The sequence below is a fragment of the Esox lucius genome, chromosome 24 (genome assembly GCF_011004845.1).
Source record: "Esox lucius isolate fEsoLuc1 chromosome 24, fEsoLuc1.pri, whole genome shotgun sequence".
NCBI lineage: Eukaryota > Metazoa > Chordata > Actinopteri > Esociformes > Esocidae > Esox > Esox lucius.
Window position 1 is genome coordinate 26,389,869 of NC_047592.1, and position 144,179 is coordinate 26,534,047.

At 41.4% G+C, this 144,179-nt stretch overlaps 3 protein-coding genes across 10 annotated transcripts; all 3 read right to left on the reverse strand.

Annotated features, from left to right (window-relative positions):
* Positions 1-10,174: 10,174 nt before the first annotated feature.
* Positions 10,175-42,634, reverse strand: clcn5b (chloride channel, voltage-sensitive 5b). Of its 6 annotated transcripts, none has more exons than XM_010902760.5 (19): positions 42,616-42,634; positions 40,958-41,113; positions 31,803-31,951; positions 29,651-29,750; positions 29,152-29,339; positions 27,953-28,075; positions 25,747-25,843; positions 25,201-25,310; positions 24,955-25,035; positions 24,292-24,382; positions 24,050-24,193; positions 23,638-23,827; positions 20,298-20,469; positions 19,928-20,114; positions 17,663-17,865; positions 16,972-17,167; positions 16,213-16,320; positions 15,891-15,999; positions 10,175-14,797 (listed from the first exon to the last, which is right to left on the reverse strand). In XM_010902760.5, the coding sequence occupies exons 2-19, from the start codon at positions 41,103-41,105 to the stop codon at positions 14,707-14,709; spliced, it is 2,487 nt and encodes an 828-aa protein (XP_010901062.1). In that variant the 5' UTR covers positions 41,106-41,113; positions 42,616-42,634; the 3' UTR covers positions 10,175-14,706. The 6 variants fall into 6 exon arrangements, with proteins under 6 accessions (XP_010901062.1, XP_010901057.1, XP_010901060.1 ...); XM_010902755.5 differs by lacking the exon at positions 42,616-42,634 and adding an exon at positions 41,920-42,252; XM_010902758.5 differs by lacking the exon at positions 42,616-42,634 and adding an exon at positions 41,524-41,608.
* Positions 42,635-50,882: 8,248 nt separating this feature from the next.
* On the reverse strand, positions 50,883-120,699 carry shroom4 (shroom family member 4). Its single transcript, XM_034290446.1, has 16 exons — positions 120,410-120,699; positions 82,644-82,795; positions 65,785-65,982; positions 61,254-61,318; positions 58,654-61,130; positions 57,772-58,581; positions 57,110-57,183; positions 55,747-56,514; positions 55,381-55,625; positions 54,989-55,167; positions 54,459-54,691; positions 54,099-54,231; positions 53,837-53,938; positions 53,586-53,756; positions 53,290-53,418; positions 50,883-53,152 (listed from the first exon to the last, which is right to left on the reverse strand). Exons 1-16 carry the CDS (start codon positions 120,530-120,532, stop codon positions 52,982-52,984), a joined length of 6,030 nt encoding a protein of 2,009 aa, XP_034146337.1. The 5' UTR covers positions 120,533-120,699; the 3' UTR covers positions 50,883-52,981.
* An 8,542-nt stretch (positions 120,700-129,241) lies between these two features.
* Positions 129,242-143,711, reverse strand: LOC105007264 (ubinuclein-1). 3 transcript variants are annotated; one of them, XM_010866132.5, is made up of 16 exons: positions 143,383-143,711; positions 141,745-141,846; positions 141,346-141,444; positions 140,316-140,459; positions 140,009-140,109; positions 139,188-139,627; positions 138,760-139,070; positions 138,495-138,565; positions 138,163-138,289; positions 137,935-138,038; positions 137,639-137,770; positions 137,361-137,504; positions 136,759-136,812; positions 133,662-134,091; positions 133,059-133,261; positions 129,242-129,425 (listed from the first exon to the last, which is right to left on the reverse strand). In XM_010866132.5, the coding sequence occupies exons 1-16, from the start codon at positions 143,641-143,643 to the stop codon at positions 129,389-129,391; spliced, it is 2,760 nt and encodes a 919-aa protein (XP_010864434.3). In that variant the 5' UTR covers positions 143,644-143,711; the 3' UTR covers positions 129,242-129,388. The 3 variants fall into 3 exon arrangements, with proteins under 3 accessions (XP_010864434.3, XP_010864436.3, XP_010864433.3); XM_010866134.5 differs by having other exon boundaries at positions 137,648-137,770; positions 137,935-138,041; XM_010866131.5 differs by having other exon boundaries at positions 137,935-138,041.
* Positions 143,712-144,179: the final 468 nt, after the last annotated feature.

The window sequence follows — 144,179 nt, forward strand, 5'->3', positions numbered from 1 at the left end:
AAATGATTTATTGTTGTTTTGGGACAATGGAAATTGTGCTATTTTAATTCTGCTTGATCTTAGTGCTGCCTATGACAAAATGATTATACCATTCTTCTAGATCATCGTAAGCAAGAAGTCGGCATTCTGGGTACTGCCCTTAAGCGCTTCACATCATATTTGAGAGGCAGGAAGTTTTCTGTAAAAATCTGGAATTTCTCCTCTTCATCTGCATCAATCACCTATGGGGTACCTCATGACTCTGTCCTAAGCCCTACAGTACCTTATTCTCATTATACATGCTTCCCTTGGGCTCTATCTTTCAGAAATATAATGTTGCTCCTTTTTTTCTTTAGTTTGTCAGTCATTGTTTATGCTAGTCATGCTACAGTTTGTTGTATACATCTCCTTTTGTTGTTTTTGTTGCTGGAAAGAACATTAAAAAGAGAGATTCCCTTCCACTGCTCTGCGCCTTGTGTCCTACCTGTCCCACACCGTGACACTCTATCTATCAACGTACATAGTTATGCAAAAAATCTCTGGGTTATTTTTGATTCTGATTTCAAATTTGATAAACAAGTAAACACTGTTGTCAGAGGTAGCTATTTCCAGCTCCGGCCCATTGCCAAATTGAAATCCATTCTTACTTTCAAGGATTTGTAGACAGTCATGCATTTGTTTCCTCCCATCTGGACTATTGTAAGTCTTTGTATATGGGAGTCTGTCAGTCTTCCTTGTTTCACCTTCAGTTTGTCCAAAAGGCAGCTGCTAGGCTTTTAACCGGTACAAAGAGAAAGAGCATCACCCCTCTATTGGCCTCTCTTCACTGGCTACCTGGTAAATATAGGTTTGATTTGAAGGTTGTTTTATTTGATTTTAATGGGTTGCATGTATCCCTGCTTAGACTGCTGCCCCCGCGACCTGGCCCCGGATAAGCGGAAGAAGATGGTATGGTATGGTATGGTATGGGTTGCATGTATCAGCACCCTCCTATATTTCTGACCTCCTTAGCCACCACTCTTTCTGAAGGACATTTAGGTCTTCCAGCCAACTGCTTTTGTGTGCTCCACAGTCAATTAAAGTTTAAAGTAGACCTTGCCTTTTCCATTGCTTCTGTGGAATAGCTTACCTTTATAGGTCTTCCACTAGTAGTGACATTTTTAAATCCCACCCTATCTTTATTCTTTAGCATTTGAGTCTGCAAATGGGTAGGCATTTGTGTTTATGTCTGTAACGTCCTATGTAAATATGCTTAGTTAGCTATATGTTTTATGTGTGGTTTTGTTTTTGTTGTCCTAGACACTTCATTGTACAGCACTTTGGTGGACACTTGTTTTTAAATGTGCTTTATAAATAAATGTGAGACAGGCAACACCCTCAGACACAGCCGCTTCAACAATCCCCCCTCCGAGAACTGGACGTAAGGAGGCCAGGCTCCTCCATGACTTTCAGGGCCTTGAGTCAGCTGAAAAATGGCGCACTGGCGGTCCTTGTGGTCCCCTCAATCACCTCAGGAAGAAGAGAGGAGTGGCCACTGGGGAGTCAGGATAAGGATATTGGGTTCATTCATCAACCGTTCTTAAGAAGAAATTCCTTCTTGAAACCTACTTATGCAGTTTCCACAATGATTCTAACATTCACCAACGTTTTCTTACTAAGGATTTGTTCTTAGATAGTAACAGAATCTACACACATTCAAGAGTACACTTACACAGATTTGAGTGCTGACATGTTTGTGCCAAATAATTAGCTATTGCGTCTTCAATTCTACAGTTTTATAATACACCGATCAGCTATAACATTATGACCACCTGCCTAATATTGTGTAGGTCTCCCTTTTGCAGCCAAAACAACCAAGACCTCCTGAGGCATGGACTCCACTAGACTTCTGAAGGTGTTCTGTGGTATCTGGCACCAAGATGTTAGCTGCAGATCCTGTAAGTTGCGAGGTGGGGCCTCCATGGATCGGATTTGTTTGTCCAGCACATCCCACAGATGCTCGATTGGATTCAGATATGGGGAATTTGGAGGCCAAGTGAACACCTTGAATCCCTTTGAGGTTGATGTTTAACTCCTAGATATTTATTTCAAAGTCAAATACATTTTATTTATCAAATGCACTGAAATACTCAGTGTCATTCTGAACAATGAAATTCTTGTGACAAGGCACACAACATCTACGCAATAAGAATTACTGCATTTTTCACTGCAGAGTCTGCTTGCCGGAACCAAGTGAGGTCATCTTTGATTAACACACTGAGGTACTTGAAGTCTTAGGCTCTCTCCACTTCAGCCCTATCGATGTGTATGGGGGCATGACCTCCCCTCTTCCGCTTCCTGAAGTCCACAGTCATCTCCTTAGTCTTGCAGACATTGAGAGTTGCCTTTTTCCAAGTGGGAGAGAGCGGTGTTTGCTGTCAGGACGATGGCATTGTCCATAGATCTATTGGTGCGGTATGCAAATTGAACATATCCAAGGTGTCAGAAATGGTGGACCAGATGTAGGCTCTGACCAGCCACTCTAAGCATTTCCTCTTGATGGAGGTCAGTGCTACAGGGCGGTAATCATTCAGGCAGATGAAGGAAGGATTCTTCAGTACAGGGACAATAGTGGTCTGTTTGAAGCAGGTGGGGACTGATTTTCAAGGGTTCACTCTTTTAAAACCTCTCCTCACGTCAGCTGTGGATATGGACCGAGTGCAGTGGTCCTGGTCCTCAGCAAGCCTTCCAGAAGGAATGGTGTTTGTCTCCTCAAACCGTGCATAGAAGGAGTTGAGCTTGTCGAGAAGAGAGGCGGCTGGCTGGGCATCATTGCTGTTTCTCCCTTTATAGTCTGTGGTGTATCCCAGTACACACCAGATGCATCTCGGGTCAGAGCTGTGGTAGTTAGACTCCAACTAATCCCTGTATTCTCTTTTGGCATCTCTGATGAACTTCCATGGGACATCTGGACAACCTCAAAGCCTCCAGGTCCCTGGAACTATAGGCAGAGGACCATGCTCTGAGCATAGCATGGACATTACCATTAACCCAGGGCTTTTGGTTGGGGAAAGACCAAACATTTACCCTTGGGATGATCATTGATGCACTTGGAGATACACTCACCTAAAGGATTATTAGGAACACCTGTTCAATTTCTCATTAATGCAATTATCTATTCAACCACATCACATGGCAGTAGCTTCAATGCATTTAGGGATGTGGTCCTGGTCAAGACAATCTCCTGAACTCCAACAGAATGACAGAATGGGAAAGAAAGGTGATTTAAGCAATTATGAGCGTGGCATGGTTGTTGGTGCTAGACGGGCCGGTCTGAGTATTTCACAATCTGCTCAGTTACTGGGATTTTCACGCACAACCATTTCTAGGGTTTACAAAGAATGGTGTGACAAGGGAAAAACATCCAGTATGCTGCAGTCCTGTGGGCGAAAATGCCTTGTTGATGCTAGAGGTCAGAGGAGAATGGGCCAACTGATTCAAGCTGATAGAAGAGCAACGTTACAACCGAGGTATGCAGCAAAGCATTTGTGAAGCCACAACACGCACAACCTTGAGGCGGATGGGCTACAACAGCAGAAGACCCCACTGGGTACCACTCATCTCCACTACAAATAGGAAAAAGAGGCTACAATTTGCACGAGCTCACCAAAATTGGACAGTTGAAGACTGGAAGAATGTTGCCTGGTCTGATGAGTCTCGATTTCTGTTGAGACATTCAGATGTTAGAGTCCGAATTTGGCGTAAACAGAATGAGAACATGGATCCATCATGCCTTGTTTCCACTGTGCAGGCTGGTGGTGGTGGTGTAATGGTGGGGGGGGATGTTTTCTTGGCACACTTTAGGCCCCTTAGTGCCAATTGGGCATCGTTTAAATGCCACGGCCTACCTGAGCATTGTTTCTGACCATGTCCATCCCTTTATGACCACCATGTACCCATCCTCTGATGGCTACTTCCAGCAGGAAAAAAATGCACCATGTCACAAAGCTCGAATCATTTCAAATTGGTTTCTTGAACATGACAATGAGTTCACTGTACTGAAATGGCCCCCACAGTCACCAGATCTCAACCCAATAGAGCATCTTTGGGATGTGGTGGAACGGGAGCTTCGTGCCCTGGATGTGCATCCCACAAATCTCCATCAACTGCAAGATGCTATCCTATCAATATGGGCCAACATTTCTAAAGAATGCTTTCAGCACCTTGTTGAATCAATGCCACATAGAATTAAGGCAGTTCTGAAGGCGAAAGGGGGTCAAACACAGTATTAGTATGGTGTTCCTAATATTCCTTTAGGTGAGTGTATATGCTGAGACAGTGTCTGCGTATTCATCAATTTCCCTATCAGTTGTTTTCCCGATCACAGAACATCTGCCAATCTTTTGTTTCAAACTAATCCCTGTTTGTAAATGTTTTTGAGAATAACAATGGTCAAGAGTCTGATCCTCACTGGTAGCAAATGCAATATGTTGGTGGTAATCTGGTAAAACCTTCCTCATATTTGCCCTATTGAAGTCACCAACAACAATAAAAACTGCATCAGGTTGAGCATTGCGGAAATGTAATTATGTATGAATATATGCTTGTTATGTTTGGTTTATCCATTTATCCCCAACGTGACATTCAGTCAAAGCGTGACAGTAATTAGCCAATGGGCTTACAGTACTGTGTTGTGTATTCTGGATTGTGATGTCTATAAAGTAAAGGTACAACCAGAAATTTCTTTGAGATCGAGTTTGTAAGATTAAGTCCTATGCACACAGGAAAAGTGAAGAGCATTTTTGGTATAACATTGGTATTCATCAATACTTCAATATGTAAGAAGTAAACATACCAATATCCATAAACATTGGATATGATTCTAGATTCTTCAACCCTCCTTGAGAGAGGTTTCCTGCCATGGAGAATCAGTGGTGTGAGTAGACTGGCACCAATTTGGACAAAATCATTGTGAGACCCTGATCTGCCAAGGCCTAAACAAATGGATGAAATAAACAAAATGTAATTGTATTTAATTGTATTGATTTGGCTTGTAAGCCAGTCCTTCTCGTTTTGTTTCAGCCATGCAGAATATTCTTGGCTTATTACTTTTTGAAATGTGGAGAGGGTAAAGATCAATTAAATCATGTTTGACATACCATGAGATGCTCTTCCAAAGCTAACCTTTTGTCAGGTATAAGACGCTTCCATTTGGGCTACATGCAATTAAGTATTTAAACTGTTGTCAATTTCTTGTAGTCAGAATACAGTTTTTCCCTGTAAAAATTCAATTGTTCATGAAAAGTTAGGGTTTGGAGGCAACAACAAGCATTTCCCATTTAGCTAACTAGCTAAACAATCTTTCAACTAAGCCTAATCTCATGACTTACAGTAACGTTTGCTTACTGGCTAGGTTATTAGCTATGTCACTGGAGCCAGAAAACTACAATCTGTAAGCAATAGCTATTGTAGCAAATAACCTGTTATCATCCGGTCTGGTGTATGGATTCTTTGCAAAATGAGGGAAAACGTAATATATTTTTCCGATCATACACTTTTACATGTTTTCACCCTTTAATACAACTAAAGAATGCCGTTTGGTAAAGAAATCTCAGAATTTGAATTGTAATAAAAACTTTAAATTTTAAGAAATATGCCTATGTGTGTTAAAATGGACCCACTTAATTCCTAATTTCATATACTTCTAATAAACAATTGGAAATATATTTTTTGTATACCTAAAATACAACCCTGTTTCCAAAAAAGTTGTGACACTGCGTAAAATGGATATAATAAAAATGGTATAATAATATTCCTATATTTAATTGAAAATATTAAAGAACAACATATCAACTGTTGAAACTGAGAAATATTATTTTGGGGGGGAAAATATGTGCCCATTTTGAATTTGATGACAGCAAAAAAGTTGTGACAGGGGCATGTTTACGACTGTGTTGCATCCCCTCTTCTTTTAACAATACTCTTTAAGCGTTTGGGAACTGAAAAGACCATTTGCTGTAGGCTCCCATTCTTGCTTGATATAGGATTTCAGCTGCTCAACACCTCAGGGTCTGAGAAACGTTATTTTGTTAAATTGTTGCACTATTTGCGTGTGCAGTCATTCAGAGTGGTGAACCCCTCCCCATCTTTATTTCTGAAAGACTCATCCTTTCTGGGATGTTCTTTTTATACCCAATCATGTTACTGACCTGTTTCAAATTAACTACATTAGTTGTGAGATGTTCCACCAGTTGATTTTTTTTAGCATTACACAACTTTTCCAGTCTTTTGTTGCGCACTGTCCCAGCTTCTTGTTACTGCCATCAATTTCAAAGTGGCCATTTATTTTTCAAGAAACAATAACATTTCTCAGTTTCAACATTTATTATGTTGTGTTTGTGCTATTTTCTATTAAATATAGGGTTTAAATGATTTTCACATAATTCTGTTTTTTATTTCCATTTTGCACAGCTTTTTTTGGAACGGGGTTGTATATCACAAATCTATTTCAAATATACTTCTGATAGAAGGATGTGGAATACCTTTGAAATGGAGAATATTGCAGATTTCTCCGGTTCTTTTATTCTTGTATTTATGGTAATAGTACAGGAAAAACTTTACATACGGCCCCTTGAAGTGTACTAAAATGCTATTCCCGATCATGTATTAAGTAGTGCTGTCAGACGATTAAAATATTTTATTGCGATTAATCACATAGAGACTGCACCCGCCCAAGTCAAACTAACTATAGATGATTCTTAGGCTCAAACAAGAAAAATGCGTTAATGGCAAAAAAAAAAATTGCACACGTTAACAAATGAACTGGCACAGCCCTAATTATAAGTATATTTTGCACCCACATTGCCCAAGATGATCTTGCTTGCTTTTCAGTCAGACATCTATCTGTGAGTTCAAAATAACATGTCTTTTAACTTAGCTTACATTTCTCTCTGAATATTTCACAGTTGAGCAGCTGCGAGATAGGACACAGAGTGGCTTGGTGAGAAGAGCTTAAGATGAAACGTGATTTGATCTTTGACTCTCCTGAACTGGCTAGAGAGTTGTTGCGATGAGGCAAGACCAGAAGACCACAAAATTGAGAGGAGTGAAAAATTGGGTTGAAATAACAACACACAGAGACATCACTACATCTATCTTCGCCTAGGGGAATTGTGTTGTGTCTTACTCTACCTATCTCAATTCTCATCACTTGTGGGGGGGGGGTCAAAATAAGGGTCGGTGTGTGCCATCAAATCACATAGTCCTGTTCCAATTTTGCACGGGTTCAAATGTTATCTTTCAAATTGGCTTTCGGGCAACCTTGCCTGTTTGATTGAGATGGGAGAGGTTAGGTTAGGTTGGTTCCATGTTTTCCTGCCAGACAAGCTCAACCCAGCACAGAATAAAGTATTTGTTTTACTAGGTCTCCCTGTCAGTCACTGACCAGTTAACCCGGCTTCTTTATGATTCATTCTATTAGAATGCAAACTATGGAAAAATAGTCCCATGTCTGATCCAATGCATCAAAATGTATATAGTATTTAACCAATCATCTCTCTTCAGAAGATTAATGTGTACTTTCCAGTAGAACTTAAGTACTACATGAGATGATACAGAATTTTCAAGAGCAACTTATATTAATGAGTAAATACATTTAACAATATGATTAAAATTCTCTTTCACACTGAGTCATGTAATGAACACTGTTGCCCATTTTGTAAATGGCTGTCTTTACTAAAGGCGCTAAGTACATCGCTAGATATGACAGCATGATTGACCTGATTGCTACTGAGGAGAAACAGGTGGTTTCACCCACACACATTACAGACATTCTGCAGTCAGAATGGCCTGGTTTGATGCTGATGTTGGCATGTTTTTGGGTGGACATTGTTATTTTTTCAGATACACAGTCCTAATACATCAGCCCTTTGTCTCAAGCAGAACAGCCTTGGGTACTGGTGCAGACTTGTAGCTCTGGCATTTGGGAGTCTCAGCCATGCTTTCGGACTGACAGATTGCAGACCTCTGAGAGCAAAACAATTAGAGAGGTACTGCTCTAGGTGAGAGTTCACAGACAGCCTGGTGGTATGGAGAAGCAGCTTTAGGTAACCTTCTCTTGGAGATTCATGACCTTTTATTTGTTTAAATTCTTTTGATTTAGTTTTTGAAATGTAGGTTTGAAAAGCATGCATCAACTGTATATACAGAACAAGTCTTTAGAAACTGACAAGTTTTGTTGTTTTGGCTCTGTACTCCAGCACATTGGATTGGAAATGATACAATGACAATTCTACCTTTTTTTCAACAAGGAACACAGACTGAGAGCAAGGTCTCTTTTACAGCTGGGCCCAGCGTGTACATGTTTACACATACAGTTTAGGTACAATGGGGATAAAGTGAAGACTATCAGCTTTAATGTGAGGGTATTTTCATCAAAAGCGGATGAACCATTTAGAAGTAAAAGCTTTACAATACTAGGGCTAATCCAGAATTGAATATTAAGAACTTGCGGAGATCTGACAGGATTTGATTGGTATGCGTATGGTTAATCTTACACCGATCAGAGAGCAAGGTGGAACTACAAACAGATCACACTTTTCAAATCTTCTCAGAAGTGCATAGGGTGTACAGTATGGTTTAGGGGTTGATTTGGGAGTGGGTCAAAGATATTCACAATCTTGCTTCACTTTGTGGATTGACAGGCAAGCGAGATCAGAAAACTAAATGTTCTCATGTTTTGATCCATTTTGCCAAGACTCCATGTACCAATCACACTACAAGTCAATTTTATATGTAGACATGGTGGTCCATGATTGATAAATATATTTTATCAGCCGATACAGTCGGTTTGGTTACCAACCAGTAAGAATTCCAGCTCTCACAGACCTGTTAGTTTTTCTTTAAGAAGGCCCATCATTACCTATATTAACTGCACCTGTTTGAACTTGTTACCTGTATAAAAGACACCAGTCTTTTTTTTTTTTTTTTTAGATTGCGTCACTCACAGTTGAAGAGTACCTATGATAAAAATGACAGACTTCTACATGCTTTGTAAGTGGGAAAACCTGCAAAACTGCAGTGTATCAAATACTTGTTCTCCCCACTGTATATTGATAAATGTATTTGGTGTTACAATTGTTCATCTCTTTAAAAGACTCTTTCTAGTGATATGTTAAAAGAGTAGGCTATACATTTTACAGTAGTTTACTAGCCAAAGATCTCAATGTTGCTTCTTAACCTAGCCAAAATAAGCAGTAAATTCCCACCGTTTAGCAAAACAAATCATTAGAATTAACTTTGCCACTTTGATGCTACTCTTGTGGTCCAAATACAATAAAAGTACATTGTTCAGTCTGTATTAATGCAGGCAGGCAGGAAAATCCAAATAATATCCAGCTACCACCCCCGGTTCAAACGTGTAGGGTTCAATAACACCATTTAAGATCCCTTCCAAAAATGTATCATTAAAATGCATGACGACAAGCCATTGCATTGCTACGGTAAAGTTAGCCAACATGCAATATGCTGTCTACCGCAAGATTATGTTAAAAAGTAACTGAGGCGTGGAGGGCACAGGGAAGGACTGGCAGGGCATTTATTGTTATTATAGTAGAAAACCGACCAATCTGGCAACACTGTCACTGGTAAAAGTGTGTGAACGTTCAGTAAGTTTGAGTTCTGACCCTGGCCTGTTCAGACTGGCCCTAGTAGACGCGGTCAGAGGGAGAAAGGATTTCACTGAGATCCTTGTGACTTAAACTGACACACATTCCTATCCATCACTCAGTGTATATCAGATCAGGAAGAATTCAGTATTTGACTTATTTTCTGTGTATACTTGAGACTGATGGAGTGAAGGAATTTGTGTAATTCAAGTTGTTTCCTTGCCAATCCTTAAAACTGTGGAACATTTGACAGATGGGCCAACTAATAAAACATTAGTCCAAAACCAATTCCATTAACAGTTGTTTTGATCAGAAGTATGAGTAAGGGTGTTTGTGCGAGAAAGTGAAAGGGAGAAAGAGGAAGTGTTAGTGGTGAATATCTAAATAAATGTAATTGATTTAATGGACCTTATTATGCAGTGGTTTGGATTCAGTCTCTTTAGGGAAGAGGTTTGTTCATTTTTTAATAGTGAATTGAAATATTCATTATGGAATGCCTGAATGCACTTGTATGTACAAAAATTTCAGAAAAACTAAAAGACTGCCATATGAATGCATAACTGACATTTAATGGATTTAGCTGGCATCTTTCATAAGAAAAAAAAATACATAACCATGATCATAAGACACATAATCACAAGACATACATTTCTTTTTGTGCAAAAATAAATATACATGAATTAATTTAACAGACATATTTTGAGAACAAAAACTAAAATATCACCAAGCATACAATGTGTGCATGGCTGTGCAGAGTGCAAAGATAAGTCCTCATTTATATCATGTTGGTTATGTAAGCATTTTTCAGAGAGATTCATGTTTAATCATATTCTTCATCCTGAAAAAAACACCACTGAGTTAATGGAGAACTTTAGGCCTCACCTACTGTGACTGGTAGGATTAGAACAGCCTGGGAAGGGTTGGGGGCTCTGATTGGTCTTTTCTCTCTTCTAACTAACATTCAAACCCCTGACATAGTACTACCCGCTTCTCTCAAGAATATACAGAGTGTGGGATGTGTGATTGCTAATACCAACCTCTCTAAAGAATAAACAAATATATGAATCAGTTTTACACAGACATAAGGTAAAGGCGGGTACAGCAAGTTGCTCTGAATAAGAACATCTACTAAATGACTGAAATGTAATGTTAAATACAGACAAAGCCACACAAGCGCACTATTCAAACCCAGACAGAACCGCAGAAATAATTAGCATAGAAAAGACTAGCTCTTTGGAAACTGTAGATAGGTATAAATGCAGAGCAATGCACTCATAGATGTGTAGATTTTCCCCTTTGGAAAGTAGAATTGTTCTTTAGCTAGATAGTCATCTAAGCTGTGTGTTTGCCAGCAATCAGGCATGCCTGTAATCATTTATGCCTAGTGTGGGGTCAAATGGAATTCCCCAGAGGTGTTGAGGTAAGCTATAGAATATGGCCATGTTGTAAAACTTTTGAGTGTTTAGGTCATTTCTGGTTAATGTTTTGTAAACAGCCCAAATAATTGTTAAGAGTTCCCATTTCAGGCTGACAATTTGCATACGCCACAACGTTGAATCACGGCATGTCGCTGATGCTGGATCCACCGAAAATGTATTTCTACGCCCCCACGCGTGGTGTGGTTGGATAGACAAGGGAAGGTTGTTTGATTAAGTCCTCCCCCTCTTTTCTCAATCGCTCTCTTTATATTTCTCTCTTATCTCCCTACCTAGTTTATTATTTTCTCAAGAGCATGAACAAAGACTAATCGCTTGTTTAATCTCCCTCTTTTCCAACACCTCCCATCCTGAAGAGCAGGCGCATATACACACTTGCAGATTGTGGCCAGCCCATCTGTCCCCTGTATTACGAGTCTGTGTTGTTTTAAGGGGTAGTCAGGAAATTAGCTTTCTAGGACTGGAGCCCTAACCTCTCCTTGTCCCCTACACCCACTATCTGTGGCCAGGTCTTGGAAACAAACCAACAACATCCTGGATAGACCCACTGGGGCCAGAGAACTGTGTTTGCGTGTGTACCACACACACACACACACACACACACACACACACACACACACACACACACACACACACACACACACACACACACACACACACACACACACACACACACACACACACACACACACAACATAGACATCAGGGGGAATTTTCACTCTTCTAGAATTCTGGGCAGGGCTCAGAAGATCAGAATACCTCATAGGGCATGAACACAATGCTGCATTCCATGTTCAGAATGAAAAACCATTAAACGGTTGATAAAGCCCGTAGGGACTATGGAGGTGCTCATTGTAAATACAGTCTCAGCGATAAGGCTTTTTAAACCCCAGCCAATCACACAAAGGTTGGCAGTAGCAGAGGAAGTGGCCCCAACAGCGGGAGAAGGAAAGAAACTGGCTGCCCATCGGCTCTAATCTGACCCAACCCTAATTCTTATTGCACTTCCCTGTTCCAAGACAACAGAAATAAAGAAACAGAAACTGGCAAAGAGAGACAAAGTGAGGTAGAGATCAAGTGTTAGGGGTTATACCTTCAGCCTACTGCAACATCTTTTTCAATGTTTAGTCTGGTGAGTGAGACATGGTAAGGAAGGTACAGAAACTGAGCGGTTGTTTAAGGATAAAGACCAAGAGAGGCTGGTGGGTGAAATAAGGGATCACAGAACGGGTCCATGACCAGTGAACATAATCAATCAACACAAAATGAAATGAAAGGAAAAAAACCAAGGGACAGGGCTGGGCGAACAAATGGGACGAGGCAGCAAGGCCGTGGTGCTGAAAGGAACAATTGCATGTTTCCTTTTATGATGCGAATCCATTCTGGAATATATTAAAGCATTGTTTGAAGGAAAGCGATAACACTGTGAAACAGGTGTTGGGGGAACTGTGAATCTGCCAAAAGAATAGTGAAGACAACAGGACCTAACAATCAATAAGGTTTGTGTCCCAAAAGGCACAATCCTTCCTCTGTAGTGCCCGACATTCCACCAGATTCCTATATTGCACTACATATGAAACTGTGACATGAGACAAAAATTCTGAAATAGTCAGATCTCATTGTTGATTAGAAACACAAGGCTGTCCATAAAGCCACATACCCTGAGCCAAGATTAGCATAAACACACCAGTACAACGCCCCTTCTGTCAGTGTAAGTGGACATTAGTGGCCGCTAGAGCTATGTTCAGAGAACTACACCACAGTCTGGCAGAATTCACTTACCATTTGTTTTAAATTCAGCTGAACAATCTATCTTATTTAGCATCAACATGGGATCTGGAACTGATCCCATTTAGAACACGATCCAAAAAAGGTTTCAGGATCAGAGAAAGACTAGAGGACCATTAAGATTGCTTTTAAACAGGTCCCGACTCTATGTCCCAGAGCCCGCTTTAAACTGACATGGTTAAACACACAACTATATGAACCTGAAAGAAGTGTGCAAACTTCCATTACTGTTGAATCTTTCAACCTAGAAACAGTTTAAAGCGGGCTCTGGTTAGGACAGATACACACGCGCGCGCAGGCGCACGCACGCACGCACGTACCCACGAGCGTGCGCGCGCACCTTCCGATGAGTAGGTGTTTGAGGAATGTGTTGATTGGAGCAGGGCTGTAATGTGATCACCATGTGAAGTCTCATTGTATCCGTTCAGCTCTCGAATGTCCTGTTGCGACTGTGAGAGTCACCTGTAACTATTAAACCCGCATTGTGTTCAAATGACCTGACAGTGTGTGAGTGTTGTCATCCATTTCCCACGCCGGCAACAATGTAGTCCTAGACGTAAACCTATGCTTTCCTCCTGACCATATTCTCTTTTCTTGGGGGGGGGGGGAATTCTACACTGATGTTTTTCTATTGTGTTGTCTATCACCCATGGCTCCACCCAACTACTCAAGATATGTTTTTATGATCATTTCAAAAATACATTCTCATTGAGATTATGGGCCTATTCAGTACATCTGACTAGGAAGCATTACAAAATGGACACGACAACGACTCATGAATCCCATCAGAACTACTATCTGTCCTGCACACCACGTACATCAAGATCACTGGGTACTTTCCATTCTTATATCATGATTAATCATTTCTACTTAGTAGTAGTTGCTTCATTTTACAGACGGCATAGTTTGAGAGCTGAGAAGCAAGTGTTTCTCTATACCTGCAACAATGTGCTTTAATGCGCTGACTAAAACACCTTTGTAACTTTGAAGACGACCCACTAATCAGATGTTTGACAGGGTTAGTTCAACCTGTGAAAGTCCTTTCTCCTGAATAACACAGCATTGAAAAGGCACAGAGATTACTAAAGAAGGCAAATTGGGGTTTACAGCTGGATGTGTGTCTGCACCTTCATTTCCCACCATATCCTTGCCCTCAGGTCAAGCATCCATCTGCCCAGAACAGAGTGCTTTGCCTGGGCATGTCCTCAGATGGAGAGACGGTAGGCTGGAGCTAGCCAGGGGCGTCATTCTAAGTTTCTCTTAAACGGTGGCAAGTATCCATTACACTTAAGTCAGCACTTTCCCACCACCTCTCCACACCAACAATTTGTCTTTCCCCCCTTTGCTCTTTTTTCCTATTCTCTTTCCATCCTGTCCGTGTCAGTGGTATGAGCAATATTCCTTTGTGAATCATCATTCTGACCAATGCTGTAGTGGTTGGTGAAAGAAAATAAATGCATGAAGTATTAAAGTGACCCTTATTTCTTTTTTCCCACTGCTATAAGCGGTCAGTGTTTACCCACCAATTATTCGTACCACTACGTCACCAATATTGACAAATCTGCGTTTCTCCTCCACCTCTTTTCAGAAATGTGTCCGTAGTGCCAGGAGCGAACTCCTCTTCTTGCCTTCATCTCATGGGAGAGGTCCTCAGCTCCAGTCCTCTCCCATTTCATTTTAGTGTGTTCGCAAGGGCAGTGTGGCAGTGTCTTAAAAAAAGAGATGGAGAGGAGGGGGGAGGTCTTGTGTCCATGAGAGCGGGTGCACTTTTAGCACTCCCATGATGGGTGTGGAGATATGGTGAAGAGGATGGAATCTGTGTTTCTGTACTTTGCCATAGTCAGGGGTGGAGGTAAAGATCAGTTGAAGAGAATGGAGTCCGGGTCTCTGTTGGCCATCTGTGCCATATGCTTCAGAACGTCCTTCTTGGTAATGATTCCCAACAACCTCCTGGAATGAAGGGTGGGAGATAAAGAGAAGGGTGGAGAGAGCATGAGAAAACCAGTTCTGGTTAGTTAACGAATGAACAATGAGAACAATATTTACATTCAAAGTTCATGCAGATGTTTATAAAGAGAAAATTTTCTGCCAATAAAGCATTCTTCATAATGTAATTGAGAGAAAGAATAAGAAACAGCGGAGGGACAAAGGGAAAGTTGGAGTCATTTATAAGAGTGGAAACCTGTGTCCGATTCGAAAGGGCTAGGTATTAGTTCAAATCAACCAGATCTATCACAGCACAGAAACCTACCTATTACACATGCAAGGCCAACATCTCCGTTTTGTGTGTGTGTGTGTGTGTGTACGGACCTCAGCCTTTAATCAGGCCCTGATGTTGTTTAGGAACAGGGTTGGCGATGGAAGTGTAAAGGCTTGTTTGTACTACACTTTACAAGTGGAGGAGGGATCCATGCAAAGCGACAGTCACAGGCTCCCTCTCTGCCCGGGAATGGAGAGGAGGACTTCTTCACACGCAAACACAGACGGTCCAAGATGTGCAACACACACGCAGACACTGTCGCTTCTATTCACTAACGTAAAGCATTGTTGTTCCAAGAGACAAACAAAGGCAAACAATGGTGGATGTGGAGTCTTCTGGAATTATGTTTGTGGTAGAGACAATGGTAAAGGAATATTTTGGTGATTTGGTCATTGTACTCAGCGGACCAGAGTTTCTGAGAAACAACCCTAATTGCCCCAAACTCCCAAAATGCTTGGGAGAGTAGACGATTGCAACAAGCTTTCCTCATAGACATTGTGCCAAGCAATTCCATCTTAATTCCACACTGCTCTTCCAACAAGAAAGTAACGTGGATCAACGTGTATGTGGGCATTCCCACCCACCTGACCACCTCAGTCAGCATTGCAGGAGCTCCCACAAGGGAATCGCTACAGTGCAACGAGACCAGGAAGTCCCTACTGACGATGCATCCCCACTCCCCCGACTGACGCCAGCCCATTTGAATCACCCATTTGGCTCTCTATTCTCTATAGGACCCATTGGAACCATTTTACTGATAGTCTACACCTTTCAACTACTCACCCGTTATGTGTGACCAGAGACTGCCTGAGTCCCAGCTTCCTGAAGATGTCCACGGTTATTTCCATGGGGGTGTGGTCTGTCACAGTAAAGGGGCTAAGGTCCAGTATACCTACACCAAAAGAACCTCATATATTAAGAACACAGTACAGCAATGACAGAATGCTGTATGCATGTCTGTCTGTTCATCTGTCCATCTGCCTGTCCGTCCGTCTGTCCATCTGCCTGTCCGTCCGTCCATCTGTCCGTCAGCGTGTGTGTGACAATGTTTATGTCTATTATTCTACCTGTTTGTCCTGCCTGTCTGTCTGTTGTGTGACCTTACCTCTCAGTTTGACTGCGGGGGGTCCGGAGGTTGGCTGGGCAGGCACATGGTCTGTGAAGAACACCAGCGAGGCACTGACCACTCCCTCCTGACGCTGACGGGCATTCTCTGGTGTGTGAATGGGATGACAGCGCAAACATGAGAGAAGAAAAAGAGGGCTCGAGAAGTTGATTCAGTGTCAGAAGCATACAACTAAAGTATGCACACAAACTGAGTTGCTATCACCACAAAGCTGAAATGACACAGTGACAGGCACACAAGAGAACAACGCAGATCAGCTACACAGTGTAGTGCCACTCGCAGCATTGCCTCACACCTCTGTCAAACATGTTTAGAGGGCAAACCCCCCTTCACGCGGCACTGATTGGCAAACACAGTATGCAAGCTGCGCAACACAGAGAGAATATCCCAGCACACACGCGCACACACACAAACACACGAACACACGCGTACACGCGCGAACACGCGCGAACACGCGCGAACACGCGCGAACACGCGCGAACACGCGCGAACACGCGCGAACACGCGCGAACACGCACACACGCACACACGCACACACGCACACACGCACACACACGCGCACACACAAACACACGCGCACACACAAACACACGCGCACACACAAACACACGCGCACACACAAACACACGCGCACACACAAACACACGCGCACACACAAACACACGCGCACACACAAACACACGCGCACACACAAACACACGCGCACACACAAACACACGCGCACACACACACACGCACCTAGCGATATGACCAGGTCCCTCCGCAGTATGAAGCCTACTAGTCGCTGAGACTCCTGGCAGACGACAACTGGGAAGCCGCTGTAGTCTGTGTCAGCCACCATGGCCTCCACCTCCCCCACACTCATCCCCTCCTGGGTGAGCACTGCTAGGGGAGGGTCCGACCGCCTGGGGCGCATCACGTCCTGGGCCAGGGCCTATGGGGAGAGAAAGGGAGGGTAGATTTGATGACTTGTTCAGCTCAGCAATTGCTTATCTGGCAACACACTTTTTGCACACACTCAGGATATTATTTGGTGTAATGGCACTGCTAGTTTAGTACATAAAGTATGTTTTACAGATTTACTGCTGAACTAGATGCAGGGACGAGCAGAGGTTTGCTTTCCTCGTGGCGCAACCGTTTAGTTTACAGTCCAATATGGAAAGCGTAGTTTTATTGCTCTCTGTGGGACAAATGGCCAGTTGCTAAGGGCCACAGCAGGGGGAAAGAAATTGCTCATGTGGCATTTATTTTTTATGCAATACAAGTTAAATCACCTGAATGTGATGAATACGTTGCAATACATACACTTGTAACACTTCAAGCCAGTTTAAAACTTTTGCCCCTAACTTTGACAGTCCCATAAATAAGAGACATCCTAACAGTATTACTTTACTGGGGACTGACATTTTCAAAAGTTGGGGACTATTACCTTGCTTCCATACTCCTCTTTGGGTTCAAGGAAGGGATAGCCATTTAGTCGAATGTGAGCTTCATAGATTCCCTCGCGTCCAAATGCATCCGCTACCCACTTGGAGGTCATCGTGGCGGCCATCAAAGGAACGATGTATTCCAGCCCACCGGTCAGTTCAAACATGATGACCACCAGAGATATTGTCATGCGGGTCACACCGCCTACAACGCAATATCGGAGAAAGGATGGGCCAGAATGAAGTACCTTTACATTAATCAAGGAGCAAATGGAACTTGTTGCTAGTACTCAAACTTAACTTTAACCACAACTGCGATTTCATCAACGAGCTAAAAGCATAGCCCAAACACAACATTAGGCCAACGTTGGAGCCTCAGCCGACATTTTAAAGTCAATCTCTCAGATTTGCTTAAACCATGTTAAATGCAGCACACTGACAAATTTTCCTTTTTGAGTAAACGTTGTGAATCATCCCACGATTACTGGAGATAGACATTTTCTTATTTTACAATGAAAAACGTAACATAACTCCCCTTTAATAATAAATATATATATACACACACACACACACACACACACACACACACACACACACACACACACACACACACACACACACACACACATGCACAGTGGGGAGAACAAGTATTTGATACACTGCTGATTTTGCAGGTTTTCCTACTTACAAAGCATGTAGAGGTCTGTAATTATTTTTCATAGGTACACTTCAACTGTGAGAGACAGAATCTAAAAGAAAAATCCAGAAAATCACATTGTATGATTTAAATAATTTATTATTCACTCAATCAAACAGACTCCAACCTCTCCACAATGGCCAAGACCAGAGAGCTGTCGAAGGACATCAGGGATAAAAGGTTAGACCTGCACAAGGCTGGGATGGGCTACAGGACAATAGACAAGCAGCTTGGTGAGAGGGCAACAACTGTTGGCGCAATTATTAGAAAATGGAAGAATTTCAAGATGACGGTCAATCTCCCTCGTTCTGGGGCTCCATGCAAGATCTCACCTCGTGGGGCATCAATGATCATGAGGAAGGTGAGAGATCAGCCCAGAACTACATGGTAGGACCTGGTCAATGACCTGAAGAGAGCTGGGACCACAGTCTCAAAGAAAACCATTAGTAACACACTACGCCGTCATGCATTAAAATCCTGCATCGCACGCATGGTCCCCCTGCTCAAGCCAGCGCATGTCCAGGCCCGTCTGATGTTTGCCAATGACCATCTGGATGATCCAGAGGAGGAATGGGAGAAGGTCATGTGGTCTGATGAGACAGAAATAGAGCTTTTTGGTCTAAACTCCACTCGCCGTGTTTGGAGGAAGAAGAAGGATGAGTACAACCCCAAGAACACCACCCCAACCGTGAAGCATGGAGGTGGAAACATCATTCTTTGGGGATGCTTTTCTGCAAAGGGGACAGGACGACTGCACCGTATTGAGGGGAGGATGGATGGAGCCATGTATCGCGAGATTTTGGCCAACAACCTCCTTCCCTCAGTAAGAGCATTGAAGATGGGTCGTGGCTGGGTCTTCCAGCATGACAGCGACCTGAAACACACAGCCAGGGCAACTAAGGAGAGGCTCCATAAGAAGCATCTAAAGGTCCTGGAGTGGCCTAGTCAGTCTCCAGACCTGAACCCAATAGAAAATCTTTGGAGGGAGCTGAAAGTCCATATTGCCCAGCGACAGCCCTGAAACCTGAAGGATCTGGAGAAGGTCTGTATGGAGGATTGGGCCAAAATCCCTGCTGCAGTTTGTGCAAACCTGGTCAAGAACTACAGGAAATGTATGATCTATGGAATTGCAAACAAAGGTTTCTGTACCAAATATTAAGTTCTGCTTTTCTGATGTATCAAATACTTATGTCATCCAATAAAATGCAAATTAATCACTTGTAAATTATACAATGTGATATTCTGGATTTTTGTTTTAGATTCCATCACTCACAGTTGAAGGAAAAAAAAGGTATGAAAAATTTGACTTCTACATGCCTTATAAGTGGGAAAACCTGCAAAATCGGCAGTGTATGAAATACTTGTTCTCCCCACTGTATAACATTTACCCAGTTGGTAGAGCTGGGAGGTTGATTTGTGGGGTCGATTCCCATGGAGGATCAGTGGTGAAAAAAAAGGAATATGTGCACTCCCTACTGCAAGTTGCTCTGGATTTGAGTATTTGCTAAATCACTAAAATGTTATCTAACCGTTGTCTATTCCAGTGCAGTGACTGTAGCCCTGGACTTACCGAGACAAGCAGCAGCTCCCACCATAGCATACAGTCCTGGGGTGATGCAATCTGCCCCTGGGGAGCACCAGCTCTTGAATATGGCAGAATCGTGATGGTTTAGAGCCAGCTGTTCCATTCCAACTCCCAGCAGTCTGCCTGCTATCGCCCCCACAGCCATACTGGGGATGAAGAGGCCAGAAGGGACCTGAAGAGATGGAGGTGTTAAGATGATACACAGCATTTATGTTTCCATTTAATACACATATCAGGGATCGAGGAAATGTAATGAAAGTGTTAGTGAAAGAATTGATTAATTGAAATGTATCAAAAATATTAATATTTTATTACTAAGCAATTAAAAAAATATCAGACACAAAAATGTACCTACCTTCATGCCAAAGGTAACCACAGTGATCAACATCTTGAAGACAAGGGCCAGCGCCAGTTGCCATAGGGCTGTGTACACATCCGGCCCAGCCGGCCTATCAGGGATTGTGTTGCTGTACGCTGTTGGGCCCAACGGCCTATCAGATGTAGCACTTAACAGTCCTGAATCAGACCTGAATAAATAAATACAGTTCAGACAATAAAGTTGACCTGGCCTTTGAGTACAACAGTATAATCAAAAGATACAGAATAATATTTCCAGGGTTATTGACACGACAAAATAAATTATGAGCAATAATGTAATCATCTATGTGGAATATATAATACCTCATTACTGGACTCAACCTAAACTACAAATTATAAATGTATTTCTAACAAGATAGAAAAACTATGCAAGCCTTGTTCAACCTGCGCATTAGTAGAAGTGATTGTGGTGAGCCATGGAGGGGGCTTGAAGAGAAGCTATTTAAATCGGCCATGTCTAATTTTCCTTGGGTAATTATCATGGCTTTATAACACAAAAAGCATTTTAATTATATTGCAATGCCATATTGGCCATCTCCCACATTGTAGCCAAGTGTCATGAAATACATCATTTTTTATTTTTTAATTAAAAAAGGCCTGCACCATATCCTACAACACATTGATAGTCCAGGAACCTATGCAAGTGCCTTATTTGTGGAATTTAGCTGTGCATATAATACAACCACACACTTGAAACTTTCAAGTGTCTTTCTGTACACCTCAAAAAGGTATTTACCAAACACTAGCAAGCCAGGTTGTAACCTAGAAGTTGCACATGGTCCATGGTAAATACCAAGAAATTGTGAGTATGGGGATACCAATCTAAGAAGTTGTCCATGCAGGTCCACGCCTGTAACCACTATGCTACTTAACACTGAATAGGCAGAAATTCTGAATTATTAAATACATGCATGCAGAATTTTGTGTAGCACAGGCCACTTTGATTTTATTCACTTAGCTAACCTACAGATACAGCAGGGTATGTCTGGAACTTAAACATTCAAGCCATGCCATTCTGTTAATAAATTCTTCAGACTGGAACATGACCCTGGCTAGTCTTGCCTGACTAATTCTGGCTATGTAATGGATTTACGTTCCAGTGGGAGATCACAAGATGTGTAAAACAGAGATGTCGCCATGTTATTCATTCTTGAAATCAAATTTCTAAATAAATAGTTTTAAATAAGACAAAAAGTGAAGACAAAAAAAGTTTCTGTTTATCCTGAACAAATCCTAATGCACAATTTGTGCACTGCTCGCGCACTGCTCACGCACTGCTCGCGCACTGCTCGCGCACTGCTCGCGCACTGCTCGCGCACTGCATGCAGCGCATTAAATAAAATCCAACATGAACTGTAAATAAATGAAACAAATCATTTATTCTGTACCATTTTGCAATGTAATTCAGTGAGTGACAGGTGTCCAGCTAATGATATGATGCGGTTCACTTACGCAGCCAATCAATGTCATTGACAGCGCTTTATGTGTACGTGCCCTGCCCATACACTCCGCAGCGCTGGTGTTTTGCAGGTTAGCTAGGGTAACAGTGCGGTGGAGTTAAGAGACGCAAATGCTACTAAACACTTATCACGGCAAATCGAACGGGCAATGGCACATCCACTCACCAAGCCAAAGTAAAAAATAAATGCGGTTCTTTTAAGATGGAATGGCTGTTGGAGTGTGTGCAAACAGAAGAACAAGTGGTGAAACTAAGTGAGATTTTTTCTTTTTCGAGTGAGAAAGGTCTGCTCTGCAAAACATGCTGCGAAGCCAAAGTAGCAAGCAAGTTTTCGGAAGGAAAGATGTGGACTGAATGGAAGTTGGACTACCTCAAGCATCACATTCAGCAGAACCCTCACACTGACATATAACATACTACACAGCTAATTAACATTATTTTTTTCCTTTTTCATTTTAAGTGGGCCAAATCACTTATATTAAAAGTAAACTAATGGAAATTAATGCTGTAATTTGATTATTTTAATAATCCATGTAACTTGCTATGGTCTCGGGTTTTGGACAGATGTGATACTGGTATGTGGCCACAGCGTGCACGTCTGATGTTGCTCACAGTGGTCCACAGAGTACTCAGGGAGTTTTTGTGTATTCCCAGATACATGAAAAATTTGAGGGAACATTGGTTGTGATCTACTGTATATATTATATTATATATACACCCAAAAAGCGTGCACGGATGCATACTTCGAAAATCCACCAGAAATAGTCACAATATAACCGTAAACAGTTTTATGTTAGGCTATAACGTAGCTACTGAAGTTTGTAACCAGAAAAGTTGTTGTCTATCCGGAAAAAAGCCTTATGCATAATTTGTTTTGACTGTGGCGAGGCTCAAACACCGGTCCCCTCCATGGAAGTCCACGTCTCTAACCAATACGCTGTTAAACAAGAGGTAGTCAGTCACTCAGTAAGAGACATTCGCAAAAATATTACTGCAATAACATAGTATAACAAACAAGCTAGCCTGCTAACTCTGTTGCTCCAAAGCTAATGTTGATAGCAGCTATAGCCTGTGCGTTAGTTGAATGGATCAAGTCCAAACATTATCAGCAACGAAAGCGGTAGTACAAATTGTAAGTATTGAAATTATGACACCTTGGCCATCTAAATAAAACAGATAATGTTGTTTTTGTTGTTGTGGAGAACATTGTTTGAATCCATCATGAGCTAGCCTTTTCCCCTCGGCCAGCTTTCCCAGCTGAAAACGTAATTTTGTATCAATAGCTATGTGATTGTTAGCAGAGAACACTGTTTGCATCCATCAGCTGGCTTTTCAAGTGTTTTTCTGGCCAGTTTGGTTAAGGGAATGGAGGTTTTATACCTTCCTCCTAAATACTGTATGATGACTTTCCTGCAATGACAACTGTTCTGGCATCATTACATATGTACAGATGAATCATTACAAAAGATAGTCTAATCACAATGTGTAAAAAATTATGTACACCTCAAGAATAAAGTAACAATAGTTTAGAATGAAATACTGATTGGTCAAATATTGGTGATATCACTGTGGTCTTTTTTCCACAAAAAATATTTTCAGATACTTTAAAACCTTAAGTCTGAATTTTTCTCCAAGCTAGAATATTTTTTTCCAAATAAAATATAGCTCATTAGCTGTGTTTATTTTGTACAGACCGTTTTTTGTTTTGTTTTGGTGACGGTAACTATCTTAGAGCAAGGGAACTGATTTATGGTCTACAAATATTTCAATGACTTGTCAGGTACCAAATTGAGCCCCAAATTCAGGGACTTAATGTGACTGCTTGACCTGTTACATTTATTGATTCATTAACTCTTACCTGTTGTCGGGGCTGCTAATGTACCCACATAGCTGTGATGAATCCAGCAGAGAGCAGTCATTGAAAAGTTCTGAGATCAGCTCCGAGCCGCTCATCCTGGTGTAGCTGTTTGGGAAGGAGAGGAGGGCTGTAGCTCCAGTTACAACCAGGACCTCTAGCACTGGGTAGCGCCCCAGACAGGTGTTCTTTCCTAGGGGAAAGGAGGGACTGAATCAGTTAGTCATTGAAAATCAATGGCAAAGCATCCTCCAGTGGGATACGATGTCATTGTTTCAGCACTAGGCTTCTGTTGAGTACATGGGGACCGCCATCTTTACGCACCTTAGCTATTCATCAATCAGGTACTTAGCCTAATCAGAGGGTTGTTCACTACCAGAAAAATAAGTGCTCTTTCCTCACTCTCACTACTCACGTCTTCGGCACCATGCAATGTTGGCCCTGATGAAGATTGCCCCCCAGAGGCCACCGAATATACCCAGCAGGACAAATGGGACCAGTTCCACCATGTGCCAGGGAGTGTGGAACTCTACATAAAATAGCACCAACCGGCTGTTACCTTTAAGGCATAACAGAAACAGGTCAGAAAAAGGTCCAAATAACATGATAACATTATTATTAATATGGTTATTTGTATTGGGATTTAATGGCGGTCACCAAAGGGGTTGATTGAGCGAAGAGTGAAGGCTGCCACCAATGCAGCAAAGAATGACCTCCACAGAGTCTTAAGAGGGAAGTAGTAGCTGACCTGGGGGAGAAAGAGAGATCAGTAGAGCACACCAGCTGCTGCATATTTCTAGTCATATTGCAAACGCTATTTAGCAATGACTCCAGGAACAAATTCCTTCAAAATGAAAACAGAAACATTAAAATCATATCCAGAAGTTAATGTGACTCTGGGTAAGTAAAGAAAATAGATATACATTTTTTATTTATTGCCAAATAGTTCTGTCACAGGGGTTCAACTCCTATCCTACAACGTTCAAAGACTGCTGGTTTTCTGTTCTACCTCATCATTATTTGCACCCACATGGTGTCCCAAGTCTAAATATGACCATGATTAGAGGGTTGCAATGAAAAAAATGTGACTTCATGGTCCAGAGTTGAGTTTGAGGGACCTATAATTTTTATGGTCAACTTGGACTCATGGGACCTGGGCTCAAATACTACTTAAACTCATTACAAATAGTTTTTGAATTTGTAAAAAAGTTAAAGAAAAACAGCAAAGTCCTCCTAACTGGAACATTAGGGCTGATAAAGCAGACAATTGTGGTCTGTCAGTTTAACACTGGCTTTGTTTAATATTCTCCTATCACAAACCTCCTCCAGGCTGAAGAGAACGCCTCCGATGGGTGCGCCGAAGGCAACAGACACACCAACTGCTGCGGCTGCAGACAACACCTAAAGCAAGAGGAGACAGTGCAGTTAATCCCACAAACACACAAAGAATGAATACGACAAGTGTTGGAAAACTAAGAAATTGTGTCCATGGAGGATGCTCCAAAATAACAGGTGATCACTGTTCTGATGCAGTCTCCTCCCCTCTTGCTCCCGCCACCGTCTCACCTCTCGTCGCTTGGCCTCATTCTTGCGGTACTTGGTGAATAGGTGACACAAGATGTTAGCACAGCAACATGCCACATGCACCAGAGGTCCCTCCTTGCCCAGACTTAGCCCTGAAAAGGACAGTAGTTCAAGTCACATGTATCAAATGTGCATGAGAGGCAGAGAGAGACAGAGAGAGAGAGACAGAGAGAGAGAGAGACTGGACTAAGAGAATGGGAGAGGGAGGGACAGAGAGGAAGTTAGAACAAGCTGCTGTCTGTTGCCATGAGAAAAGGGCAACTGGTGGAGCACAAACAACATTCTGAACAAATCCAATATTTAACCGTTTATTTTAAGTCACCGTTCGTCCCATAACTAATTTGCACATTGTTACAATGTAAATAGCTTACATATACAACATTTCTTAATCCTTTTGAAACTTGTTGTTCCATTGGCAATGGCCTTGATTTGAACATCAAAAGGCATCTGGAGGAGGGAGCGACAGAGAGAAATAGAAACAAATGGACAGAAGTAAAGACAGAGAAAAACAGAAAGGAAGAGTAGTACCAGAAGAAACTGCCAGGACCAGCGTGACAGTCTTAATGATCAGGGTCCATTTCCCCAGGTAACCACGAATAATGAATCCAGAGAGGATAGTCTTTATCTGGGGAGGAATGAGAAGAGAGAGGTGGGTTATGGCCTGCGGGACATGGAGGATCAGAGAGGGCAATCTGAAGTCAAGTCATGGGATACATTTATATTGGTGTGGTGTTCCCAATGAACTACATTTCTCAGAGTTACATAGTTAGCACATTCCAAATCCATATGTCTTGGCTGAAGCATGAGTACCAGTCTAATTAGTTTAAATTCCAGTCGCTGTGCCAAAGAGTCTGTCCTTCGGTTTTATAATATTAAAATGTCTTTAATGAGGGTAGGGGATACAATTCAAACTGGATAACGCAGACAGATTAACATTTCCTTAATGAGGGTAGGGGATACAATTCAAACTGGATAACCCAGACAGATTAACATTTCCTTAATGAGGGTAGGGGATACAATTCAAACTGGATAACCCAGACAGCTATGCACATTCTGGAACTGCATAAGAGAAAATTGGTCTCCTGAGAACATTGGTATTCACGTTTGTCATCATTTAGTAGACACTCTTATCCAGACTGACTGTAGAAGTATTTGTATACTTTCTGTACTTGCGTAATACATGATAACTTGATAAGTAACCATCAAACCTTTTTCATTTTTTTTATTGGTTGTTGATTTTGTACATACAATTCCAAATATATTATGTTGTTATGGAAAATATTCATGTCATTCCCAAACACTGAACAAATGCCACCCTCAACATGGAACTGCTGGCAGGTTTCACACTGCCATGAGTTATCAGTTAATTTGAGTGGGACTGTTTCCAATGCTTAATGTGGATTTTAAATCTGTGTGGCTCATGGCCCGAGTTTGATGACAGCTAATCCAAAATGGCGCCATAGTCCCTACTCCTCAAATCTTTAGAGGAAAAATAGTCTCCTATGCGGGGAATGGGGTGGCATGAAAGCCAGTCTAAATCTCCCCCATGAAAGCTTTGTGACATTTAGCCAGATTTCGGTTCACATCGGGGAAATAAAAATACAACGTAGTCTTCATTTTGGACACACTGTGTGTGTGTGTGTGTGTGTGCCTGAGTTCTAGTGCTTTAGCTGATATTATAGGACAGTGTGTTTGCCAGAGTCAATATGCTATGTGGTTGTGGCTGCAGCTGAAAACGTTTTAGCACAATTCCACAATATGGTCTTCAATCAAAAACAAACGGTATTCTCAGTCATTCCTTTTCTCAGAAAGAGAATTAAGACTTACATGAACTTTGTTGGCACTAAAAAGCAGAAATAAAGGTAATCCTCCAGCTAAAATAAACATTTGCTTACATTCATCATTTAGTCTTCCTAAAGCAGCTTTCACAATTAAGGTTTAGTGCCTTCCTCAATGGCACATTAAAAATGTTTCACCCTTTCAGATCAGGGATTCAAACCACTGTCATTTTGCTCAGTGATCCAGTGCTCCAACCACTATGCAATCTGCCACCAGAATTAAGACAAAAGCCCACTGTTCCGCATTGGTGAACTAAAGCCTAGGTTTTCATTTTGGAGTTGGGGCAGTCTACAGCAACAAAGATCAAGGGGGTTGGTTGCCTAGCAGTAATTAAGGTGGGCAACAAGGTCAAGGTTTAAGGAGAATCAGTGAGGAAAGACTAGGTTGGAGGACTGACGTTTTGAGAAGAAAACCAAAAAGAAAATTTTATTTATTTTAAAACGTCGAAACAGGGATGACAAATTATTCAAGAAAGTGTTTATGATGATCTACAATTGGATTCATTATGCAGATTTATGATAAATTCCTTAAGCAGACCATCTTCATTTCACGTATAGCTAAAAAGCGTAGCTCTAGTCCACAAAATTGTGTGACTCACTAAATGTTGCTGTGTTCACAGAACAAACGCAATAAAGATCCACAACCCTGTTTAGGGAGGCTACGGAGACATTTGCTTGGCTTTTGTGCAGGTCTGCCTGTTGCAACTATAATTAAGCCTGTATGCTCAAGGTTTAAATCCAAAGCCAGACATGAATGTAATGAACAATTCCATCTGTCTTCTTCAGGTTACACTCATTTTTTAATGTAGGTTTTTTGACTTTGTACTCTCCTTGTACCCAGAGCAAGGTAAAATGAACATAGCTCAGTGCAAGTGTGTGTGTGAGACAGAGCAGACCTCCGGTATTCCGGATCCACAGGCATAAGGAGCAAAGGCCCGGACCAGTATCACAGCCAGGAACGCGAACAGTAGTGCCCAAATTATGAACATCAGGTAGTCCACTATGTACGCTGATGCCCCCTAGAGGAGAAACCAAAGGACAGGATCAGTAAAACAATAGAACAGTCCTTTTACTTGATCACATTTGTTCTCATCTTAGAAGGAAAATATGTATATATAAGCGGACAGCTATTCTCCCTGAGACCTGAGACAACAAAAAAGACAGTACAGGCAATAAAAAAAAAATCACAGTCCGGTAAGCTGCAGCCACTGCCAAGGACAAGGGCAGGCTGGAAAGACGGTGATTGGCTACAATCTGCTGTCTCTACAAGACCTACACATCTCCAGGTGTTCTTTCCTGGAGGTTCACCTCTAGAACGCGGAGGCGAGCGGCACAGATTGGGGCTGATCCCTCTTGCCCTGGAAATTGACTATTCAGAACTCTGCCCTCTGGCAGAAGGTTGAGGTCTATCAGGACCAAAACCTCCCATCCCAAGAACAGTTTCTTTCCTACAGCAGTAGACCTCATGATCATGCCCCTGGAGTCAGATTATAGCCTGCTACCCACATACACACACAATCCCCAACTGGACAATTCTTGCCCCTTACATACTTTTTAGTATATTTCTTAGTAATTTATCAATGCTCAGTCTACTGTTCATGTTCACTCCACTGTTCTTATTTTTTTTTACTTGCCTTATTCCTTTTGTATTATTGTTGCACCAATGGCCAGAACCAATTCCTTGTTTTTGGTGAAACTTACTTGGCAATAAAACTCTCTGATTCTGATCAAGACATAGCAGTAATAGTATTACAAGTATAAACAAAAATACCAGCAACTAAAGATTACTACATTTTTATCTGTGTATCCAGGAAGAATAAATCATCCAGTGTGCCTTTACGATATACTGTATATGTAGTGTTTGTTGTTTGCCCACAGAGGGAGCTCACACCTCTAATATTATTAAAAATTCCACTGGTTTTCAAACCAACTTTAGTGTAGTTCGTGATTTGCTGGCACTAAACCCCCCAAAAGAACATAGCTTTATGAATAACATGACACACATTTGAATAAGACTGAGGAGTCAAAAAACAGACTAATTAAAGTTAATGTCTGTCTGAATTAAAAGTACGAAAGTGTAGAAAGCACTTCTCACCACTGAGCTGCCACCTAGTAGTTCGGCCCAGCTCTGCCACTCTGGGCACTTGTCTCTCTCCTGGAAGGTGGTTTCGTTGGACCCCCAGCAACAGTGTTCATGGTCATACCAGAACCCGCTCAGACACAAACCTTCTTTCAGGTCTGTCAACCAGTGGGCCAAGATGTCGATACCGCCAGCTAGAGCACCTGGGGCGGCGGGGGTGGGGTTGGTGGTTAGCACAAGGGAGATGCAGGTTAGCTTCAGCTTTAATGCTAGTTTTAGGTCAAAGGGCAGAGGGCATGGTGCAGATGAGTTAGTGAAGGTACAGAGAAATAAGACATGGGAAGTCAAGGCAGAGAAAGCCAAGTAAGGGCCAGAAACATACCGAGACAGACACAAATTCAGAAAGTAAGCCAGAGCAATGGACAGGTAACCAGGGAAGTAAGGGGACAGTAAGAGACATGCAGAGAAAACCGCAAACATCCTCTGGGGCCCTCTAGTGGCCAATCACACATACCTGACCAGAGCCCAATGAGCAGCATGAGCAGCCAGCCAGAGAAAGCATCGCTGATACTCTCAAGCAGGGCAGGGGTAGACAGCTTGCTCTTACTGGTGATCTGAAGACAAGAGAAAATGGAATAAGAGCACTGAAAAGATGTGGGAGATCATACGTCTATGCAGCACCTAGCATGTAAATGAAACATGTAAAGTGATTTGACCAGGCACTATGTCTGTGTTCTCATTCAAATGGCAGTTACTATCATCAGATCGGCTATATGGATGTCAAAAGATCAAAACCAGACTGCTCGCTAAAAATATAGCAGGTATAGCCATCACTCCTCCGCCGGCATTACACTGATTTTGAGGTCCGAGACAAATGTCTATGATCCGAGTTGAATCCTATGAGACTGTACCGGGTCATTGGGACTTGCATAGCGTGAGCAGGACTGCATTGTACCACAAGTGGTTTCTTTTTTTATAGGACCTGCCACTTATATTCCGACATTTCTGTCACAACTCACATGGGCAGCGACTATGAAGCCATTTAGCAAAGATTACTGCTATGAGTCAATATGCACTCAGTATGCAAGAACAAAACAATGATCGATATTTACCAAATAAATTAGGGAAATTCAGCACCCCACTTCTGGGGATAGATGCAATGAAACAGTTGGGAAAAGGAAATTGCACATTTTCAAGATGTTCAAGGAGAATTTCAACTTTTTGATAGATGGCCCCTCACTAGTCGATATGTATGTGGTTCAGAACAAACTAATCTGTGTTTTAGTTTTTCAGAAATTGGAATCCCATTATCAATTCTTTAAACAGCAATTACAAACTTCTGTACATTTTCACTACTAAGTGCTGATTGCTCTCTGGTCTAAGCACAAACCAAGTGCCTAGAAGTGCCTGACCCTAAGCGGACGTTTAAAAACTAAAACAGAGAAGTGTTTCCCAACATTTTTAAATGACACAGCACACTTCGATGACACAAAAACATTTTATGACACTAAAATTTTAGGGTCAAAAATATCCAATGTAAATATAAAATGTTCATTGTAACTAAAAACAGGTTAAATCTAAGATATACCGAAGATACCGAATAGATATAATGGCAAATGTGTCCTACAGTGGTAGTTACAATTGGACAAAGAAACCTACAAAATGACATCAGAATAGTTCATTTAACCATCAATTTAGTCAAGAAAAATCACATTGTGCATTTTTTGAACAAGACCTGTTGCAAGGGCAATACATTGATATTTAATCTTGCTGGATATTGGAATCAGAGTTCCACTCGACAATATCAAGCTATCCATTCAGCACCACCAATGGCAACACATCCAACGTAAACAGATATTAGTAATCTACTTGCAGGACAAACGTCCCACTGTACTCCTGCATGACCTCGATAACCACTATTTGCAAATAAGTTAAGACTTAGTCACTAAAGACTTTATATCTACAAAAACAATGGTGTGGATTGCATCTTTGTGTTCCATTTGCATTTTTCAACAGGGTAAGGACAGGTACAAAATAGCAAGCGATCTAATAATAACGATAGGTAAGCTAATGTAACATAACAAACAGTTCACGCTAAACAATTCTAGCCTAATTTTCAACTTTTTATGCATTTTAAACAGTCCTTTGAGAGCCAAATGAGCCAGCTCTTAAGTGAACAGAGCCAGAAGAGCCAGCTCACTGAAAAGATTTGAAATGGCCATCAATATAAGCTGTCCCACAAGAGGTTATTTCCAGTGTGAAGTTATTCAAGCTGAGTGGGCAGGATATAGGAAAGGTGGGTGGAGCCAAGCATGAGCTAGCAAAATCGTTTTAGCGATTATTGGTATGTATCATGTTTCTGGAATCACATACTCTGAAATGTGTGTGTAATAACTAAATTCACACTCACAAACAAAAATTATTAAAAACTTAGGAGAAGGGTAAAAAAAATAGAGTTCACTCTAATAATACAGTATATTAAATTTGGAAAAGAAAAAACTGTACAGATCAGATGTTTCATCAATAAGAGAATCAGAAGAATATTGGCGCAGTTCCATCTCTAGCCATAATCATCTGCTGCCTTTGAAAGCTGAATTGAAAACCTGACGCTTTAGATTTCTCTCTCTGGTGGGCTATCTGTACGCTCGTTTGGACCGAGAACTCACCTCCCTGTGGCGGTCCCGGTCCTTGCTCTTTTCTCTGACCCAGTCGATGGTGTTGAAATCTTCGTACGTTCCTACTCCCGGTACCGGCTCATCTAGTAAGTCCATCAGCTTAGTGTTACCGGTCTTACCGTTAGTGTAGGCGTCATGACCTGGGTGAGGGTAGACATGTTATATTCAACAGACCAAACAGGCCAACACATACAAGCATGTTGCAACATACAAACCTGTTCAGAAGAATTTTTTTTCAGACACACTCACACAGTCCAAACACTTTGAGAAACAGTTGGCTTGACTGGCTACACCATTGTTAGAACAAATCAAAACTTGAAAGGGCATTAACAGAAAATAATGCGTATCGTAGATCTCACTGAGAAATGCCAATAATGCCCTTAGTTCTTAAACAATACCAGACATTACTTTGATAATGAGCATTTTCTGTGAGACTGAACCAAGACAGTTCTCAAGACACAATGGTTTTATGCAGCAAAAACCGACAGTTTGCACACCCAATGGCACCCTCAACCAAACATAGTGCAGAACTTGCAATCACAGCCCTTTGTTTTTATAGGTTTCCATTTAAGACACAGAGCAGTATCTGAAACAAACAACAACCACAGTCCTAATCAACGAAAATATCTCTAATGAGAAAAGGAATTCAAACAGGAAGTGTGGCGGGTTTTTGTGCAACACAATGCAGTGACTGACAAACGTTATTCTCCTTAACATAATACAACAACCATCATGCCCAGCCAGTTGCTGTGATCATGGAAGTCACTGGCTACCAAACAGATAATTTTACTAGCAATTCAACTTTGGACAACGGACTTTGGTAGTAGTACACTATAAAGGGAGTAGACAGACATTTTAGAGACCAGTATTGCATTAGAGTAGAATAATTTGAGACAAATGAAGTTGTCATTTTGAGTAACAAAAACTTAACTGTAAATTACCATGACTTGACAAAACCAGATTTAACTCTCAAGATTTGGGTGACCAAAGCTTTACCATATCATCTATGATCCAATCACATCTCACAATGTTACTGAAGAAAGGCAGGCTGCAGGTCACAGTTGGGATAGCAACACAGCAGATATTAACATATTCTAGTCCACACACACAGTGGTTCCATTGTTACTGTGGGGATTAAACAGTAAAGGTGACGATAGGACATGTTTGACTGGTTTTTATAGGAAAAGGAAAGCAGCGCCTCCAGTCTGTTTGGTTAAAACAATTACGGAGGCACAGTGGAAGCTTTCAGATGCATGCTAGCTGACAGAAGAGACGTGGCATGAAATGAGTGTGGTGTGTTGGTAAGCCCCCTAGACTCCGGACCACACACCCCTGGCAATACGGGTATGAATGTTGTCCCAGACATTCCTTACAGTCTTCTCTGAATCCCCCCCTCTACACTTCAACTGTTATTGTCAAAAACATCTAAAAGATATACAAAAAAGGCAAACTGTTTCAGTGAGGAGATAAGCAGAGCTGCCTAGAAACATTTCTATACTCAGAAAGAAGGCACAGTGCCACAGATATCCATAAAGACGTATATCCTTAAAATGTGACCTAAGATGAAAAACCTACTTAAACTGGATTGACAATTTTGCTATATTACAAAGTCGGCTTTATATGGATTTTGTGTTTCTTGTACTACTGTAATCTAGTGGTCTGATCTCCCACTCCTCCGTCTGGTGCCAGAGATTTTTACTTTAACTTTTAGATCACAAACGTCAAAAATCTATAATGATTCATTTTTTTATGACTAGCCATGTTCAAATTTCCAGCTTTATGTTTAGGACAAATCCAAACAAACACATTACTTATATATGCCTTGTTTTTTAAGCATGTTGGAGCATCATGTATTGGGTATTCTTGACATCAGCAACAAATGGAGAGTTTCTGGATAAAAACAAATTGGTGTTTGAATCCAGAGTCTAGCAGAGGGCGGAGCAAAACTGGCTCAATGGTGTGAACAGGTGGATGTTAGGCATGGCTAATGGAGCGAGCAGTGTGATAAGAAGCAGATCTGTATTTTTTTTTCCAGATCTAGTAGCATAGTTATTGCATAAAGGCAAAGCCATTATCACAAATTGGACATACACAAACTTGATAACAGACCATTTCCTTTCTAGCTTTAGTTGGGGGAGAGCATTAAAACAAGATGATGCTGCACTGGGGCTAGCTTGACCCTTTTCTCCCTGGGTGAGAGAGTTACGTGTTGCCTGTTCTGGGATAAAAATCCCACTTTTGAAGGATCATTGGTCAGACTGTTAATCTGAAAGAAAATACAGAAGAGCATTCTAAAGAAGTTGGAGATAAAGTAATACAAATGCAGAGATTAAACCCAGGCACTGCAGAAAAATGCTGTTCCACAAAACTTCCAAAAATTCAAATAGGACTTTTGAGAGAATCCACAGAGGCCAATAATCACCTTGAAAGAGCTCCAGAGTTCAGTGCCTGGGAGTGCAGTAATGGTGCACCTGTCAACCATATCCTGAACTCAGCTTAAAACTGGCCTGTACTGGAGGGTGGCAAGAAAGAAGAGGTTACTCAGAAAGTATTATCTGAAAGCATGAGAGTGACCTAGCTGCAACATGGGAAAAGGTTGTGCAGTCAGATTGAGAAGACTGAAAATGGTGAGTGGCAGAAACCTAGTGGCAGCAGCATCATGCTGTGGGAATGCTTCTCACCACTAGATCGGGCATCTTGTTAAAAAAAATTAAACAGCCCATTCTACCAAGTCAAATTGACTGGAGGATGTGTGGAGGATGAATACTTAAGCAAGGAAAAATACACTCACCTAAAGGATTATTAGGAATACCATACTAATACTGTGTTTGACCCCCTTTGGCCTTCAGAACTGCCTTAATTCTACGTGGCATTTTTTCAACAAGGTGCTGAAAGCATTCTTTAGAAATGTTGGCCCATATTGATAGGATAGCATCTTGCAGTTGATGGAGATTTGTGGGATGCACATCCAGGGCACGAAGCCCCCGTTCCAACACATCCCAAAGATGCTCTATTGGGTTGAGATCTGGTGACTGTGGGGGCCATTTCAATTTCATGTTCAAGAAACCAATTTGAAATGATTCGAGCTTTGTGACATGGTGCATTATCCTGCTGGAAGTAGCCATCAGAGGATGGGTACGTGGTGGTCATAAAGGGATGGACATGGTCAGAAACAATTCTCAGGTAGGCCGTGGCATTTAAACGATGCCCAATTGGCACTAAGGGGCCTAAAGTGTGCCAAGAAAACATCCCCCACACCATTACACCACCGCCACCAGCCTGCACAGTGGTAACAAGGCATGATGGATCCATGTTCTCATTCTGTTTACGCCAAATTCTGTGTCAACAGAAATCGAGAAATCAGACCAGGCAACATTCTTCCGGTCTTCAACTGTCCAATTTTGGTGAACTCGTGCAAATTGTAGCCTCTTTTTCCTATTTGTAGTGGAGATGAGTGGTACCCGGTGGGATCTTCTGCTGTTGTAGCCCCTCCGCCTCAGGGTTGTGCGTGTTGTGGCTTCACAAATGCTTTGCTGCATACCTCGATTGTAACGAGTGGTTATTTCAGTCAAAGTTGCTCTTCTATCTGCTTGAATCAGTCGGCCCATTCTCCTCTGACCTCTAGCATCAACAAGGCATTTTCGCCCACAGGACTGCCGCATACTGGATGTTTTTCCCTTTTCACACCATTCTTTGTAAACCCGAGAAATGGTTGTGCGTGAAAATCCCAGTAACTGAGAAGATTGTGAAATACTCAGACCGGCCCGCCTGGCACCAACAACCATGCCACGCTCAAAATTGCTTAAATCACCTATCTTTCCCATTCTGACATTCAGTTTGGAGTTCAGGAGATTGTCTTGACCAGGACCACACCCCTAAATGCATTGAAGCAACTGCCATGTGATTGGTTGATTAGATAATTGCATTAATGTGAAATTGAACAGGTGTTTCTAGTAATCCTTCAGGTGAGTGTATATACATTTTTTAAATAAAAATATTACCCATTAATAAAGCCAACATAGAAAACAATAGAAAAATGAATTTTCAGCGTCAGTGTTAAAAAAAAGAAGAAAAAAAAGACTCCCTATGTTCTCTATCCACTGACACTAAACAAAACCTTTAATTACTAACCTCAACCCATAAGACAGAAACAGCCTTTAACCATTGGGGATGGACTGAATTGCACATGGCGGGGACTGAATTGTGAAGTTTTACTATCTTTGTGAGGACTTCAGGTCCCCACAGGTTTAATACAACCAGGGTTACACTGCAAGCATAGACATGAACACGCAAAAGACACGCTTGAGAGATTGGAATAATGGATTGTGAATTTTTGTAATGTCATCTATTTAACACATACAGATAAGAAAGAAAATTATCTGATAGTTTCAAAGTGATTGTTTGAAAAAAAAAGTTTTAATTTTACAGTGGCGAAACATGACCCAAAGAAATGCAAAGCACAGGGAAGTAGGGTGTCACTGGGATGCTATTCAAGTCATGCTTACTTAAAACTTGTTAATCTACTCTGACCACTTTTGAAGACTGCATACTCAGGCTGACATTTCTACCAGCTCAATTAAAAGAAAACTGAGAAAGTAAGTAAAAAAAAGACAGTATATATACTATAAACTGAACTACTGAAAAGACAGAGGTGCAAGAATGTCTACATCTTACCGCTTTTCATCAAAAGTCTCTCATTAACTTTCAGTCTCAATAATTCACAATACATCTGGCTGGGAATCCAACAGCAACTCTAAGTAAATGGGAAATGCGAGAAATCCTCTCAGAATAACTTTTCTTGGGAAGTGTTTTGCGGATGGGGGGCTGTGTGGGAACCAGTTTCTGATTATGGTTATGGGTTCTGTGTAATGGCTGCTGTGTCACATCAACTGTCTGAACTTGGGTGACTTCCTGTGAGATGTGACGTTAGTGAGCCTGAGGAGAGTCATGGTATTATGGCTCTGGTCCATTTTGATCCCATTTTTCCCTGAAGGTGTTTTACTCTGAAATGTTCAAAGATTTAAAAGAAAATAATTATGACTTCTACAATGCTCTTCTGTAAATCACATTGACTGGGCTATATTAAAACATTTGGAAAGGGTAATTTGTTGTTTTCAGCAACTGACCATGGCTGATGTCTTATGGCTCTCTTGTCCCTTTGAAGCAAATATGGTAAGCAATATGTTTGGAACATCGAATCACAATACATAATGTATTCAACCCCTTGGACACTCACATTTGATTGTGTTACAGAGTTAAATCTTTTAGGCCGGGGATTCTGCCACTGATCAACACAGAGGTCTATAACATCAAAGTGAAAAAGAAAATCTATGAACGGTTGACAGTTTAATTACAAATACAAAACAGATAATTGATTAAGTATTCACCAAATGTATTCAATAGTTGGTCTGGGAACCTTTGGCAGCAATTAGACATATTTTGACAGACCAGGTTTTTATTTTTCACCCCCCCCCCCCCCCCCCACAAAGCTTTCAGTTTGTTTTTCAATTGAATTGTTCATCTTATAGGTCACATTAAAAGTGAGAAAAGTTCTGACATGATTTATCTTTGTCTCATTCTTCTACATCACAAAAACCTGGCATTTTAAAAGGAGTGTGTAGACTTAATATCCACTGTAAGTCTCTACCAGCTTTACACATCTAGACAGCGATTTTTGCCCATTATTCATTTAAAAATTGCTCAAGCTCCATCAAGATGGATTAAGGTCCAGGCTTTGACCCCAGGGCATTTACCTTTTAAATTACAGTGTGGCTTTGGCTCTATGTTTGGGGTCATTGTCCAGCTGGAAAATGAATTTTTCAGCACAACGATGACCTGACGCACACAAACAAGACAACGCTGGAGGGGTTTCAGAATAAGTCTGTGAATGCCCAGCCAAAGCCTGGATTTGAACCCTATGAACATTTGTGGGGAGACCTGAAGGCCAAATTAGACTCCTCATCCAATCTGACTGAGCTTCAGAGGATCAACAAGTAAAAATCTGACAAACTGCCCAAATCCAGGTGGAAAGCTGTAAGAAATCTCAAAGCTGGATTCGCTGCCATAGGTACTTCTACAAAGCATGTACTAAAGTTTCTGAATATTTATGCACAACCCTGTTTCCAAGAAAAAAGACTGCGTAAAATGCAAATAAAAACATAATGGAATGATGTGCAGATCATTCATTCCTATATTTAATTGAAAATAGTACAAAGATGGAATATCAAATGAAATTTGAAACTGAGAAATATTATTTTTGGTAAAAAATGTTACTGACCCATTGCCAATTAATCGAATTAGTTGTGTGATATTCCACCAGGTTTAATATTTTAGCATTACACAACTTTTCCAGTCTTTTGTTGCCTCTTTCCCAACTTTTAGGCATATCTTTTTCAAGAAACAATAGCATTTCATATGATATGTTGGCTTTGTACTATTTTCTATTGAATATAGGGTTTACATGATTTGCACATCATTGCATTCTGTTTTTATTTACATTTTACGCAGAGTCACAATTTCTTGGAAATGGGGTTGTACATGAGATTCAAGTTTTTATATTTGCAATAAATTGGCACACATCTCAAAAAAATATGTGTTTTTCACTTTGCCACTCTGGTATTATATGTAGATTGATGGCAAAAGAATACAGCCTAAATAGTTTCAGAAGGCATTGTATGTAGGCCTGAATAGCTCCATCCTCTCTTGAAAGCAAGTCTATGGGCTACATTTCCTCTGCCCGAGTTTGGGATTTGTCCAAGGCACCAAAACGAATGCTGCTCGTTATCGCATGTAAACCGTTGTTTCATGAGAATCTACATGTCCATTTACATTTACGTAGATCTGTCCACAAGAAAGTATCAACACCTAAGCATTGCATGCAAATTATTTCAGCAGTCACACTTAATACGGAACAACTTACAGTAGTGATTACAAAAGATTTCCTAACACGGAGGTCTCCGACATATCTCAGCACAAGTAGAAATGTTGTTAAACATTCCTCAATTGAGACCAGGGGAGACCAGGTGTTAAGGGACAGACTGGACCAAAGCCAAGGTGTGAGTCAGTTTCTCAAAAACCAGAGGTTCCAGTCAACGATGTCGCATGAGGTGTGACATGTTGTACTGTGGCTGGAGGGAAGGAAGTAGGCCTTAATCTCAAACTGCTTTGGCCAAAGCTTTTTAAATAACCTTTCATTAAACCCCTTTTTCTTAAGTCTTCTCATTCATTTTCTCTCTCTTTCTTTAACAATCTCACCACCCCACAGGCCAACCTTTGGCTACGTCTGACCCTTTGGAAATCAGCATTTAGTCTCGTGACAGTATAATCATTGACCAACAATTACTGCGCTAACTTTCTATTGTGAGTTGAAAATAGGTAACATCCAGGAATAGCTCTTTAAAGAATGTTTAAAGGAGCTCAAAATGGATTAGTGTGGTTAATGTGTGTGAAAATGATTTCACCTCCCTGCAAGATGAACACTCAGAATATAACAAAATAATGCTTGTTAAAAGGACAGAATACTAATGTGTTTCCGAATTGTTTCTGTGAAAGTGAGTGCTGCACATTTTGTGTGTGTGTGTGTGTGTGTGTGTGCGCGCGCGTGACTCATGATATCCTATAGCTCTTTGCACACAAGATAGAACACTAAAAAAGGGACCAACGGCAATAGATAATGTAATAACAGGGCCTATGAATCTTAATATAAACAGTAGTGTGAAAATCTTAGGCAATCTAAGAACATTGTCTAAACCTATTTAGCTAGGCAATAAGTGATAATTTGCTTATAAGACACCACATAACATTAAAATACAAATGAATACAAATAAAATAAAAATACCAAGAGGTAAGTGATATATATTGTGCAAAAGGTAATCTCTTGAGAGAAATATAACACGTCAAAGAAATTGTAAACTGGCAATGGAAGGCAAAATGTTTTCTGCACCTGATTAATAGAACTTAATGGTCACTTCCTCTGCGGAAAAAAGGGAATCCGGTTAAGTACCTGCTTAGCATCAAGCCGTCAACTGGCACCAAAGTATATGCTTCAGCCGTGAGAAGTCTTACAATCAATTACTATCTTTCAGCACAATAAAGACCCTAACCACTCTGAAAATAAAATCAAGACCTCTTTGGAGTGAACACTCAAAAAACTCAGTGTTGGATTGGCCACTTCAGAGTCCAACCTCAATATTATTGAAGCTGTGTAGGATCACTTGGATAGGGAAAATAAGAAAAAGCATACAACGTAAAAAGACGTGTTATGGAAAATCCTGTAAGATGCTTGGAAGAATTGATCTGAGGAATACTTGAGAAAAAACCCAAAACTACAGTGAATTGCTTCAGCTTTTCATTGTAAGGGAGGCCAGGGCCACACAACTGAATTGTTCTAAATACACAAGATGTTTGTGTTACTTCTCATGGTATTAAAGCTCTTTTGTAATCTTCAATGTTATTTAGTGACTTTGTTTTTCACTGAAATAAGGAATGGAATGCCGTAACCTGGATATCTTAAACCTTGTCTGTCCACAGAATAGACAAAACCATTTCAACAGGAAGCTCAAGTTCGAATAAAGTAGTAGGCTATAAGGCTGATACAACATATTGATGACATCAACTGTATCCAGGCAGCGTTACTATCACAGATCGAGGAAGAAGCTTAATAGACAGAGATAAAGAGAAAGGAAGAGGAAAATGTGAGAAAAGAGAGGGCAGAAGAACAGCAGAAAGAGGATGACTCCTGGCAGTGTTTCTGTCAGTGATTATTAAAGAGTAACCAAGCGGATGTACTAGATGTTTGGTCAGCCTAACTCATCCATCTCCAACCATCCTTAGTTTAATCAGACAGGTGTTTCAGCCTAGCGCTGACACAACAACCTGCACACATCAGCCCAGGATTTGAATGAAGAGCATGCAAGTTCCAGCTTGCATATTATAACAGGATTGTAGGGTCTCTCTACAACAGCCATTAATTGAACATTACTACAGACAAAATACTGACACATATTGCAATAAATTATCGACTTCAGTTTGTTTCGACTTAGAAAAAAATTCCACTAGAGAAGAATCTAAACGTAAATAATCACTGTAACTCACAAAACCACACACCACTCTTCCACTGCATGCCACTTGGTCGTATAGCCGCTTACCTAAGCTGTATTCCGGGTCTAAAGGAGGCACGTCGTCGGTGATGGAAAAATCGAGCGTGGCTCCAGCAATAATATCAACCAGCTCATCATCACTAGCCGCGTTGTGAAGACTTTCATAATTATCGTTGCCATACCCAGAGGTGTCCATTCTAGCCCCTGTAGATGTAGAAGGATATGTTTTGTTATTTAGCCTAAAAACACAGTTAGGTCTAAAGTTGCAGCCTAAATAGTACCTCTGACGTTATTCGATGGGTATTTTACATTATTCCAAAAAACGAAACATTGCTTTCCAAATGAAACAAATTAATTAAAAAAATCTGGGCTATAACTACTAAAGGCGGTTTGCTGATACCATATGTTATGGCGTGACTATGTGCCCGTTTCCTATTAATCTCTTTGGAAAGTATATTGCAATTCCAACCCCCTCCCCATATCGTCATAGAGAATCTGGAACAAAACATATTGCCTAACTTTAGGTTGTTGATATCTTGAACCCAAATACTAGTGGTACGGTTTATATATATTTTTTAAAAGCGATATAACCTGCGATACAGACAGACAGCTACCTTATCAATAGAAAAAGTTAACCGATTTTGTCCAAACAGTTTATAAGCTGTTGTTAACTTTGCTTCTCTTTTAAAACTGCTGACATATTACACAATCAGTGATAAGTAGCCTATGAGCAAGCAAGTTACAATATAACCGTAGACACATGATCAACTGAAAGCCGATAGCCCTTGCCGTTGCTTGTAGCATATCGTATGAAAAAGGTTGATTATGGCCATACGTTAAACTTTGCTTTACCGGTTTGTCTACTGATGATATTGTATGGTATGACGGAAGGTGGAATATATATATGTGTATAACTATATATTTTCCTTGGCTGGACAAATTCTGTTACCTATGCAGTATTATATAGTATTATCTACTGATTATTATAGAGTAAGGCGTAGGCAACCTACCTCCGTAGCTAAGATGTGAACTGTGGTCTTTTGACACGGATTTGTGAATTATTTAGATCTACGGTGAACAAATAAAAGTTCCTGGTTTGATGATGGTTTCTTAGATCCTACGTCATTGTTGGCACCGGAAAACGACAATTTCTTCTACAAGGTTCAGACCATGTTCAGCGCCAACGTTACTTTCTTTGGAAACTGGAATACAATTAGAAGTGACTCTAATCTTTGTTGGCTGTTTGGTGGACCACAGTTGGTTGATCGCGCGGGTAACAGTTACGGTTTCAAAATGTGAAAAGTGTTTCAGTCCGTTTTCTAGCGTTTGATTCTTAGTGAATATGGCACCGATATGACAGACAGTGCATTTTAGAACAGTGGATGGAATAGGTGCTGGAACTGGGTTAGTGGAGCATATCGGGCTATCTATGATCTTCTAGTCAGGTCTGGTCATTTACAAAAAACGCAAACAATAATTGCATAAAACTTGTTTAATATTTTTTTTTGATTATTTTTGGCACACCTAGGCTATACATCTTGTAGTGATTGTTTTGCAACAGGCTATTATAATGGCAATTATAATTGTATAACTATAGTGTAACGTGAGAGCAGTCAGCATTGATACAAAAGTTGATTCGCATTACGTATGGTCTAAATTAAAATAATATACGCAATAGCTCTTTTTCCAGTGGTGAAATAACTTACTGGCTGCAGTCTACTTGGGTACTGTATACAAATCTAGAACTACCACCCAACTCCCAGGAATTCTTTAACTTTTCAGAATTAGGTTATGTTCAGACTTCTTCCGATGCGAGCTTTGAAACATTGGAGCCCTATTTACTTTCAATAAAGGGTAGCAAAGTGGGAGGGGGAACTAGTTGGCGATGCAAGCATGGGTTTGGAAAACAAAGACATTCTTCAGATAATTTTGGAGAGATTGGAAACCACAATGAAATTCTATACCCACACATTGTCAATTAGATTAGTTCAGCAATCGCGTGAGGCATGACTACTTGCATGTGATTGGTCGACCGGCTGATTGGGGGATTGTTATACAGTTTTTCCGATATTTTATTGTCAAACGTGTTTCCGTCTCTTCTAAATGTGTTTCGTTTTATTAACCTAGAAAATAGAGAATGAACTAGAACGGCGTAGGTTTGTATTGTATATTGGAGGGTGCGGGGTCAATGAATCCCAGGATTTTCTCTGTTTTACAGGCGGGTCAAATTGACCGGTCTGTAATTTTCGGGGGGTTACTTTCACTTCAAAAATAAGAAATGAGCGCAATTATTTTGTGAAATTTTCTAAATCAAATTATATTTGATTGATATTGAGAATTGGGACACATTTTCCAATTATCGTATGAAAAGGAAAACTTTAATAACCTGTGCTTTCTTCATACATCCGTGCTATATTCATGAATTGCAAGAAATGCTGCAAAATCCTCAAGGCACATCCACAATTTAGCAACTGTATGCGATGTTATCAAATGGCAGCCTTAGTATCTGGGCACAGAATGAATACAGTAAATAAAGATACTGTAGACTGATATATTTGGTTTAAATAAACCACTACTTCGAGTAGCTACAGTGACACCTTGTGGGAACATTTTACTTCTATGGTCATGTGCAATTGGGTGAACTCTGCCGGCAATACTCAGCCCTCATTTCAGGGTGGTTGCAGTTGTTTGGTTTCCCCTTGGCAATGTGATTGACTTCCTGCTTGTTGGGCCCTGTCCGGAGCCTCTCCCAGATAGGGCCACAGTGTCACTGGACCCCTGTCGCAGCCCAAGGTTTTATGCTGCTATGTTAATTTGCCGGGGGAGTAGGGTCAGTTCTCCTTCTCCACTGTAAATCCTTGTAAACCTAAGGAATGCATTCTAAATTTTGTTTTCTCCTGCTCCAATCAAACTTAAGAGGACATGAAGTCTTGGCCCACACCACTGTCCAAAGTCCTCCTGGCTGTTTCAGATCAAGACAATATCTGATGATTCTAGCTGCCAGTCTGATAACCAAGCCCCCCCTCCCCCCGGTGGTCATGCTTCTGACCTGGATTAGGTTTTATAGACTCTGGACACAATTCAAATGCATTTACTAATTATTACAATGTTCACCCGGCACAGCCAGAAAAGGACAGGTCACCCCTCTGAGCCTTGTTCCTCTCTTGGTTTCTTCTTAAAATTTGGCCACACTTAGGGAGTTTTTCCTAGCCATTGTGCTTCAACATTGTTGTTGCTTGTTCCTTGGGGTTTCAGACTGGGTGTTTTGTAAAAGCACTTTATGACAACTGCTGCAGTAAAAAGGGCTTTATAAATACATTTGATTGATTGAGGGAGTGGTAGCTTGGCTGAAATGGCTACTCTTCAACACTGCAAGGAGGACTTGAAGAGCTGATGCCAGTCAGATTTGGTCTGGAACCTGCATTGAAGTCTTCGTCTGTCTGGTCTTTCTTTCCGGTGAGTCTTTCTGGCTTTGAGTACTGGTCCTCCTTTTAGTTTTTTTCTTGTCTATTTTTCCCCCTCTCTCTCTTCTGCATGTGATTCAGTTCCGGCCACTTTACTCTCCACACCCCCCACAAAGCAGAATCATGTTTGAAGCGATTCTTCTCCAGCACAGTCATTTTATCATGAAGTGCTCAGAGAGGCTTGTCATGACCCACATCAAAGGAAGTTTGCTAGGACCTCTAGACCTGCACCAATTTGCCTTCCACCACAACAGATGGACAGATGAAGGATGGAGATGGAGGATGCCATTATCATTGATACATGACCACAACAAACCTAGAAAACAGAAAAACACATGTGAGAAGGCTGGTTCATTGACTGAAGTTCAGCATTCAACACTATTGATCTCAGAGTCATTCTCAACTCTGGTTACTATGCTGTGTGATTGAATATTGGGCTTCCTGAGGATTTGGCTGACCTCAGGATTTGAGGATTGGCAGTAACAAATACTTATTGAATCTTAACACTTGGACCCCAGGTGCCCTCAGCCCTATGCTTTACTCCTCGTTCACCTATGACTGAGTGGCTCTGAACCACACCGTCTCTGTCATCAAGTTTTGCCCAACGACACTGCGGTTGTAGGCCTGATTACCAGAAATGATAAGTCAGCCTGGCGGGAGAAGCTAGGCAAACTGGCACTGTGGTCTGAGAATGACCTCTTCTCGAACGTCAATGAAACAAATGAGATTATTGTAGAAGGAAGCAGAGAAAGGAACATGCCTGATCAACTGTATCACATCCTGGTATGAAAACTGCTCAACACATGAGTGCAAGGCCTTACAGCAGTAAGGACCACAGTAGTAAGGAACTCCCAGTACAATAACAGGGGCCAACTTCCACCCTCAACATCTATCTGAAGTGGTGCCTGACCAAGCCCCAAAACATTATCAAGGGCCAGATACCAACAGGTTTAGCTTCAGGGACGTCGCTAGGCCTATTATAGAGGGGGGTTAGCCCCCCTGGTGGTGGGATGAGGATTTTTTAAATTATGATACATTTTCTAATGACTTTATTCTGAGATGAATGGGCTAATGACTAAATCTGTTTTTGAAATGATTCAGAATGATTCAGAGATATCTCACTTAGAAACAGAATATACTGTATGTAGATGTTCATTTACTATAAACTATAGTTGACAAAAGTATTTTTGGACTTAATGGACTTTAATTTCTGTATTTATAAAGAATTTAAGTCATATTAGATCAGTTTTTAACACAAACTATGAGACAGGCATACTTTTATCCAATCCTGACCAAATATAACCCATTGTTACTCTAAAAATAATGAAAATATGTTTTGGGGAGTATGCCCAGACCCCCCCAAAACGAGGATTAGCCCCCCCATCCATGATTTTCTAGTGCTGTCACTATGGTCTCATATCAGTAATTTAGATCAGTATTTGTCAACCCTGCTCCTGGACGCCCCCCTGACCTGCATGTTTTAGATCTCTCCCTGCCCTAACATACCTGATGTACAGTGGGGAGAACAAGTATTTGATGCACTGCCGATTTTGCAGGTTTTCCTACTTACAAAGCATGTAGAAGTCTGTAATTTTTATCATCACTTCAACTGTGAGAGACGGAATCTAAAACAAAAATCCACAAAATCACATTGCATGATTTTTAAATAATTAATGTGCCTTTTATTGCATGACATAAGTATTTGATCACCTACCAACCAGTAAGAATTCCAACTGTCACAGACCTGTCAGTTTTTCTTTAAGAAGCCCTCCTGTTCTCCACACATTACCTGTATTAATTGCACCTGTTTGAACTCATTACCTGTATAAAAGACACCTGTCCACACATTCAATCAAACAGACTCCAACCTCTCCACAATGGCCAAGACCAGAGAGCTGTGTAAGGAAGGCAACAACTGTTGGCGCAATTATTAGAAAATGGAGTTCAAGATGACGGTCAGTCTCCCTGGGTCTGGGGCTCCATGCAAGATCTCATCTCGTGGGGCATCAATGATCATGAGGAAGGTGAGGGATCAGCCCAGAACTACATGGCAGGACCTGGTCAATGACCTGAAGAGAGCATGGATCACAGTCTCAAAGAAAAGCATTAGTAACACACTACGCTGTCATGGATTAAAATCCTGCAGCGCACGCAAGGCCCCCCTGCTCAAGCCAGCGCATGTTCAGGCTTGTCAGAAGTTTGCCAATGACCATCTGGATGATCCAGAGGAGGAATGGGAGAAGGTCATGTGATCTGATGAGGCAAAAATAGAGCTTTTTGGTCTAAACTCCACTCGCCGTGTTTGGAGGAAGAAGAAGGATGAGTACAACCCCAAGAACACCATCCCAACCGTGAAGCATGGAGGTGGAAACATCATTCTTTGGGGATGCTTTTCTGGAAAGGGGACAGGACGACTGCACCATATTGAGGGGAGGATGGATGGGGCCATGTATCGCGAGATCTTGGCCAACAACCTCCTTCCCTCAGTAAGAGCATTGAAGATGGGTCATGGCTGGGTCTTCCAGCATGACAACGACCCGAAACACACAGCCAGGGCAACTAAGGAGTGGCTCCGTAAGAAGCATCTCAAGGTCCTGGAGTGGCCTAGCCAGTCTCCAGACCTGAACCCAATAGGAAATCTTTGGAGGGAGCTGAAAGTCCGAATTGCCCAACGACAGCCCTGATACCTGAAGCATCTGGAGAAGGTCTGTATGGAGGATTGGGCCAAAATCCCTGCTGCAGTGTGTGCAAACCTGGTCAAGAACTACAGGAAACATATGTCTCTGTAATTGCAAACAAAGGATTCTGTACCAAATATTCTGCTTTTCTGATGTATCAAATACTTATGTCATGCAATAAAATGCTAATTAATTACTTAAAAATCATACAATGTGATTTTCTGGACTTCTACATGCTTTGTAAGTGGGAAAACCTGCAAAATCAGCAGTGTATCAAATACTTGTTCTCCCCACTGTATCTTATGAACAACTGGGTAATGAGCTGATCATTTGAATCAGGTTTGACTCCGAGCAGGGAGAGATCGAAAGCATCCAGGAGCAGGATGGAGAAAGACTGATTTAGATGAAGGAAACCGAATCGTAACACACTTTGTTTAATGTGTTCAACTCCATTTCATTTACTTCAGTCCAGACATTAATAAGAGCTCATTCTCCTCAATTTATGTTCACCAAGCTCCACTGTTAGATACACCTATCTATTGGGTTGGATCCCCATTTTCCTCTGTATGTTTTGAGGTATTACTTGTTCAGAGTTCAGAGCTGCCCTTTTGCATTACACTATTATTTTTAAACTTGAAAGACTAGTGTGTTGAAATCCCAGGTCATCAGTTCTTTCTGGCACCAACTCAATTCCTTATCTAAATGAGTGTTTGTCTACATGTTGCATGTGTCATCGCATAGGTTCAAGTCTGTTTGTTCACCACTGTTTAACTATACACACACATGAGCACCCACACCAACACACATCCAGTGGCCCAGAGGTTAATGAATTTTCAGTCGTTCTTTTAGGTCAATCCCAGAGTGAAACTGGCCAAAAGTTGATGAGTGGAAAAGGAAATTGTTTATGATGCCAGCTCTTTCTGGCACCAACAATCATACCACTGTCAGGTCACTTAAACCATGCATCTTCCTCATTCTGATTTTGGTCCAACAATAACTTAACCTTTTTATACTGAGTCAAAGACACATGATTCAGTGTTTGGCATTTGGTGTAAACAAGCAGCTGTATGCTACCTACATCTGTGTCTGTGTCTGTATCTGTATTATCAGCTGTTTCTCCCTCCTCCATTCATCCCACTTTATCTCATTCCTCAATGCCCCCTGTTACTCTTACTTCCCTCCATCACCACCCACATAATGGAAAAATAAATATTTATCTTTGTTGCCTCCCATGAAATATTGATACTAGTCCGCGGGGCATTCTTCCTTAAAAATAAATCTTCTCTCTCACATTCACTAGTCAGAAGCAGTGGTTTATAGAACACCAGAATTGTGTTATGCTTCACTTTTACAACAGCAATCATCTTTAGGCAATCATCATTTTTAACAGCTCAAATCATTATCTTAACAAGTGTTTGTCTAAATGCACATCACATAGGTCAGTTTGTTCACCACTGTTTAACTATACACACACACGAGCACCCACACCAACACACACAGTGTCATAGAGGATAATGCATTTTCAGTCGTTCTTTTACATGTGGGTTACTGTAGGTTAATCCCAGAGTGAGACTGGCCAAAAGTTGATGAGTGGAAAAGGAAACTGTTTACGATGACGATTCTTCCCTCTTGGTGGATTACTTTCTTGTGTAATTTGAAAAGACAGTTGATTTCACCATTTACTATTGGTTCCACTGGTTTTCATTTACACACAGGACACATCTCTCTTTCTCACCCTGTCCGGGTGAAATAATGCAGTGATGTCCACTAAGCACATACTCAGTGCCGTCCATGGGCAGGTCTTGCAGACAAAACTCAGAGGGTGACTTCAACAGAGTGGCTCAGGTGTTAATTATTGTTTGAGAAATAAACAATGAACAATTGAACATTTAATTTAGGAAGTAATTTATTCTTGATGTGTCAGATCTCAAAATCAGATGTCAACCAATGCACATGAGGTGTCTTATGGGGTTCCACTTTGCTCATGGAGGCTGCATCATTGCACACTCGCTCAACGGGGCCAACCAGAGTTTCGAATTAGCGCCTAAATTACTGATAATTTTCTATCCCTAAGCAATTGTTACATTTGCGTGCATGGCGGAGGCCCAAATGAATGCACAAATTAAGTGCTGAGGGTGGAGTTGAGTCAGGGGAGTTCATTTGGGATTTAGCAAGTCTCTTCAAACTGCCCATGTTGTCTCCCTTTTATGTTAATCAACAGGGTCAGGATTCCTATGGGTGGGAGCAGTCAGCCAAAAACCAGCAATTTCTATTTTTCAAATTGCGTGCTTTAGTTTGAAAATGACTTTAAGAATGCCTATCTGCCCAATCTAGTGTCCACAATAAATTAATTACTCAAATGAAGGCTTAATAGATCAGACGTTAGCGTTTATATACCATAATAAACTAAAGGGCATCGTCCGTTTCTATTTATGCAATGTGCTAAATGCTAACTGTCTGTTCAGTATTGGGATCAGTAATTGTCTGGGATCAGCGCTCCCGATGAAAGACATGTTTTGTTGAAGCACACTTTTCTTATTCCTTGTACATTATCATAAAAAGAAATCTGTTAATCAAAATAGGCCCTTGTCAACAAACCGAAAGACAAGAAACTGACAGGTTTAAATGCTGTGCCAGTAGTGCAAGGTTAGCACTCAGCATGCTATAATTATGCACTGAGTGTGGTTTACGGTTAACCTAAGCTACAACTGGTTCCAGTCCTTATCCATGGTATAGAAATCTCTGTGGTGCCTTGTTCTAATTATAAACCCCTAGTTAGTAAAACAATTATTTCATATATAATCCATGCAGGATGGTTTTTAATGTGTAACAGCAAGTCAAACTCAACAGGCTTGGACCAATTAGTCAGGGTTGGTTTGGGCAAGAACAAGAATGGAAGATTGGTCACTGTTGATGTTGACTTCTCTTGTGAGAAGTCAGTCAAAGGGATATTCAATATATTTTACTCTGCCAGTCAGTCCCACCTCTACATCAGTTTGTTCCCTTCCTCTTTGACAAACAATATCTAGAGATAAGGAAGAAAACCCAGGGTATATATATATCAAATAATGCCATGGTCCTTTTAATTGAGACAGGAAGTCAGATTTCACAGAGAATTTCAGATTTTTTTATTTTATCATAGCTCTTATTTATTTGTAGTGGCATTTTACAATGACTTAATTGCAATTAAGCTCTTTAATTTGAAATTAAATTGAGATGGGGCGAGAGAGAGAGAGATGGAGAAAGTTGTTTATAGATTAAGTCTGCTGCATTCTTTTTTAATCTCTTTCTACTGCTACACGTCATTTCAACTCTGTTTCTATAGCTAGGGCCTGAAGGGAAGAATATGAACGCTATGACAAAATAAACAAAGCACCACACAACAAATAACAAAAAAAGTCACAAACACACACAAAATACACCAATCACAATTCAGTTTAGTTTAAAATAATATTATTAATGATGGTACTCATCTCTTTCTTTTACAAAATAACATTTCTTTGCAATAAATCAAACAAAAAGACATTAGAAAAAACAGCAGTATAAGTCTAGAACTATGAGTGAATCCCAATCTCCACTTATAGTCACATTTTTACCAATGTCTCCCATTGAGAGACACCAAAAATTACGTATGTGGAAGTTAGGATATGCTCTTTAATTGGTCCAAGGCCCATTGTTTCCAGTTTGTAGCGCAATTTTAGATAAAGAATGCATTAGGCTATATCTGAAGACGGGTAGTGTTCCAAATGGTACCCTACTGCCTATAGGGCTCATGTAGTGCACTACTGTAGGGAATAGTGTGCCATTTGGAACAGACAGTCAAAAGCCACATAAAAAACATGGGACTTTTATTGTGATTTCTGTCAAAACAAGTATACATCTTCCTTTGGCATTGAAATAAAAACATTAATGTACATGTGAGTTGCAAAATATTACCTAGGGAAAGAAATGCATATATATACGGTCAGCGTCAGCCTCTTATTGGATAATATTTAATCAATGAAGCAGCATTGTGTGTGTGTGTGTATGTGTCCGTGTTCATGCAAGTTTTGGTTAGACAGCCAATAAAGTGTCTTATTTGATTCATTTATTGCATGTATTGTATTTTTATGAACTTTGACATATAGGTAACATGGGGATTGATGATATATAATTCACATAACCTCACACCTCACGGCATAACTTCTCCTTATTTACAAGGATGGATTCCAGTTATAACAAAAAAATGAATATCACTTCTATACAAAAACATTTCATATGAACAAAATGAGTGAATATACACACACCAAACCAGGCTGTGGTAATGTAAGGGCTCGGGTTGAAGTTAATCCTAGGTACAGATCTAGGTACCAGCTTTTCCCACCCAATCCTATAACCTCAACCATGGTGGGAGAAATGATAAGCTGACCTTGGGTCAGTGTCTACGCTGGTCGTGTATTGCCAATAAAATGTCAAGCCCCAGAATGTAAGACACACTTATGGATTATAATGTTATCCAGGCTGTTTGTGCTTTTGCTAACTGCCAATGTGACAGGGTTACCATGAGAGCACAAACAGACTTAAAATATGATTGTGTTACATGATAGGCAGCTGTATCCGTAACTTTATCTTTTACTGTAGAGATTTCTGTAATAAGATTATATTCAATCATGGCAATAGTGGAATCATTACCATTAATGTTTGTGACAAAAAGAGCAGCTTTTTGGTAAATGTATCCTACACACTCCCCAACAGTTTAATACTCCTCCTGGAAATACTCGTCTGGCATCCCAAATTCTCCCTGCAGTCATTTCACAACAGAGGAGAAGATTAAATAAATAAATAATTGTCCCACTCCTGTTGAATATTCAAACACAAAAACCTCTTTGGCCTCATATTGTAGTATTTGGAGTGTACGATGAAAAGGTCACACTTTAGAAGGACACGATACACCCACTGTAAAATCTGAAGTAGGTGTGTTTTTCTAAGAATAGACATGTCATTCTAAGAGCATTCGACTCATCCCATGAAGGGTAACGTCGACAGCCGAGTGAGGGGCATTGCTAATTGATCTGTGACCGGCAATCAAAGAAATCTATCACAAAACCGACAGACTCCTGACCCTAAATTAATTTGAACCTGTTTTTTTCAAAAGGTAACATCTTAAGAGTGGGTGTATTTCATGAACAGACAAATATTGTGGACTTCTTATATTCTCTATATTAATGGGCTCATCTGTGAAGTACTGTTTAAGTGTTAGTGTCAGTGAATGTACTGGAGTCATGAGTAGCACCTGGGTACTAGCACCCTTATTGCATCCCAAACTTGATCCCCACACCCCCCATCCTTTTTTACCTCACCCTCGTGCATTCCTGTCTGGGAGGACGGCCTCCCTACAGTTCCAATCCTCCAGGGCTTCCCATCTCTGGCCCTTGAGTGACTCCAAAAGCACCCCAAAAAAGATGAATTGTTGATTTACGGTTAGTCTAGGAGACTTAATCATGTTCCACAAACCCGAATTGACAAACAGAGCAGCCGACTCTTCACGGATTAGCTTTCTGGATTATGTTCGTCTGTGATGTGTTGTTGTGTCAACAGAGTACATGTCTGCCTTCACCGGACATATTCACAGGTTAAATAAAAATTATGCAATATAAATGCAGCCCCGCCCAAGTGTGAATTGATTCTTAGCAACTGCAACAGGGTCAAGTGATGCTCACAAAATGCTCAGAAACCACATTAGCCCAACACAGCTCTGAATGTCCTCATCCTGAACTCCAGTTCCAAAGCCAGTAACTGCCCTAAAGAACCTGCCAGAGTAGGGTGGCATTCTCTTAAAAGTGACCAAATCCAATACATATCCCACCGCTGTCCGCCGATTTATTCCATCTGTCAGTTCCTCTCAGCGAGTCTACACCCCATCCCTCTCTCCATGTTTAAGGTGGGGGGTTTCAGTAGTGGCCGTATCCAATGGACATCCCTAACCCCATGCCTAGACCCAGTCCCAAACTCTCCCGCAGGGCTCTGAGCTGCTCTTCTCCCAGACGGATCTTGTCCTCTAGCTGTCTTTGTTCCACCAGCAGCGCTGCCTTCATCTTCACATAGTGACTGTAATCCCGGTGCTGCGAATCAACAAGGGGAAGATTACCTCTCTGGACACTTTAAGGCAAGGATCGAAACATGCACACACAGGGGGACACACAGGCGCACACACACATCTAGTGTGGTCAGAGCAGTAGAAAAGTGCAAGTATGTGTACCTGTTCTGGGGAGAGGCATCGCCCCAGCACTCTGCCCACAGCCTGTTCCCGTCGGTCCACATGTTCTTTGAGGTCCTGGGCCTCTGACAGCTGCAACAAGAGCTGGCGCTTCTTCTCCAGGAGGGGGAGCTACGGAGGCAGGGGAAGGCAGAGAGAGAGGAGAGTTTGTTTTGAAGTTGCTCATTGCGCGTCTGTCTGCGCGTCTGTCTGCGCGTCTGTCTGCGCGTCTGTCTGCGCGTCTGTCTGCGCGTCTGTCTGCGCGTCTGTCTGCGCGTCTGTCTGCGCGTCTGTCTCACCCTCTCGTGGAGCCTGGTGTCGGTGTCCAGGTTGTCCAGCGAGCTCTCCACCCTCAGTAGCCGTCCGGACAGAGACAGAAGCAGGCTCACCACCTTATCCAGATCGCCGATAAACATCCGGAACTTATCCACCTCGTTGGGCTTGCACACCGCTAACACCAAGCTCTCCACCTATATGGGAGCAGATATATTCAAATGTGTACGTGTACGTGTGTGTGTGTGTGTACTAGCTTATACTATACAGTACACACCTCTTCTCCTAGCTGTGCGTTTGCCCGGATATCCTCCAGCAGGCCTCTCTGTGCTTCTCGCAAAACTCCCAACTTCTTTCGTAGACTCTCCATCAATTGTCTCTGTCCAGGAAAGGTGGTGCAGAGAATCAGTCTGTTAGTCAGCTTCACTGTCTACAGTCCAGATACGCGCAGAGGCAACATTTGTGTGTTGGTGTGGAATGCGTGTTGTGCATAGTCAGGATTGACCAGGCATGACACTGCATTGTATGTGCTTGTATACTTTGTAAGACAGCTCGTCGTCATCATCAGTATCTCTGGTGTCAGAGCAGTAGTCCTTCATCTGACTGAGCAGCTGAGCTTTGGCTGCTGACGTAGAATAGTAGGATGAACAACTGGAGCTTGCGCCAGAACGCCTTTCAAAGAAGAGGGGGGAAGGTTTAATAGGTTTGGAATCCGTGTAAAAAAAAGAAAAACATGCATAAAATATGCGAATGATGGCTATAAGTTGGTGCTGGATAAAGGGACTCAACCAATTATAATGTCAAGCATTTTCAGAATCTTGAGGTATTTAAATGCTGTTTAAATGCAGTTATTAAACCATAGAAATATGAAACATACATAACCCATTATGCGCGCTCACCTATCCAGGCTGTCTGTGTTGTGCTCCTGGTTGGGACTACGGTAGGCCCCTCTACAGTTTTCAAAGCCTGCCTCGCCTTCACCACTCTGGGGAAACAGCTCCTGCATAAGTCCCTCCCTGGTCCTCATCCCCTGGTCCTCCATCTCTCCATCCAGAGATCCACTCCCCGCTGTCAACCTACCCGCTGGCGAGGCATGTTGGTCAGGGAGAGTGTCGATGTCTGTCTCTAGCACCTGTAACGGAGGTAGAATCATACCGGTAAGCTCACTCCACAGCATGTCTCCACTTACACCGCACAAATTGCTATCTTTCCAGTATAAGCCAAAATGCTGTCTGGCTAGTGGTTACGTATGTTTGCAAAGCAGAGGATGACTTCTTACAGTCCAGTATAGTTATATGGATTGGCAATTCATATAATCTCATAGGATTATGATTCACTTTGCTCCAAATGAACAAGTAGTGGGGATAATCAGCATCTAGGGACAACTTAACCCAATTTAGCAAAACACACCCAGAGGCCTCTTACACACCCTGACTGGCAGAGCAAAGCATTGTAGCTCAGTTCGGATTGGCTCTTCATCCTCAAGGAGCCCCTCCTCCTGGAATTCATCAATGTCCGTTTCCATAGGGATGTCTACTTCCTGTTCCAAGCTCTGGGCGGGGCTTGGGCTCAAAGCGGATTCCGGTTCCAATATGTCTGGTTCCAATTCTGGTTCAGGATGCAGATTATTTTAGATTCAATAACAACATTTTTATACAAATAGACTTACAGTTACACATAAACGGGGACATAAAGCCCACTAATTATAAAAGCCTATACATAACTTTTAAAATTCCCTGGTTTTGCCCAGAATTTTGGGAAATATTACAATCTAACAAAATACACATGATAGGAATGCAAGTGCGGTTTTAAGACACTTACTGTTGTTGTTATCATTGTGGACTTGATTCCGGAATCTTCTATTGTGTTGTAACTGTTGCTGCTGTTCATAGCTCAGAGCGAAGTACGACTCTGGTAAGATGCCACCATTTTCCATGGTGGCGAGGCCTGAGGCCCTATGTACTCTGGGAGATGGAGTTCTCTCCCAATCAGCCCCAGTGTCTTGCTGCCTCTGGGAGGTGGGTTTCAAAACAGCAGGATGATCTTGGTCATCCGTGTGGCATAACCTGTAGAATGATAAAAATTGCTATTAGGTTTTGTCTGTGTGTACAGAAGAAGCAGCCTGGCCTGTGAGTAAAATTAAATGTGTATACGGTTGTTTAAGCATGTGTATGTATTGTCTCTCACCTAGCACAGCTGTCTGACAGCAGCAGAGGTGGCTGTGTGTCGTTGAAGTGAAAGGGCGTGTCTCTCTGTCTGTCGGAAACAACCACTGGCCGGAAGGCCATACGTGCAAACCTAGGACTGGGCGGAACTTGAGAAAAGGGGCGTTCCTGGACTTGGTGCCGACTGCAATGCTGGCACCCCTCTAGCTCCTCCTTCTGAGGTGGTAGGCTGAAGGAGCGCTGACGTGTCATTTCGGTCTTTTCGGGGTGACATGAGGGGTAAGAGGCAGGACCCTCTGGTGGAATGAGAGGGAGAGGAGGGGGGGTGGGGTTTGCCAACAGATGGACAGGTGAAGAAACAGAGGTAGAAAAGAGAGTAGGGGAGGCAAAGAGTGTGTGGTGGGAGGTTCTCCTACGGTGAAACTGCTCCCATTTTGGGGGAGGCGGCCTTGGAGGGGGAGGAGCCTTCTTGATGTTAACTCTTCCTCTATCACCTCTGAACCCACCTCCTTCCTCCAGCACAGACAACGGTTCCGCCGTTGCAGCTGAGGGTGAAGCACGCCGATAAGTGGATTCAAAGCGTAGATCATTTTCAGACATGGCCCTGCTTCTAAGCAGTGATGACGATTTAACCACCACAGATGTCTGATGATGGGCCTCGTCACCCATACCACAAGCAGACTGCTGGCCACTCCAATCACCTCCACTCTGGGAGACTGGCTGGTGATATGATGTTATAGCCCCATCGGGTGGCCTGGTGGCAGAATCACGTCTGTACCGCGTGTTGTCCCTGAGAGATGTGGTGGGAGAAGGGTGGAAGAGAGAGAAAGACAGAGACAGAAGAATGAAAATATCACATTAATACAGTTGCGCACAAGGTCCAAGCAAAGAGCAGAAATATACCTAGATTTTTTCCCCGAATTGGAGACCTGCGGAAAGGCTGTCAGATTGGATGCCTGTGGAGCAATTAAGGTTACCTGCCTTTCTCAAGGACAGATTTGTTTTCCACATTGTTGGCTCAAGGACTTCATGTAGCAAACTGAAATGTTTTCTGCTTATGTACCAGATAAAACCCTCTGCTTCCAGGCCAAATCGTTCAGTAATTATTCTCCAGTAGGAAGGACTTTTATACTGTCGTTATAACAAGTAATGAGTGTAAGTTAATTGTTGATAGCGGGTTTAATGTGAGATATAAATACAGTGGACAGTGATTGTGTGTGAAAGTGAGTGTGTGTGATTGTGAATGAGAAAGACAAAGTGTTACAGTGTAAGAAAGAGAAGAGGAAAGGTGGGAGGGAGAGGCTAGAGAAGTAGTGCCCTATTTTGTGAATATGTTAACATTCGGGACACTCAAAGAAACAGGATACAGACAGGAAGTGACCTACCTCTCGGTCAGGCTGAATTTCCTGTTGATCTGAGTCTGTCCACGCGGTAATGGTCGGGACACCGCAGGATACGCCTGTGGAACACATTGGCAAAGTTTTTTAACTGCACACACACACAAACATGCATAAAGAAGGAACTGGAGACATTGGAATGTCGCTTGCTCGCTATATAATTGTTTATAAAGAACAAGGCTTGTTGACACTAACGCTCATCACATACTTTAAAAAGCTTCTAGAACAAAACGGAGGAACTATTAGAACAATGGAGCCATTAGATTTAATAATATCATACTGTTTCCTAAACATCTGTTAGTGAGAAACTTCACCTTGAGGACAGACATCTAACAGAGATGAATAATAAAGAACATTTACTAAAGATTCAGTTCCCATCTCAAAGACTGGAATCAGCTGATTATAAACCTGTGTGTTTAGTTCTTTATATCCTCTTGTATAAGTCAACCGCCCTCCTCCGGGCGAGGTCTTCAATATTCTACTTCCTCATTCACATCTGGACCCATTAAGTACCCAATATATTTCTTGATATGGGATAAAACCAAGGCCTGGAACCAAAGGCCTTTTCGGAAATTAACCTGAACATGTGTGGGTGGAATCAAATACAAATGTTTTATAAGTGTGTGTCTTTTCTGAACAGTAACTCGTACCTCTGTTGGTGTGTAGCTCCGTGGTGGGTGCCCTTGGTGGTCCCGGTCAAGAGGGGTGTTGACCAGGTGGAAGGCTGAACGAGGGGCCTCGATCTGGGCTTGGGGATGGAAGTAGGCATGGTCCTGGGGCTGGGTGTGATTGACACATATATCCTGAGCTGAACGCAGGGCCTTCTCCTCTCGATCTTTTTGTCTCTCTTTGTTCCTCTCCCGTTCTCTCTCCAGCTCAATCTCCCTCTCTCTTTCTCTCTCCATTTCGAGTTGTCTTAGCCTAGCCCTCTCCTCTCGTTGTCTCTCCTCCTCCTTCTCTCTCAGCCTAGCCCCCTCCTCTCGTTGTCTCTCCTCCTCCTCCTCTCTCAGCCTAGCCCCCTCCTCTCGTTGTCTCTCCTCCTTCTCTCTCAGCCTAGCCCCCTCCTCTCGTTGTCTCTCCTCCTTCTCTCTCAGCCTAGCCCCCTCCTCTCGTTGTCTCTCCTCCTCCTCCTTCTTTCTCAGCCTAGCCCCCTCCTCTCGTTGTCTCTCCTCCTCCTCCTTCTTTCTCAGCCTAGCCCCCTCCTCTCGTTGTCTCTCCTCCTCCTCCTTCTTTCTCAGCCTAGCCCCCTCCTCTCGTTGTCTCTCCTCCTCCATCTCTCTCAGCCTAGCCCTCTCCTCTCGCTGTCTCTCCTCCTCCATCTCTCTCAGCCTAGCCCCCTCCTCTCGTTGTCTCTCCTCCTCCTTCTTCTCCATCTCTCTCTGCCTTATCCTTTCCTCTTGTTCCCTCACCTCCCTCTCCCTGGTCCTCTCAACTCTTTCCCGCTCCCTCTCTCTAGCCATCTCCTCTCTTTCAAGCACCCACCCCCTCTCCTCCCTTTCCCTCTCCCTCTCCTCCCTGTCCCTCTCTCTCTCCTCCCTGTCCCTCTCTCTCTCCTCCCTGTCCCTCTCTCTCTCCATTTCCCTCTCTTCTCTCTCTCGCTCCTCCCTGTTGCCTCTAGCTGAATGTCTATTGGCCTCTGTGGTATTCATGGACAGTAGAGTTTCTTGCTGGATTCCCCCCTGGTAGGAGTACCTCCTCTGAGCTTGGACAGACTGATAAGGCTGCCTCCCGTGTCTCTCTGGCCTCTGCTTACGACTCGTCAAACCTGGCAGGTTTGACACTGACACACTCCGGCTAGTCTCCTCAAAGAACTTGCAGCGGTCTGCAAAAGGCAAAATGTCGTTCTCCTCAGTACGGGACGAACGGATGGTGGAAGAAGAACAAGAGGAGGCAGAGGAGGTGGAAGAGGCCCTGCCTCGTCCTGACACCCCCAAGCTCCCTGAGACCTTCTCCCCTCGTTGGTCGGTGTCCATTTCCGGTTGGAGTTTGTGTTCAGGTGTCCACCTCCATCGCCGGGCCTTTCCAGCTGGAGCTGGCTCTTCTACAACCTGGGCATCCAAATGGCAGCTGCGTACCATTGGGTCAAACTTCTGTGTTGTCCTGGGTGGGTCTGTAGCTTGGTATTCATTTTCTGGGTGACCAGGGTCTTCATCCCTGGTGGATGGCAGAGCTGAAATTGGGGATGGCTGGTGAACCTGGGGCGTCAAAGCGGAGGGTAGTCTTTTCTGGCTTCTGGGGGCTGGAGTTGAGAGGCTAGTGTCGGCTGAAGCAGATCTGCCTTGGGAACTCCTCTCCTGGGAAGACGGATCAGGGTTGTCCGCTTCTTCCCCCTGGGAGTCCTGAGGCTCAGGACCCCCCTCTTCCTCAACTGTCTCACCACCGTAGAGCAGGCCTGCTGGGCCTTTGCCCTTTGACAGCTGGGCTTTCTTGCGCTGGATCTCGTTGCGGAGGTTTGTGGCAAAGCGTTCACTCCGGCGCCGTGTGCGTGATGAACGGTGGCTCCTGGGTTTCTTAATCAGCACTTCTCCTTCATTGTCATCCCTTCCTACTCCTCCTTCTCCCCCTCCTCTTCGATTTTCCAAGAGTAAGCTGTCCACACTTGCTGCAACACTTAGAGGCACAAACTCCTTCTCTCGAACCCGCTCAGAGCTCACCTCTTGCATGGTTGGACCACTGGAGGGCTCCCCTGTCCCTGGAACACTCACTGACCTACCCCAGGGATGCTGGACCTGAATGGGGGAGAGGACAGCAGCCGCCACCAGCTCCAAACTCTCCCCGACTTCACCAACCCGATCGATGTCCACCGATCCTGGAGTAGAGCATCTGCTCCCTCCCCACATCCCCTGGTTGCGATGTTCCTCTCCTAGGTCATCCTTGTTGGGATGGAGGGGGGAGTGGGACCATAGGGAGCTGGAAGGGAGGACGGAACTAGGGTCTGAATGTTTCGAGGGATCACTGGAGAACTCTAGCAGACGTAGCTGAGACAACAGTTTCTCAGGGGCACTGTGCCTGTGTAGAACCGATGAGGAATGTTTGTTCTGGGGGGGTAGGTGGTTGGGCTCCCCTGGTGTGTCGGGCTCTATGGGAGTGTGTGGAGGTAGGGGGCTGGTGCTAGGAATGGGGGAATTGCAGTTTCTTTCTGGGGAAGGGAGGTTGAGGGGGTCTTGGTGGCTCTCAGGTTTTCTGTGCGCACGGGATCCTTTTTTCTTGGAGATGAGGCTGTAGTACTGCTCCAAGGAATCCCCTTTGAAATTCTCAACCCTATTCCCATTTCTTTTTCCCAGGTCCCCTTCTGTCTTTTGGGTCTCGCAAGGAGTGGGATGCGCTTTCCGGCACTGAACGCTAGGAATGGTCTGAGGACTGTCGTCATCCGCCTTGTTGTCGGTATGGCAACAAGAGAGGCTGGGAATTTCAACAGGGGCGGATATGCATCGTTGATCTTTGACACCTGTGATTCCTGAGCGACCCCTGGTGGCCCTGAAACTATCTTTCCTGGTCGGGGGCTCAGGGGGACTTGAAACTCCCTTTTCCCCTTCTTCTCTGCCCCTCTCCCCTGTGAACTCTTTCCTCTCCTCCTCATAACAGCATGAAGAAGGCCGCTCCTTTGCTTCTGACTGCCACACCCGTGGCCTGATCAGCGACTTAGACTTTAAGGCAAGGCCTGAAGTCCCTGTGTCATCCTTGGCCTCGTCTGATTCCCTCCTTAGGGATGGTGCATCACCATAGGCGTCACCCCGGCAAACAGGTCCCCCTGGTCCCAGGCTCTGGAGAATATTTTCCATAGAACAGGCCTCACCAGGCCTCAGTGAGACAGTATAGTCTGATGTATTAGAACTCGCTGAGAAAGAGCTATAGGCAGAGTCTCTTTTATTGTTGAATATAGCAGGGTCCACTGGCGAATTGTGTGATTCGTATTCTCTCTTATTGTTGAAGATGGCTGGGTCCACTGGGGAATTATGGGAATCGTAATACACTTGGCTACTAGGAGGATCTAAGCTCTCCATGCTACCTGAAACAAGAAATCCAGAATGGAAATACATTGTCAAAAGGTTTACGTTATTCCCTTTGACTTGAAATGCACTGTATACACATGTGGTTAAATGTTTTTGGGTACAAATATATAAAATCAAACCTAGGGAACTGCTTCGATCTGTTGAGTAGTGTCTGGATAACTGGTTCCACTGGATAGACAGATCACTGAAAAATAAAATGTGAGAAGAGGATTGGGAGAGGAAGAGAGACAAAAGAATGAATGAATAATAATGTTTAACCAACATAAAAAAAAAACAGCCAAGTCATATTTGTCCCTTCTACCCAAGACATATAAATGTACAATCTCTTAAATAAAATGCTATAGTTGCACTAGTTCAGATGCAATACATTAGAAGTGTAGGACATACTTGACTTAATCTTCAACTGTTTCCCGAACTACTAATGTGAGGAATTACGGGTTGATGAATTAGGGTTCAGGGATTAAGGTTCAGGGCACAAATACGGCCCCACCATCTAACCTCATAGGCCAGGGATACTCAACTTACCCTACGAGGTCCGGAGCCTGCTGGCTTTCTGTTTTTTGCATTCACATAATGTCTAAGGTCTATATCAGTCCCTGATTAGGGGATTTCTTTTTACAAAAATAAACAGATTTGGCTTTGAGGTCCAGAGCGGAGTTTGAAGTTCCTAGGCTAAGTGCTGGGCACACTGGCATATTACATAGTACAGGGACTGGATACTTGGTAGTGAACTGGAAAAGACATTGGCATATTACATAGTATAGGGACTGGATACTTGGTAGTGAACTGGAATAGACACTGACATATTACATAGTATAGGGAATGTATACTTGGTAGTGAGCTGGAATAGACACTGGCATATTACATAGTATAGGGACTGGATACTTGTTAGTGAACTGGAATAGACACTGGCATATTACATAAGTATAGGGACTGTATACTTGTTAGTGAACTGGAATAGACACTGGCATATTACATAAGTATAGGGACTGTATACTTGTTAGTGAACTGGAATAGACACTGGCATATTACATAGTATAGGGATTGTATACTTGGTAGTAAGCTGGAATAGACACTGGCATGTGGCCTAATCTGACAGTATTTAAGAATATTATAAAGGCAAAAACAAATAAAAAGCAGGATTTGAAAAGGGTAGCAGTCAGGGATTTCTGCTGTGTCGTGGGAATAGAAAGTGGCAGGAAATGAGGTCGTAACTAGAGGAAATGACATCCCAACGTTTCCAGCAGTTCCATCAGTGGATGATGAAGAACATGACAGGAATAAGAACACTTTGGTGAATCAGAGTGGGCACACACACACACACAATTTAAATACACAATGCTCAGACACGGAAAACACACAGCAAATATGCACACAGACACTCAACTTGGACAGGCAAACACGCACAAACACAGAGCGTTTATTAACAGTCTTCCTCTCTTTGTCTTCATGTTCTGGGTGGTACATGCCAATGTGTCTCATCAGACGTTGCATTATTGTGTGTGCGCGCGCGTTTGTGTGAGTGCGTGTAGGGCAGAGACACGTCTGTATAACTATAAGAATTGCAGAATAAACCAACGACGACTTTATTGGAGTCCGGCCAAAATGTAAACTAGTTAAAGCATTATTTTGTGTGTTTGTTACTTAGACACTGGCCTATCAAAGTCATTAAGGGTAATTGGAGGTAATTATACTACTGATAGTTATCAAATGGGAACCACTGTGTAAGTGTGTGTGTGTGTGTGTGTGTGTGTGAGCTAACTGTGGACATCCAGGGAATCTACTTCCTGTTGTTATTGGCTAGAGTCAATACTGTGTGTTCTTGCACACATACACAGACTGTAGAAGTACAAACACGATCACCATCTTACAGTCACTTTCTCATGAATTATGGTTATTTGTAACTTGGACCAGGAAGGAACTATACCAGAGTAAATTCTGCAGAGCTTGGAAATGCCTCAGTGTACATAGTTGTACATTGTGTTAACTTTAATCAACTATAATCTACTTTTATATAATCTACAATTTCCTGTCAATCAATTAATTCAGCATTTTCTTATGTCGAAGGGAGGCAACTGTTTCTTTGTAATCATTTGAGGTTTTAATCCCAGATTCTGCCAATCTGAAATAACACCCACTTTTTTCAGAAGATATATACTGTAGAACCATTCCTGAACAAGAAGCCTTTATATGCTACTATGCCCACCCCAAGCTAAACGGTGCTGGCTAGGACGTCATCCCAGCAACTTTGATTTGCCAGTTTTGTTTTGATTACACACTGAATTTGCCCAGTTTGGTTTTGATTACACACTGAATTTCTGGAGTCTTCCGAAAGAAGAAGAGCAAAAGCTGAGAAATCCAGGTGCTGTGATTGCGTAATTGTTTCCACTAAGGGGTCCGCGGCTGATCTGTCTTCATCGTGGGTCCTGTCACTAGATGATAGGCCAGTGAGGAATGTTTGAATCGATGCCTGTCTCAAAATAGCCCCGTTATCCACTGGGGTGGTATTGACTTTAGACCATGATGAGGTCGTCTGACTTCCTGACGATTGTTAGTCTTTGGAAACACGACACAGGACAAAATTCCCCTAGTGTGCAGTGTGTGTGCGCGTGTGTGTAATTGTTAGTTTTTGGAAACACGTCACAGGGACAAAATTCCCCTGTCCTGCACTGCCCAAATATACACCCACAAGACTGTGTTCCTTGCCACTATTTCTCTCACTGTCTCTCTCTCACACACACACGCATGCACGCACACACATGCATGCACACACACACACGCACACACACACACGCACGAACACAAACATTTGTGTTACACTTGATAGCAGGCAAGGTCAAATAGAAGAAATTTAAGCAACCTCTGCTGGATATACAAGGCTGTAATATATCAAAAGTCAACATAAATAAAATGAACAAACGACAGTCTCCTCCATAAAATAAAATTGCATCTCATCTTTACTAAGTGTGTTCAATCAACTGGATCAAGAACCAACTGATGCTTGGAGGAGTCATAGGACCCCCTAAGAACATCTCCCAATTAAAGGCTTACACATGGGTTTTGTCTAATAACATAGATGAATTACAAGAGCATTACACTTCACTGAACACAAATCTCCCTCCCTTGTTTCACATTATCAGCCCTGATTCAAACTAACATTTTTGCCCACCAGGTTTACAGCGTTAAACAAAGTATTGTTTTTACTGTATACAATTTCTTTCAATTTGATTTAATTTATTGCAAAGTGTATTACACAACACAAATTATGTAAACGCTTTAGATTTTTGCAACCAGTGAATTGCAATTACTTGTACATTGTCCTTTTACTCCCAACCACAAAATCAAAACAGCAATTTCCATTTTGACAACAATGTCAGGCCAGACAGGGGAGGAATCAATAGAGATATATGACAGCCAATCACAACAACACACGTGACCAAGAGCCAAATGGTTGCAGGATCAAATCCCAGACCTCACAAAAAATAAATTTTGTTTCATCCCTGAGCATGACAGTTAACTGGTCCTATATCATAGCTGTAAATGAGGATGTGTTATCAGTTCATTTAGGTGATAAATTAAGAGTAAAATAAACAAATGAAACTGAGAAATGACACTGCAAAAAAACCTCATAGATCCTGCAGTGTATTTCCAAAGTTTATTCCCTTACTGGGGGAATAAAGTTACAAAACTATACTTCTCACTATTTAAAGCTAACTTTCTTGGACTAATGGATGAACATGAAACCAAATGTGCATTGTGGGGAACAATAATAATCTCTGGGCTGGGAAGAATGAATGCTGTCTAGATGGTGTTAATCCAGCCATTGCTTGACCTATTCCAGAAAATCCCACATTCATACCAAAGTCCTATTATACATTTTTTTTACTATTGTCAGTCAATTGTTCTTAGACTATAAAACACATATGTGAAAAGCACATTTGTAAATCCTAATAGAGAGTCAGTGGCATCATATCATATTAAATACATATTTTATTGGTGCTGTGTCCTCTATGCCTTGAGAAACCACTTTCAAGACCACTGCAAGACCAGGGTTCAAATCCTGCTTGTAGATGAACCCAGGTGTCCCGCAAAGCAAGTTGCACTGGCCCACTCCATCCAGGTTTGGGGGGTTAATAGTCAAAGACAGGGCCTTAAACAAGAGTTGGAGTATCACCAAATTGGGGGGGGGGGGGGGGGGGGGGGGGTGTCATTTAAACTTTACACCCATTGTACATAGCACAATCCGTGTTGGAAAGCAATACAATACTTCTCGGATGGAATTAATACCTCCTCAATCAAATCAAGACCTTGTTTTATACCATTTAGGATAATACTGTAATCCAAGGATTAGCTCCACAGAATATTAATTGATACCTGAGTACATGCAAGCACATATGCTTGTGTGTGAGAGAGCAAGTGACAGGGACAAAAGAACTCTTCTCTGCCCATCAATACACTCCCAAAACAGACACAGGCACGCACAAAAGTTGCTTGTTAATAAGATCTAAAATCTTACTGCTTGCTCTATGTGGTTTCAGTCTGGGTATCTGCATAAGCACTCTGTGACAACTACTGATGGGAAAAGGGCCTTTATCAATTAAATGTGATTGACTGTAAACTCAGCTGTGTGTGTGTGTGTGTGTGTGTTACCTGCTGTCGGCTGTAGAGTGCCAGGGTAGTGTGTGGGGCCCAGGGTGGAGCTGCATGGCAGAGGGGGGCACAGGAGGGGGAGGAGGGAGGGGTTCACAGGAGGGGGGAGGGAGGACGGGGGTTGAAATTGGGGAGGACTCTGATGTCGATGGCTTGGCCAGGTGCCAGGAGTGAGGCCTAATCACAGGGATGCTGCGTCTGGTGAGAGAGAGAGAAATGGGGGAGAAACAACACAGAACCAATCAAATCCTCAGAACACAAAAACAGGCCAATTTGGAAAGAAAAGAAAATGGAGTTAACTGGAACGCTAATTTGCTCTAAAAAGAGTGCACAGTGGCAGAATACATGACCACTGTGACTGACCTGAGATTAAGGAAAACCTTGATCATAGTGCAGTCTAAGTATTTCGACTGTGACACAGGTTTTGTTGGTTTGGGTCTGTTCTAGAGCATTTTGGACTTGAAATTAAACAATGACTAAGAGGCTACAATGTAGATGGTCACCTTTAATTTGTGTTTAATTACATACATTTTTATAGGAATTACAGCCTTTTTTATACATAGTCTGCCCCAGGGGTTAAATTGGGCCAGAGACCTAGACACATTCGTAAATTCACACGAGACACTGGTCTGAAATTTGAGCACTGTAGTTAGAGCATCATAGAGTTCTCTGTATTTATGAATTCATGAACGTCCCAGAACGCATTCTGACAAGGGAGTGCAAGATTACATGTAGCTGCTGTAGTATGAAAATGGACTGACAGAACAAACAGCAGGAATAAAGAATAAATCAATTCAAAATAAATAGCAGTCACATGTTATCTTGTTGGTCAGTACAATATCCAGAGTGAAAAATATCAGTAAAGTATCAGTTCAATCCTATGGAAAGTTTTATTTAAATAACGGACATTTCAGTGCTATCCATTTAAGCAGCCATTCCAAGAGATTTTGTATACTATGTCTAAACAGAATTTAGCTAACTAAGAAAGCAAATAATATTCTCTTCTAGGTAGCTGTGATAACAATAGCTAACTTTCTGCAGAATGGGGATGGTTTGATGAGGCTGATTTTTGAACTTCACAATAAAGATGGAAAAAGAAGCTGGAAACAGCAAGACAAGGAAGTTGACTGACTATTTCCAAAGCAAAAATAGAGTAGCTAACTAGCTAACGTAACTCCACTTTATAATAATCTACCTGTAACACTAGCTACATATACAACTTACAGTACATTGGAATATATTAAAACTGACAGAATATTTGGTTAATATGCATAGTTAACCAATTATTAAGCCCATGAAAACTGGTGTTTTTAATCCTGTCGCCCCCCCCCGCACATGAGTTCCTCAACTTCCAAAATGTAGGGCTCCCCCTCCTCCAAAATCCCAATTTAACCACTAGTCTGCTTATTTTATGGGTCCAAATGTAATTGGACAAATAAACAATCATAGTTTCCATATTTAGTACTTGCTTGCAAGTGAATCATAGACAGCAACAGACACTGGGTATCTTCCATAGTGATGCTTAGCAAATGATGTTCTGCCAGGCCTGTACTGCAGCAATCTTCAGTTCCTCTTTGTTTCTTTGCATTATTGCTTTAAGTCGTATTTTCAACAAGTAAAATGCATGAGCCTATTCCAGTGGCAGCCATACATGTCCAAAACATAACCCCACCCTCCACCATAGTTCACAGAAGAAGTGGTATGCCAGTGACTTTCTTTGCTCCACACTTTCCTCCTGACATCACTCTGGTACTTAGTTAATATTTGTCTCATCTGTCCACAATGACTTATCTGCATCTCTGTGGGCTCTTACTAGTACTATTTCAGGCCATCCTGTTTTTGAGGCTAACTACTGTTTTTGCATTCCTTGCAGTCTAGTTCGGCTGGTAAAGTGTCCTGTGACTGGTAAAGGCTGACACAGCCATGTCTACCTCCTTGAGAGTGTTTGTGATTTGTTCTTTTCTTGTGGTTTTCTTCATTATGGTGAGCATTCTTTGGTCAATTTTAAATTTCATACTGACTATTTAATCATCAGGTTACTCACTCAGGTCTGATGTGTGCTGGTCAAACTTGCATGCAGGTGTGAACACACCCAATATCCCTACCTCCACCTGATCTGTTCTGTTTTTCCTTTTGTAGCAGAATCTAATGCCAAGACTCGTAAAGGTTATGTTGTGTTCTCCAATAAACGGTTAAACTAATGTGTCATTTTCTGTCATTTTGGTCAGCATGTATATTATGTTGTTAATTTGTGAATTAATATATTAATTATGTGAATTAATATATGAGTAGATACACTGGAAGTTCAAACACGCTTGGTTCTGATTACATGAGGCACAAAAAGGAACATACTGGATATTATATAATATTTTTAGAGACCTTTTTGGTTCAACAGCACCACTTTTACAACTAGTGGCCAGAAATTACAGCCTGAATACTAAACTGTTGATTTTGACACACCAAATGTTTTTACTGTCTCTGACAAAATGTATTCCTAATGATCTGCTTTGGATTGACCAACTTGACTTGCATTGACTTCTTTGGTCCTTGTGTTTTTAGACACCAGACACTGACTCCAAATGCAAACGCAAAGCCTAGAATCAAGACTATACATTGATAACTAATCTAATCAACACAATATATCCAGCAAAACAAAACATGATATTTGTCAAAACTAAACATTATATTTTCAGAATTTAGCTTTGCGCTGTCTTTTGGGCACATATTTGAGCATCAGCTGATAGGAGCTACCAGGCTTGCCTGTAAATCCTCAGTGCAGGAACTGAACCTCCTAGTGCACATGTAAACAGAGTTGGAATCATCATTTAGATCTACAGTACCAGTGAAACGTTTGGACACCTAGTCTTTCAATGGAATTTCTTTATTTTATTATTTTCCACATTGTTGAATAATTGTGAAGACATCAAAACTAAGACATAACGCATATGGAATCAGGAAGTAACCAAAAAAGTGTTACAATAATTATTTTATATATATATATATATATATTTTATATTAAAAGTAGCCACCCTTCGCCTTGACATCTTTAAACACTTTTGGCATTTTCTCAACCAGCATCTTGAGGAAGTCTCCTGGACTGCATTTAGATGAACAAGTGTGCCTTTTTGAAAGTTAATTCTTTCCTCTTTAATGTGTATGAGCAAATTAGTTGTGTTGTGACAAGTAGGGTTGGTACACAGAAGACCACCATTACGTCTTCACTGTAGAAGTCCATATTTTGTCAAGCTCAACAGCTCAAAAAAAGCAAAGAGAAACACGAAGCATGTGAGTCACTCACTTCAGGACCGAAACAAACTAGTTCAATGCTTTCCATTCATATTAGTACCATCATGGTCTCTCAACCCCACAAAGGTTGCATGGCCAGAGTCCACATAATGAGGTTCCAAAGTTACATTAATAGAGGTCTGAACATCCGGCTGCACCCAAAACTGTTCCCGGGAGTGCAGGAGACTTCCTGTACTTGAATCCCGGCCCAGCCAAGTTGGTTGATTCAGTAGACGTGTGTGCAAGCGTGTGTTTGTATGTGTACACCAGGTAGGAGCCTGGAACAAAGTTTGCATAGTTCATGGGATATTCCAGCTTATGAAAGGACCATTATTTTCAAAGCTATTAATAACTTTGGAACAGCACACCGGGAATAATCCCCTGGAATACCCAGAAGTAGAAATAGAACACAAAAAGCTTTCTCCTATCAAGGGGAAGAAATTGCATCTTGTGATGAAAACAAACTAAACATGGATTTCCGGGAATATTCTAGAAATATGTCCTGGGAAAAACAAAGCTGATGAAGTTAAAATACAGATGTTACCCAGTTCAATTCTGAATATTTATTTTTATTATATAAAGAATGTCATGAAGGAAACAAGTTCCTGAAAATGCATCTGTGTGTGCATCCGAGGAGGATTTTCTGATCTGATACCTGACAACATCCGTCTGGTGTTGGAATTTAGAACCCTTGGGAATAGTTCAAGAACTAAAAAGAATTTGGAACAAGTTCCAGACTGTGTAGAACAAAACACTATTATCATCTATTCTGGGACTATTAATGGAGCTCTTTTCCAGGGCCTATTAAAGGGGACATACTGCCATTTTTACATATTATGGGCTTATTTTTACTCACTCTGCTAGTAGATGGTCTCCAAGGAATTTATTTGTTGAATGTTTAATAGAAAAGTGGAGAAAAATGAACATAAGTTCAGCATTGCTCTGCAATGGATGACCAAAATGCATTCTGATGTTAAAAGAAATACTATAAATTTATATGACATCAGAATCTTTTTCTAAGTGATGTCTCTGATTTGTGAACCAAATCTCTGTATATCAAAATAAATAGAAATATTTTAGGGTGTCACCTACAAACACAAAAGTGAACACATATATAAATGGTGAATTACCCTTCTACTGGAGCCCAGATTAAGTCTAGAATGATTGATGACTATGAAAACTAACCCAGTATGGAAAGACATTAACATAATATAGAAAAGACAAAAAAGCTAAATCTCAGTTGGTGAAACGGGCAATTTACTTGAATTTAAAGATATTCTGTACAGTTCAAGATCAGATTCTAAGGAACACACAGCATATTTAAAAGAATGTCCTGGAGATTAAGAAAATTTGATATGTATTGAATCAATTGACAAACATTATTGGTGAAACACGGCATTAAACAATGACCATAAAGTAAATGAATTACATTTATATTATATTCATTTAACAGATGGTCTTTTCCGAAGTGATTTAAAGGAACAATTCAGGCTAACTGTCTTGCTCAAGGACAAAAAAGATTTTTCATCTAGACTCTTGGATTTGATCGAGAAACCTTTCTGTTATTGGTCATACACTCAACCACTAAGTGACATACCACTCTGATTAATACACGTTATAATGACCTAGATATATACTACAGATGTTGTATCTTAATTTGAGAACATTTCCTATTGTATGAAAAGAACCCAGCAGCAACATGTAATGTTAATTATTACGAAGTTAGGATTTAATTTTAGAAGCCTTAAAATCTCAAAGACAATACCGGTTTTACTTCATCTATATGCTGGAAAGTTCTCCTGCAAAAGGGTGATGAAATTACAAACCAGCTTGAAGATTAATTTACTGTACAGGAAAATGTATTAGACTCATACATGACCCAAGGACATTGTTCTCCAGAGATAGACGTATGTGAAAGACAGAAACACAAATCGCCCCACATGAACAAACCGCAGTTAACCTGATTAGCCCATTAGCAACCACAGCCAATCAGTGGTCAGACCAGTCAGACATTCAGGAAATTAAATAAAGGCTTCACAATGTTTTTTGTACTATTTTTAACCAAAATCATGAAAGGATTACAAGATGCGTGTTTGCAGTCGTTTATGTCTATTCTTTATGTTACTTTAACTATTACTTAAGTTACTTAAGCATTTTAAATGGATGACTGCATGATAGCTAAAATGTATTCTAGCAGAAAGTACAAAAGCAAAAACAGATAGACTCAAGACTAAAAAAATAAGGTCATAACTGTAGTGCCGATTTGAACAATCACATCAAAACTTATTTTGGATCTGCTTGGATTGGTCAAAAGACTGCTTAGTTAAAAAAAAAAGTTCAGAATTGCTGTGAGACTGTGTAAATGCAGCCAAAGGCAATGACAAAAACTGAGGTCAAACACACAGTCAAAACATTGAGGCCAACATGTTCATAGATTAAGTGAGGGGGGTAAAGTAGAGTCACACAAATTGCATGGAGGGAAAGCATAAATGGAGGGCAGAAGAACCCCCAAACATTTTGACAGCTAATAATTGTTTTTGCTATTCTAGACTCAGTCCTGGACCTACCAGAGTGGATCCACACAGATGACACTTCCAGACAACCCTGATCCTGAAAAAGCATCGACTGGGTCAGTCGGGGACAGGGTCAAGCTTAGTTCAATCATCGGCTTGTAGGAGAACAGTCCTTATAAGACTCCAAAGAAGCTCCGGGTCCAATCTTAGAAGAAAATGGGCCTAAACCAAGGAAGATGGCCCTAAATCCTAAATGGTGCTGAACTTCTTTATAATGTCCCTCAGAATAAAAACATTGGCTCAGATCAGGCCTGGTACACACAAATGTCAACACAGGTCTCTGAGTGAAGAAACTATCCGGGTGGCAAATCCCATTCTTTTGAGAGCCTGGTTCAGTCCATGTGAATTTTCCTATGGTTGCAGACACTCAAGATCTGTTCTCATTCACCCTCTCCTTCATCCATCTCAACTGACCTAAGCGCTCATGGAGGAAAAACCAACATCACCAACCTTCCCATCCCTCCCATCTTTCTCACTGTCTCTCCCTCTCTCCCTCCCTCCCTCTCACCTTCCCTTGCTTCAGTCATATAGACCAAACATAGCTTTCTCTATGCTTCAGTCACTCCCTCATCAATCCTCCCTCCCCCATTCCATCCCACTCTCTGGGCAGGATAATATGAGTGACTCAGGGGGAGAGGGAGGGGTGAGGGAGAAAGAGAGAGAGAGGAAGCCATGTTCTGAGCAGATAAAGACTAGTACGGTGTTAAAATAATACCCAGAGTTCCATATGGTTATTGTTCCACACAGGGAAATATGCAGAGGTACTTCCTGTCTCAAAAGGAGATAAGGGAGGGAGGGAGGGGTGCTCTGCTTCGGAATCTAAATGAATTCATAGAACCTGTGGTCCAAAATGTCTGCCAACAACATTGTGACGGACCTCTTGTCGAAAACACTCCATATCAGCCTGGCTCTACATGGGTTACAGTTTTGCCTGAAGGGACCACCTTTGCCCTAACCTTCAAACGTGTGTGTGTGTGTGTAATGTTTATATGAGTTTCGATTACATGCCTTTTGTTCTGTGTTTTCTTCAGAAGGCCAAGGGTCAACACACTCGTCATACTAACCTAAACACCTGTCTCCACCTCTCCTCCACACAGCTCCATCTCTCAGTCCCTCTCCTCCACACAACTCCATCTCTCAGCCCCTCTCCTCCACACAGATCCATCTCTCAGTCCCTCTCCTCCACACAGATCCATCTCTCAGTCCCTCTCCTCCACACAGCTCCATCTCTCAGTCCCTCTCCTCCACACAGCTCCATCTCTCAGTCCCTCTCCTCCACACAGCTCCATCTCTCAGTCCCTCTCCTCCACACAGCTCCATCTCTCAGCCCCTCTCCTCCACACAGCTCCATCTCTCAGCCCCTCTCCTCCACACAGCTCCATCTCTCAGTCCCTCTCCTCCACACAGCTCCATCTCTCAGTCCCTCTCCTCCACACAACTCCATCTCTCAGTCCCTCTCCTCCACACAGCTCCATCTCTCAGCCCCTCTCCTCCACACAGCTCCATCTCAGTCCCTCTCCTTTCGCCTCACCAGTCCAGACGCTGTCTCACCTCTCTGCCTTTGTGCAGACTACAATCAGGCACCCATTGTTTCATTTGTGTTCCCCCATCTCACACACACACACACACACACACAGCATACCAGGTAATCAGTGCAGGGGGATGAAGGCCCATTCCATGGGGCTCTGTCAGGAAGGGTGAAGTCCACAGCAGGACAATACCTTGTTTGTTACTGTGTGTGTGTCCGTCATTCCCTCTCTGTATATCCCTCACAAATGACAGGAATTTCCCTGATAATGCCAATGTGACAAAACAAACCTGTCGTGACCTTTGACACTTCCATTAGATGCCCTCTCCTTCAAACAGGCACCCTGATTTGCAAATTGGAGTTGAATGAGAACATGCAAGTCCATATTAACATAAATAAGCTAACACGGTCAGAAGTACGAAAGTACACAAACTCAGATTTTGACATAACTAATCGGTTTTGCTATTAAAAACCTTTTCACATCCGATCAATTTCAGAGCTGATTTGGCAAATTAGGGAATATAATGTCAGTATTGGCCAACCTTGTAGTAATATTTCTGTTTTGAGGAGTACTATTAAACTCTGGCCCTCGAGAGCCAAGAAACTGATCTGGTTTTTGTTCTGATGTGCTAGTTAACTACGCTTTTCCTGATTTCCCAGGTCAGAATCAATCTGTGATTAGGAGGACCAAGCACATTGTAGCCTTCCAGGAACGGAGTGGATTAGACCTGCAGTTGAGAGTCACTCCAGAGTATAAAACGTATGAGGGTACCAGCCACTGCTGACAGGCCAGAACTCTCCACCCATCTCCTCTACATGGTGGAGAATGTAGCGGTCAGTGGTCTCGCACAAGCATACGCACTATTATGTCCATCGTCATGTTTTACACTCTCACATGAAGTTGGTCAGACGATGTACTCTCTTAAGAGACACAAACACATCCTGTAGACATGTGTTGGTCTGAGTGTGTATTTCAGTGGGTGTGGGGAAGGCCATGTATCCGTGGAATCCTGGGACAGTTAATAGAAAACACGAGGACTGCTGCCGTACTCACTATAGCAGGTCACACACAGAGAGGAGACGTACACACTAATCCTGTAATGAACGCAGAACAAACACTAAAACAAACACACACACACACACACACACACACACAAACACAAACATACAAAAACACACAGACACACACACACACAAACACAAACATACAAAAACACACAGACAAGTAGGATGATAAGCCCCACCCCCACACACACAAAATCAAATACTGTAATGAGCCCACAAACAAATACTAAGACGTACACAAACAGAAACAAATACTGTGACAAGCTGACACACACACACACACACACCTAAACACAAAAATAGTAAGGTGTACACATGCAAATACAAAAACATTCTGTAATGATCCCACACACTGAGACAAATACTAAAACACACACACAAAGATGTACACACACAGAAATAAACTGTGATGAGCCCACACACACACAAACAGAAACAAATACTAAAACATACCCACACCAACACAAATACTGTGACAAGGACACACACACACAAATACTAAGACGTACGTACACACACAGACACAAATACTGTAACGAGCAAGCACACACAAGGCCTTTTCACACAACATTGTTCTAAGCCCTGGGCTAGCATAGTTTGTGTTCACACAAGAGTTTGTTAACCCTAGGCTAAGGATTCACACTTGTATTCCTAAGCCCTGGGCTAACGGACAAATACAACACAATACCATTTTACATTCTATGATAAGCTACAAATGTTACAGTAGCCTACATCACTGACACATGATCAATGTTACGCTACTGCGATTTAATTAACGACTTGATATCAGTTGATCAAGATGCCCACCCTGTAGATATTTTCTTGGACAACTTTGTTAAAACAATGCAATGAAAGAGAAAAACGTTAGTCAACCTTCATTCTTTCGACTTATTTGCTAGATTTACGTTCAAAGAAAGCTGAAATAAATACTTTGCTAAGATTTGGCAGGTATAATGAAACAACAAAAGTTCGCAGAGTGAAAGGACCAAAACAGATGCAACTATTAGTAACGGCACTCTTCACAAGCGTATGTAAATTAAGTGAAAGGGCAGGTTTTGTGATTGGAAAATAAACGTTCTATGATTTTATTCTTGACCCCGGTTCACACTAGTTATTTTGGCACTGTATTTCAGGGTCTAGCCCCAAAAGGTCGGTGCCAACCATGCTCCGGAGCAGGGCCAGCTAGCCCCAGGCTAAGGGTGGTGCTAGCTCACTTCAAAATATGCATGTGTGAGGCCCTTAGGCCAGGGCTTAGAACGCTCTTAGCCCTAGGCTAAGGGGCAGTCTGAACACGCCTGCAGAGAGACAAACACTAAGACGCACATATACACACACACACACACACACACACACACACACACACACACACACACACACACACACACCAAAAAACAAGAACACAAGTATTGAAACACACACATATAAATGAACACACAAAACAAAACAAAATACTGACCCACACAAACAGAAGAATACAGAAATACTGAGACAGACAGACACACACACACACACACACACACACCATTTCAGTCTGTGCCGATAAGTGCTGACAAGGCACTTCACCCGTGGTACAATCCTCCATCTCCGACACATAACTGCCCCTGGGGTCTGATTAATGCTAGAAAATGTTAGTTGGTCCTCCGCTGAGAAAACACTCTCAAGGGGAGCAGACGTGTTTAGTAAAGTCTCCATCATAAATGAAACCCTGCCACTAAGTAGTACACTACTATTGACACAGGGCTCGTGGGACTCTGGGCAAAGTGTGCGTTACAAGGGAGCGAACTGTCATTTAAAATGCATCCAGAGAAACCAACAACCGAACGGGGGATGAGATGGGTTGAGTTAGAGAGAGGAAGTGGCCTTAGGAATGGCAGGAATGTCCATTGTTTGGTCAGGAGATGGAGGGAGGGATTGTTTTACTCGTTCTTTGGCACGGCGGGGGAGATCTTGACGATATCCTTCAGGAGTAAGTGTGCATGTGTGTGGGAATGGATTGTGTTAGTGTGTGTGGGTTTGATGGGGGGGGGGGTAAAAGACTGATGTTTTTCTCAAAAGGAGGAAAATATCATCTGTGGAAGTTAACATTCAAATGTCAGCCCTTTGCTTTTCAATTGCAATACTTTTGAACAAGGCTCATGCGGCTGAGGTCAAAAATAGTACACTATTAAGGGAACAGGAATGCCATTTGGGACAAAGACAAATGGTGAGCTTGTTTAAACAGTGCTAACTTGCTCAGATTAGACATTCCAGCCAATACAAACTTTTGCTAACTTTAGCCAGCATGCTTGGTTTCAGATTCTGAATAGGTAAACAAATCTATCTGGCGAGCCTATCTACTAGCTTGCCTATTAAAATAAGTTAGGTTGGTTCTTGTTGGTTCCTGGATGGGGGACCAGATGCTTCTGGAAGAGAGCCAGCAGGGGGCACATATAAGGGGGGACATATAAAATCCCAGTGCCAGAACGCATGAAGGGAGACATAGGCCTGTGCAGCATTTCATTAGGGCATTAAACGGCAGTCCTGATTCGATCCTTCAACATCCCATGGCACTAATCACAGGAGTGATAATCTCGGTGTCCATGCTAAATCAGTCAAAATAATATCCATTAACTACTCCAACAGCTTCCAATTGACATATTTCTCCTGGCTGGCTCTGGGATTTGATTAGATTCGATTCAACTTTGTCATTGAACAGTACAAGTACAGTACAACGAAATTCAGAAAGCATCTAACCAGAAATGCAAAGAGGGCAGAAAAGTATTTACAAGTATAAGTATATGTATATTACAGGTGGAATGTGTAGATGTGCGATGAAGGCAAATGCAGTACAAATGGCAATACTAAAAGCCCTGGACTGTCTCCCTCTGATCTAGCAATCATTGGTAACCACTAGGCTAAATGCTGCACTTGTTTATCCGTCACCTGCCTGTAAGAACACAGTATTGTACTAAATGTTCAAAATCAATAACGTAAGTCCAATGATATCTTACCTCTAGCTACCTTGTATTTATAGTTGCTGATTGACTTGTGACTGCCCTCCCTATTTGGATTGCATTGACATTTCCAGCCTTAATTTGTTCCAAATCTGAAACAGTGGTGCATTGTCCAGAAAGGCTGGTAGTGCTGTGTACCCGTACTTGATTGACAACCTGATAGAAATATTTACTGGACTACTAAGCACAATATTGATCAGTTATATTAATAATGAACTGATGTGGTCCAGTATTAACACTCCCTGCTCCATCTACATACATGGCTCCCCACTAGGGACTAGGTTTGAATACCAGTCTCCACCCTTCACTTGTTTCTCCAACTCAGCTGCCTCCCTCTGATTCCTACCAAAAAAGAAAGGTAAGTATTGTAATGGTCCATAATCATTTTCAAACATTTTGTTAGAAAAATACAAAATAAACAAATTAAATAAAAAGAGCTATTCTGCTATCAATGTTTTTTTTTCCCATGACAGAATTTTCAGTCAAATAAAAACTTTAAGTGGGTTTTGGAGCGTATACTGTGAATTTGATATGCATACACAACATGAGTTTCTGTTCTGACGTCTGTAAAAGTCATGTGTAACTGTGAGCGTTTCTATATACCACAGATTACATAGCTTACAGCTCATGGAAATGAAAAATCCAGCATAGCCAAATATTAGAATTAAACATTTTATGCAGGATCCCCCAGTCAGAGCTGGCAAATGTGGCTCGGGAAAGGGAAGTTTGGGGTCCCCTGCTTGAGCTGCTGCCCCTGCGACCCGATACGGATAAGCGGATGAAGATGAGAAGATGAACATTTTATGCAGAAATGTCAACCTGAGAAGTTATTATTAACATCACACCAAGTATGAATATTTAGCTAAACACCACTAAGCATTGTGTTAAACTGACTAACATTTCTTATGAAGTTTACTTCCACCACAAATAGCATCTATGAAACGCATGGCTTTTGCCACTGGCTGTTTTAATAGCTTATAAGCCTGAAATAGGCCGACAAGTAACTTAATACTTGGAAACGTTATATGAATTGAGCAATTGGCTAGCAAGACTGAAGACGAACTTTACACTGACAAAGCTATTTCATTTCATGGCACAACGTTCATTTTTCTTTCATTCGAATGACATTGATACAATAACTATCAATAAAGGTGACGATAACAGACTTTTTCTGAAAAGACGAGAGATCCGTGGAAACACCAGAACCTGGTCCACAACATGTTTATAGGGGATACAACTTTAGTTTTTTTTACTGAAAAAATCCTACTGGGTCCAGCTTTGAGTACATGGTATCGGCAAGTACCCAAATATAAGTACTCATACTTGGCCTGAAAAAAAGTGGTATCGGTGCATCCCGACAAATTAACTCCAAGCCTAATAAATCTTTTTTTTTTTAAGGACTGGCCTGACTTAGCATTATTTTCCATGTTTTACTAAAACAGGAGATCACACAGAATCAAGCTAAGTGGGTGATTTTTCATAGTCTTCTGGCTTTGTCAGTACATGTCATAAGCTGTAAATACATTGTTTTGTCTTAACATAGTCCCGTGATTCTGTCTGTGTGTTCAGCTTTTACAGTGAGCAGCATCAGTGGACATTCCTTAACTGTCACATCACTTCCTGTAACTCCCAACGTTTCCCTTCCTGACTTCCTGTTACTTAGACAGACCTACAGTAGGAGGATGGCCGCACACACACACACACACACACACACACACACACACACACACACACACACACACACACACACACACACACACACACACACACACACACAGCAGTGTCCTGGCCCAATTTATGAGGAACTAAATAAACAGACCGAAGACGAGCATGGCAAATCCACCAAAAGCTGTGCCTGGCGACTCAAGCCGAAATATTCCACCGCTCTATCGTTTGCTACATACTCCAGTCTGAGACAGCCATCTTTGCAGCCCTTGGTGGTAATGTTAGTGTCTCAGGTATAGGCACACACACAGACTCTCCAGCAGTACAACATCTTCGTCAAAACAGGAAGAATACGTCTGCATTTATAACCAGCACCCTATTCCATATATAGTGCACTGCATTCAACCAGAGTTGGTCCCAAGTAGTGCACTAAAAGTGTCATTGGGTGCGATTCAGGAGGTACTCCCAAGTCGTAGCAACCAACAAACATCCACAACCCCTTCCTTTGCTAACCCCCACTTCCCATTATTTCCCATACCGTCACAGCATCATCTTTTACCAGAATCCCAAATTAAGTCCATACCTCAAATAGACTTGATAACATTTCCATGTGGAGAAGAAAGAGCTGGGAAAGACAGGGAAGTAAAGTGAGGAAAAATCTAATGAGAAACTCCAAAGCAGCGAACCAAACACTGTTCCAAATGATCCGTCATGTATTCCACTTGCCTTTAAATATAGTTGGTAACGAGACTTGGCTTTTGGTGAATGGGACCTTTCCACTGTAAAATTGTGTGTGTGTGTGTGTGTGTGTGTGTGTGTGTATTTCAAGAACAAATCCTTCCTTTTCATAATTTGCAAGTGTTCCACGAGAATTCCAAAATGTTTCTGAGAATGTTCCAGGAGAACTCAGTGACAGCAAGGCTGGTTTTGTGACACTACTGGCAGATAGAAAAGGTCAGAGGGTGAATAGAAGCCATCCACAGATTGACAGAGGGGTTGGCCATCAAACATAGCTCAGGTGAACTGGCTTCAAAGTCAAATTTTTTCTTCATTGCAACCTGCTAATCAGTGACAAATTTCCCTGGGTGCAATTAACTATGAACTAGAATAGAACACCTAAAGAATTCCCCTGACATATATTAATGCCATAACTCTTTCCACTATCATCGTATATGCATATGCCAAGCCACTGAATATAAAAGCCATACTAGGCAACTGCTCACCTAGACAGATAAAACAGAAAAGGAACCATCAATTTGACTGTGACAAGATTCAAACACGGGACCTATTGATTGGTCTCTAACCACTACACTATTTAAGAACTAAGAGACATTTTCTCTTTTTGGCCATGAATCAAGTCTTCAGGTAACAAGTCTTTTACCATGTATCAAGTTTTCAGGTAACATCATGACATTTTGGTGACAACAACCACAAGCGCACTTGGCCATTCTGCATGATTCTGACTGATATGAAACACCAATCTTCCATCCATCATCTTCCGCTTATCCGGGGCCGGGTCGCGGGGGCAGCAGTCTAAGCAGGGATGCTCAGACATCCCTCTCCCTAGACACTTCCTCCAGCTCTTCCGGGGGGACACCGAGGCGTTCCCAGGCCAGCCGGGAGACATAGTCCCTCCAGCGTGTCCTAGGTCTTCCCCGGGGTCTCCTCCCGGTGGGACGGGACCGGAACACCTTCCCAGGAAGGCGCTCCGGAGGCATCCGAAACAGATGCCCAAGCCACCTCAGCTGACCCCTCTCGATGTGGAGGAGCAGCGGCTCTACTCTGAGCTCCTCCTGGGTGACCGAGCTTCTCTAAGGGGGTAAATTGGTAACACCAATCTTCCTTCTGGGGTAAATGCCTCCCCTCAATCCTCACACACATATGAAAACCATACACATGCATGTACACACACACACACACACACACACACACACACACACACACACAAATACTGTAACTAGTGAGCACACCCCCAGAAGAAGCGTGCTATACTGTGCCGAGGTTGGCTCCCTCCTATGGCTGTGTGAGAGAAGTGGGTGGGGGTGTCTGGTCCAAAATGACACAGAGTTTCTATTCAAAACATCTGCTTAGCTTGGACAGTGAGATTCACAATAGGGATTGGACTTGGACAGGTAGAGTTCACATGCACACACATATACACAACCTCTAGTTGTATGTGTGCGTGCGTGTGTGTGTGTGTGTGTGGGGGGGGGGGGGGGGGGGGGGGGGGGGCTTTTAAAATCGCATCTGGATTTTGCCAATCGGACAAGATCCGATGCTTATACACACAATGAACAGAACTGACGAATCATTGACTTGTTGAGGCAAAATACGGATAAATATTAAAATTTTGGGGCCCAGATAATCTTGTTCAGTGAACAACTGGTGACATTCCTGATGACTTTCCTGAAATTATTTACAAAAGCAGTATCCCAACATTGTCATGGCAATTTTGTGGAATGGACACATACCAGACACAACGTGACACACGCACATGCACGCACCAGACACAGGAATGTGTTCCCAGTCAACTGCTTTCACACCACTAAAAGCTATGAAAGAAGGCATTCTAGTCTGGGAGGCAGTAAATCAACTGTTTTAGACGTGTATGTTTGTGTGTGTGGGTATAAACAGCATTAGACAGTGTTTAGGCTTCCCGACCAAGTTCCGTTCTTACCAATGTCAAACTCCCCATCTCAGCAGAGAGACTCCCAAAGATGTTGAAGAGAATATTAGTGGTGACTATCAAATAACATTTACTACTTATTCAGAGCAAATCTTTCTTCCAGGCAAAAAATGGGATTGAGAGATTTAAACAGAGGCTTTGTAAAATAAATGTAATTAATGAGTAATGTATTTCCTGAAGTTCCCACACTGGCCACAGAGAGGCAGTGTGAAAGACAACAGCAGTGTGTGAATGGGGCCAGGGAAAAGTCCCTCTTGCTATCCAAACTTTGGGTGAGTCATTGAGACAGGCTGGTGGGTGGAATCACTACTACTGCCATTAACTCTGCTAAATGGGACAGGCAAAGTACCAGGGCGAAGAAAGAGAGAGAGAAAGATGGATAGAGAGAGAAAGAGAGAGATGGAGAAATAGACAGGGAGAGAATGATGGAGAAAGCGAGAGATGGAGAGAAAGAGAGTGAGAAAAATGAGTGTCTCAGATTGGGGTTTACAGTGACCTTGTGTCCTTTTGCCAATGTTAGACTGATGTAAGCAGACATCAGATCATCCAAAACACACAGTTTAGACAAAGACTGACGTTGTCACAGGATCACACACACAACTAAAGAACGAGAGAGAGCAAGTGCACACCCTGTCCTATTCGCAGCTGGTAGGCTTCCTGTCCAACCCTAAAAGGTCAAAGGGCACTTCCTCGGACACGTTACCCAAACACATACACACACCTCATTCAGGATGAGACAGCAGACGCTCTCCTGTCCGGTCGGCCTGTAAAAGGTCAAAGGGCAGTTCTTTTGCCTGACACACACACACACGCGTGTGTACACAGATGCACCAACAGGATGAGGGGTTAGTGTGACCCTTCAGCATGGCAAGGTTAAACAGCTTCTTGTGACCTTTGTCATAACCCTTTTTACTTTGAAGGAGATCTCCTTTCTCAAGAAAGGTCTTGTGACTGACTTGTGGCAGTATTTTACGAGCCTTTGACGAGTCGTCTTAAAAGTCTATTGACCACTTTTTCTGTATCTGTTCCAACGAAACATGCATGCGCACAAACACAGTTCCTACCTGCGTACAACGATCGTCAGTTTCCGGAAAGACCCTTTAATGAGGATAAGGGCTTCCTGTCTTGAACCGTACAGGGCGGATCCGTTTATATTGACCAACTCATCACCCACCCTCAGCTTCTTACACTGCTCCGCCCTACCACCTTCCTCAATCTGGAAAAAGGGAGAGAAAGAGAGGGGGACAGAGAGACACAGCAAGAGAGGGAGACAGAGAGACACAGCAAGAGAGGGAGACAGAGAGAGACAGGGACAGAGAAACACAGCAAGAGAGGGAGACAGAGAGACACAGGGAAAGAGAGACACAGCAAGGGAGCAAAACAAAATGTTGTCAGATTCTTGGCCAACAGTAACATCTCCTCTGCCCTTTAAAGTGGAATCCGAAATGGCAACCTAATTCCACAATACCTAAATGGGTTTTTCAACCATAACAACAGTGTATGAATCCTCATGAAATACATGGCAAACAGTTTTTCCATAGCTATAGCTTAGAGACAGGACTGGGGGAAAAAAATTTGCTCTGCATGATAACAGCTGCTTTGTTTGAAAGTGTCAAAGCCAAAGCACCGGTGCTGGTCAGGGTAACAATAAACGGTAAAGTCTATATTTAGAAAAATACATCCCTGCATCAAAATGCACCATTATTGCAAAAATATTAAACCTGAGGGGTAAGACTCGGACCCAGTACCGCTGGCCCGGTCCCTTCATTCCAACAAGGTCAGAGTCCCCATGGAAACTGTGCCCCGGGAAGAAAACCACAGAACATTCTGGAACAAACAGCCCAAAGAGAAAAAAAATCTTGTTGCTACGTTCCACATTCTCATTGTGTGGTCACTGAAATATTTGGTTGCGGTTAACAGGAAGTATGTGAGTTAACACCATGTAGGGGACAATCTCCATCTTTTAAACATGCTCTGGCAAGTACACGCATGGATATGTTGGTTACGTGGTGAAGGTCTGTGGGTTGGCAAAGGAATTATTGTATTTTAAATGTGCACCTATTGTGTTGTATTTTAAATTTGCACCAATCATCAGAATCAGAATTATTCACCAGGTATGTGTACACATACAAGGAATTTGACTCTGAATTATACAGGCTCATGATGTGTTTACTCATAAAAAAAACTTAAAGGACCCTCAACAAGAGGCACTGACAGTACACATAAATACACATAATAAACCTAAACAATAACATAGTAAGACTGATGAGACAATAGTGCAATGAGCAGTGTATAAAGGGTGCTGGAAATAAATATTTTTGTACAGGTATTATTATTTACATAATGACGGTGGATGTCATCTATATATATCGAGTGTAATGAAGCGGAGTGTAAACGATGCTGGAATGAATAAATAAGTAATTTTTGTGCAGGTGTAATGTACATGGTACAGGTGGATATGATAAATACAGTATATATACAGTATGAACAGCACTGAATTACAGGATGAGAAGTAGTAGACAGGTGGATGTTAGGGTCAGAGTTACTGGGTTGTTATACAGGGATTGTGCCTGGCACTAAGTGTCTGAAGTTGACTGTTCATCAGAGTGATGGCCTGTGGGTAGAAACTGTTCCTGTGTCTGTTCGTTTTGGTGTACAGTGCTCTGTAGCACCTACCAGAGGGGAGGGGCTGGAACAGGTTGTATCCAGGGTGTGATGGATCTGCAGTGATGTTTCCTGCCATTTTACTGACTCTGGTTTTGTATAAGTCCTGGAGGGAGGGCAGGTTGGCACCAATTATCGTTTTTGCAGTTCTGACAGTCCGTTGTAGTCTGTTCCTATCCAGTTTTGTGGTAGAGCCAAACCAAACAGTGATGGATGTGCAGTGAACAGACTGGATGATGGCTGTGTAAAAATGGATCAATAGCTTCATGGACAGGTTAAGCTTCTTAAGCTGGCGCAGGAAGTACATCCTCTGCTGGGCCTTTTTAATGATGGCGTCGGTGTTGGGCTCCTACTTTAGATCCTGGGAGATAGTGGATGCCAGAAACCTAAAGGATTCCACTACAGACACAGGGCTGTTGAGAATAGTGATGGGGCGCAGAGTCGGAGGGCTCCTTCTGAAGTCCAAAGTCATCTCCACAGTTTTGAACGTGTTAACCTCCAGGTTGTTCTGACAACAGCAGAGGACTAGCTGTTCAACCTCCTGTCTGTAGGCAGACTCACGGATGAGGCCGATGACTGTAGTGTCTACAGTTCTACTGTCAAATCCACGAATTGTAAGGCATCACAATTCAGTTTGTTTGTAGATCTTGTAAAAGGCCCTTCTGATTAGCAATTTGTCTTCATTAAGGCCAGAAGGCTAGCGTCAGCTTGTAGTCCCTGGGCTGACTCAGTAACAGGGACTCAGGCTATTGTCGCAGAAGAGGTCAAATAGAAAATTCTTAAAAGTGCCCAAGGTGACCCATCAGGGTCTGAATTGGGTCCACTATTTGTAATACGGGGGATAAGACAGATGAAGCAAACTATGTTATCATGGCACCACTCCTCCCTACGTCTCTCCCTCTCCCCTGCTGAAGCTCGCTGCAGAGATTATACAGGCAAAAGGAATGCATGTAATAGGAATATAGAGGTCAGAGTTTATGGTTGCAACTACTCACACCCATACACACACACATTCTTCTTGTGGTTGGACTCTGAAGACCGACATCGAGATGTCTAGCCAATCCAGCCTCCCCAAATAAATGCGCACCGCGCACTACACACACTCATACTCCCTACCCTGGTTAACTGTTAACATTGCGGTTTTCCTCATATTGATATGTTGATGATGTGTGTGTGTGTGTGTGTGTGTGTGTGTGTGTGTGTGTGTGTGTGTGTGTGTGTGTGTGTGTGTGTGTGTGTGTGTGTGTCTTAAAAGCCTCTCAGAGAACATTTGCAAATAAGGAGCACAACGATAAAAAGACAATGACTGACTCAAAATTTTCTGTATTTTTTTTCCCTCTCTCTCTCAGCTGCTTCAGTTAAAATTAGGGTTACGTTTAAGGTTAACCCTAAAACGTCACCCTTATTCTAAGGGTTTTGAGGTTAACGGCATATTCAGACTACAAAAAATGGAATTTAAATAACATTTACATATTATGTAAAACTATTTCAGATCCACAAATGTACTGAGAAAACTTGGCAATAAATTGAAAATAAGCACACAGCAGCTTGCCGTGTCAAAACATTATTTTTGGCTAAATATTTGGCTAGCTTGCCTGTTTAGTTCGTTATATATTTAGTTATCATGAACTGAAGTTTGATCTTAACAGAACAACAAGTGAGTATATTCACATGGATTTAAATAAATTGTAACAATATCGAAAGAATTGTTTTTGTTTTCAGGCTAGTACTTAGTTATTTCAAAGATCAAATAAACGTATTTAACATGTGAAATATAGTTATTGGAAAAAGACCAAACAAAACGGCGTTCCATAGCTACTGTGTTTTGTGGACTCCTGGGCTGAATTTTGTACATTTGACAGTCATTGAAAGTAGCATGCTAACAATGTAGCTCAGCCAGCCAGTCCAACTTTATATTAATAAGTGAATAAGGTTGGGAATAACCAGTTCAATGGGCAGGCAGACTAATATTCAATTGCCTTGGAGCGAATATGATTAGTTAAACCAGTTTAAAACTATGAAAATATGATTTGTTTATGTTCAGTAATTTTTTTACAAATGTCACATGAACGTGCTACTTTTTCAAAGAATTGCCGTTATTATTAGTGTTATCATTGCTGACCAACTAGATTTTCAGTAGATTTATACAATATGGCACCGCAAAAGAGTTCAAATTTTTCGGCATTTGAAAAGACATTGCTAACTGAGCTAATGGAAGAGTTTGGGACAGTAATTGAGGACAAGCGAACTGATAGCAATCCAGTGGACAAGAAGGATGACCTGGCTGTCGTTAGCTGAGCGATTTAATTGTTGAACTGGCATCAAGGAGAAGAGGGACAGGTCTCAACTTAAAGCCTGCTGGAAAAACCTAAAGGCAAAAGCATAAAAAGATGCAGCAGAAGAAAGACGTGGAAAGTTTCAGATCGGCGGACCCCCACAACCTCCCCAACCTCTACGACGGCGTACTGGATATAACTATATCGCCACAGAAGCGTTAGGTAAGCTTGCTAGCTACCACCTAATTTAATCAATGTACTGTAAAAACAAGGACACTGCATTTAGGCTACTTTGCGATATACCTCTCAGATGTTTATATTAAGAAACTGCTTTTTTGTAGTAGTGTATTAAATATTTTCCTATGTGACTGGAAGTCTAATGGGTTTGGATGTCTTCTGTTTTTGTTCATATAGTTGACACTGTCATTGTGCTGGAGCCAGCTGATACGACCATTGAAGCAGCAGCACAACCTGTGAGACCTTCTGAAAAGCGTGCAAAGCTTTCCTCTCACCAGGAAATCATTGAACTTGAGAAGGAAAGATGCATTCTGGACATCGAAAGTGCTAAACTACAAAAAGAGGTCCTATTACTAAAAAAGAGGTCCTGATTCTTCAAAGGCAAAGGCTACTGAATTTGAGCCAGCTACAACCACAGGATCCACTTGAAGCTTTCTTTGAAACCATGATGTAATCATATTGTATTTATTTGTGACAAGTAAAATGTTTATTTCAATAAAATGGAAGCCTCTTCAGATGAGTTCCTCCCTGTATGGATAGGAAAAAAAGAAGCATATTAGTTAAGTACGGTTTAAGTTATACAAGTGCACATACAGTATCTCACAAGTGAGTACACCCCTCACATTTTAGAAAATATTTGATTATATCTTTTCATGTGACAACACTGAAGAAATGACACTGCTTCAGTATGTCTCAGTACATGTTGGCATTCATGGTTCCCTCAATGAACTGTAGCTCCCCAGTGCCGGCAGCACTCATTCAGCCCCAGACCATGACACTCCCACCACCATACTTTACTGTAAGCAAGACAAACTTGTCTTTATACTCCTCATCTGGTTGCAGCCACACACACACTTGACACCATCTGAACCAAATAGGTTTATCTTGGTCTCATCAGACCACAGGACATGGTTCCAGTAAATCCATGTCCTTAGAATGCTTGTCTTCAGCAAACTGTTTGTGGGATTTCTTGTGCATCATCTTTAGAAGAGGCTTCCTTCTGGGACGAAAGCCATGCAGACCAATTTGATGCAGTGTGCGGCATATGGTCTGAGCACTGACAGGCTGACCCCCCACGCCTTCAACCTTTTCCCAAAGACAACCTCTGGATATGACGCTAAGCAACCTGTCCTGTTAAACCGATGTATGTTCTTGGCCACCGTGCTGCAGCTTCAGTTTCAGGGTCTTGGCAATCTTCTTATAGCATAGGCCATCTTTATGTAGAGCAACAATTTCTTTTTTTCAGATCCTCAGAGAGTTCTTTGCCATGAGGTACCATGTTGAACTTCCAGTGACCGGTATGAGGGAGTGTGAGAACGATAACACCAAATTTAACACACCTGCTCCCCATTCACACCTGAGACCTTGTAACACTAATGAGTCACATGACACCGGGGATAGAAAATGGCTAATTGGGCCCAATTTGGACATTTTCACTTAGGGGTGTACTCACATTTGTTGCCAGCGATTTAGACATTAATGGCTGTGAGTTGAGTTATTTTGAGGGTATAGCAAATGTACACTGTTAGACAAGCTGTAAACTCACAATTTTACATTGTAGCAAAGTGCCATTTCTTCAGTGTTGTCACTTGAAAAGATATAATCAAATATTTGCACAAATGTGAGGGGTGTACTCACTTTTGTGAGATACTCTACATATCAATCAAAATATAATATATTCAGCCAATGCTTACCTTAATTAAGCTGCAAAGTGGTTTTCAGTGTTCTCCTGGCAGCGTTGCCATTTGCATTTACATCATTCTGTACTTGAGCATCTTCCAGATCCTCATTCTCAAGTGGTTTCTCATCCTCTGGTAGCTCGTCTCCTACTCTCTTCCCAAAGATGTATAACACAGCTACTGCTACAATGATGGTCAGGGTAGTGTCCAACTTGGTGCAGAGTCATTGTAAACATGGAAATCTCCGCTTCCACACCCCAAACACTCTCTCAGTTAGCCCTCTTATTTTAATGTGAGAGTAGTTGTAGTTTCTCTCTGCCTGGGTCTGAGGGTTCAAAAGGGGAGTCATCAGGTATGAGCGACATGTACAGGTGCTGGTCATAAAATAAGAATATCATCAAAAAGTTGATTTATATCAGTAATTCCATTCAGAAAGTGAAGTGTATATAATGTATTCATTCATTCCACATACTGATATATTTAAAGTATTTATTGAAAACCCCAAATTCAGTAGCTCCGACAATTTGAATACTGTAAAAAGGTTCAATATTGAAGACACCTGGTGCCACACTATTCAGCAAATCAACTCAAAACACCTGCAAAGGCCTTTAAATGGTCTCTCAGTCCAGTTCTGTAGCCTACACAATCATGGGGAAGACTGCTGACTTGACAGCTGTCCAAAAGATGACCATTGACACCTTGCACAAGGAGGGCAAGACCCAAAAAGTCATAGCTAAAGAGGCTGGCTGTTCACAGAGCTCTGTGTCCAAGCACATTAATAGAGGCGAAGGGAAGGAAGAGATGTGGTAGAAAAAAAGTGTACAAGCAATAGGGATAACCGCACCCTGGAGAGGATTGTGAAACAAAACCCATTCAAAAATGTGGGGGAGATTCAAAAAGAGTGGACTGCAGCTGGAGTCAGTGATTCAAGAACCACCATGCACAGACGTATGCAAGACATGGGTTTCAGCTGTCGCATTCCTTGTGTCAAGCCACTCTTGAACAAGACACAGCGTCAGAAGCGTCTCGCCTGGTCTAAAGACAAAATGGACTGGACTGCTGCTGAGTTAAGTTCTCTTATTAAAGTACATTTTGCATTTCCTTTGGAAATCAAGGTCCCAGAGTCTGGAGGAAGAGAGGAGAGGCACAGAATCCACGTTGCTTGAAGTCCAGTGTAAAGTTTCCACAGTCAGTGATGGTTTGGGGTGCCATGTCATCTGCTGGTGTTGGTCCACTGTGTTTTCTGAGGTCCAAGGTCAACGCAGCCGTCTACCAGGAAGTTTTAGAGCACTTCATGCTTCCTGCTGCTGACCAACTTTATGGAGATGCAGATTACATTTTCCAACAGGACTTGGCACCTGCACAGTGCCAAAGCTACCAGTACCTGGTTTAAGGACCATGGTATCCCTGTTCTTAATTGGCCAGCAAACTCGCCTGACCTTAACCCTATAGAAAATCTATGGGGTATTGTGAAGAGGAAGATGGAATACGCCAGACCCAACAATGCAGAAGAGCTGAAGGCCACTATCAGAGCAACCTGGGCTCTCATAACACCTGAGCAGTGCCACAGACTGATCGACTCCATGCCACGCCGCATTGCTGCAGTAATTCAGGCATAAGAAGCCCCAACTAAGGATTGAGTGCTGTACATGCTCATACTTTTCATGTTCATACTTTTCAGTGGGCCAACATTTCTAAAAATATTTTTTTTGTATTGGTCTTAAGTAATATTAAAATTTTCTGAGATACTGAATTTGGGATTTTCATTAGTTGCCAGTTATAATAAGCACAATTAAAAGAAATAAACATTTGAAATATATCAGTCTGTGTGTAATGAATGAATATAATATACAAGTTTCACTTTTTGAATGGAATTACTGAAATAAATCAACTTTTTGATGATATTCTAATTTTATGACCAGCACCTGTATGGCCATTGTCACCCACTAGGTATCCACTGATCTCCCCTCCTTCCAGCAGTGCACCAAGTTGACTGTCATGTGTGGATCATGTGTGGATCCTAGCCATCTTGCAAAAATGTGTGTGATCTTGGCCTGGTCATCACTCAAAACTTGGACATTAATTAAGCAGTAGCCCTTTCGATTATGAAAAAGGTCCCCATTCTCCCCACCTGCGTTAGTAATGGGAATGTGGGTACAGTCAATAGCTCCAATTACTCCAGGAAAACCTGCTCTCCTGTAAAATCCAGCTGTTATCTCCCTCCTTGGTTCAAATTGAATATACTGACCACATGCAATTGCTTTTGACACTCTGCTGACAATTCTGCAGACTGTGGACTGCACAAAAACACAAAGCCACTAGGAGCTAGAGAAGAGGTGGCACAGCAGAGTTCCTCTCATATCCTTGACTTGATAGCTGGTCCAACCTTCCCATTGAGGTATAAGACAGACTCTTTTGTAAATTTATACCACTGGGAAAACTCAATATTGTAATACAATTCTATTGGGTTTAACCTGTCTCTAATTGTCCCGCGAGGAACGATATGCTGGCATGTTGTCCATAAAACTGAAATTAACCAGACATAAACCTCCTCCAGGTGTGGTTTACATATATCTGCCAATCCATCACTAAAGTAGGTTTAAAATTACTTGTGCAACACTTGCATTTAATCTAGGTTTAAGTGGAAATTAAACTGTGATTGCCAAAGGTTTAGATTTAACAAGGATGAATTGTAAACTACATTTAAACTAGGTTTAAAGTTTGGTGCAACTGGATTAGTAGTTAAACCTTGATTTAATCCAGTTTAAAAGTTAAACCATGTTGATGCAACCCAGCCTAATAATTTAAACTGGTTTAAGTAATCCAGGGTTAAAATTAAGATGTGCAACACGTCTCTGATTACTTATAAACCAGTTTAAACCTAGATTTACTATATTAAGTCTAGACCAGGATTAATTTAATTAATGTTGTTGCAACCCAGCCTTAGTGTAAAACAGTCTAAGCTTAAAGTGAAGGTTAATCAATTGTTGGTCCTCAGAAATTAAAGGATAATAACATGTGTTACCCCTCAAGAAGATCGCTAAATACACATGAGGGAATCAAAGTACAGTATACATGCACTTAAATCTGAAATGTATACAGTGGTACTCTCATTCACGACACACATACATATTTTTGTCTTACATACCAAGTGGGGACATGAGATCCAAATCAGACCATGTTCTCGATTCCCTTACCTAACCCCAAATGTACAAGTTTGACTTACGTCACATTTTTCCTAGAGGGGCCCTATATAACAGGTTTAACTATCTTTGTGGGGACATTATGCCCCCAAATGTACAGACATGGGTTACACACACAGCCTGTATGGAAGTTAAAAGCTACAGTGTAAAAATGTCCCCTTTGTAGAAAATGTCAATTATCCAACTGTTCCAAATGCTGTTACACACACCAGAGATAATGAACTATTAGGACAATAAAACAGCTGAACAGACCTACATTATACTCTAAGCCTTAATTTGGTGTCATTGACCAGTTTAATGTCATTTATTGGTCTAATTTTAGTGCAACACATCTTGGCCTAGGTGTGTGCTCGCGTAGGGCAAGTGACATGGTGACAGATGACTGGCACAGGAAGGTCATGCCAGGCTGAAGAGTGAAGAATGCTTTCTCTAAGAATACAGACACACACAAACATGCACAGTGACACACACCCTGTTGGTCTAAAGGGCACGATGTCACCCATATGTGCATGCGAGCGTGCAGTTGTGTGTGTGTGTGTTTGAGTGTGTATGAAATGGCTGTGCGCCCACCATTGTGCCAAATAGAGTATTCCCTTGATGTCATATGGCACAAGTACTTTCTCAGTCTGGCAGTATTCTGCCTGGTAAAAAAACATCCATCCTATCCTGGCAGACATACCCTGGTCAAGGAGCAAGGTCAAGGTTGATAGATGTTATTTTAAACAAAAGTGTTGCCGGCATGATACCCAGGACCAGTACTAAAAAAATTGAGAATTGGTGAACTGCCATCTTTAGGTCTCCGTACAGATGTTCAGAGGGGTTCAATTCAGTCTTTAAATGGACCACTCAAGGAGATTTACAGACTTGTCCCAAAGCCACTTCAGGGATGTCTTTCAGGTCGTTGTTGTGCTAAGAGATGAATCTTCACCCCAGTCAGAGGTCCTGTGCGACCTGGATCAGGTTTTCTTCAAGGACCTCAGTGTTTCCATTCATCCTTGCCTCATCTATGACCAGTCTCTCAATCCCTGCTGCGGACAAGCATCCCGATAGCATGATGCTCCCACCAAACTGCTTCACGATAGGGATGGTTATAAGTGTGACCAAGGGCTGTCAAAATGATTACATAATTGCCTGATTGTGATTATTTGAGCCAGTTCGCAATTATTTTATTTTTTTAATTTATTGCACAATTTTGATTGCAAGATCATGTTTCCATTCTGAAAAAAGTTTTTTTAGGTCAATGTTAGAAACATCTCAACAAATACCATGCAAATGACATCTGTTTCCATCAGTTAGGCTGTCTAGGACATAGGAGCAGAAGAGCGTTTGACTGGTCTGCGGAAAGTTGCAGAAAGGTCTAGTTGTTTTCAGTTTGTTTAAACCTAGTTTAGAATTGTTTTGCTATGCACAGTAAAGTCATTTCACAACATTATAATTTAGAAGAAAAATGCATTTCAGTGGCTTATCTGTTGAGTCAACTGATCGACAATAGAAAAAACTCATATTGTAAGTAGAATTTTGTCATTTCCAACCATATTTCCTAATAAAAAAAATTCTGCTTTTAAATGTATGGATAGAAAAAGATGTTCTCCCATTCCATAATTCATGTTGAAACATCTTCTGCTCTATAAGGAAGGCTGTTTCAAATAACAAGGCTATAATATTTGCAGCAAAGCGAGAGGTGAAACGTCACAATGCACAGGGAAATGTTATTGTCATTGCTTTGTGGTTGCATTTTGTGAACAGCAATCATTAACAACATTAATTTAGTGTTGGGCTTTGAAACTACCACAACTGCACTGCTATGGGTTGAGTCCAATAATTTGGAGAAGGGAAATTGACGGATTTGCTCCAGAAAGTTGGCCCTCAAAGGCGCAAACATCACAAATCTCTAGATCCACCACAAGTATTTTTACAATATTATTAGGCTTACACTACAAGTGGCTTAACATATACAATCTAGACTATTCAATTGTTAATCGTAATTATTTGTGCGACAATTAATTAAAATGTAATTCGTGACAGCCCTAGTGTGACCTATTTTTTTTGGTAGACATAGCACTTGGCATTCAGGCCTAAAAGTAAATTTGGCCCTACATTGTCTCATGCTCTGAAAGTCCTTTCTACTATAAAGGCCTTATTGATTGATTACTGCATTGAAAGCTGTCCCTCTAGCAGGTTCTTCCATTACTACAGAGAATCTCTGAAGGTTTGTTAGAGTGTCCACTAGGTTCTTGATCTTGCACCACAAGGCTCGTCTTGCTCGGTTACTTAGTTTGGCAGGATGGCCAGCTCAAGATATATTGGTGGTTCCAAACTTTTGCACCAGGGATTTTTTAAACTTTCAATGCTTGAGCAGTTGCTTTATAATCTTCCCCAGACAGTTCCTTGGACTTCATGGCTTGGTTTTTGCTCTGACAAGCAATGTGCAGTGTGAGGTGTGTGCCTTTCAAAGTCCACAGGTGGATTCCTAGTTCAAGTTCAAGAGAGATTTCAAGGATGATCAAAGGACACAGGACGCATCTGAGCTCAATTTGTAACGTCACTGCAAAGGGTCTGAAGACTCATGAATTTACAACTAGGCCATAAATACGTTGTCAAAAAGCCACACAATTCAAATTAAAAATTTGGTAACTTCGTATAGTTCCAAGGTTCTAACTGGCTTTGGAATTGCAGGCCGTAAAAACTGGACACACAGAATCATGGTCAGAATAACAAAAGCATAATGCTCAGTAGATGACTTAGAATACGCTGCGAACGCACGCAAAATGTGTGTCAGCTTTTATGTAGCAAAGACTCGGCCAAAGAAAGGGGTGTCAACGGTGCCTACAACTTCCTGTTATTGATGGACCATTGCGATCATGATAGAAATTGCAATGGGGGAGAGAGAGAGAGAAAGAAAAAGAGAGTGAGAGGGAAAGAGGGGGGGGGACAGCCAGCTGGCATATGAATGTCCCCATATGGTCATGTGTGGGCGTTATAAATCCTCCATGGATAGTGAAATCCAGTGGCTGCAGACTGCAGAGCTATCCAAAGTATCTTTGCATGTGTGTTATGTTCAATAGTGCATGCCACTAAACAAAGCACAAAAGGTAAGCTACTTTTGTCACTGCATTTCAATTCAATACCTCAAGACAAGAAGATGAAGTCATTTTCAAGCACAATAAATTATTTATGAATTCCTCCGGTACAAGTACAAATGCTGTGATGTTACACCATTACATACGTTTCTGTAAGGCCTAAGTAACATTGTTACTATGCCATCTGGTGTGTGGATTCTGTCTACATGTAGGCATTACCAGAGACTGCATAATAAACAAATGTGTACAGAAATGAATACGTACATATTCAGACACTTTGGGGAAACTCTGGAACTTCTGGTAAATAAAAAAAGTTTGGCCTGCGTGTGACAAATGTTCTTTGTGATCCAAACACCTCAAGATTTTGCGTATCTTAATCTTTTCCTTTTATTGGCCAGTCTGAGAAATGGCTTTTTCCAGCATCCCAGAGATGCCTCTTCACTGTTGACATTGAGACTGGTGTTAAGTGGGTACTATTTAATGAAGCTGCCAATTGAGGACCTGTGAGGCGTCTGTTTCTCAAACTAGACACTCTAATATACTGTATTTGTCTTCTTTCTCAGCTGTGCACTGTGGCCTCTCCCCCATCTTTCTATTCTGGTTAAAGCCAGTTTGTAATGTTCTGTGAAGGGAGTAGTACACAGTGTTGTACAATATCTTCAGTTTCTTGACAATTACTCGCATGATACAATATTAGACTGATGAGTTTCAGAAAATAGTTTCTTGTATCTGGCCATTTTGAGCCAGTTATTGAACCCACAATTACTAATACTCAACACTGAACTAGACTAAAGAACACATTTTATTGCTTCTTTAATCAACACAACAGTTTTCAACTGTGCTAACAATTGCAAAAGGGTTTTGTAATGATTAATTAGCCTTTTAAAATCATAAACTTGGATTAGCAAACACAACATGCCTTTGGAATACAGGACTGATGATGGCTGATAATGGGCCTCTGTACACCTGTGCAGATATTCCACTGAAAATCTACAATATTCATTTCCACCATTAACAATGTCTACACTGTATTTCTGATCAATTTGATGTTGTTATCTTAATAGAGACATCTTTTTGATTTTTCTTTAAAAAACTAGGAAATGTATAAGTGACCCCAAGCCTTTGGATGGTAGTTTAAATAAGTTGCACCTGCAGCCAAAGAATAGTAAACTGTGCTTGAAGAATTAAACAGTAACAATAACCATAATTTTTCCATAATCACCATTTATTCAATAGTTGAGCTAAAAGTGTTTCAGTGTAATTTTGAGTGCGGGTAATTTAACTTCTCCCAAACAGAGATGAGACTGAACAGAAACAGAAAGAACTCAACTCGTGAATCTACAAGTCTGTTACAACAATCTGTCAGATTCTCTTTTTGATCCAATCATTGACTTTGAAGGGCCTCAAGGTTTATAGGGTAAAACACCCTATTCTAGTGTTGGTCTTTACCTCATCTGCATTTTCTCATCCAATAATATTACTATTATGTATGAAAGATAAGAAATTGTGTAACTATGTTTACCCTTTTTATTATTTAATGCAGTAATCACACTAGATTTAGTATCAAAATAGTCAAAAAGATACAACCACAAAAAAGTTTGGTTCAACAAAACAGTTCAATCTAATAACATTTTCTGTGCATGAGCTTAGCTAGCTAGCATTGCCAGGACACTACAAAAGTGACCAGAGATTTCTATTGGAGATAAAGGGTTTCTTAGTCTTTACCATCTTTGGTAGGACTAATGTTAACATGAAGACAAAACATGAAAAAACTGATGTATTCAACAACCAATTGTACCCCTGATTTAACAGCCACTGGAAACCCCAAATCTAAGGCTCAAGTGATACAAATACCAGAGGGTGGGGTATAAATCCTGTGGCCCTGCTTTTGTCTGCCCTATGACAACTCAATCCAGCTGTCGGCTGTTTGACAGCGTCTTTTCATGGTTTACTTTACAATCCCACTCATGTCTCTGTTTCAACAGCCCAGAAACAAGGGTAAGACTGTAACAGGGATTTAAACCTGGATGTCATCGACAGAAAACTATTGTTCTCTGAAAGGTACAGAATTTGAATTCCACTGCTTGATAAGTATGAGCAGTGAATGAGCAGAAAGTGATTTAGAAAGCCAGAGAGTAAATCTTAGAAATTATTACCACAAACTTACAAATATTAAGACCAATTTGATGGAACATGTGTCACCCCCACCCTTACAAAAATGTCAATAGGCATTGCTGTCTAATGTGTGTAGTCATGTAAACACTGACATACAAGATCTAAGTCAAGAAGTTAAAAGGACATTCCACGCCCTCATGTGTAACCAGATATGATAAGACATTACCAGAGAAGCTAAAGACATTACTCATAACAATGTAGATAGATTAGCTAGCTAACTGTACCTCTTCTCACACAAACCACTTGCTTAGATTGTTTTATAAAGGCATACATATACTCCCCAAAATAAGAGGGTAAAATCAGGCAGAAGACCGTTGCATGTTAGCAAGCTAGTTACTACTCAGCAACATTGGTGTATCTAGCCAATCAGCCTTAACATTATGACCACTGACAGGTGAAGTCGATAACACTGATAATCTCGTTATCATGGAACCTGTCAGTGGGTGGGATAATTTAGGCAACAAGTGAACATTTTGTCCTCAAAGTTGATGTGTTAGAAGCAGGAAACATTTGCAACCTTGGGTCCTGCCATTCATGTGGATGTTAATTTGACACATACCACCTACCTAATCATTGTTGCAGACCATGTGCACCCTTTCATGGCAACGGTATTCCCTGATGGCACTGGCCTCTTTCAATAGGATAAAGCACCCTGGCACAAAGTAAAAATGGTTCAGTAATGGTTTGAGAAACACAACAATGAGTTCAAGGTGTTGACCTGGCCTCTAAATTCCCCAGATCTCAATCCAATAGAGCATCTGCGGGATGTGCTGGACATACAGGTCCGATCCATGGAGGGCCCACCTCGCCACTTACAGAACTTAAAGAATCTGCTGCTAATGTCTTGGTGGCCGATACCACAGCATACCTTCAGAGGTCTAGTGGAGTCCATGCCTCGACGGGACAGGGGTCTTGTGGTGGCAAAAGGGGGACCTACGCAATATTAGGCAGGTGTTCATATTGTTATGGCTGATCGGTATTTGCGCTGGTTAGGCTAATCCCTAGTCGTTTATGTTCCATGCTAGCAGAGGGATGCAATGTAGTGTGCTGCAGGCTATACGGTATTGTTTGTGTATCAAGTATCATATCGGTGTTGAGTAGCATTTCAGTATCGAGTATTGTCATCCTAAACCGGTCATCAATGTTCAAAGGCAACATTCTAGATACTGTGACAACACTAAGAGACGCACACACCCTCACACATACTCCTGTAGCATTCTCCACCACCTACGCCCTTCAGTCTCAAAGTTCTAAAGTCACACATACAGCCCCCCTCCCTTCCTCCCACCCACGAGGCCTCCTTTATCTGGGGAGGAGAGGAGGAAAAGAGAGGGATGAAAAGGAGAGAAATCCCCCACACTTAGACCCAACAGCCAGGTGCTAAATGTAGGCATTTGTGTGTGTGTGTGTGTGTGTGTGTTTTGTCTGACTCACGGATATTAGGCATTGTCTGGTTCTCAAAAGGGATAGGGTAGACAGTGAAAAAGGGTGTTGAGCCCCAGTTAGAGGGGTTACTCAGGAAGAGACATTTCATGGTGTCCCTTGGGGATGAAAAGTAAGGAGCTTAGGCATGGATGACTGACACTTGGGCTACATCACAAATTACACCATGTTTCCTATATAGTACACTCCTTTAAGCGGAACCCTTTGGGCCTTGGTTAAAAGTATGGCACTTTTGGTAGGTAATGGGGTCAAATATCATGCCAGTCAGTGGCAGAGAGAAGGATGGTGAGGGACAGTATTGCTGTTAGCTAGCATGTAACAGAAAGTAAACGGGGTGAAAGTATAGTTGCTAGCTAGAGTGTACTTTTGTTTTGTAATGGGAAGTTGCAAACCAGAAGTTGCATCACTGTTAACCAGTTGCTATTCAGTGAGGGGGTGTCACTTGTAGTTTATTATAAAGACATTTATTAACAAGTAAAACCTGTTTGGATGTATTGCATTTAGCTTATGCCTATCAATGGTATTCTTGCAATGTTTATTCTTGTATTGCAGTTTCACACCTGATTATCAACATTAAAGTCAACACCTGCCTGTTCCTTGGAGTACTGTAGTTTAATTAATAGTTTAGCTGGCTGTATAGTTAAACATGGGGTCACTCGGAGTATGTTCCATGAGAAAACGATTGTTGCAAGCTAGCATAAAGCACAGAGAGGAATGTGGCTAACAGTATTGCAGCAGGCAATCATGTTGAGGAGAAAGGTGTAGAACAGTATTGTCGTTAGCTAGCTGTAGGGAGAGGAGAAACGTTAGTGACAGCATTATTGCTAGCTTATTATTTCTAGTTAGTATGAAGTGGAGAATCATGGGTAGCAGCATTCATGCAAGGTAGCATAATAGTGGAGAGGAGAAAGGTGTGTTATAGAATAGTGTAGCAAAGAAAATATAACAAAGGAAATAGTGTAGCAAAGGAAAGAAAAAAAAGACAAATGGAAAAATACACAGTCACAAGGATGCAGAAATACATGTGAGCATAACCACATGCTTGTGAAAACATCTAACACACACACACAGAGACTCACACATTCAGTGTGTAACAGTGTTGTCTTTTAAAGAAGGGAGGAATGATTCTTTGCAGAGAGACATGTCTTACATTTCGACTAACCACCAACACACACAGCTCTAATTCTAATTGACCATTACACACACACACACACACACACACACACACACACACACACACACACACACACACACCCCACTCTAACACACATACACACCCACACACACCCCCAAACGGCATACAGACTACCCCTTGATATCAATGGGCCTCAGCCCCACATCACACACACACAAAATACTTTATTGAAGCCCCGAAATTACTTTAGAATATATTATAATGAAAAGTGAGTATTTCTACACCTATGGGTAAAGAAAGCACACAATTGTTTTCCTATCTTTATCGGGACCTATTTTCTCTTGCCCTAAACCTTACATAAACCTAACCTCAATGACTATGAAACTAACCCTAATAATGATACTAACCCCAATCCTACAGTTTACCTTAAACCTAAACTCTATGCCAAAATTAACCTTTTTCATTGAGAGAAATTCGAGGACCAGCTAAGAAACCTTGTGTGGATTGTATTGTCAGTTGACACTTGCCAGGACTTTTGGCCCCCATATCACATTTAGGATGTGCCATATACACTCACCTAAAGGATTATTAGGAACACCTGTTCAATTTCTCATTAATGCAATGATCTAATCAACCAATCACATGGCATTTGCTTCAATGCATTTAGGGGTGTGGTCCTGGTCAAGACAATCTCCTGAACTCCAAACTGAATGTCAGAATGGGAAAGAAAGGTGATTTAAGCAATTTTGAGCGTGGCATGGTTGTTGGTGCCAGACGGGCCGGTCTGAGTATTTCACAATCTGCTCAGTTACTGGGATTTTCACACACAATCATTTCTAGGGTTTACAAAGAATGGTGTGTAAAGGGAAAAACATCCAGTATGCAGCAGTCCTGTGGGCGAAAATGCCTTGTTGATGCTAGAGGTCAGAGGAGAATGGGCCAACTGATTCAAGCTGATAGAAGAGCAACTTTGACTGAAAAAACCACTCGTTACAACCGAGGTGTGCAGCAAAGCATTTGTGAAGCCACAACACGCACAACCTTGAGGCGAATGGGCTACAACAGCAGAAGACCCCACCGGGAACCACTCATCTCCACTACAAATAGGAAAAAGTGGCTACAATTTGGACGAGCTCACCAAAATTGGACAGTTGAAGACTGGAAGAATGTTGCCTGGTCTGATGAGTCTCGATTTCTGTTGAGACATTCAGATGGTAGAGTCAGAATTTGGCATAAAAAGAATGAGAACATGGATCCATCATGCCTTGTTACCACTGTGCAGGCTGGTGGTGGTGGTGTAATGGTGTGGGGAATGTTTTCTTGGCAAACTTTAGGCCCCTTAGTGCCAATTGGGCATCGTTTAAATGCCACGGCCTACCTGAGCATTGTTTCTGACCATGTCCATCCCTTTATGATCACCATGTACCCATCCTCTGATGGCTACTTCCAGCAGGATAATGCACCATGTCACAAAGCTCGAATAATTTCAAATTGGTTTCTTGAACATGACAATGAGTTCACTGTACTGAAATTGCCCCCACAGTCACCAGATCTCAACCAAAAAGAGCATCTTTGGGATGTGGTGGAACGGGAGCTTCGTGCCCTGGATGTGCATTAGGGCTGTCAAGGAATATTCTAAATTCGAGTATATATATTCGAATAGTTTTTAAAAAACAAATTTCGAAGGTGAAAATTAATATTCAAATAAAATAAAAAAAAGGGAAAAAAACATTTGAAGGTAGGTTGTCTGGCTGTCTGCTTTGCGAGTGGGCGCGCTAGCGCGCCTGACGGTACAAATCCATATGTCCGACACAACTGAAGCGTGATGTCTCGACGTCATACAGCCATGGTTGATGCTCCACGCCCCTGACCAGCAGCTGATTGGATGAACGCGTGATGTGGGTCTGGCTACTCGAGAATTTCAACAGTGTCATGGCGGCTCGTTGAGAATACGATCTCGTATTTTACAAAAATAGTTTTCTGAAAACATTTTAAGCGAGAAATAGGCCATGCAGTTGCTGAATCTGTCTTCATTTCAGGTCAACAAAGATTAGTTTGAAAGATATTCATCTACTTCTACTGGATACTCTACAACTGTGAAACGTCAATTAATGTTAATATTTGTTTCAATCACTGAATGAAGCAAGCTATATTTGGGACAATAGTCGCAACCTTATATTGCTTGCACAAAACTCTTGATACATACATACATACATACATCTTCTTCCGCTTATCCGGGGCCGGGTCGCGGGGGCAGCAGTCTAAGCAGGGATGCCCAGACTTCTCTCTCCCCAGACACTTCCTCCAGCTCTTCCGGGGGGACACCGAGGCGTACCCAGGCCAGCCGGGAGACATAGTCCCTCCAGCGTGTCCTAGGTCTTCCCCGGGGTCTCCTCCCGGTGGGACGGGACCGGAACACCCTCCCAGGAAGGCGTTCCGGAGGCATCCGAAACAGATGCCCAAGCCACCTCAGCTGACCCCTCTCGATGTGGAGGAGCAGCGGCTCTACTCTGAGCTCCTCCCGGGTGACCGAGCTTCTCACCCTATCTCTAAGGGATCGCCCAGCCACCCTGCGGAGAAAGCTCATTTCGGCCGCCTGTATCCGGGATCTTGTCCTTTCGGTCATGACCCAAAGCTCATGACCATAGGTGAGAGTAGGAACGTAGATTGACCGGTAAATCGAGAGCTTCGCCTTGCGGCTCAGCTCTTTCTTCACCACGACAGACCGATACATCAACCGCATTACTGCAGAAACTGCACCGATCCGTCTGTCAATCTCCCGTTCCTTCCTTCCCTCACTCGTGAACAAGACCCCTAGATACTTAAACTCCTCCACTTGAGGCAGGCACTCTCCACCAACCTGAAGTGGGCAAGCCACCCTTTTCCGACTGAGGACCATGGCCTCGGATTTGGAGGTACTGATTTTCATCCCCACCGCTTCACACTCGGCTGCAAACCGTCCAAGTGCATGCTGAAGGTCCTGGCTTGAAGGGGCCAACACGACAACATCATCCGCAAAGAGCAGAGACGAAATCGTGTGGTCCCCAAACCTGACACCCTCCGGCCCCTGGCTGCGCCTAGAAATTCTGTCCATAAAAATTACGAACAGAACCGGTGACAAAGGGCAGCCCTGCCGGAGTCCAACATGCACAGGGAACAAGTCTGACTTACTGCCGGCAATGCGGACCAAGCTCCTGCTTCGGTCGTACAGGGACCTGACAGCCCTTAGCAAGGGACCCAGGACCCCATATTCCCGAAGCACCCTCCACAAGATGCCGCGAGGGACACAGTCGAATGCCTTCTCCAAATCCACAAAACACATGTGGATTGGTTGGGCAAACTCCCATGAACCCTCCATCACCCTGTAGAGGGTATAGAGCTGGTCCAGTGTTCCACGGCCTGGACGAAAACCACACTGTTCCTCCTGAATCCGAGGTTCTACTATCGGCCGTATTCTCCTCTCCAGAACCCTGGCATAGACTTTCCCGGGGAGGCTGAGAAGTGTGATCCCCCTATAGTTGGAACACACCCTCCGGTCCCCCTTCTTAAAAAGAGGGACCACCACCCCGGTCTGCCATCCCAGAGGCACTGTCCCCGACTGCCACGCGATGTTGCACAGGCGTGTCAGCCAAGACAGCCCCACAACATCCAGAGACTTGAGGTACTCAGGGCGGATCTCATCCACCCCCGGTGCCTTGCCACCGAGGAGTTTTCTTAACCACCTCTGTGACTTCAGCCCGGGTGATGGACGAGTCCACCTCTGAACCCTCATCCTCTGCTTCCTCAATGGAAGACGTGACGGCGGGATTGAGGAGATCCTCAAAGTACTCCTTCCACCGCCCAACGACATCCCCAGTTGAGGTCAACAGCTGCCCACCTCTACTGTAAACAGCGTTGGTAGGGCACTGTTTCCCTCTCCTGAGGCGCCGGATGGTTTGCCAGAATCTCTTCGAGGCCAGCCGATAGTCCTTCTCCATGGCCTCACCGAACTCCTCCCAGGCCCGAGTTTTTGCCTCCACAACCACCCGGGCTGCAGTCCGCTTGGCCTGTCGGTACCCGTCAGCTGCCTCAGGAGTCCCACAAGCCAACCAGGCCTGATAGGACTCCTCCTTCAGCTTGACGGCATCCCTTACTTCCGGTGTCCACCACCGGGTTCGGGGATTGCCGCCTCGACAGGCACCGGAGACCTTACGGCCACAGCTCCGAGCGGCCGCTTCGACAATGGCGGTGGAGAACATGGTCCACTCGGACTCAATATCTCCAGCCTCCCTTGGGATCCAGTCGAAGCTCTGCCGGAGGTGGGAGTTAAAGATCTCTCTGACAGGAGACTCTGCCAGACGTTCCCAGCAGACCCTTACAGTACGCTTGGGCCTGCCGAGTCTGTCCAGCTTCCTCCCCCGCCATCGGATCCAACTCACAACCAGGTGGTGATCAGTTGACAGCTCCGCCCCTCTCTTTACCCGAGTGTCCAAGACATACGGCCGCAGGTCAGATGAAACGACAACAAAGTCGATCATCGACCTGCGGCCTAGGGTGTCCTGGTGCCACGTGCACTGATGGACACCCTTATGCTTGAACATGGTGTTCGTTATGGACAAACTGTGACTAGCACAGAAGTCCAAGAACTGAACACCGCTCGGGTTCAGATCAGGGGGGCCGTTCCTCCCAATCACGCCCCTCCAGGTGTCACTGTCGTTGCCCACGTGGGCGTTGAAGTCCCCCAGTAGAACGATAGAGTCCCCAGTCGGAGCACTTTCCTGCACCCCTCCCAGAGACTCCAAGAAGGTCGGGTACTCTGCACTGCCGTTCGGCCCGTAGGCACAAACAACAGTGAGAGACCTATCCCCAACCCGTAGGCGCAGGGAAACGACCCTCTCGTTCACCGGGGTAAACTCCAACACATGGCGGCAGAGCTGGGGAGCTATAAGCAAACCCACACCAGCCCGCCGCCTCTCACCATGGGCAACTCCAGAGTGGTGAAGAGTCCATCCTCACTCAAGGAGTGTGATCCCGACTACCTCTAGTCGGAACCTCTCAACCTCACGCACGATCTCAGGCTCCTTCCCCGTCAGCGAGGTGACGTTCCACGTCCCTAGAGCTAGTTTCTGTGTCCAGGGATCGGGTTGTCTAGGCCCCAAAACTCTTGATCAGCATTCAAAATGTGTTTATTGTTGTTCATTTTAAACCATTATTGGGCAGAGAGCGTGAGGGCGAGAGAGAGAAAGTGCTTGAGCGAGCGAGCGTGAGGTCTGCGATCTTGGTCATCATTTGATTTACTTGTTTTTGTGTAGATAATACGTTGTCAAATATGTTTAAACTTAACTACTTGTATAGGTAGTCTATTTATGTCTCTTTGTATTAATTTGTCTTGTTATTGAAGTAATGCGCGTCATTGACAACATGCGCGTCATTGACAAAATGCGCATGCGCAACCAGATGTTCGAATATTGTGTTTTTTTAGAGGGAATATTCAAATGTCATTTTTGAGGAATTTTGACAGCCCTAATGGGCATCCCACAAATCTCCATCAACTGCAAGATGCTATCCTATCAATGTGGGCCAACATTTCTAAAGAATGCTTTCAGCACCTTGTTGAATCAATGCCACGTAGAATTAAGGCAGTTCTGAAGGCGAAAGGGGGTCAAACACAGTATTAGTATGGTGTTCATAATAATCCTTTAGGTGAGTGTACATACACATTATTAAAACCAGGATCACACACTCACAATCTACAGTCTGTCTACTACATTACATCTCTCAATCTCTTCTCTCCTTCTCCTAAGTATACAGTCATTCATCAGAACAAATTAAACCATTGCCATGCATGCATGCATGCATGCATTCCAAACAACCTCCTATCCCATCCTCAGTGCATTACCTATGACTAGCTCTCTATTAGGAACGTGGCTTCATTTGGAATGCAAACATGTTTAGTCTCCTGGAGGGAAGTAGAATCTCTATAGACCACAATTGGCTGTTGTCTCAGATCCATGGTCTACAGTGTGTGAAAACACACATTCACACTGTGGCATTCCCCAGGCTTAAGTTAAACGTTCTTTAAGCCTTATTCAGTATCTGCGTCAGCACACATATGTGTGTGTGTGTGTGTGTGTGTGTGTGTGTGTGTGTGTGTGTGTGTGTGTGTGTGTGTGTGTGTGTGTGTGTGTGTGTGTGTGTGTGTGTGATAACACAGGGATTGTGAAATGAAGGCAAAATCCTAAAACATGCTATACTCCCTACATAACACAACCCCTAAAAAAGAAACCTAAATCTGCCTCAGTGACTGCCAAACTGTACCTAACACCCACAGCAATGAAGTAGCTCCCTCTTCATCACACAGACCCATATCACATCTCATGGAGGTCTATGAGAGACAGTCTCATAAACAATAGTTAGTTAACATTCTTACCATTACTGGGTTGTGGTTATCCAACATGGTTATCTTTAAGAGGAAAAACAGTCCTGTGATCATTTATCTGAAATCTTTGATTGGGATTGCAATTGGTGTTGGTAAGTGTCAATTACTTGAAAAACCTACAGTTGATCCGTATGGTGGAAAGGCCAGTAGGTACATTACCTTTTAAGAGTGTAACTTAAAGAATTGTTGATATCTTAAAAATAATGATTGGTTTCCACAGTTCTCACTTTGATTAGAAACGCTACATGTCACATCTCTCACAATGCATATAAACTGGACTTTACTATTGAGGTCAGCAGCAAAGCACCCCGCATTACTCTGAAGCTAAGCATGGTCTATGGTCTGTGCTGGTCAGTCCCTACTGTAGATAAGAGACCAAATGATGCTGGATGTGGTAAGTGCCAGGAGAGGGAACACTTCTCTCAGGTCAAAATATGAAATCCCAATTCCCCAGGGCAATGAATGGGACATTGCTCTGTGTTGGTGCTGTTTTTTTTATGGGACACAGAACAAAAAACTAAAATCTAACAATCAGAAATTAATGGATGAAGTCATCACACAAATGACATGTTGACACACACACCCAAGAAGAAGCCTCATAAACAATGACAAAGTATTTCTGGTTATTATGCCTATATATTCAAGTCTCCGCTTCCCCCACGCCCTCATTTTACGCCATGGACACACGGAAGACGGCAAAAAAGAGAAACCTATCTGACGTGGAGATTGAGACGATCACCAGGGAGGTAGAAAGAAATCAAATTGTTTCATTTGGCAGTTTAAAAAGCGGAATAAAAGATGATGATTTGATGTGGAAAACCATTAATTCAAATTAATAATTGCATGACAATTTGTAATATTCGTCTTATTATTTCATGATATTTATTATTAATGACGTTTATTGTTATTTAGAAGAAGAATGTCGTTATTATTATTATTTCTATTATTATTTAAAAGAAGAAGAATGTCATTTTTATTATTTTGTCAGTCTGAATTATATTTTGGTAATTTAAAGCCTTTTATTACTGAACCCAGTCCATGCGCAACTGCCGGGCCTAACCCTGAAACGTCATGTAAAGCGCACAGGCTCGCATCTGAAGGAATACATATAAGTCAAATGCTTTGGTAATGTCACACAAATGAAACCTTGAAGTCCATGTTGCACAGAAATAAACACTGAAGTTTGTAATTATGTTGTTGTTTTTTTTTACAGTGGATAATAATATATCATATCTTTTAGTTTGTCAGTGTTAGGATTTTTTTTTCTGCGCATTTCCGCACTAACTCAAAACGTGCGTACACCACCTCCTGAGCTGGCGTAGGATTTGAGAGTGCCGTACGCCAACGTCCGTATTGATAAATCTCAAAGTCACCGTGGTTTTGGGTGTATGCCAGGTGTACGCTGGAAATTTGGTGTACGCACTTTTGATAAATGAGGGCCAATGTATGTTTGTGAATGTGGTCTTGGTAAGATCTGGAGTGGTGGCTGGACAACAGTCCAAATCAGAAGTATCTGTTCTAGTGGTCAAAAGCTAGATGAAGAATGATTAAGGTGAGTGTGAATGTGTGCATGTGTGTTCAGGGAGGGGCCAAACCAAGTAATTACACATATTCATACACTTAAAACCAGGCCATGGATGACCGATTACCAGATAGTGTGTGGGAAAGAAGACCTTCCCCTCTCTCTCTCCTACCCTCCCCCCGCTTAGGAAAGAGAAGGTTTTTAGACTCCAAAAAAATAATTTTTTTATCTAATAAGATTAACATAAAGGTCTGATTTAACATTAATTAGAAACCGTTACATTGAAAGAAAGTAATTTGAGAATGTACCGAACCATGCACGAGTGACGCAATCACATTGTCCAGAGTGAAATGACACAATTTTCATATTTGAAATCGAATACATAAAAGTGCTCCGAAAGTGATAGTTACCCAGTTATGACACCATCTCTGGATCCCCAGTCATCCCACCCAGCAGGGTCTACAGGTCTATTCAAGTAGCCCTACCTCAGGGTACAGATGATTCCATCTCATCATCTTACAGCAATAATGCTGTCCTTCTGTAATCTCCTGACTCAATGTCTTGTTTTTGGCCAGTTGTCTTTGAGTTGCCTCGCTTTTAATATAATGCTGAGAGACAACTTGAAAGAGGAAATGCAGATTTTATGATCTCTTGCCCCAAAACTAGTTAGAAATTCTTGAAGGCGTGGCAGAGAAAAACATCAAATACAGAACATACCACAAAGATGCCCAACTGGATGAGGCAGCTAAAGCCTTGATAAAGACCCATCCTTGTTTGAGAGATAGCAAGCATTCCACACAGGCCATGACTGATAGAAACACTGCCTTAATTTCCAAACCAAGCTTGGCCAACTTGGATGTAGGGCTGCACGATTAATTGAATTATACGCAAAATGGCATAATAGACAATGTGCAACATTGTAATCGCAAACTTAAAAAACAAATGTGGATGAGATGACAGGCACGCATCGTCCATCCGTTATCAGATTTTCATGCGGGTGCTCCAGCAAAATTGTGGTAGGCCTGTGGTGGTCAGGGCTTGTTGTCATTCATAGAAAACAAAAGGTCTTGCCTTAGCAATTTCAAAAGCATTTTTCTTGTTTAATTTGATATAGGACAAAATATCATTCAAATCATTCACATTACAGGTATAGGCTACAACAATGTTTTAGACAGGCTATCTGTATCCAAGTGTTTCATGTTTCAAAAGCACTATTTATGCAGCCCTACTGGGAAGTCCAGGGGCTGCATTCACAAAACCTCTTAAGGCTAAAAGTAGCTCCGAACTTGCCCCTAATTAGGAGAAACTCTTAAAAACAATGGCTTGTCAGACCAAATTTTAGGACTCCTACATATTTGGCCTGAGAGTATTTTACAAAGTGTTTTAGTGCTAAAACTAACTCCTCAATCTGTGAAAAGTTTGGAGTAGTCATGAGGACTTCTAAGTCACCAAGACCAAATCACAATCTTAAAAGGGCTTCTGCTGGCAATCCGCTTCATAATCAGGTCAATATTTTACCAACATTTATTAGTACTGAGCTTTTAAAAAGGTATCAACTAAATTGCGAGGGTAATATGATCATAGTAGATCTAGTCAAGAAGGCGGTCACTTCAAATAACCCAATAACGCTGGAGATCAAGGTTGTGACAACGCTATGTGGCCACAGGGAAAATGCAGCTATGCTGCACAGACAAACTATGTATATTTTGGTCATCTGTCAGTGAAATATTACATCGAACAACAAATGCCCTCTCTACACCCTACATCGTCCGACAAATCATTCAGTTTCCTCTTGATGTTGCCAACTACAAAAAGAAATAAAGCGGAAACTGAAGCCATAGCTGGACCCCCTGTTGTAGTTGGTGCTATGGATGGGACACATAATTGCACAAACTATTGCACCATCAAAAGATGAACGCGCATTTGTTTTAGCTGCCAGACTTGTAGGCTGACAATTAGCTGAACATATTTTCACTAGTCAGTATATAATTCTTGTTTTATCAGTAACACTCAGCCTACATTTGATCATTATTTCAATAGCAACATGACACATCCTTCTACAGGATTGCTATGATTACCTCACTGACAGAGACCCCTCCCCTATTAGCCAATCACTGTGGGCATAGTATGTAAGCTTGTTCGTGGAACACAACATCAACAGGGTCAACCCCGCCCTCTCTCTTAGCTTAAGATTTCTCCCCATTCCTTAGTAAATATTGGTCTTAGCAGCTTTGTGAATAGGTTTTAAGAGGAAACTCTTAGGAACTTTTACTGCTGTTTGGGAGGCCTCTAAGTGGTAAGATAAAATGTTTTGTGAATACAGCCCCAGAAGCCTGAGTCAACTACTTTAAATATAAGTGGCAAGGTCAGTGAAAGGCAGTATCAAAAATGGGCATATATATATATTTATATATATTTATGTCCAAAACACCCGAAAGGGGAAACCGCAGAAAACGTGGAGGAAGTGTTTTTCTCTTGACAGAAGTGCAAAAAAGGACAATAAGGAGATGATCAAGAAAGAAAAACTGAGCGAACCATCTCATACAAAAGGCAGTAGGGGGTTCAAGACAAGCCAATGATAGCTTCAATCCAAAACAGATGGCCTGCCCTGTTCAAAAAGAGCAAAGACAAATTACTTTTAGTTTTATTAAGATCCCTTTCTAGGTTGCGGCACATAACAGGGAAAAAAAATATATAAATCAAAACTGTTTGGATATACTGCACAATAAGTGCTACAATAATTAATTTGGTAGTCGGTAAGAATTTGTAATTTTCAGGTTAATGCAGAAGTCATGCGGATGCCTACAGCACCTCTACTATCAGAGTTCATGGTACAAGGGTATTCATATAACCTAATGAAGGTCATACACACCAAAGGAGTTGTAAGAACGACGATTTGCAACATTATGCAACACATGGATGTTCTCAGCAACCTACAAAGCAGAGCCTATGGATAAGTAATGTTATTTGGGTTGATCTATGCACTGAATTTGAGCTGTACACGAGACCTCAAATTCACAATCGACATCTTTCAGAAGATCCTGATGAACTTGGGAAAAAGCTTTTACTAAAAGTGATATTTGGCCTTTGGGTAATGTGAAGCTCATTACACAGCACAGTGTTTGTCAGAGCAGTATTACTGCTTTACAATATTGCGGAGCACCGCTGTCTTTCCACAGTCCATAGAAATGCATTTGCTTGAATAAAAAAAAATCATCTCTGTCTTTTAATAGGTTTTCCTGAAAGAACAATATTTTTTTATAGACAGTGCTGAGTGATGCAGTGATAACCTGGAACGTAAATACTTTTAGGTCTTTTTTAATTCAAACTGAAAAACTCCTGTATCTATTAGGTGAAATATGCAATGGAAAAATCACAGCAGCCTAGCTGACACCTGACTCGACATCCTCCTGACATGAGAGTCCAGGAACGGTGTTTTGATGTTGTCTGCAAGAAGCATTGCTAATGAAGGGAAGGGCATAATCTCAAAGCAAACAAATCAGGATCAATGCTTTACTAAAGCACCGCCCCACAAAATAGAATTGTCATGTTTACTTCCAAAATCTATGGCATAGAATATTGATGAGAAAGGTGCGGTGCTGCCCATGCATATAACAAGTTAAGATTCTCAAAACGTACATATTTCCTGAGCAAATAATGCAGTTAGTCAGCTCCCCTCCAATCCTTTGAGTCACAGCTCTCCCAGCACCGTGAGGAACATGGGTTGCATCAGCCAGGCTAGTAAGACTTGACCTAAGAAAAGGGCAACAAGTGGAGCAAAAACTACATTGCAAACTGAACTATTATTCTTATTTACCTTTCATATTTTTAAAACACTGTAGATGCGTAACAGTATTATGGCAAAGTTCTGAAATGTCTATCTATGTGAAACTTAGGCGTGTGTAAAGTCTACTTAGAATTTCTGGGGTTTTCGATAATTCAAGCCCTCTTATTTTACACTTGCTTAGGCAATGTGAACAGACGTTTCATATTGCATGAAAGCCCTTCTAAAATGTTGAAAATCTCTCCCTCTCTTTTATTCACTCTGTCCTTTCCCCTCTTTTTCTATACCAACTTGACCATAGCAGTGTCCAGCTGGCTATAGTATTCTTCACTTCATCGCTTGAGACCTTTCTGAAGACCACAGCCACATGGGCCAAACACACATTCCATCCAATAGCAACACACCATGTTTCCCCATCCTCAAATCTCGACCAATTTGCTATAATGTTGTCTACCACAGAGTCAAATTCTGAGTAGGTTCACATTTACTTTGTGGTTAAAGGTGATACTGATTCTGATCTCCTTCTCTCTCTTTCTCTGTCTGCCAACAGCCGAACTGGTAACGAGCAACCATAAGCATTGGATTAAACCCCCAAAGCTATAATGTGTAACAAAAACCCTTGCACCCCTCTAAAGCAAATTCCCCAATTCCCTGATCATTCTAAAAACATTGGTTCCTACTCATTGGTTCCACTGTTCCTTTAAAAAGAGGGGGGAGGTGGAGGAAGGGAAAAGCATGAATGTTTCACTCTTCAGTACCAGGAGCACCTCTGTGAGTGTGCGTGTTTGTTTCTATTGCTTCCTGTGATACCAGTGAAATTGCAGCATGAGAACAAGGGACCACAATGAAACAACATTTTCCTATACCATGGGAAATGATGAGTAATTTGAGAGATACAGAGAAGGAGAATGGTACCGAAAGAGTGAAAGAATTAGAAGACATTACAATGACTTTATTGTCTTTATTTTCTACACCCACAAACCCCTTTGGTATTGAGACTGGAGGCCTTACTGTGCATTCTGTGGTAAAGGCAATGTAATACCGGACAAAGTGTACTTGCACCACTACTGAAATAAATGGCACATGTGCGTGCGCACACACACACACATGCATTGTCCTCATATAACATGAAGGAAATTACATATTCTGGTAATTACATTTAGAGTTTGTTGTGGATCTGGAGAAAGTTGTGAAATACAAGTAACAAAACAAGACCGGCTATATAGTATGGAGTTAGATGTGTCTCCATATTCGTAAACATATCTAGAAAATCTGTGCGTATATTCACAAAACATATTTCACAAATAAAACAAATATAAAATTCTGATCTGTAAATGTAAGTCAACACTTGTAAATGTTAAGCAACAGATTTGTGTTTTATTTGTGAAATATGTTTTTACATATTCACAAACTGTATTTATAATTTTGAAACATGTTTACATATTTACAGATTATATTTGTATTTACAAAACATAGTTTCACTTTTACAAATCCTATTTTTTGTTGTGATTAATATATGAACAGATTTTCTAGATATATTTACAAAAATTGAGACACATCTAACTCCATAACATAGACTTAAAATGCAGCTTCTTGTCCTCCTATGGCAACCATAGTCATTTACAGCAGCATGTGAAATAATTATTGCATGATGTGTTGATCATTGTGTTTTCACATTAAACGGCTAACAGTAAAGCGGCTAAGAATATTATAACCTATTTACCAGCGAAAATAGTTTATTTACTATGCCAGTAACTTGAAATGAAAAAAGAACGTAACATCTAAATTGATGGACAGTGGAGTCCATGTGGTCTATGAGGTCAACAATAAAGGCTTTTAACACTTCATATACCCATGTTTTCTTTAGGTATTTCCTAATTTGAAAAGGGAGCGAGTAACCTCCGGCAGACATTGTCGTCTTTAAAACAGCGGTATCTGTTTTCTTCCTAGATGCTTCTCCAATCTCTTAACAGTTCAGGTTAAAAAAAGAAGATTACATTCCTGACAGAAAAGACTCTCAGGAACCTGTGTGTAGTTACCTTCTGTACCCCTTAGAACAGAGCATACAGAAAAATGCAGTCATTTAGAGTGATGAAAGAATTATACACAATTGTTACTTGATCTTTGATACATTTCAGTTTTGTTTTTCAGATATTCTCACTTCCTTAAAATATACTGACTGACTTTCAATGCTCCAATTGGAATTTTAGAAATGTTACCCAATTTCACCAGAAAATATTACCTTATGAACGTTATATTTTTTTGTGTGGGGGGAATACACAAAGGCAAATATAGGTCTTAACAGGTCTTTATCTTGTTTTGATAAAGATATCCCCACTACCATGACTGTTGCATCTATTTCAGGACATCATGGCACAGAAATACAGATACACTCTTTAAAAGTGCAAAGTAAGTGGTTAAGTATATGAAGAGCAATCCTCAACAAGGTTGAGGCATCAGAGTCTGACCTTCAAGACATGGACATTGAGGATGTCCATGGAGAGGCATGAGAGGAAATATCTCAACAAGAGTTAGACATAGAAAACACTGAAGAGTGAGACATTCAGGCCACAGAGGTTAAACTTGAGTCTCCAGACAGACTTCATGTCATCAGATTTATTTTTAAAAGTGCTTATGGAGGGGGATCATAAAGAATAAACTATTCAACATTAGTTTTTTTTGTACAAAGCAACAATCAGATGTCGAGTTAATTCATTTAATTAAAGTTAATTGTTAGAACTGTTGATTTCTTTTCTGTAAGAAGGGTCCCAGTTTTATAACACAATCCCTCTCCAAAGCTAATGAGCAAAAGGCAAATTAACAACAATTTCTTTCTTTTTTTTTTATAGTAGGAAGGTTCTCTAACTTAAGCTACAGATATTTCTCAATGTGCTCCGACCTTATAATATTGTTGACCTTATATAATATATTAATCAAAAAATTTTTTTCATTTATATTTTACCCGAAGCAGTTTTTCCTTAGAAAATGTTACACATCGCAGACTTATTTTAAACGCAAAATACGAAAATCGGAATTCTTATTGCTGCCGAATGGAGGAATGTATATAACGTTTCATCGCGGAATTCTTTTCAAGGCAACATATGAAAACCGGAGATCAAATTGTTGCTGCTTAATCTCTAATGTTGCCTGGCATGAAAGCTAATCCATTGTAGATATCGAGTTGTGACAGGTAGGTAGGTAGCTTCTTAACTTGGATGGTCGCTCAGACGATGGTTACATTTATATAAATGTGACAGCCACTTCCTGACAGTTCAACACGTGCACAGACAAAGCCAGTTACATTTCTCTGACCTCACTCGCTAACTTGATACACCGAACGTCCAGGTCAAAACGTAGTTGCTCTGCTCTGATGCCCGTACTATAGTAAGCTACGCGCAATGGAAAATGCGCTATGCTTGGTTTTATATATACAAAAAAATATTCCGTTTTCTGTTAAGGCGCATCACAGCTTAGCAGCGCCGCTCTGCTTACAAGAAGAGGGAAACGTTGGGTAAAAACATTTACGAAAATCGGAAGTCTTAGATTTACTCGCCAAACGTGTCATCTACCCGCATTTGGCGCTTGGCTGGTGTTAATTTGGGACTCTGCTGTCACATATAGGTGAACACAGCCAATGCATATAACCCATACATTTCTGTTAATTCCCATAAATTCCCATTCATTACTTCAGAACGTATCCACATTTGAATACTTCCAAAACTCTGCAACCCCACCACTGACCACGGGTTTACTTATATTCTTAAATGGCCAAGACTCCATACCTTGCAAAAACTTATGGGGAGAAAAAGAGAGCAGGGTGAAAAAGAACAGGAGAGAGAGACAGAGGAATTAGCGAGAGAGGAATGAAGGTAAAATAAATGGTAGTGAAACAGAAGAACGGGAGTAAGAGAAAGAAAAAGAAGGGACAGATTGAGACATAGTAATATTGCATCAATGAACAGTTCTGACACCCATCCCTGACTAGACTCCTAGACTTAAGAAGCTGCATAAGTAGAAGCACAAATAAATGAAAACAATAGGCCACTATAAAGTAATAGCAGCACTTTCTGATTTCATAATGATAACACAAACACAAGACTCCTTGGTCTATGGTCACAATGTGTTCGTTAGTTAGTTATCATATCTGCTCATTCAAGGGTATTTCCTTATAGCCGAATAACAGTGAAGACATCACAACTATGAAATAACACATATGGAAACATTTAGTAACAAAAACAATAGACATTTATATTATAGATTAGTCCAAGTAGTCATCCCTGGCCTTGATGACAGCTTTGCAGACTCTCTGAATTTACAATTTAGTAATTTAGCACATGCTCTTATCTAGAGGGACTTACAGTAAATCAAAATACTTAAAAAAAAAGTTGTCTGTGCTGGATAGAAGACCATACAAATAATAAATATAAAACAAAATGTTAACAAAAGACAACAAACAGAAATGGTAGCAGTGGAACTATTAAAGTACTCTCTGAAAAAGTTAGTTTTTTTCCCAGATGTTTTTTAAAGATAGGTAGAGGCTGCTATTCTAGCCTCCAATGGAAGCTCGTTCCACCATTCAGGTTTTAGGACAGCGAAGAGTTTTGACTACATGGGACTTCCCCAAAAGAGTTGGGACAGTCAAGAGACCAGATGTGGTTGAATGAAGAGTCCGGGTAGGGATGTAGGGTTTGAGCATTGCCTGAAAGTAGGGAGGAGAACCTCCTCTTGTTACTGTATAAAATAGGCTAGAACCACAGCCTTGAAGCGGATTTGAGCATCAACTGGAAGCCAGTGTAGAGTGTAAAGAAGCAGGGTGACATAGGAGAACTTGGAAACACCAGGAGGGCCACTGGTTTCTGAATGGGTTCCAGGGGTTTAGTTGCACAAGCTAGGAGCCCCAACAACCGATCCTCAGGGAACACCAGTAGTAAATGAGACACTGCACAGCAGACACCAATCCTCACCACGTCTTCTGGTAGGAAGGGTCTGCCAGGTAGCAAGTAATACATGCAAAGCCTGAGATGAACAAGTTAGAAAGGATGAAAGTAAGATGGTAGAGTTCACAGTGTCGAAGGCAGAAGATAGATCAAGGAGGAAGAGAACAGAGGAGCCAGTGCGAAGAGCTTCTGTTACATAGATGAGAGCAGTCTCAGTGGAGTGGTTCGTTTTGAAATCTGACTGGTTAGGGTCAAGGAGACTGTTCTGAGAGAGATAGAAGAGAGTTGGGTGCAGACAGCGCTCTTGAGTGTCATGGAAAGTAAAGACAGCAGGGGCACAGGCCTGTAGTTTTTGCCATCCGAGGGGACAAATACTGGTTTGTTTAAGAGGGGAGCAACTCTGACCATCTTGACGTTCGCAGGGACTCAACCAGTGCTGAGCTATGAGTTGATGAGGGAGGTGAAGAACGGGAGAAGTTTTCCTGAGATGGTCTAGAAAAGGGAGTAGGGAATAGGGTCAAGAGGGCATGATATTAGGCAGCCAGCCATTACTAGCTGCAGTACATCTGGTAAGGGTGGGGAAAGCGTTAAATGCGTGGACCAGTTTGGCGTTTGAGTGACCATTAGGCCCACAATGCTGAGTGAATGAGGTATGGATATTATCAACCTTCTCTTGAAAGAAGCAGACAAAGCAGAGAGGGAAGACAGCGAGGGAGGAGGTGGAGGGTTAAGGAGTGAGATATTTTTCTAACCACAGAACAAGATTCTCAAGGGGTTAGAGGAATAAGCCTGGAATATAGGAGGAGGCTTCAGTAGGAGATAGGGATGAAGTTAGGAAGAGAAGTAGGGATTGGAAGGGATTGATGTTTGTGTTTTCCTCCATTTTCACTAAGTGTTCCCAAAGCCCGCTCCTGGCATTCTCGCAAACAGCTACCTGAGGTAGTCACCTGGAATGGGATTGTGTATCACTACAGAATGCGTGTGGTAGCCATGCTGGATGAGACTGCTTTGAATTCTAAACAAATCACAAGTGGGAGTAGCAAAGCACTCCCACACCATCACATATCCTCCTGCATGCTTCATGGTGGGAACCATACATGCAGAGATGATCTGTTCACCCACTCTGTCTCTCACATGATGGTTAGAAACAAAAAATCTCAAATTTGGGCACTTCAGAACAAAGGACGTTTTCCAGCCTCTCCTTATTGGTGTCCTTCAGTAGTGTTTTCTTTGCAGAAATTCGACCATGAAGGTCTGATTCACACAGCCTCCTCAGAACAGATGTCTGTGAAGCATTTTATTCAGGTGCAATCTGAGGTGCAGTTAATTGTTAATTTCTGAGGTTGGTTACTTGAATTAACTTAATCTCTGCAGCACAGGTAATTATGGGTCTTCCTTTCTTGTGGGGGTCCTCATGGTTCAGTTGTGTTGTGACAAAATGCAATAAAAGGGAAATCAATTCCCTAAAATTCCATAAATTAACAAGGCACACCTTTTAATTGAAATGCATTCTAGGGGACTACCTTATGAAGTTTGTTGAGAGACTGCAAAGAGTGTACTAACTTGTCATCAAGGTAAAGGTCGGCTTCCATGAAGAATTTACAATATGATATGTATTTTGATCTGTTTAACCCTTTTTTGGTTGCTACATGAATCCACTTGTGTTATTTAAAAGTTTTGATGTCTTCACTATTATTCTACAATGTGGAATATACTAAAAAAATACCCTAAAATGAGTAGGTGTGTCCAAACTTTTGACTGGTCCTGTATATGTAGCATTAATTCTGCAATGTTTACATGGTCCCTTTAAATAGAGACAAACATAAATCCCTTATTCTTGTCGGCATGTGCATCTAAAACGGTTATTGCTGTAGACAGGAATTCTGAGGTGGGAGGATTTTATCACAGTAACAAGCCAGTTTGACTGCAGAGGCTATTTATGCGTGTATTTGAAATTAGCAGTCTGGTTGTCTCCAAAGGTTCACATATTTGCCCCTCATCTGCTCCCTTTTCACATATCTAAAGACTCTGTACCCCTCTTCCTGGCCACCTTGACCCGGTCTATGACTAAGTGGCTCACTGAGAGCACACATTCTGCAAATAATTCACAGCATGGTCAAAATCTTTTGTATAGGTATTAGCTAGCTAGCCTAGACAGAGAATTTGTTCCTATCTGATCAAACAGCGCCATTTCACCTCTAACAGGAGTACAGTATAACATCTTCAAATGTTTGTGAGTGTAATGTTTACTGCACAATCACAATATAATTCAGATCCCAAAAAAAAACTTTTAAATTGAATTGAAATTCTATTATTGAGAGACAAAGAGACACAATCTTCTTTGTTACAATACCACAGGGGAGGTGGAGGGAAAGGGTCATCTGTGTTATCAGTAAGGACAAATGGTCAGTCTAATAACAACAAGCTCCACTTTCTAAGAATGTCCACCAATGGGAGCTGTCCATCTGTGGTCATTTGGTCTCTCCCCCTCACCTCCCCCCTCTGTGATCCCCCTTTATACCTACACACACACACACACACACACACACACACACACACACACACACACACGACTCTGATGGGTGAGTCTGGGAATGTGTTCCCTGGAGGATGCGTCCTCTCCTCAACATTTTAGAAAAATAAATCAACACTTTGACTGGAATGAAACTCAGCACAGTGAAACATCTGGGGTGTTGGTGGGGATGGTGGGAACACAAACACACACACACACACACACACACAGGAAACTAAACTTTGACCCGATTGGTCTAAATGATTAGTGAATGCTACACATGTGATGGACATAACATCTTCTGCATGCCTTGACTCTCAAACACATTACACTATTCCATTCCAATCCTATCTGTTCCTATGTGGCTACATGTCTACTACCGACCACAATCATTCATTGCCAACAGGCAGAGGTAAGTAAAGTTACATATACACATTGTCATTCCACCCTCCCATGCTCTGTAAGAGGAGTAACTGGCTGATGCCTTTTAGGTGAGAGAGATGTGTCTGGGTTAGAGAGAAATAGATTTTTAGGTCTGTTTATGTCCTGAGGAACGTCTCCCATTGCAGTGTGCATGTGTGTTTCCATTTGAGCAAAGAAGCCTACACCACAAGGTGTTTAAATTAAATGAATATAAATCAACATTTCCCAGGTCACCTTTCACAATAATTCATTTAGAGAGACAGAGAGAGTGAATGATCATTGGAAGGAGACATGCAGACATGAGGATATATGGAACACACTCCACACAGTGATACCATGAGCAACCAGAGGAAAAGTTACATTATCAAAACAAGGGACCTGAAGCAGAACAGCACATTTCACTCACTAACACTCAACCGTGTGTAAAATCACAGCAGAAAACACTTCCACCATTTGTACTACATAGTCCACAACCATTAAAAAAAAAGTCCTGTATAGACCAGGGTAAAAATAAATGCATGAATTTGGATGTCATTTGTAGGGCTACTGGTATGGAAACAACAGGGTAGTCTGCCAGCTACTGAGCATGTGTATTTAGTTTCACACATGCACACACAATCGCTAACATAGATCTAAAGACAAAACGGTCATTCTGGCGAGGCCAGCATGATCCAGATTGACTTTGGTTAACTATTCACAAAAAACTTGTTAGAATGCATTGCCTAAAGGTAAGAGCTTAGCATATTATCTTAGAGATTACCACAATAGTATCTCTTTTGTTTCTAAATATCTGTGAGGTGTGACTAAATTGGTGACTATTGTTTTCCATGATAATAAACAAAGTTGTTTAACAAAGCTGATAAGCAAAAAACAACAAGTAGCCTTCGCCAAGGAATGTGAAGTTCTAAATTGAATAGGTTACGTCTGCTCATGTTTGCTATTGCTAACTGGACATTTGAGTAAAACCATTTAGAAGCATAATAATTGCATTTTCAAGGTTCAGTTATGCTGAAAAATAACTGGTAGTGCACATTCATGTTATTAATTTATCGTTTTATGTATCAGTGATTACAGCAATCGTGTTTCTTCATACACCCCAGCTCTATAACTATAAGTGCTTCAATTAAGTTACAACAAACTTTCCAGTTATGTAGAAGTACACACTGGATATGTAGACTGAACATGTAGACAGACGAAATGCAACCTAGCAATTACATATTGCATTTTGGTTCAAGGATGTAGGCCCATCGTCCAAGAACCACATTATCCCTTCTAGTGGGATAATAGTATCCCACAAGAAGAGATCGCGTGGGAGAGTTCTGAAAATCAAATCACGACTCACTTTAGTGATGATAAGCGGTTCTCCGTGCTCAAGACCTCCTTTCAGCGTAAACCCCCAAGGCGAGCCTCCACTTAGCTGTATTTGGATATGGTTAAACGAGACAAGCTGCTCAACCGTCTCCATCCTAGATGTGTTTTACCGTTATTATCCTAGCGGTAACCAATCTAACAAAGTGAACGGAGTCACTTTTCAACCGGTGCTGTAGAACTCCAAACCTCCATCACTAACCTGACTGCCATTCCATGCAACAACCGAACAGAAGGCGACACATAGCGAGAGAGAGGGAGGGCTCAAAGTTCAGACCAGTGTTGAAAACTTCTCCGACGCGTAGGAAGAAGTTATTTCCCAGTCCAACTATTCGAAAGAGTATTTGACAGAGATTCTTCACAGCCAGTCACCGTAGAGTTTGAGCTGGGGTTGTCCAATGACAGACACGCGGAGTATGGAAAAGTGCAGCCTCAAGAGCTGTATTGTGTCGGTTGTCTGAAAGCGACAACTTAAACGAAATAATTATATCAACTTTGTGAACAGTCATCCGCTCGTTGTTTTGTAACCTGAAACCGCTACTCTTCTGGAAGTGCGGTGAAACGGTGAAGTTGTTATTAGGCCTAGTGTTTAGTGTACACATCATACAAGCAAAACATATTTTACATGTTTAAGACATGAGAACCGCCTAAACAACTCCATTAAATACATGTTTAATATCCAACTTATATTTCTGTTGAACTGCCTCTATAGTTAACCAATTCAACACTTATATTATGCCTTGTCTGAGTACATTTTGTTACCTTACAGAGAAAATTGGTTATTGTCAAGTGGTGTTTGTTCATCAATGAAAATATGTCTGTTACAAAACACCTCATATAACAGCACCCCTTTGTTGTTTCCCCCTGGGTGATGAATTCATGTTTTGATGAAGCTTTGAACATCAACAAAAACCAAAAAGGTATTTTGTCATATATATTGCAGAGACATTATTCAAATTGTCTCAACAAAATGTGGCAACCACTTCTCCCTGTAACAAAACAAAACTGTTTGGGATGACAAAAAATAACATAAATGTGGTTCACCAGACGTTGTAACCCTGGTTGTAATCACAAAGATAATAAAGCTGAATATGTTTCACTAAAATAGGTAACAGAATATTTAATTAAGCTATAATAGCCAAAAAAGGAATGTGGCCTTATTTTGAAATGCATTAACTGTTTTCTTATATTTCCATAGTTTTTAGAGTTTAGTGATGGCTTGTTCTTCTCTGCACAGTAATTCACTTCCACAACTTATGTTTTATGTTTATGACTGGTCACACACCAGTCATTTATAATAATGTGTGTGTTACAAAGACATTTAACCAGGTATATTTAAAACCATGGCAATTTTTTTCAATACAAAGCACTACCTCCTTAACATTTGTCATGGGTAGGTAGGTCCACGTCTCTTATTATCCATTACAGTATTTCAATATTTTTTTCATTAGGGATAAGGGTGCCATTTAGACCAGACTTTAGACCACAGGTGTCAAACCGGTTCCACGGAGGGCCGAGTGTCTGCAGGTTTTCGCTCTCACCTTGTACCTGATTGATTAATTAGTTCACTAATTGGTTAATTTCTACCCCCACCTGGTTGTTCAGGTCTGACCTGGGAACCAATTTAAAGGAAAACCCAAAGACCTGCAGGCACTCGGCCCTCCGTGGAACCGGTTTGACACCCCTGCTTTAGACCATTGTTTGTTGGTTACAGTTAGTTTGTTGCATATTACCTGTCTTAGTTCTTTACAATTGTCATTGCTCTTCTCAGGGCACAAATCACCAGGGCACCCACTTAGTATCCATATGGTGACTAATATTGTATAGGGGCAATATTGTATTTGCCTAAAATTCTAAGAACCAGAACGGTCCAGAATGGCCCTATAGTGTCAAGCACTGTAGCCCTCTATATCAGACTTGACAATTTGACCGAAAATTTTCCAGAATTCCTGCGATATAGAAAAACTACAAGACAAAAATTAAAAGACCACTGCACCTTTTTCGTTTCTAGAAAAAGGAAGGTTTGAGTGAGAAACAGAAAAGTTAAAATTAAGAGGCCACTGCAAATTGAACCCTGCTGTTCCTCACTCAAAACTTTTCAACTTTTTTGGAAAGGAAAGATAAAAGTGCAGTGGTCTCTTAATTGTTTCCGGAGCTGTATGTTTTAAATAGCCATATAATAGCCTACATTTAAACAGTAATAAAACAGAAATGCTATTTTCCAACAATTGTATTATATTTTAAGTAGCCAGCAGAATTAACTCTCCACTAACTACCTCCAGCATGCTAATGGTGTGAATGTTTCCACCCAAACTGTCAGAAACAGACTCCATGAGGGTGGCATGAGGGACCGACGTCATCTAGTGAGTCCTGTGCTCACAGCCCAGCACTGTGCAGCCTGATATATTTCAAGTGTTTATTTCTTTACATTTTTATGATTATAACTGACAACTAATGAAAAACCCAAATTCAGTATCTCAGAAAATTTGAATATTGTGAAAAGGTTCAATATTGAAGACACCTGGTGCCAGCTATTTATCAGCTATTTAGCCCAAAACACCTGCAAAGGCCTTTTGAAGGGTCTCTCAGTCTACACTCACCTAAAGGATTATTAGGAACACCTGTTCAATTTCTCATTAATGCAATTATCTAATCAACCAATCTCATGGCAGTTGCTTCAATGCATTTAGGGGTGTGGTCCTGGTCAAGACAATCTCCTGAACTCCAAACTGAATGTCAGAATGGGAAAGAAAGGTGATTTAAGCAATTTTGAGCGTGGCATGAGTATTTCACAATCTGCTCAGTTACTGGGATTTTCACGCACAACTATTTCTAGGGTATACAAAGAATGGTGTGAAAAGGGAAAAACATCCAGTAGGCGGCAGTCCGGATACCACTCATCTCCACTACAAATAGGAAAAAGTGGCTACAATTTGCACGAGCTCACCAAAATTGGACAGTTGAAGACTAGAAGAATGTTGCCTGGTCTGATGAGTCTCGATTTCTTTTGAGACATTCAGATGGTAGAGTCCGAATTTGGCGTAAACAGAATGAGAACATGGATCCATCATGCCTTGTTACCACTGTGCAGGCTGTTGGTGGTGGTGTAATGGTGTGGGGGATGTTTTCTTGGCACACTTTAGGCCCCTTAGTGCCAATTGGGCATTGTTTAAATGCCACGGCCTACCTGAGCATTGTTTCTGACCATGTCCATCCCTTTATGACCACCATGTACCCATCTTCTGATGGCTACTTCCAGCAGGATAATGCACCATGTCACAAAGCTCGAATCATTTCAAATGGGTTTCTTGAACATGACAATGAGTTCACTGTACTGAAATGGCCCTCACAGTCACCAGATCTCAACCCAATAGAGCATCTTTGGGATGTGGTAGAACGGGAACTTCGTGCCCTGGATGTGCATCCCACAAATCTCCGTCAACTGCAAGATGCTATCCTATCAATATAGGCCAACATTTCTAAAGAATGCTTTCAGCACCTTGTTGAATCAATGCCATGTAGAATTAAGGCAGTTCTGAAGGCCAAAGGGGGTCAAACACAGTATTAGTATGGTGTTCCTAATAATCCTTTAGGTGAGTGTAGTTCTGTAGGCAACACAATCATGGGGAAGACTGCTGACTTGACAGTTGTCCAAAAGACGACCATTGACACCTTGCACAAGCAGGGCAACACACAAAAGGTCATTGTTAAAGAGGCTGGCTGTTCACAGAGCTCTGTGTCCAAGCACATTAATAGAGAGGCGAAGGGAAGGAAAAGATGTTGTAGAAAAAAGTGTACAAGCAATAGGGATAACCGCACCCTGGAGAGGATTGTGAAACAAAACCCATTCAAAAATGTGGGAGAGATTCACAAAGAGTGGACTGCAGCTGGAGTCAGTGCTTCAAGAACCACCATGCACAGACATATGCAAGACATGGTTTTCAGCTGTTCGCATTCCTTGTGTCAAGCCACTCTTGAACAAGACACAGCGTCAGAAGCGTCTCACCTGGGCTAAAGACAAAAAGGACTGGACTGCTGCTGAGTTATGTTCTCTGATGAAAGTACATTTTGCATTTCCTTTGGAAATCAAGGTCCCAGAATCTGGAGGAAGAGAGGAGAGGCACAGAATCCATGTTGCTTGAAGTCCAGTGTAAAGTTTCCACAGTCAGTGATGGTTTGGGGTGCCATGTCATCTGCTGGTGTTGGTCCACTGTGTTTTCTGAGGTCCAAGGTCAACGCAGCCATCTACCAGGAAGTTTTAGAGCACTTCATGCTTCCTGCTGCTGACCAACTTTATGGAGATGCAGATTTCATTTTCCAACAGGACTTGGCACCTGCACACAGTGCAAAAAGCTACCAGTACCTGGTTTAAGGACCATGGTATCCCTGTTCTTAATTGGCCAGCAAACTTGCCTGACCTTAACCCTATAGAAAATCTATGGGGTATTGTGAAGAGGAAGATGCGATATGCCAGACCCAACAATGCAGAAGAGCTGAAGGCCACTATCAGAGCGACCTGGGCTCTCATAACACCTGAGCAGTGCCACAGACTGAACGACTCCATGCCACGCCGGATTGCTGCAGTAATTCAGGCAAAAGGAGCCCCAACTAAGTATTGAGTGCTGTACATGCTCATACTTTTTATGTTCATACTTTTCAGTTGGCCAACATTTCTAAAAATATAAACATTTTCTGAGATACTGAATTTGGGATTTTCATTAGTTGTCAGTTATTATCATCACAATTAAAATAAATAAACATTTGAAATATATCAGTCTGTGTGTAATGAATGAATATAATATACAAGTTTCACTTTTTGAATGGAATTACTGAAATAAATCAACTTTTTGATGATATTCAAATTTTATGACCAGCATCTGTACATTTGATGGCTGAATTAAAATGGACTTGATAAAACACTCAGTTAACATGGCACCAAAAGATGTTAACTATCAGGCTGTTAGTCATGTGAGTAAAATATGATCTGGACAAGTCATTGTCATGTCCATCAATACAATTAAGACACAGGTTATAAAAAAAAATATTTTGTGTTTTACAAATATTTCCTATTACTACACAGAAATATATGATACAACTTGTGCTCGTCTTGGCGAGGTGTTATATTTGGCTCAAACCTGTTATGTGAGGCTGCCTGTTTCTGAGTAATTTTTACATTCCCTTTGCAATCACTGATACAGTAACTGCTAATGATAAGAAACTAGCTTACATTTTAGATCAAGCATTGGAACAAGGTTTACGGGGGACAACAGGCACCCAACAGAGAGACCAGTCCATCACTAGTAAGTATCAACTGCAGTATATGAGATAAGTTTATTTTAACTACTTGTGATCAGTATATGTAGTATTAAATATGATATCTTAAGTACTTTAATGACCTCACCAAAGTACATTTAAAACATTGGCAATAGAAAGAAAAACTCAGTAACTTGTCTTCCATCCTCTGAGTTAGCACACTGAAGGGAATAGACACTTTTCAAAGACATGTCATCATCAATCCTTTATTTAATTCTCGGGAGAACATTGAGGGAAAGACCCTCATGACCCTCAGACATGTCATAGCAGTGTAAGCACAGCTGCAGTTAATAAAGTTATTAGATGGTTTATTTGATTTTGCTGTATGAATAGATTTTTTTTCATTTACCTTGCTATGATACATTTGTGACTATTGTCCAATGTTGTGAATCCACATCTTCCTTCTTTTGGTGATTCACATTTTTCTGACGAGAGTGCTGACATGCATTTGAAGTATATTTAAACCAGTAAACATTTAATAAGTGGCACTCAAAGCTGATAGTACTCTGTTCACATTTCCAGAATGTCTAATAATGGCAAATGTCAGTAAAGACAATTTCAATAAAGTTTAAGCTTGTTTAAAGAAATGGTAAAAAATGAAATCCTACATTGACTTTTCAGTTAATCTTAGTGTGTCCTTATTTTTTCTTTTCCCCCCTAGATGCACCAAGAAAGGATCCAGCTGATTAGTGGCATTTTTGGATTATTAGCTTTATCTGCTACATTGCGCGGTAATTTCTGGTACAGATTAATTGACCTTTTGTGCTATGTTTTGACTTTATTTTATTTGTAATAAAATTTCCAACTGCACTTTAATTGAAACTGTGAACATTTTGTAAATGTATCAATTTCTTTTAGATTTCTTCAGTATGTTTTCAGTTGACGATACTGCAAAGTAATCTTAAAGCTTATATTTTATGAGAATTGTGTAGAATTCAGTAGTTTAAATATTCAATTGATTTATTGTATTGTAATTCCACAAAACCGGAATCATTAAATATTTTATTTTAGATTGTACTTCTACGGGTTTTTAAAATTACTTGAAATATTTAAAGACTACATCTAAACACAATCACTGCAAGTTAGAGTTTGAGATGATTTTAATCGGTTTTGTACCGTAGTTTTAGATTATTTATTGTTTTACAAAATTTTTATTTTACAATCTTGAGCACGTGTTAACACTTTTTAAGGTGTTTGATTGTAATCATTTAGGAAAAATCTGTAAAATAAATTTCTCTGCAAAACCTTTAAGGAAAACCCTTTATTTGAATTAGGATATTTTATTTTAATTTTAGGGTATTTGTTTGGCAGCTGTACACTGTAGAAAATAAATGTTTTTTACGGTAATTTACTTTACATTTTACATGAAATTTTCTGTATTTCACAATGACAGTAAAATACTTTTTTTTATTACATATAAAACCTTGAATTAGAAAAAAACTGGAAAAGTCTGTTATGAGGAAACAGGAAATATCTGTTTTTCCACAGACTGTCTCGCGGTTTACAAATATAAACTGTATAAATAAGGAGTATTTCTTTTTTATTATCAATATCCCAGCATGATTTGCGGCTGTTAATTTTGTTAATGTTTGGTTTTTGTAATCAATAAAGCAAGTTTTTTTGTGCCATCTTGTAATTTATGTACAGTGTTAACCTTTGGAATGTTTTTGGGGATTATGGTCATGTTTGTGTGCCAACCACAGAAATGAAGACAATCATTTGGTGTTCTTTGCTGCTTTATAAACTGTTTCGTGATGTCTGACAAAGCAGAGCTCTGACTCTTGCATATTTTTGCCAACCTTGTAATGTCTTCTCGTTTGTAGCGCTACACATAGGCACCGATAAGTGTTTTAGGCAATGTAGGCCTATTTTTGCTAGGTAACTTAAAGTGTGCACAAAGCAAGAACTGTTTACGTGTGCTTCTGTAGATGTTAACCCACGCAACAGTTTCAACCGACCAGTTTTTGTTCTGTGACATGACGTAAATTAAGAAATATTACAATTTACATATTTAGCATATTTTAGTTGTATTCCTCCTTATATATAGTATAGCATTTTTCAGGTTTATTAAAAATAGCACTTATATTAATTCATCTATTCTAGAAATCCTTTTTGCAACACAAAAACGGTTTGTGATCCCCACATTTAGAACAACTGCTATAGAAGAGCAAGCTCTGCCATTATTAGGGTAACTGCTTGACTCATAACCACTGGTTTATTTATACTCACACTAGTCAATTTACGACCTATTAGCTAATCAAGATGCCAGCCACCAAAATTATAATGACCATTTATGATCTCCAAGTAAGTCAATATTACGGTCATAAGTTACGCAAGAAAATTAAGTTTATTGGTGCAGTGGATTACAAAGGCAATTCAAACCTTAAAAACGCATGAACAACAAATGAAATAAAAATGCAGCATGAAGTGAAAGGAATAAATACATAAGGTAGTGACATTAATTAACATTGTGGTACATTTGTATGGGCTATATTCCTCGTCATCTTTCATATAACCTATTATTTTGTGATTGTTTTTTGTGATGGTCTTATTGCAAATCAAGCATCATCTAATTTCTTGATGTTGATTTACACGGTCTCTGACCAGACATGAGTTTAATCGTAAAAATACAACAAAGATAATATTGATAAAGACCAGCTCTTAACCAAATCCAGTGAAATCACACTAGGACCACTAGATGGTGGTGATTCCACTTAAATCCATAAAAAGCATCCCATCATGAGAAATTCTAAATAATATTTACTTTAAACTTTTATATCCCATAGTGTTCCAAAGATGGAGCTCAAGGTGTAACAGCACTTACAGTAGTTACCTTATGTCCTTGTTCTAGCCAAACTGTACACCAAGGACATTAGTTTTCGACAAAAAGGATATGAACACCTCCCAGAGGACTTGGACTTAGATTGCAAACACCATCAAACCATCACATTGGTCACTGAAACCAATGAGTTGGGCCAGTCAGAACACTAAGGTACAGAAAATATCTTTAAGATGAATGACTTTGATCCTCTGATTCCCAGGATAGTTAAGATCTACTAGCTCATTTGTTAAAACACTTGGTGTCTCATATACAGCAAACAGTAGTATAACAAAATGTCTAAGAGGTAAAGAGGTGGGTAGGTGAACAATTCAGGTTAATAAAGGAAACTCATCAGCATTTATTTCAGGGATATTCAAGTTGCAGTTTGACTAATTGTCAAATGTTATTCCACAATAATCTCCAGTTTTTGTTAAATAAAAAAAAAAAAGCTTTGAGTTAATACTTTCATTAAAAGAGGTAGGTGCAACATTTAATGAATAAAGCATATGATATACGTTTATAATGCTTTATTTTTTTCATTAAGTGCTACCACAGTTATAACTGTCAATACAGCTCCCTTTAATAGTATACATTTAAGTGGAACATTCCATGAGTACAACATTCTTCATAATCACCATCGTGAGGAGCACTATAATACATTCAGTTACTAGACCAAAGTAAATCGCGGTCCAGAAATCTGGATTTTGGGCTCAATAGGCCTTTATATTATTCAGATTTTCCAATGATTATTTTCCCAAAATGTTTTGTTGATTCTGGTCTCCATTCCTGTTCCAGGGATTTGATCAGTTTAATTTCCTCTCAGCGTTTGATCCCACTCCCACCAGTTGGCTGCCACCTAAAATCAATGTAATAATTAGGTGAAGGGAAACACACTGGTTGATCCAACAACTTGTGGGTGCACATTTAAAAAGTTCCTCAAAGACAAAAAAAAAAAAAGGACACAAATGGCAAACTTTTAGTACATTGAAACAATATATATTATTACTGATCACAAAGATTGTGTAGACTGTTTTAGAAAACAATATGTTCTTATAGGTAGCCTTTGGGTCGGCTGCCAAGATGCCAACTATTGAATGTGTTGCCACGATCAACACTTTAAATTTAAAACACCATTCCTCCATGCAATGGGCCTACTATACCATTGTAATTGTATCATACTGTAGGGATTGGACCAGTGGCGTCCCAGATCTCAAATTGACCAAACATAAAAATTGCCCCTGACCTATTAATCTATGTTTTTGATCAAGCATTATGACAATGTAGATGTACAGGTAGCAAAGCATGTACATCACATTTTCGTCCAGGATGTACATTCAAAATCTTTAACTTTGTCCAGGGGGTGGGCGGTGGCTAAGCCCCTAATGTATTGTGATCCTAGCAACGCCTCTGGCTAGGACCAATGAACGCGACGGTCCGAAGCACCGTTACGTTTTCTGCACTCTACTGTTGCGATGCAGTGTACCAGAAGCTTGTTTCAAAGTACAACACCACGTGACCAATGTTGTTCTAAGTTCCAACCGGGCCTAACAGGTGTCGTTTTCGGAATGGCCGTTTTGAAATTGCGTGAATACATTTATGAAATACGATTAATTCGTGAGTTGTCAGTGGGACTTTGAGACACGCATGCGAATGAAAAGTATTTAAAAGAGCAAGTAAGTCAAGAGTCTAAGAGCACGTAATTGAACCGTAATTTGATAATCATACAAGAGAATAATTTAGTGAAGGTTAGCGATTCTTTGAGAGTCAAAGTGTAGGTAATTTGAGAAGTAGACAATAATTAATAATAGGATTGTGTATTAGAGAACAATGGAGAATGTGTATGAAAGTTTTCATTTCGTACCTATTATACCTATTTTTCAGTGGCAGTTAACGGACTAAATAGAAACAGAAAATGAAAAATACATTTTTGTTGACAAAGTCTTATTTAACTACCATCGATGCAAAGGAGGATTTTGGAAATCGAGGTTCTGTTTTTTTTTCTATGATGGACTTCCAGATGAAATCAAGAATTCTGAAAAGGCATCATCCCATTATTTAAGCACAGGCAAAAGCAGTGGTGTGGTGCCTGGAGACGTGGGTAGGCCTATACCCAAATATTTTAAATATCACAACGTTTTTTAATATTCAGTTCTTACATTTCAAATTGCTATATACATCCGTTATATGAATGCGACTAAAACTGAAATATTAGTATAATATCGAACGATGACATCCTAAGTTTCGTTTGACCAAGTTCTTTCAAAAAACGGAACGCAATACCCTTCAGCGCACTAATGGCCAAATACCATATTAACGATTCTAAAAGGCCTACTGTTGCGCAACTGTACTATTCCAGACTACTGTTCACATAATTACGGGTTCGATTCTTCCTGTTGTGGATAATTCGATTTTGTAGAACAAATGTCAGCATTTCATCCTCCAGAAATTCTTGCTTTATTGGAGGTTACCCTTCCAATGGTCTTGATGATTCTTTCATCCTTACATTTATTTCGAAAACACTGCTCTGGGCTAAACACAATACATCTAAATCACAGGTCTTCAACCCGCTCCTGGGGACCCCCCAGCTATTCCATCGATTAGACGTATCCCAGATTTAGCACACCTGAATCAACTTATTAACAAGCCCTTACCTGTTGATTCAGGTGAGCTAGTTCAGGGCTAAAACTAAACAAATGTCTGGGGGATTCCCAGGAGAGGGTTGAAGACCTATGATCTAAATCAAAAGTCACTACATTTTGTCCAGCTGATGTCCCTTGTTGGACAGCTATGGGTAATGAAGCATTTTCGAAACAAGCCTCACTAGATCAGAAAGCCACAGTTTCCCCATCCCTATCATACTATAGGCAACGGGACGTTTTGTTATAGGCTTGATGAGCGTTGCTAATATTATTAGTGCTTTATAAAGTAAACACATTAATCACCCGTGCGTGTAGGTTTGTTAAAGCTCACTAAGTCACAAATTCAGTTTTCTGGGATACCCCTCAGGTCTCATGGTACAGTTACAGTAACTGATACTATTATCAAGGCAGGAAGTGGAAAGAGGACAGATAAAGGGGGAGGGAGAACTGATTAGTGTAGAGATGGAGAGCAAAACAGTGAGAAACACCTAAGGCATCTAAAAAGTACATTTGTCTTTTATTTGGCCACAAACACATACAGTGGATATGAAAAGTCTACACACCCCTGTTAAAAAGCCAGGTTTTTCCTGATATAAAATAATGACAAAGATAAATCATGTCAGAACCTTCCACTTTTAATGTGACCTATAATGTGAACAATTCAGTTGAAAAACAAAAATCTTTGAGGGGGAAAAATTAAAACCTTACAATAACATGGTTGCATAAGTGTGCACACCCTCTTATAACTGGGGATATGTCTGTGTTCAGAATCAACCAATCACATTCACACTCATGTTAAATAGAAGTCATTACACACCTGCCATCATTTAAAGTGACCATCATCAAGTGGAGAAAATATGGCACAACAGAGACATTAACAAGAACTGGACGTCGCTCCAAAAATGGTGGAAAGACGAGACAAAAACTGGCCAGGGTGGCTTTCAAGAGGCCTACACCAACATTAAAAGAAATGCAGGAATTTCTGGCAAGTACTGGCTGTGTGCTACATGTGACAATCTCCCGTATTCGTCATATGAATGGGCTATAGGGTAGGGTGGCAAGACGGAAGCCTTTTCTTACAAAGAAAAACATCCAAGCCCGGCTGAAATCTGCAAAAACAAATGTCCAGTCCCCCAAAAGCACCTGGGAAAATGTGTTATGTTCTGAGGTTCAACCATAATTCCAAAATGTATGTTTGATGCAAAAACACTGCACATCAGCCAAAGAACACCATACCCACAGTGAATCATGGTGGTGGCAGCATCATGCTTTGGGACTGTTTTTCTTCAGCTGGAAACAGGGCCTTAGTCAGGGTGGAGGGAATTATGAACAGTTCCAAATACCTGGCAATTTTGGCACAAAACCTTCAGGCGTCCGTTAGGAAACTGAAGATGAAGAGGAAGTTCACCTTTCAGCACAACAACAACCCAAAGCACACATCCAAATCCAAAAAAGCAGGGCTTCACCATAACAAGATTAACGTTTTGGAATGGCCCAGCCAGAGCCCAGACCTGAATCCAACTGAACATCTGTGGGGTGATCTGAAATGGGCAGTGCACAGGAGATGTCCTCGCAATCAGACAGATTAGGAGCGCTTTTGCAAAGAAGAGTGGGCAAAAAGACTAAGTGCTGTAATAAAAGCAAAAGGTGCTTCAACAAAGTATTAGTTTAAGGGTGTGCACAACTTATGCAACCAGGTTATTGTGAGTTCTTTATTTTTTCATTTATATTATATGTCACATAAAAGATGGAAAAAGTTCTGACATGATATCTTTAACTCATTGTTTTCCATCACAAGAACCTGGCATTTTAACAGGGGTGAGTACATTTTAAATCCACTGTACACTTACTGTGAGAGTCCATGGAGGAACGTTCCGGATGTAGGGCTGGTGACTGGGGCATCTTTGGAATGCTGCAGCTGGGTCTGCATTCCCGGTCCAAAGGAAGTGATTGGAAAGCCCAGGGCATGCAACAGAGGGATCCCAGGAAGACCAGCCTTATTTCCCAGAGTGGGTTTGTGTCCAGGAACAAATCCTGATGACACTTCAGAACACTGCAAAAAAATTAAAATACATATGGCACTACATTCTATTCATAGTGCAGTACTAAAGACACGGATAGAAGACTAGGCCAAAAGACTGTTTTAGCATGGGCCATTTTGAAGTAGTCAACAGGTGAGATGTAGTATGGTTTAAGGATGTCATTTGATTCCATCCAGTTCATCAGGAGGGATTACCAAATAATAATGCTCAAAAGCCAACAGTTCTTAACTGCAGCAGGTAGTAAAATGGCTTTGTATGTCCCAGTATGCACTTTCACAATTTACCAACTCTGATGGGGGGGGGGGGGCAGCTATGACCGCAATAGTGCTGCATGTGCGCTCAGATACAATTATGGGACAGAAGCAAAGTCTGGGTGGCAATTCGATTAGTCAGTCGAAATATAGTTGTTACCGGTTTCTTTTTCTTTTGTGGTGGTGGAGAGATGTTCTGGAGTGACAAGTCTGAAGTCACTGCAAGGTGCTCTTGGGAAATGTAGTTATTGGAGAGCTGGCCCTGTGCCAGCGCTTGGTCAGCTAGCATGTTCAAGGGAGAATCTGGATGCGTGTTAACGGTCGCTGACTGAGCTTTTGTGTTGACACTGGACCCGCTCCTTTCCTCCACTCCCAGCAAATTTAGCTCTTTCTCCACAGCACCATGTTCTGCAGTATCATCCAGATGTGTTGCCAGCGTTGACATGCCTGAGCTCAGTTGAGGTGATCCGTTCTCAGGCTGAGCTCCCAGGAAAGCCTGGGGATCAACAAGCACGTTGGAAGTCCCTGGAGTAATTGGAGCTCCATCCAGTGAAGACTGTCTTTTCTCTGACTTCACCTTCCTCTTTGCCCTGTGAAACAGAACATTTCAGTGAAACTAGCCCTTTTCCTTCCCATTGCATTCACCATTCAACGTTGATTTACTCTTGAACAGATTCCCTTCTTAACATTACTTTAATACATACAGTACCGTTCAAAAGTTTGGTTTCAAAAGAAAAGCAATTTTTTGTCCATTAAGTATCAAATTGATCAGAAGCAGTGTAGGCACTTAATGTTGTTAATGACTATTGTAGCTGCAAATGGCAGCTTTTTAATGTAGTATCTACATAGGCCCATTATCAGCAACCATCATGCCGGTGTTCCAATGGCACATTAAGTTTGCTTCAGTTTCTTGGCAATTTCTCACATGGAATAGCATTCATTTCTCAGAACAAGATCTGTGTTTCTGGACATTGAGCCTGTAATCAAAACCACAAACACTGATGCTCTAGATACTCAACTAGTCTAAAAAATAAATAAATAAACAAGGCCAGTTTTATTGCTTCTCAAAATCAGCACAATCATTCAGCAGTGCTAACAATCACAAAAGGATTTAGCAAACAACGTGCTATTGGAAGACTGGTGTGATGGTTGCTGATAATGGGCCTCTGTATGCCTATGTACAGTGGGGAGAACAAGTATTTGATACACTGCCGATTTTGCAGGTTTTCCCACTTACAAAGCATGTAGAAGTAATTTTTATCATAGGTACTCCAACTGTGAGAAAATCACATTGTATGATTAAGTAATTAATTTGCATTTTATTGCATGATATAAGTATTTGATACATCAGAAAAGGAGAACTTAATATTTGGTACAGAAACCTTTGTTTGCAATTCCAGAGATCATACGTTTCCTGTAGTTCTTGACCAGGTTTGCACACACTGCAGCAGGGATTTTGACCTACAGACCTTCTCCAGATCCTTCAGGTTTCGGGGCTGTCGCTGACTTTCAGCTCCCTCCAAAGATTTTCTATTGGGTTCAGGTCTGGAGACTGGCTAGGCCACTCCAGGACCTTGAGATGCTTCTTTCTGACAAAGCCATTTACTACCAGCTGCAGTTAAGATCTGTTTGCTTTTGAGCATTATTATTTGGTAATCCCTCCTGATGACCTGGATGGAATCAAATGACATCCTTAAACCATATTACACTCTTTACTTGGCCTGGCTGTGTGTTTCGGGTCTATCCATCTTCACTGCTCTTACTGAGGGAAGGAGGTTGTTGTCCAAGATCTCGCGATACATGGCTCCATCCATCCTCCCCGCAATCTGGTTCAGTCATCCTGTCCCCTTTGCAGAAAAGCATCCCCAAAGAATGATGTTTCCACCTCCATGCTTCACGGTTGGGATGGTGTTCTTGGGGTTGTACTCATCCTTCTTCTTCCTCCAAACACGGCAAGTGGAGTTTAGACCAAAAAGCTCTATTTCTGTCTCCTCAGATCACATGACCTTCTCCCATTCCTCCTCTGGATCATCCAGGTGGTCATTGGCAAACTTCAGACGGGCCTGGACATGCGCTGGCTTGAGCAGGGGGACCTTGCATGCGCTGCAGGATTTTAATCGATGACGGCGTAGTGTGTTATTAATGGTTTTCTTTGAGACTGTGGTCCCAGCTCTCTTCAGGTCATTGACCAGGTCCTGCTGTGTAGTTCTGGACTGATCCCTCACCTTCTTCATGATCATTGATGCCCCACGAGGTGAGATCTTGCATGGAGCCCCAGACCGAGGGAGATTGACCGTCATCTTGACGTCCATGTCAACTTCTATTTTCTAATAATTGCGCCAACAGTTGTTGCCTTCTCACCAAGCTGCTTGCCTATTGTCATGTAGCCCATCCCAGCCTTGTGCAGGTCTACATTTTTATCCCTGATGTCCATACACAGCTCCCTGGTCTTGGCCATTGTGGAGAGGTTGGAGTCTGTTTGATTGAGTGTGTGGACAGGTGTCTTTTATACAGGTAAAAAGTTCAAACAGGTGCAGTTAATACAGGTAATGAGTGGAGAACAGGAGGGCTTCTTAAAGATCTGGTCTGTGAGAGCCGGAATTCTTACTGTTTGGTAGGTGATCAAATACTTATGTCATGCAATAAAATGCAAATAAATTATTTAAAAATCATACAATGGGATTTTCTGGATTTATGTTTTAGATTCCATCTCTCACAGTTGAAGTGTACCTATGGTAAACATTATAGACTTCTACGTGCTTTTAAGTAGGAAAACCTGCAAAATCAGCAGTTTATCAAATACTTGTTCTCTCCACTGTAGATATTCCACTGAAAGTCAGCAGTTTCCAGCTTCAAGTCATTTACAACGTTTAACAATGCCTACATTGTATTTCTGATCAATTTGATGTTATTTTAATGGACAGAAAATGTGTAGATTTCTACAGTTAATGATGAGTGGCAAAGTGGTCACTACCTTGCAATACAAAAGCCATTGTCACCAGGTTTGAATGCTGGTCACAGTGCAAATTATGATTGCCCCTAACCAAGGGGGATGAGGACTGGGCTGCCTTTTTCTCCTGGCACTCTAGTGACTCATTCTGGAAGGTCTATGAGCAGTGTTCTCCTTTCAGCAAAGTTGTACTAGCCAAAACTCCCAGTGGATCAAGCAGTGTGACAGAGGCTGTGATACCTCTACAAGGTATGCAGGCTTTAGCTCCAGCCCAGCACTAACACCATGACATGCCGATGATACTTACTGCTGTAGAGTTGCACCAGGGCTGTAAACTCTTCTGCTCTCCTTCAACAGCACCCTGAAAAACAACAAATCAACTCTGGATACAGTTTTTGTATGTCTTGATCCATCTCATAAATCACAAGGTATAAACTATTTTAACAGACTACCAGTCACGTCGACACACTCATAAGATACGTCTGGGGCCCTTCCACTACAACAAACACTTTCAGACTACAGATACAAAGAAACATTAACTCACAAGAAGTGTGAAAGTGCATGAAGAGCTTGATGCTCCTTGTGGGGTCTTATTCTGATGCATTATGATTCACGAATGGCTGAATAAAACTCCTGTTTTTCGATATGCATAGGTGCCAAGGCCAAAATAGGCACCGCATGTTAATTTACATAAATCAGTGTTTGTAAAGAGCTAGATTTTTCTTTGAAAAATATACAAAAGTCATTACACTGCTTTTTATCTGCAAAAAAGTGATGGAAACTGTCCTGAAAGTGCACACATTTGAGTTCAGAACAGTCGCATGGAAATGTCAACAGTCAGATGGAATCTTTTCTACAGGCATTCTTAAATAAACAGAATTCTGCTTCTGCCTGTAGATGTGTGCACACCTAGGCTGCATCCACCCTTTAGGCCACAGCGGTTTGACCTCCATGTCCAGGAAGGTTTTGAGAAACTCCTCTGCCTCCACTGGGTTCCCCTTTTCCACCTCGAATCTATCCATCCGCACACGAACCACATTGCACAGACACTCCCTGTGCATGTACACAAGGTGGTCACAGTGAGCACATGTTTATATCAGTTTTCACCATCTGCAAAAGTACTCTTGGATTAAATGAATAAACATTTTAGAATGCATGTGAAGAAACCAATGAAAATAAATACAAACCAGACAGACCTGATCTCTTCAGTCCACCGGAACTGCTTCCTGGGCCCCAGCACTCGTTTGCCACTCCTCTCCTCCCCCTCTTCCTCTGACCCAGCGTTCTTCTGTTCTCGCTCCTTGCCCTCCCCCACCATCCTGGGACAGACAGATCAAAGGGAGACCAGTTATGCAAGCAGTCTGACAATTATCAACATAAAATCTGCATGATGATTCGAAGTTGCACATTGGCTATATCAAGTTGAGAAAAAAGATGCAACAGTATTGCGCTTGTTTTGACGATTGTTGCCGTGGTGATGTACTTAGCGACCCTGGCCTCTGTGTGGGCTTGGCAGTCATTGTGGTAACGGGAGATCTGTTCTGGCATTACCCTGCCGATTGCCTCCCTCAACCTCTGGAGGGGCTCCTCCTGACAAAAACATGCAAAATACACAGAATCACTTGAAACACTGCTTGGCGTGGTTAGCACTTGAACGAAACACCAAAGCGGATCCTTGAGCTGTTCCGTGATGGACTGCAAAGTGTTTCACCTGTGTCAGCAGCAGTTTCTTGACCCGTTTCAGTAGTGTTTCTCTGCTGCAGGGGAGGAAAGAGGCCAGATGTGTGTAGACCTTAGAACGCACCTGTCCACTGACATCTCTGCACTGCAGCTCAATGCTGAGGGCACATAGAATACATGTGCTGAAACTTCTATGTGCGAGGTATGTGTATGTGTATATATATATATATATATATATATATATATCCACACACACACACACACACACACACACACCACCCCCCCCCCCCCCCCCACGTTAAATAAGAAATTTACTTGATAGTAAGGCAGAAAATAAACCACAACCATCAACATATGACCTACTCCAGCAGGATGGTGTTAACCTCTTGGGTGAAGAACTTGAGTTTTGACTCTCCTCCTAACCCCTTAGCTGCCTAAACAAAAGCAACAAATACACCTTCAATCATTAATAATAATAACAATAATAATAATTCATTTTAAAGCACTTAAAGTAAAAATCGTATTTCACATGATGAATCAATCATTTACCAATCAATCACTATATGAATTGTGTGATGCTCTACAACATCAGTTACAGCTTAACACAAAGACCACTGTGATGCTATACCAGGATCAGGTCTTGAATTCTCCTTTCCAGGGCTGGAGACAAACCATCAGGCAGGGGAGCAGGCAGAGGCAGGGGGCCAGAGACAGGTTGTGGATAGATGGGTGGATTTGCGGCCTGGGACTTGGACATTAACTCAGGGACAGGGCAAATCTGGTCCTGGGGTTGAGGGACAGGGTCGATGTTCAGTTGGGTTTGGGGTTCACGTTTTGGGAGAGGGATGATGGTGGTCTGGGGTTTCTGGGTATCACTCTCCAGAGTGAAAGCTGAGGGTTCAGCGCAAACACCCACACTAAGTACTGTTGACTCGAGTCCTGGAAACAGAATATACGGTATTATTACACGGCATGTGTTGCATCTAGTTATTACAGTTTACCATTGTGCATTTTCATGGGAATGTGTTGTCAATAAAGTATTGTAAAGTATCAAACCGTGCAATTCCTGATGGGCCAAGGCATTTTCGTTAATATTCTGATTGGCTAAGGTCACTGCTAAAACTCCCGGAGTCTCAGCAGAGGCATCCAACAGAGTATCTAGATCGAGGTCAAAGTCCACTGTGCTGGCAGCCTGCAAAAAAGCTCTGTCGTTGGTCAATCCAATCAGGCTCATTAGAGGGTCTGCCATGTTAGCCCCACCCCCAGCTGCATCAGCAGGAACAAAGGGGATTATGGGTAGTGTAGTCATGGGGGATCCTGCTTGTATCTGTTCCAGAGTGAGTTTCTGTTGCTCTCTCTCTTTCTGTCTTTTTAGCTTCTCTTTGTCTTTCTGTTTCTGGAACTTTCTAAGCATGTCTGTGACACTCAGAGGGCCAGCAGGTTTCTTTTTCTTCTTTTTTGGTTTCTGTGACATAGTGCCATCATCTGGTTGAAAACTGGAGAACAGTGGTTACAGAAAGAGAGAGTAAACACATCACCTTGTAAAGATCATCAAATTAAGAGACATTAAATGTATAGACTCCGTAGTCATAATGGCCGTAGAGACAGGATGCCAAACAATACACGGACAATCAGAGACGAAAACTGAAAATGAAACTGTGAACAGTCTAGGAAAAGTTTAAAAAGAACACGTCCTACTCCACTGCTCTAAAAATAAGATTTCCTGAAATTTTAAGAAAGTTCCAGGAATCTCGCAGTTCAATCTGCTAAGGAGACAGAGAAAGCGTGCCGTCACAGAGAAAGCACAATAGACTGAGTCGCTTAATTCTTAATGGAAATCTATAATCCAGTGTTGTCAATCAAATTAACTGCACTACCAATGCATCGATGAATTTGAGGTTTCCATCTCCATGAGACCATCCTTTATTCGCTTTGCTTTCTTTTTCGGCTTCACTTCCCCATCCTTGAATTTGCGTTTCTGGAAAAAAAATAAAATAAAAAAAAAAGACCTCTGACTTAGAAGATTTTAGTCACATGTCTGGTCAATGGAATGGTCTTGCACACATACCAACCTACTGCCTCTGTATTAAATTTACTTTTCAGTAGAGCCGGCAATGTTGGAAAGCAAGTACACAAGTCCAGGGCACCATTTAAATTGGTATGCAGCCATTGAGTTCAGCATACCTTCAGGGACTTTGACTGTTTGTTCTTGGTCACAAAGTCATCGTCTGTCTCGGTGTCTGAGGCCTGGCGGAACTGGAGTGGTCCAGAGTTGACATAGAACCCACCCAGCTTGGTGGTCAGGGAGGCTGGGACCAATTCATCATACTGGGGTATACACAAGTATTTACTGATTATTATGTTTGGACATAAGCACAATGTACCGAAGCAACTATACCACCTAAAACACAACACATTCATTAACGCTAACCATCTTTAGCACCTGCTGACAACCATTTCACTTTGTTGAAAGCTTACATTAAATACCCTGACACTGTCTGAATGTTAAATCTGTGTTTTTTTAAAACCTAATTTTGTCAAATGAGTTACTTTTTCTGTAAGGATTAGGGGGGAAATGTTTTTAAGATGCATCATTTCTCAGCCTCCTTTTACTGCAGACAGATCTGACTGGCATACAGGTTTCTCTTTATCAAGGAAAACCCACAGAGGTCTATTATAATTTAAATTGGTCTTGTGCCATGAGGTTGGCAAAACGAGCCATCACATCCAAAAAGGCATAAATGTTAGATTATTTTATTTTTCTTCAATACAGCTCTTATACAAAAAGGTAAATGTACAGTTTCAGTAGGGATCATATAAAAAAATACCTGAAATCAATAGTTTGACAATCTCTAATATGCACTGACTGTTGATTGGTTTTAGAAATGTATATAATTGAGAAATAATTTATAAAATACAAAGACAAATTTACTATTCACCTTTACAGATGGTTAATGTTTATTCCCATTAGCCACAATGTTACAGCGCACGTTAACACAAGACACTTCTGACCACCTGTAATTAACCGCTAGGATACACTAGCCAACGGCAACATGCAAAGGAAACACATGAGAAGGAAGTGTATTCATTCAGCCAATTTGTTTGCTAATGGAACATTTAGCAACCAAAACATGAGTTCTATTGGTTAATGTTCCTCAAGACAATTGGTGGAATTAATACATCCATGTCAAATCAGAAATAGGAACGAGCTTACTGCCTCAGAGTTGTCAATAAAGGAGTCCTCGTTGTCATATCCTTCTCCAATATCAACTAGATCCTGTACACGATCCTTCTTACGCTTACTCCCAGTTCCCTAGGAGAGCGACACATCCTCAAATCCAAAAATAGACAAGCACCAAAAAAATAACCCAGACACACACATCCCAAAAACCGAGACAACACACACCCGCTCCCAAAATAAACCACACACACAGAAAATTAAACAGTTCACAGTAAATCCCAGAAAATGCATCGAAATGCTACATGACCTAGGGCTCGAATCAAAAACAGTGCAGTGTGCCAGAAACATGGTTCCATTTAGACAGCACAATGTTTAAATAGTCTCTTAATGCCAAGCTTGTAATAACAAGTAATACCACAAAACCATACTCACATATTTCTCCTCGAACGCCCTGGCAATAGTTTCTAGTTCATCCTTCTCTCTATTCTCCTTCCCATCAAATGTGCTTGGTACATCTTCATCTGAAACACTCGTCTGGAAAAATACTGCATTTTTCAGCCAACAAAATTACACCATTACAATATCAGAGGCTGGAGCAAAAATGTACAACTATGCATTAACATTGAATAAACACGTAAACAGAGGGTTTGATTACAATGTTAAAATACTGATATAGGTAAAATATTTAATTATATCTGTTCCAGTTCTGTTTTACTGGTTCATGCCAATTAGAGTTCATCACGTCCTTTAAAACCAATAATAAATAGGCCTATGAGAGGGATTTTCATAAACATTTGTGCTGTCAAACGATTAAAATAATTGCGATCAATCGCATAATCTTGTGTAGTTAATCGCGATTAATCAATTTTAGAATGTGTTAAAATGTTGCCCTTAATACACAATTTTCTGTTTTAAAAGCAGTGCATTATGTTAAAGACATACTTTGTTTTATTGCAAACTAGACAGTGCTTGATTTGGAATTAAATAAATTCAAGTTGTCAATGCCCTTAATTTTGTTTAATATACATACAATGTCAGTCCATAACTTAACACTATAACCGGCTGCATCTAAATGCAACCCGTGTAAATCTAAACAGAATGTTGCCATCTCATATTTTATTCTTGATTAACAGTATCTACCTTAGGCTACTGTATAAAACACATATCAGCCCCTCTTATCTGGTCAGCTACATGGTGTGCAGGGATTTAACCCATTGAATCACACCTAAGCTGGTAAATGTATTGTCCTTTGAAGTTAAGGCAGAAATGTGGTTAGAATGGGGTTCATTTGGGTGCCTATAAACATTTGATTTCCTGAAATACTTAAAGTATCTCTATTCAATTTTTCCCCAAATTCTACCAAATGCATGAGGTAGGCTACGTGAAAAGACATGAAAGATGTTATATACAAACATTAAATCAGGGTACATCTGTACAGTACTTAATGCAGAGCAGTTGTTTGCTAATTCCACCATGAGAATATGCTTTAGTGGAAACATTAATGCTGAGATTAGCAAAGAATAATAATAACTTACAATGCTACAAGCAAAGTGTTAGCCACAGCTTCCATTCCTTTTTGATGGGTTTTTTAGTGAGACTGGGTTGCGGGAGGCAAGAACAGATTCCCATTTCCTCACATCCATAGCGCAAACGGATATGCAGCCTACTAACGCTTTTGTAGGATGTTGTTGTTAAACTAGTACAGAGTAAAAAGATTCACGACATGAATTCCAACTCTCCAATGATATACTGTATTGAAAATGCCTGTGAAGAGCTTAGGTCTAGTTAGCCGCCAGTAAAGTGACTGGTAAACAATAAATGCGTGATAGTAGCTCGATCCTATTAGCTCCCGCTAAAGACAAGCTCTTCTTGGATGGCGCCGAGGCAAAACAATATGTAAAATGCGTTAACTGCGACAATAAATAAATAAATCACGGCATAAAGTATTTTAAATTAATCGCACGCGTAACTTTGACAGTTCCAATAAAAATACATGAATATATAAAAGTTACATTTTTATATATTTAGTTGATTAGGAGAGCTTGAAATCTAACTGCATTTATTTCTCACCTTTTGGTTAACAAGTTCTGCGTAGTAGAACTCAGGACAACTATGTTGGTCGGGTTCAAACAACGTAAGGACAAAGCGCTCCGTCTTAGCCGGTTGTTTAGTTGGACTGCCCTGGGATAACGAGGCCTCAACAGGTGTATCAGTGACTGACGCGTCTTTAGGGGCTAACACAGGTTTAACCACCACGATTGACTGCAGGGGGACATTACTGGACAGAGTTGTCAACTGAACTCTTCGCGGTTCGGCCATGGCAACAATCATTAGACTGTAGGAACCCCCACAACGCTCTGAACTAACTAACTTCAGCTGACACTCTTCCCTGGACCGTAATCAACAGCAGCAGGTGTTTTTAATGCATTTCCCCTTGATCTATTCATTAGACGGATTCTGCAGTAAAACGATTATCTCTGTTGCAAAATAGTTTTGCTATGAAAAACAGTTGACTTCTTAGTCATAGTTATATTAATTTAACATTACTGCAACAAAGGAAATGCAAATGGACCATTTTAGCAGGAGGGAACGTTGTATTTTCTTTAACCTATTACAGGGATGTATTTTTTTAAATAATTCTGGTGCATAATCATCTTCAGTTTTTTTTACAGTTGGAAATGGAAGTAAATGGAATGTTTACTTACCTGGATTTGTCCAATAGAAACAGTAAAAAAATAAAAACCGTTGCAACAGAATCAGCAGAATGAATAAAAGGTTTTGCAATGAAATCTGGGGTGTATTCACTCTGCCAAATGAAACACTTTAGTTGCAAAATGTTTACACAAACAGAGGTTATGTAGACACCT

Bases quoted from the DNA above. Each gene is read 5' to 3' on its own strand.
- LOC105007264 (XM_010866131.5), bottom strand. From the start codon at position 143,643: ATGATTGTTGCCATGGCCGAACCGCGAAGAGTTCAGTTGACAACTCTG. The intron at 138,042-138,162 runs GTGAAACACTTT...TGTTTTTGTCAG, and splicing joins AGAAACTGCTGCTGACACAG to GAGGAGCCCCTCCAGAGGTT. The intron at 136,813-137,360 runs GTGTGCACACAT...GTTGTTTTTCAG, and splicing joins AAAGGGTGGATGCAGCCTAG to GGTGCTGTTGAAGGAGAGCA.
- clcn5b (XM_010902760.5), bottom strand. From the start codon at position 41,105: ATGGACACCTCTGGGTATGGCAACGATAATTATGAAAGTCTTCACAAC. The intron at 28,076-29,151 runs GTGAGAAGTGCT...TTTCTCCTCTAG, and splicing joins TACTAGGTGGCAGCTCAGTG to GGGGCATCAGCGTACATAGT. The intron at 16,000-16,212 runs GTAAGGTCACAC...CTTTTGGTGTAG, and splicing joins CCCCGCAGTCAAACTGAGAG to GTATACTGGACCTTAGCCCC.
- shroom4 (XM_034290446.1), bottom strand. From the start codon at position 120,532: ATGGAGACGGTTGAGCAGCTTGTCTCGTTTAACCATATCCAAATACAG. The intron at 55,626-55,746 runs GTGAGAGACAAT...ATCATTCTACAG, and splicing joins CTGTCAGACAGCTGTGCTAG to GTTATGCCACACGGATGACC. The intron at 53,153-53,289 runs GTACACATACTT...GTTGATTCGCAG, and splicing joins GATGCCTCTCCCCAGAACAG to CACCGGGATTACAGTCACTA.